At 43.8% G+C, this 144,179-nt stretch overlaps 3 protein-coding genes and 1 pseudogene across 3 annotated transcripts; 3 read left to right on the forward strand and 1 right to left on the reverse strand.

Moving 5' to 3' along the window:
- Positions 1-383: 383 nt before the first annotated feature.
- DNAJC25 (DnaJ heat shock protein family (Hsp40) member C25) lies at positions 384-13,806 on the forward strand. The gene is made up of 4 exons (XM_066617219.1): positions 384-735; positions 7,335-7,487; positions 8,241-8,711; positions 13,462-13,806. The coding sequence occupies exons 1-4, from the start codon at positions 439-441 to the stop codon at positions 13,582-13,584; spliced, it is 1,044 nt and encodes a 347-aa protein (XP_066473316.1). The 5' UTR covers positions 384-438; the 3' UTR covers positions 13,585-13,806.
- A 3,899-nt stretch (positions 13,807-17,705) lies between these two features.
- Positions 17,706-28,758, forward strand: GNG10 (G protein subunit gamma 10). Its single transcript, XM_066617220.1, has 3 exons — positions 17,706-17,978; positions 25,993-26,124; positions 27,628-28,758. The coding sequence occupies exons 1-2, from the start codon at positions 17,898-17,900 to the stop codon at positions 26,116-26,118; spliced, it is 207 nt and encodes a 68-aa protein (XP_066473317.1). The 5' UTR covers positions 17,706-17,897; the 3' UTR covers positions 26,119-26,124; positions 27,628-28,758.
- A 3,947-nt stretch (positions 28,759-32,705) lies between these two features.
- On the reverse strand, positions 32,706-92,644 carry SHOC1 (shortage in chiasmata 1). The gene is made up of 27 exons (XM_066612612.1): positions 92,600-92,644; positions 91,022-91,151; positions 89,742-89,829; positions 84,065-84,255; positions 80,776-80,938; positions 77,809-77,902; positions 74,048-74,201; positions 73,113-73,217; positions 71,403-71,532; positions 65,903-65,997; positions 63,416-63,658; positions 62,645-63,097; positions 61,189-61,305; positions 59,884-60,051; positions 57,984-58,091; positions 53,841-54,025; positions 52,406-52,478; positions 51,254-51,323; positions 50,393-50,577; positions 48,479-48,596; positions 48,149-48,260; positions 47,057-47,178; positions 45,480-45,573; positions 44,616-44,747; positions 38,763-38,912; positions 36,419-37,385; positions 32,706-32,806 (listed from the first exon to the last, which is right to left on the reverse strand). The coding sequence occupies exons 1-27, from the start codon at positions 92,642-92,644 to the stop codon at positions 32,706-32,708; spliced, it is 4,593 nt and encodes a 1,530-aa protein (XP_066468709.1).
- On the forward strand, positions 85,941-86,079 carry LOC136643387 (U2 spliceosomal RNA; annotated as a pseudogene).
- Positions 92,645-144,179: the final 51,535 nt, after the last annotated feature.

A 144,179-nucleotide genomic window follows, 5' to 3' on the forward strand; every position in this document is an offset into this window, starting at 1 on the left:
AATGGCTGAACGTTTTCGTGCCCGCCTCCCCTCACTCCTGCCCTGTTCGCTGCCAGGACAGCCCCACGCAGACACTCCTGATTGGTCGTTGCTCTCGGTATCTCCGCGCCCCCTCTCGCTCCCAGCCTGTCTCTTCCTCTGTTCCTGCCGCTTCCTGTTTTGGCTATCCCCACCTACCACCCCCGCCACTCACTCATTGTTTCCCGCTCGTTGATTGGCCGGACCTTCTCCAATCGCGGCTCTCCGGCTGACGTTCAGCGGCTTGAGCACGTATGGCTGCTGCCTGCCGCCGCCCACGCAGCCAGCCGCTGGGCTTTGTCCACGTCCCTGGGCTGCGGCCCCGCCCCGAGCTCGCGCCGGGCTGAGGTGATCGTGGCGGCAGCGCGCGCGTGAAGCCCGCCGCTGGCCGTGGCGCGAGCGGTCGCCCTGGCGACGGCCATGGCACTGGCGCGGCGGGGGCCGGAGGGCCCGGCGGCGGGGCTGCGGCTGCTGCTGCTGTGGGGCGCCGCGTGCCTCGGGCCGCGGCCGGCGGAGGCACTGGTGGAGGGCTTGTACTGCGGGAAGCTGGTGTGCTACGACGTGTTGGGCGTGAGCCGCGACGCCAGCAAGGCCGAGATCGCCCGCGCCTACCGGCAGCTGGCTCTGCGCTACCACCCGGACCGCCACCGCGAGCACGACCCGGAGGCCGCGCAGGAGCAGTTCCTCCTCATCGCCACCGCCTACGAGACCCTCAAGGTGAGAGAGCGGGGCCGCCGCCGCCCCCGCCCTCCTCCCGCCCCGGCCGGAGCCCGCCGGTAAGACACGCGCCCTCGGCGCCCCGCCCCACCCCCTCGCGACCCTGCCCCGGCAGGACCGGCTGGCTCGGGAGGCTCCTCTCCCTCGCCTACCGCCGGAGACACACCGGCATGCGCCGGCCTCTTGCCCCAGGGTGCGCCTTGGGACGCTGAGCCCAGTCCCAGGCATGTCTGCTCGGAAGTAAGTCCCATTAGAGTCAGTGGGGCTACTCCCAGGTAAGGGTGGTAGGATTGCAGCCCTGGAGCCCTATCCTGGGCACGTCTACTCAGGAGTAAGTCCCATTAGCGTCAGTAAGACTTACTCCAGGAAAATGTGGGTAGGATTGGAGTCTTGGAGCCCAAGACTCAACAGTAAGTCCCATTGTACTCAGTGGGCTTACTCCCAGGTAAGGGTGGATAGGATTGCAGCCTCAGAGCCCGGTCCTTGACCTGTCTATTCAGAAGTAAGTTCCATTATAGTCAGGGGAGTTTACTCCCAGGTGAGAGTGGACAAGATTGCAGTCTAGCACTAGTTCCCAACTTTTTTTCAATTGCGTACCCTTGGGCAGCTCATTTCCATACATTTTACCCCTCATTTTAGTAAAATGTTATTTCAAATCATATCTTTTCAACTGCTGATCCATATCTTTTGTAAACTGCCTTGTGTCTTGAGAAAGGTGGTATAAAAAAAAATCTTAAGTAAATATCTGATAGTACATGGAGTAATGACCAGAAACTAGCAGTGTGGGGCTTTCGCAACCAGCTAGTTGCCTTTCTTCCAGCCTTGCCAGCCCTGTAAGGCATTCTGATACTGACCTGCCTTTTCCTGCAATTATTCCGTTGTTTTTTCAAGAACCCCTAAAGGTCCTGAGAAGTATCCCTGGGGGTGCCCGTACCCCAGGTTAGGAACCATTGTTTTAAATGATTAGGTAAATGAAGGGGTATGACACCCCTGATCTAAAACTCTGGGGTTGGAAATTGAGCTCTACACAACAGCAGTAGCAGCAGCACATTAACACAATTTTAGCAAGACATCCCTGGACAGCAAAAATTGGAACAGAAAAGACAGTGATTTCCCCAGAAACTGGAACCAGAAAACAAGGACTGTCTCTAGTAAATAGGAATAGTTGGATGTGTGTTCAGGTACTGTTATAAACAAGAGTTATCACCACCACTAAATTATTAGCAAACATAATACTTGTTCTTCATTACACTGTACTATGGAGTTGGGGTATTATGTTTGGGGGTGATTGGAAAGAATGAGTTTGGCATCAGGATCATGGCAGCATTCAGGTAAGGAGTTAGGAGAGTAAAGTTAACACAGGCTTACCTCATGTAACTGAAAAAAAATGGACTAACTTGCCCAAATGTGGTATTTCTCTTTAAAACTAGAAGCCAGTTAAAGTCCAAGAAGCATAAGGTAGAGCAGTGGTCTTCAACCCTTTTCACACCACAACCCCAATAAGTAATGAGACTGGAGATTCACTGCCACTCCCCTCCCGGAACCCAGTCCACCCAGTTTTGTTAAGCCAGGGATCCAAGCCCTCTCCTGCATAGGCTTTGAAAGGTTGCTTCAGCCTCCAAATGAGGCTTTGACACCCCATTGAGTCATGACCCACAGGTACTGAGAGGACACAAACTGTCCTGTCACTGCTTTTCTTCAGCTTCAGGAGAGCCAAAGCAGAGCTCTCTGGTGGGTAAGAAAGCAAGTTCTTGTTGTTCATACCAGATATTTTTTTTTCCTCCTCCCCTGGGGCAGAAGTGAGAGCTGCCATAGAATTTGGCAGCATGGGGCAGCAGTATCTCCTTACAGCACAGGGCAGCAGTGTCTCACTCCCAGATAGTTCCAAAGTCAGGAGTTCATATGCTTTCCAGTTCAGGTCTTATTGCATACTTGTAAAAAATGATTTTTTTTAGATTTTAGCCATTTAAATGTTGCCACTGCAGTGCCAATACAGTTGTCACATGTTGTGGCTTTTGCCACTCAGCATTGTGGTATATTGTCAGTGTTGTAGATTAGGGATAGTGTCCCTTATCACCCTTACAGAGCACCCATCAAGTTACAGCAAAGGCCAAGCTACTTAAATACCCTTTCAAGATCCTTCCTAGACCAAATCTAACATGCAGTCTTATGCAGAAGCCTTGTGCGCCTCTGACTTGGATGCAGATATATTGCCAAATGCCGAAGACTTATCGACTTGAACTCAAACAGTTGCAGATTTCTTTTCCTTGAAGCTCTGGTCTAGATATGTCAGGGCATGAGATTCCTGATAGGTGGGAGTCTTGATGGGAAGAATACATTGTGTTTTACTATATACCGAGCCTTAAAGTGTTCAGGGTATTTAATATGTAGTAGCTAATTAGCCTCTTTCCTGGCAGTGCTTTAAGGGAAGTCAGTATTCCCATATTGCAAATAGGAGCCTAAGGCCATCATGGCAGGAACAAGATTTGAAGCAGAGATTTCCTGCTAATAGAAAAGAATGGGAAAAGTAGACATGTCATAAAGGAAGCCCTTGGCTTATACATTAAGGGTGTGAGCTGACATTCCCAATGTAAGCTGTTAGGACTGTGCCAGCTATCATCTATGCTGTCTTGTCTGCTAGTTTCTAGCACTAGTACTTACTGGCGCTCCAATCACCATGCATTTTTGACAGTTTGTACTTGCATGACACATGGCTGTTGAAAACTAAGCAGTACAGTACTTAAAAAACAATTTCTTTTTATTTTATAAAATATTTATTTACTGTTTTCCCTTCCCTTAAATTTGAGGCATCTAAAGTCATTCTGTGGAGTCCAGTTAGTATATTGAATGATCTCTGTGTTGTTGATGCTTAAGGGCTATTACAAATCCACTATGCCAAAAGCTGTTCTGCATAATTTTTATTGGCAGATTAGAAAGAGAATATGCTCCCACAAATTCCACCTTGTTTACACTTGGTTTAGTGGCCCTTAGTAATTTATTCTGTGTTGACAGCAGCAGGGCAGAAGGGATTGCTTTTTAAAATGCCAAGACTTCTGGGTAAATCTGGAGGAATGCTAAGAGAAAGATGGGCATGCACGTCTAGAGTGAGGGGTTTTAGAAATGAATTGAATGTTCTTTTCAGATATTTGAAGAAGAGTCAAATTGTATGGCTCAGGAAATAATGATATTCCCAAATATTTCTAGCCCATACCATGTTGGCAGTGACTTGAAATGTCTCTCAGCTAACTCCCAAGGCTTCTTCAATTTCTGATGTGTTAAATGTTGTTGGAAATAGATTTTGATAAGAGTTTGAAATCTTGGTAAGTCCCGGAACCTACTGTTTCTCACCATCCTTAAATAGGGTTAAACCATTGTTGGTGATTTGTCAGCCCCATCTCCAAGACTTTGTAAAGACACACACACATACACACACACACATATATACTAAACATGCATTTATTCATAAGAAGCAAGTTCACGTATATTTAGAGGGTATTGGAAGAGTAAAAAAAAGCATATCATTGATGCCAGACAACCCAGGTCAGCACACATTTCGTTTTCTTAAATGTTAGACCTATTTCTGGATATATTTGGGGTGGTGATTCCAAAAATAGCATCAGTTTTGCCCTGTTACATCTAGTTTTGAAGATAAGGCATAACCTCGTTACTGAATGGTTCTGGCAATTTTCTCGTGAGGAAGCCTATGCCGTTGCTTTCTTACAAGGAAGCTACTTGAGCCATTCACTTATGGTTCCATTCGCTAATGGCCATATTCCATAACCAGATGTGATAGGGCAAAACATATGCCATTTTTTGAATCAGCACTCCAAATTCATATAAAACTGCCATAAATTTTGAAAAATTCTTTTCAAAACCTTGTGTAATGCACAGTCCTGTGTAATCATAGAATAAATATTCAGGAAAAAGGGGAAAATGTCTTTTATATGGGAAACAAGTCACCAAGGCATTACTCAGAGTTGATATCTGATTTTCTGATTTAGGGAGATGTAGTATGTCTCATTGACAGATATTGGTAAGCCATCTGAAATAGTAGGACATTGTTGTTGGCATCCTTCAGTCTCAGAAGACTATGGTGTCACGCTCTGAATGGTGGTTCTGGAACAGAGTGTCCTCTCCAGTGCGCGAAGCCTGGGTAAAGTAGGTATGGAGGATAGGCTGTTACCCATGCAGCAAATCCCCCATCTCCACATCGCTGAAATGGTCCAATGGAAAGGCAGAGGCCAATACTGTTGGTTCCAGCGGCGTCGCAGGAGTTGCCAGAACGTGACTGTGTTTAGCCTTGAACTGCCTCAGGGACTCCGGCTCCGGATTTTGCTTCGAGGTTGACTCCTGAAGCCTTTTCCATAACTGGATGTAGCCACAAGGCAGTGGAGGTTTGGGATCAGAGTTTTCCTTCTCTCAGATAAGCTGCATTCCCAGGCTGACGAGTCCCATCTACCCGGTGGCTGTTTAGTCGCCTCTTACGACAAGTACAGCCAAACTGAGGGCCTATTCTTATCCCCAGCCCCCAGGGGAAAGTAGGACATTATTATCAAAAATTATGTACACAGATGCCTGTTACAATTGGTGAGAAATTGGTTCACCAAGTGAAGCACTCGTACGCTGTATATTCCTTTTTAAAATATTAAACAGCTTCCTTTCACATTAATATGCTCTATGTAAACCATAGTTTGTTTTGTTGCCATGATATGTGTGAAGGCCGGAATTAGGCATGCCCCATTTGCAGTAGGGTGAGAATGACTTGGATGTTGAAAGACTATCTGAGTGTTGGAGAAGGACAGGGCTCTCAACTCTTCTACCAAGCAGACTCAATGAAGAGTTGAGGTTGAGAAGAAGCATTATAGCTCCTTCATCCCTTGAGCATATTGAATGTCATGAGCATTAGAGCGTGCAAATATAACTAGGCCTTGAGATACAAAGCTATGCTGCCTTTATATACAATATGTATGCCTTGCAAAATGTTCACTATTATGAGGAAGATGAGCACAAAGAAAAATCTCTTAATGTCAGTGTGTGTGATGCATTTCTGCATGTACTGTTCAGATATATTACACTCCTGATAGGTTCCCCATCCGTGAAAGAACCAGAGTCCCCAAATAACTACTATGTTTTATTTTCTCCCACAGGAGTGAATGGCTGCCAGTCACTCCCTATGGGAAAAGGAAATGTACTGTACTTGAACAGCATTTGATATGGGCTTGAATATACTCTTCCCATCAGTTGTCCCAGCTCTATGATCCCAATTGTTCACCTGCATAGATCTGTCCTGGGTTTTGTTTACTGATTAAGCTAGAATGTTATGGAGTGTTGGGAACTGGTGTATATATGATAAGCAAAATACATGTCATAATTGTCAAGAGAGATGGAGACGGTAGACATGTATGTTACAAAGACCTCTAGCTGTCTGCTGTATGTGTTTTCTCTACATATCAACAGGTCAGAATCTCATCTGGAATCCCTTTCATTAAGGGCGGGCAGCCCAATCCTGAGCTGCCCAGAGCTCCCAGTTCCGGCGGCTCCATGGCGGGCTTCCACCGGATCCTGTGCCTCCCATGCGGGAGGCTCCTTGGGAGAAGGGGACGTTTGTCCCCTTCCCCCGAGTAAGGGAAGCTGCCCTGCAATGGGGCTACTCACTTTAGCGCCAACCAAAAGGTCGGCACTAAAGTAGGCACTCGTGTAGGGCAAGCAGCCCTGCCCAAGCGCCTTGGATCCTGCGGAGCTCGGCTTCATGGATCCGCCTCCCGCCTACCCCCGACATGCCTCCCCTGGAACGCTTTCCCCACACCTCTGGCCACGCCCCCTCCTCCCTTTCCGCAGCCTAGTGGTCCAGGAGACCGCGGAGCTGCAGAAGCCGGGTGACCGCCATGCACTAGCCCAGTGCCGGCCAGAGCTGGGCTAGCCCCTTACAGCACGTTTGCGACCGAGGTCTACAGAGCCGCACCACAGACCTCAGGATTGGGCTCTCAATCACCTAATGTCCAGAGTGGAGGTGCCAGGTTTTTCCCAGTTCCCATACATGAGTATTTCCAAGTGCAGTGCTTTATTTTTCCATAGGACCAAATGGTGACTATTTGCTTATTTTGGGAAAAGTGTTGTAGGGCCTAAAGGGACTCTTTGTCTTTAATGGTCCTGGTCACTGAGAATCAAGAAGTAGTTTTCAAATTTGCTTGCATGGCACAAGGAGATCACTTAGTATGAACAGGTTGCCTTTATCAATCTTCCCCTGCAAAGCAGAGTTGTATTAAAGAGTACTGTAATGTAAATTACAGATTTTTGTAATTTAAGTCTGGTTGTTAAAGTGGGGAACAGAAGTGGGGAAGTTTTCTGGCTGCACCTACACATGTGCAATATGCACTTGCATGAGTAGATTCATATGCTCCTGTATCATGCTATTATAGAATGTTATCCTGTGAAAGTTTATTTTGCAAGTACTATGAATTTTCTTTAATTTGTACAACTAAGTACTGTATAAATATCATTGAGTGTATTCAAAAACGATTGCTTAAACTAATGTGCTGAATTTTTTATTCATTGTCAAATGTTTCTAAATATTAAACTCTGCCAATCACTGTTTTCAGGATGAAGAAACTCGTAAGGATTATGATTATATGTTGGATCATCCTGAGGAGTATTACAGCCATTACTATCACTATTATAGTAGAAGATTGGCACCCAAGGTAGATGTCAGAATAGTGATTCTAGTCACTGTCTGTGCCATCTCTGTGTTTCAGGTAAATATATTTGTCTTCTGTCTGTTGCATTACTATCTCTGGAAAATGTGAAAAGAGAAAGCATTACAGTTTTTCTTACAGAAGTTGCTCCTTCAGATAGAATAGCATTTGTACTTGGATCAAATGCTGTCTTCTCTCCGAGGTTTACTGGAAAAAAGATGACCAACCTAAATTCTAGGTGTTTTACCTGAACTTTCTACCCCTGTGAAAATAAGTGGCATGTGACTATAATTACATTCAGCACTCCCTAAAATTAAAGGATATGACACACAAAAGTAAGGAAGGGGCTGGAAAACGAAAAGAAGAAAATTAATAAAAACACTAAGGAAATGCCAAAAACAGTAGGATAATTTGTACATAATGTAAGTGGGTCCTCTTTATCTGCAGATTTGACCCATTGTGGGTTCCGATCCCGTATCTGGAGGACCCACAGAGGCTGTCCCAGATGCAACCAGAGGTCTCCCCATGCCTGCAGCCTCCCTCTGCCTCAGAATGCTTGCCAGAAGGCTCCAACAGGCATTCCAAGGCATGCAGGGGGCGGGGTTACATGCAATCTCACTGCACCTCAGAAAACAGGTCTGGCCATGGATTTAATTATCTGTGGTTTTCGGCAACCACAGGAGTTCCAGGAATGAGATCCCCATGTATGCCAAGGACCAACCTGTGTCTTATACAGCCAAAGTACAATTGAAGGAGTGAAGTTTGTGTAGTATTTGCTACAGTTAACATTGAACTTGCCGTTTTATATTCTAGTTCTTCAGCTGGTGGAGCAGCTACAATGAAGCTATCAACTATTTAGCGACTGTGCCAAAATATCGAATACAAGCCACTGAGATTGCCAAACAACAAGGGCTGCTGAACAGAGCCAAAGAAAAAGGCAAAAACAGACGATCTAAGGAAGAAATCCGTAAGGAAGAAGAAGAAATAATCAAAGATGTTATAAAAAACAAAATAGATATCAAGGGTGGTTATCAGAAACCTCAGATATATGACATTCTCTTGTTCCAGATACTTTTAGCACCTTATTATCTGTGCAAGTACATTGCATGGTATTGTTGGTGGATTTATTGTTTCAATATTAAAGGACAAGAGTACGGTGAAGAAGAGAAGTTGTATATCATACGTAAATACATGAAAATGTCACAGTCTCAGTTTGACAGTTTGGAAGATCACCAGAAAGAGACATTTCTTGAACGACAGCTTTGGCTAAAAGAGAATTATGAGGTAAGCTGTGCTGGCAGAAGCAAGTTGATAAAACTTAAATGTAACCTGATTTTCCTTACTCACATTTTGTCACCAGTGATCCTCAGACAGCTCAAGTATGTCCGATGTTTTGTATTAAAGCTGTCACCCAACAGCTGTGTCTGGTACCATCTCCCACTTTTACTTGTAGCTTGGATTTCTGAGCATCTGGCAGTAATACATGAATAAGAAGTTATGGACAGTGCATGCAGCAGCAACATAGAGATTGAGAGTCAGATGGAATTCCATAGTCCTTGCAAAGGTAGTATGACTTCATTATTGTCTGTCTTTTTAAAAAAATATTTTAGTCAGAGCAATGAAGCTTATTTGCAGTAAAGGTCAACAAACAGGATTTATTTTAGGTCCTCTGTGTATTATTCTTCTTGATCCCATTATTCATGTGTTTAGTATTCAGTATTTATGCTTCAACACTACTATCCTTTGCTTGATCTTTCCCTTGCCTCTTTTGCTCCCCCGACTTTCTGTCTCTTTCCTTTGCTAATATTTAGCAGCTGATTCTTCCTACTTTTCCCTTCCTTCCTAATGTTTAGATTGTACACTTATGGGTAGAACCTGTTGTGTGTTAGATTTTCTATACATTTCTTAGAAACTAAGCGCATACTTTATTATTTAAATACTAACACATCCTCACAATCAGTAAAAGGAAAGCAAAACACAAAGTACACTATCTTCAGAAAAATGACTCTGATTCAGTCCTTCAGCCAATCTTGTGGTGTTAAGCTGTACAGTCTGCCTTACTTTTCCTCCTGGCCCTTGAGAGAGGCCTACAAGTTCCTTAGAGGATGTTGCAAAGACATAAAGGCAGCCACAGGATACACTTTTTAATAGAGGCAATTATGGAGCAGGGCTGCCTCAAGTGATCTTGGTAAGTGTGGCAGCTCATTACATGCTCTCATCTTGGACAGAGACCTGGATAGTACCTCTGTGGTTGTTTTATCTGCCATAATAAAGTTCCCTGTGCTTGATGAGTGGGGTGGAATGGTCAGTTTGCCCTTCTGTCAATTAAAGCCCAGATGCAAGGCAATGTTGATAGCCTACTGAGGGATAGTCATCACCTCTTTCTTTCAATACAATACGTGTGCTGCAAAATGTAGTATGAGTGAATAGTAGTGGCCTCAAAATGATGGTCTCAGTCTATAGAATATGTGCAGGCTTTATGACTAATCTAAAATATGATACTGATTTGAATGTTTGGAATGAATGTACTTGCTCTTTAACAGAAAACTGAATTCTTTTATTAGGCAATAAGCAGTGAAAAACAGAAACCAACAGTCAAGGTTGCTAATGAAGCTTTCTGAAACGCTGCTTCTATCTGTTTCAGCATTTAGGGCATCTTAACCTGCTACTCTTGACGTTTACCATGCATTAACAGTGTTTTTATTTAGGAATCGGAAAAACATTAAGCAGAGGGGGTGATTATTATAGCTGAAATGTCTGCGGAAAGAAAAAGAATTTCACCATGTTCCAGAGCAAGAGTAATAAGGGAGAAAAACAAGCCTCCAAGAAGTTCCATAACTTCGGGGCTGTAATCAAACAGGGGTGTGTGTGTGTCCGTCCATCCCTCTCTGTCCATCCACCAAATCTCTGATGCCGGGAGAACATGAAGCAGAGCCTTCATGATGAATGAAGGGGTGGGCAGAGTGATGGACTGTCTCCCATATCACACACTGGAACCATTTAGAAGTTTAGAGCTCAAAACCAAAATTTTGAATTACAGAATGCATGCTCCAAAGCTCTGATTCTAATCAGAACCCATGCTGCCGCATTCTGGACTAGTTGAAGCTACCAAACACTCTTCAAATGTAGTGTTACATAGAATGCATTACAGTAGTCAAGTTTTGATCTGATTAGCAGTGGTTCTCACACATTTAGCACTGAGACCCACTTTTTTAGAATGAGAATCTGTCAGGACCCACCAGAAGTGATGTCATAACCAGAAGTGACATCAAACAGCAAAATTTTTAACAATTCGAGGCTGCAATCTTACCCACACTTATCCAGGAGTAAGTCCCATTGACTATGTTAAAAGAATATACATAGTAACTTGTTAAAAGTACAGGTCTGTAATATTTCCCCAAATGCAGTCATATACCTTGGTAGCATCAAGTCTAATATATTAAAAATAAAACATTGAAATGAATGGGGACCCACCTGAAATTGGCTCGCAACCCACCTAGTGGGTGCCGAACCACAGTTTGAGAAACACTGGATTAGAGCATTTGTTATGTTGGCCAGATTTGCCTTTCCAAGAAAGGTGTACAGTTGGTGTGCCAGCCAAAGCTGTGCAAAAGCATTCCTTGCTATGGCCTGTACTTGATCATCCAGAAGCAAAACTGGATTCAGGAGCACCCCCAAATTGTGGTCCAGGAACCTACACTCCAGGAAGAAGCAGAGTTATTGCAACACAGTGTTCCATAAGCCCCTCCTAGCAAGGCAACCCTGGAAGGATGCCACAGCTGATTATAGCAAAAGCTACTGAGAGGTCTAGCAGAACAAACAGGGACATGTGCTCCCTGTTTAGTTCCTGGAGTAAATAATTAGCAGGGTGGCCAAAGCAGTTCCTGTCCAGAACCTTGACTAATGAACTTCAAATCAGTGTCATTCAGAAAAATCTGATCACAACTACCTACTTGAGAACCTTACTCAAAAAAAGGTAGTTTGGAAAATAGCTGGTAATTTCCTGGGTCAGCTGGATCCAGCAAGGTCTTTTAAAGTAGAGATTGCACAGTACTTATTTCAACATGGCTGGTATCATGCCTTCCTTTACTCGTATATTTGCTACCTTATTCACACTGCTGGCCAGTCCTATCCTGGTCTTGTTAAGTAATTAGCAGTTATAAGCAGTGCTTTTTTTGTGAAAAAAAAGGTGCAGGAACTCACAACTTGTTAATCATTTTATTTATTTATTTATTTATTTATTTTTAAACTATTTTTTATTGGAGAAATAAAATATTTTTTATGTGCTTCCCCCTAAAGTTGAACTTACTTCTGAGTAGACATGCATAGGATTGGGCTGTCAATCTCCACACCCCCTTCCCCCTAGCTACTTTTTCTACACATGGGGAAAAATACTGTACAGGTACACTTGTAGCATGTAGTGTGGCACTACTTCGAGGAGAGGAAGCAGTGAATGGATTCCAAAAAATGGCTTACATGAGTTCCATGTAGTAAAATTACTCTAAGCAACTGTGGGAGTAAGAACAAAAAAGGAATTCTTACATGAGGTGCACATAGAAACAGCTACTTTTGCAAACAAGCGATTAAATATGGTTTAATTCAGGTATCAGAATACTCTGTGTCTTTGGGAAGGCGCTTGGCATGCAATTCTATGTTCTCTGCTGCCCTGAGCAGCTGCTTTGCATTGCTGGAGAGGAGCTGCAAACGCTGGCTGGCGGTGGGCATGCTTGTGGGGGAAGGACGAGGAAGATCTCTGGCAAGGCTGGACAGCATGTTGTACACACGTAGAATCCCTTTTCACCTGCCCTTAGCATGTGAAAATGGGTGCAGATATATATCTCTGTCAGGATTAAGAGCCCAATCCTAGGTATGTTTACTCTGAAGTAAGTCTCGTTCTAGTCAATGGAGCTTACTCCCAAGAAAGTGCCTAGGATTGCAGCCTAAGAGCCCAATCCTATGCATGTCTACTCAGAAGTCCACTTTAGTGAATGGGGCTTACTGTGGATAGGATGGCAGCCTTAGAGTCCAATCCTGTGCCTGTCTACTCTGCCTCTGTTTTGCTCCTCCCCCTCCTGGCATGCCTCCAAAGGGGAGGGGACCCTGCAAAAAGGTGTCGGAACCCTGTCCCCCCGCGTTCCATTAGAAAAAAAGCCCTGGTTATAAGGTTTCAGAGGCAAAACGACCAGCCACAAAACTCAAAACCACCTGTATAGATCCTCAGACAAAACAGGTAGAAAGTTATTCAACTTAATAGAACAAGTTCATGCCCCAGGCACATTATCAAGAGTTGCATTATCCTCCGTGCAGAGCCTAATTGGAATGGATATGGGTGACTGTCTCACAAATTGATTTGATTTGTATTCTGCCTTTCTTCCCGAAGGGCACCAAAGGCAGCTAACAATAAAAACATTAAAATACCTTAAAAATACAGAATAAAAACAAACATTAAAAACAAAAAATTTCAGTTCTATGTCCAGTTTTTAACATCTTGCTATACTATCCAGAGTAGTTTCATTGAAAAAATTGATATGTAGGCTAATACTACCCAGAGCGGTGGTCCATGAACCAATGCCAATCCTTGAGCCATCTGTGGTGAATTTTCAGGAAAGAAAGAGGGAAGGAATCGTAATAATATGCTGCAGATATGGTACTAGTCTTTTGCATGTGTGTGTGTGTGGGGGGGGGGGGATTGCTGGTCTGTCACATTGGATTCTTTGAGAAGCACTGATGTAGGTGACCCTGCTTGTAAGGCCTGTCTGCATTGGCACTTTGAAAGAATGAGGCTGCCTATTATGGTCTTCTGCTGGGGTCTTTCATGTACCAACAATATCTGAATTGTGTTTAACAAGGACATGAATTTCTTTAACAGCTGCATATCTTATTAATTGTTTTGTGATTGTGATTCCACTGTTTGTTGGAAGTCACCTTGAATGTTTTGGGGGATGGTGGAATTATGTGTATTTAAAATAAGGAATCTTAATCTGCTGTTACAGATGTTATGATGTTTCCATTCATGTTTCTTTTTTGCTTTTAGCTTTACAAACAAGAACAAGAGGAAGACCTGAAGAAAAAGATGGCAACAGACCCTCGATGGAAACGATATAGGCGGTGGATGAGGAATGAAGGACCTGGAAGACTGACATTTATTGACGATTAACAGTTGTAACATGTACAGTCTTGTTCCAGAAGATTGGCAAAAAGAAATAATCTCTAAAACATTCAGAGTTTAACTGCTGTGTCACAGCAGTGTTTTAAAACTCAGGAATTACTCAGTCAGGCAGAAAACTAGTTACATTTTATGATTTTTGTATATAAAATAAAAGCAAATCTGTTAATCGGACTTAATTTTGTTCAGTGGCGGACCTGGTATTATATTAAAAATGTCTGACTTGGCTGTCTTGATAGCCTTCATGTTGGTGTGGTGATAAATACACAGGGACACATACATTACTGCAGGTTTAAAGTTTGGCAAGAGGACAACAATCTTAGATTTTTCCAGTTGTTACACTCCTGCTGCCTCGCCTTTCTTTTCTGCAAACCCAAAGATCAGCTTGCTGCTACTTTATATAAATATAGGATTTTCTAAAAGGACTGAAGCCTCATTTGGGGTTTCTTTAATCCTTGTCCCCTCAAATTGACATAATTTCCTATCATCCCTCTGCAACCGTAATACCGTGTTTGGCAGATTGCTTCAGCTATTCAGTAGTTTGCAATTCTGTTACAAAAAAAGGGGTGAACAGTTAATTTCAGGATGGTAGGCAAAAGGATGCCATGAAGGCCAAATGTTCTCTAATCTCCAGGATTATAAGGGACTTCTTCCTACTCAACTATTGTTTGCCTCATCTGTAGGCATGAAGCTTCTGAAAATAAAATCTATAGTGCATCTGAAACTTCTGTACTAGGAACAGAAAAAGTTAAGATGATTTTTCAAAAACATGTTTCTGTCATATTAAGGCTGCAATCCTATACACACTTTACTGAGAGTAACGCCCATTGAAGACAGTGGGACTTCTGCCTAGACCCACATAGGATTGTGGTGTGAGCAGAGTAGGGTAGTTGCAGTATCAAATGGGTGTATAAATTGCCATTTAAACAATGATGTGAATAGGGATTGTGATAAAATGACTTTGTCATGTGAAAAGTGTTAATACTGTATAATCCTCATGTGCTAAAACATTGTATTTTCAGAAATATTACTATAGAATGCCAGTGAAAGGAAACAAGTATAGACTGCCACTGAGGGTACCTGGCTTCAAGGTCATGACAGGCAAGGTAGTCAGCCTTCATTAAAGTTCACTGGAGAGCCTAGTGTTCATACTGCATGGGAGCAAGAAGTGGCTTTTTAAACATTCACATTTCTAGTCCCAGAGTTAAAGTATTAAATAGTCCCAGATTTATGAACTGAATGTTTGAACCTGAAATGAACTGCAAAAGGCCTTAACCAGCAGCAAATTGTTGAACATACACACTGGAACATATTCAGTTCCAGGAGCCACTTTCTGCAAGTGAAAAAAGTTTCCCTGTTCTTGGTTAACATTTTTGCCTGGCTCACAGGTGTACACATCTGGTGCCTGTTAACGTATATGCAACGCTGGGCAAAAACGGCTTAAGTCAGTGGTTCTCACACATTTAGCACTGGGATCCACTTTTTAGAAAGAATCTGTCAGGATCCTCCAGAAGTGACATCATCAAGCAGGAAATTTTTTGACAATCCTAGGCTGCAATCCTACCCACACTTACCTAGGAGAAAGTCCCATTGACTATCATTGTTAAAAGAATATACATAACAGCTTGTTAAAAGTACAGGTCTGTAACAGTTACCCAAATGCAGTCACATATCATGGTAGCATCAAGTCTAATATATTAAAAATAAAATAAATGAATGGCTCATGACCCAACTAGTGGGTCCCAACTCACAGTTTGAGAAACACTGTCTTAAGTGTACCTAGAAATAGACTCAAATGTTCTGTGACACTAACCAGAGGTTAGTGAAGGTGAAGGTTGGTGAAGAAAAGCAATCAATGTGCATTGACAACAGGAGGCCGCACTTGGAAATCTGATAAGCAGCACAGAATAGGACAAGGCAGAATGATGTAGCTTCAGAAATAATATCTTGGCTGCTGTTTTTCCTGTCCTTGAATTGCCACTCATCTCATGTTTTGGAGCTATATAAAAAAAATCTCAAAATTTGAGAATAACAGTGTACCTAGCACACAATATAATTTTGTGTGTATCACTTCAATGTTTGTTCCATGTTTGCCATGTTTGTTCTTGCCTGAAGTATATGTGTTGGGAAGTGGACATGCATGTCTTTCTAAGCCTTATCTCAGCTGGGACAAGAGGAACTCATGCCACAATAAAACAGATGCATGTGTTCCTTCCTACAGAGATTTCCATATAGAGAAGTTACTTCTCCCTATTTGCTCTACAGACAGTGGGTGCTCTGTCTTGGGTATCCTTCAAATCAAATCTTTCCATATTGTGCATTTAGATGGTTTATATACTTGCAGGGCTTGCTAACTATGCAAAAGGATATAGACTTTGAAAGAATTAAAGGAAAACTTAAAAACCCCTGCAACAGCTCTGTGAACTTCCAGGACTTTATGAATGTTGAGGACATAGAGCTACCAATCTGCACAGAATATTCAGGTATCAGTTTAAAAGAAAAAGCAGAGGAAAATAAAGGCCTAAGGGGAGAGAAGCAACTGGTCTGCTCAGGCTTGTCACAGGTTATAGTATATATCTGGAAAGGGGGCATTGGATGCATGATGTTATGTTTTAAAAAAATTCCCTGCACTATATAGGACTGGGTTTTAAGTGATAAGGGTAGTTTTTCCTATTGTCCATCACCATATTTCATTATGTAGCAATAAAGGGTTAATTTTCAGGAATAGTACCCTTCCTCAAACCTGAGTCTCTAGCATTATACTGTACAGCAGGAGAAAAGTCGCAAGGGAGTGAGAAAAGTCTGTTACCATCTCCCTGAAGTTCTCAACAGCAGTCATTCCAAACAAGATGCCTGTCACTTAACTTGCTTGGAAAATGCTGCAATGGTTTGTTGTAGGTTGCACTTGTTATCCTTTAATTCTGAATGTATTTTACTTGTATCTCAAACACATTTAGTAGTTCAGTACTGGGGTTGTGTTCTATTGTTCCTCTCACCAGTTTCCAGTCCACCTGTTTTCCATTCCACTTCCTTGTAATGGTGTATGGAAGGAATATATATGATGCCCAGGTCTTAGTGGCTCATTGCTAGATTGTCAAAGAATTTATACAACTGGTTACAGGAGAAGCCTGAGAGCCATCTGCTTCTTTTCTAGTATCCAGTTCCACCCACCCACCCCCCAAAAATAACCTTTAAACATTTTTAAAGTTTTTTTAATTGGAGGGAGGCTGGAAATGTATCAAAACTGAAGACACAGGAAAGTGATTAGAGCTGTATAGAAAAACCCATTATGTTCCTGTGTTCTAGTCATCTAGTGCAGTGGTTCTCAAACTTTTAGCACTGGGACCCACTTTTTAGAATGAGAATCTGTCAGGACCCACCGGAAGTGATGTCATGACTTGAAGCAATGTCGAGCAGGAAAATTTGTTACAATCCTAGGCTGCAATCCTATCCATGCTTACCCAGGAGTAAGTCCTATTGACTATCATTGTTAAAAGCATATACAGAGTAGCCTGTTAAAAGTACAGATCTGTCACATTTTCCCAGTGCAGTCCCATGCCATGGTAGCATCAAGTCTAATATAATAATAAAATATTGGACCTAGTGGGTCCAGACCCACAGTTTGAGAAACACTGTTCTAGTGCAAAATGACAAGATCAAGAAAACACATTTGTTTTTCAAGGTTTCCATTTTGCATTTACTTGGAAGGAGGAATCCTTCAGCGGTGATGACTGAGGACCACCACTTGGATTCCCCAGAAAATGCCATTCCAGTGCCAAGTGTTTTTATTGTGCGTATCCGTGGGTTACATTTGGGTTTCAGGTGGATTGCCAGGGTGAGGAGTCAGCAGCCCATCAGGACCCAGCAGCCTCTGCCAAACCTCTGCTCTTTCACGCAGATGCCTCCAGGCTACAGATTTAACCCATCTCTGCCCAGCCCCCAGGTGTACACATTTGATCCCTGTTGCGTATATGCAACGTTGGGCAGAAAAGGCTTTTTCAATCAGCGTTCCCAGGAATGGGGGGCTTTGGTGATTAGGCTGGATTTGGGCATGGTTTCCAGGGATCCTGAGGACAGTGGGACAACATCCCCAGCCCAGGCTCAGGCGCGGCCTTTCCTGGCCCGCTTGCTGGTGCCGGGGCTGCCTGCGCTCCCCTCGCCGCCAGCTGGCCGCTCGCCTTGTGGGGGGAGCTTGGGCGCTGCCTCCTCCCTCTTTGAGCTCAGTTCCTGCACCGGGAGCGAGGAGAGCTTCGTCCACCGCTCCGGAGTCGCGCAGCAGCAGGCAGAGCCCGCCAGCTCTCAGCATGTCTTCCAACTCCAGCCTCAGCACCATGCAACGCCTGGTGGAGCAGCTGAAACTGGAGGCCGGCGTGGAAAGGATCCGGGTGAGTCGGGCGTGGGCCGGGGAAAGGAGGACCAGGACAAACCGGCGGGGGCTCCCCGTAGTGAGCAGAGGGGGCTCGCCCGCTTTGTCCTCCTACGCCAAGGACTTGCGTTCCCAAGCCTTCCTTTGTCCTCGTACAGATCGATGGGCAGGCACCTCGCCTAGGCATAGGCGAGGGCACGCATTGGACTTCTTGGTAGGAGCTGGCAATGGGATGGGCGGCATAAACCCAGGAGCCACATAGGCAGCCAGACTTTCCAGGAACATCCAGACTTTCTCCTGTTCCAGGAATCTGATGAAACACAGACACACACACACACACACACTGCACGCCACATGGCACTATGCTTTTGGAGGAATCCGTGATGGGTCATCGCTGGTCGGCCAACCCCTGGTCTCCTTAGCTGCCTGGGCATGATCGAGTAGAATAAGAGGGACAGGGTGACCAGGTGTCCCATTTTTTCCAGGGCTTGCCCTCTTTTTGGACTCATGTCCTGGAAAAGAATCGAGATGTCCTCCTTTTCCCTGTGAGCGGGCAGCGCACAGCCTTCTTGTAATCAATAAATTATATGGAATCAATTATGCATAATCTAGTTTTAAATATAATAATATAGTGTTTAAAATAACCACATGAAATCAACAGACGAGTATTTTTACCTTTTATTTTGTCATGCCCTACATTTTTCTCGGATGTCCTACATTTTGGGGTGCCTTGTCCTCTATAGTGGTTGTGACATTTGGACACCCTGGAGAGAATGCATGAGAGCTGCCCGTGCCAGACCGGGACAAGCTTTGGACACCAGTTCGCCAGCACTTTACTGATCAAGTCTCCCTCTTTAGACGGCTTGGCCTTTTTCCTTTATTTTCTAGCAGCCCTGGCCTTGGAAAGCACTCACTGGGGCTGAGACTTTGGCTGCCACTGTATCCGCTCTTGAAACGCGCCTTTGTTCCCCAGGAGGAGCTTTTTTGGATGGTGGGGATGAGCTGCATAGCGCCCCCTAATTTGTGATCATGGAAGAGAGACCTGCATTGTTTTGTAACAGGAGTGATGGCCTTGGTGTAAATTGATTTGCACATTTGGTAGAGCCTCCTTTTTTTCTTTTTTTGTAGGCCAGCTCTATGGTGGAATTGCAAAAAGCAAAATAGGCTTGCAAGCGTCGTGAAGACCTTCTGATGAAAATGATCACAGTAATAATTAAAAAAAAAAAGACAGGAAGAAAGACAGTGCCCAACTGGGCAAGCTCATCAGTGACATAAAGTTAATTTGAGAAGAAGGTAATTGTAATTAGAAGCAAGTTTGCTGCTAGGGAATAATTGGGCATTTAACTTTCTGCAATCCCAGTTGGCTTTTTAGCTTTCACTGTTGCTGGCTTTGTTTTCAATTGTAAGAATATAAGAGCAGAAAAATAACCTGCAGCTCAAGCCTATGCACACTTACTAAGGAGTAAACCCCTTTAGACTCCATGGAATGTACTTTTAGTTTGCACTTCTATGCAGGTTCTGTCCCTTTGAACATATACATGATGCACCCTTATGATGTTGGATCACACCATTAGTCAATCTAACCCTGTATTGTTTCTTTAACTGGCACTGCCTGTCAATTGTGGTCTGCACATTGAGGCATCACCTGTGCCTGATGATAGATGATCATGGATCAAACCAATATATGTTTATATCACTCCACTCTAGCTTTTTAACCAAGCTTTTCATGGGTTTATTATGAGTCTTATTATTACTAACTTTTATATGCCACTTTTCCTTGGAGGTACCTGAGGCAGTATGGGGATGGGTAGAGTGGATAGAGGAATGTTCTTTTCCCTCTCACACAACACCAGAACTAGGGGATATCCACTAAAACGGAGTGCTGGGAGAATTAGGACAGAAAAAGAAAATATTTCTTTATCTAGCATGTAATTCATCTGTGGAACTCCTTGCCACAGGATGTGGTGATGGCATCTGACCTAGATGTCTTTGAAAGGGGATTGGACAAATTTCTGGAGAAAAAGTCCATCACGGGTTACAGGCCATGATGGGTATGTGCAATCTCTTGAATTTAGAAATAGGCTACCTCAAAATGTCAGGTGCAAGGGAGGGCACCAGGATGCAGGTCTCTTGTTGTCTTCTGTGCCCCCTGAGGCATCTGGTGGGCCACTGTGAGATACAGGAAGCTGGACTAGATGGTCCTTTGGCCTGATCCAGCAGGGCTAATTATGTTCTTAAGTATACAGTCAGAGCTTACCCCTCTTCATCTTTGCAACAGCCCTGTAAGGTAGGTTAGGCTGAGAGGTAGTGACTGGCCCGAGGCCACCCAGTGAGCTTTAGGGTGGAGTGGGAATGCCAACCCATGGCTTCCCAACATTCTAACCACATCATCATACTGGCTTACTCTCTACTGATCAACTACTATGTTGTCTTTAGTATGTTAATTTATATACAACCATTTGATGCTATATAGCCCCCTAACTGCTGCTGCTGCACATCATAAAACTGCCTCTGCCTTCCCCCCACCAGGTCTGCTGAGACCTGAAGATGTGTTGCTACTAGCTGTTTCAAGCAGGCAAAACATAACATTATGGCAAATCCCTGTTTAGTGCCAGCATCAGGTTGCTGGAGATCTCAGGATGAAGCCTTGCAGTGGGCCCCTCACTGGGCTGCCATCCATTCCTGATGGCACTTTGGATTCTACCACTGCCACCAGTACTGAGGATTTGGATGTCCACCTGGCCAAGTGGATCTTCTACTGCAAAGTACCTGCCTTGATCTACATGAAAGCACCTCCTGATGTTGTTAGTTGTGTCTATTGCTGAGCTCAATCTCTGTTGCTACATGCAGAAGTTGTCATGTACAAGCAGTGTGTATTTTGGTGACTTCCACTCTGATCACCATGCCTAGGAGACCCGGAGATGTCACTAACTCAGCTGTGAATTGACCTGACAGTAAAACAAAGAAGATTGTATTAAAATTGACCCCTGGGAAAGTGCAATTACCGGGTGCTTATGGTGCTTTCCCTGCTGGCATTTGTACAGCTGAGTGGAGCTGGGATGTGATGTCAGCTGTCTCATGGTTATTAATTATTTATATGTTGTTCATTATCATGAATTATCCATTCGCTCACATTCCTTCCTTCTTAACTCTTGCCTCTCCTATCTTTCCCCCATCTTTTGTTATAGTCTTCCCATTGTCAAAGGGTAAACTATAAGCTCTATGGGGCAGGAACCTGTCAGTGTTCATGCTTCTTTGTAGACATCTATGTACATTGAACTTGCTGGACAAATAAAAAGTATAGAATGTTTCCTCTGCAATGTCCTGTATAGTGTCTACTATCTTTGTCTCACCGCACCTTTGTGAGGTGGGTTAGTTCCATTTTGTAGAGAAGATTGAGAGAGAATGTCAGATTGTGGCTTTTAACTTTTTTTCCCAATGGACCAACACAGCTACCTGCCATTTTTTTTATACTTATCAGAGAGATTATTTATAACCTCATTTATAGATTATTTATAGCCATTGGAGCTACCATAGAAAAAAGGCTTTTGATTTCCTTCGCTATGGGAGACTTTGGGGCCCAAAGAAGGCAAGGTGCTGAGAGATCTGCGATCCATTCTCCTGCTTGTTAGGGCTTCTTTCCTGATTTGCTTCATGTTTTGTTCAAAGCACCCACGGTTTCACCCATAATCCTTGAATGATGAAGGATTGGTGCTTGGGGAGAGAATGTTGAACCTTTCCTCCCTATCTTTTCTTGATCAAATCCTTATTCCCCTCCCCAAGGTGCCATGTACCCCACAAGAGAAAACTTGGTACTTACATGTTTTGCATTATGGGGCAAAGAGCCACTTCAGAGGGGTACGTTAGATTGGGAAAATGACACAAGGGGAAAAGTTAAACATCTTCTCCAGCACTGCTCTAGCTCCCCCCCCTATCACTCCACTATCGCCACCCTGAAGCAGCTGCTTTGAATAGTAGAAAACTAGCACCAACCACAGGTCATTTGATCATCATGGACTTCCTCGCTCATTTAGATTGGCCCTCAACCAAGGCCACCATTACAAGTTTGATGTGTTCAAATTTGGTGTGCTTCCTTCCCTTGTTCCCTTGGTTCTGAGATGGGCTTGGATACATTTGAGATTCTTACACACAGAGAGAGAGAGAGAGAGAGAGAGAGAGAGAGAGAGAGACTCTTGGACTAGTTACTTTTTTAATCCATACAACCAGAGATATAAGGTCCCAATCCTATCCAACATTCTAGCACCGTTGCAGCCCCAAAGTAAGGGGACAAATGTTCCCTTACCTTGAGGATGCCTCTGTAACTGCTTCCCAACTGCAGGATGCAGCACAAACCCCATTGGCAAGGCTGCATCAGTGCTGGAAAATTGGATAGGGTTGGGTCTTTTGTGATCCTGAGAAGTCATAGTGTGTGGCCTGAAAAACCTGAGAGTGGAGATTGTCCTGCTTCCTCTCCATGACACTCCTGCTTTCAGCAGTGCATGACCTTACAGTCATTAAAGGCACAGAGGGGCTGTACATAATACTTCACTTGTCATGGTGTGGTTAGCTACAAGAGAGTATCTGTAAATCTACAGGCCACTTTGTGAAAGACTCCAACCAAAAGTTCTATACCTGAGAGCAAGGGGGCAGAAGCCTTCTCCAGCCACACCTAGAATCCTCTGAGTCAAATGACACTTCTTTTTCTGCTGAAGGCGGTTTTGTTATGTTATGCTCCCAGGCTAGAGAAAGTTTGCATGATGGAAATATGACCCTGGTAATTTCTGAACACTTAGCTGAGCATCTGCCACTCAGATTCATGCCTCTGTAGCTTTATAAGACTGAGGAGGGAGAAAGACCTTTCTTAAGAGACTGTGTTACAAATAATATAGGTGATCCTTATTAATCACTGTGGCATGAGAGCACAGATGGGCCCATAAAAAAACACCCTTGCTGAAAGCAGAACAGCAAGGTGGCAGAGAGAATATGTCTTAGCCTTTATTGTGTTCTACCACATTTCCCAACAGAATCCTGCTACTGTATTCTCCCTTCCCTTGTTTCCAAAGCGTTGAATTTGTTTTGCATTAACATAATTTGGTCTTGCCTCTGTGCAAAGTTCAGCCAGGGCAAGGCTGTAAAGCAATATGTGCAAATTAAAATAGGCTGTTCTCTTGTCTCCTTCTGTCAGTTTATGGCCAGCGAAATGAAAATTTGCTCAAGTGTTACAAGCTCAAGACAGACCTTAAAGTTTGTTTGTTTTTAAATCTCCTTATTTGGGTTGGGGTATGTGCTTTAGGAACTTTGCCACCTGCCCCAAAGTAGAAGCTGTTCTATCTTGCCTGTTGGTCTAAACCAGGGGTCTCCAAACCCCAGCCCGGGGGCCAGATGCGGCCCATGGTGAGCTTCTATCCGGCCTATGGTCAGCCTCTTGTCCCCTGAAAGCCTCTGGCCCACTTGGCCGAACGTAACCGGAACTATGCTCTGGTTGAGTCTGGAGGATGTTTTAAGGGCCAGGGAGGTTGAATGAATGAGCCCATTCCTTCATTTATTCACTCATCTAAGTTCCATCTCTAATTTATTTATATAAATCTTATATTTAAATTTTTTCCCGGCCCCCCAACACCGTGCCAGATATTTGATGTGGCCCTCTGGCCAAAACGTTTGGAGACCCCTGGTCTAAACTAAAGTGACAGCTTCTACTCTGAGTCAGATTGAGGAGACAATGATGCTGAGGCAGGAGGACTCCCCGGGGGTTCCTGAAATTGCTCCTTGGCCTTCCACTGAGTAGAGCCAGGTTTGCACAGGTCCATCTAAGCCACACTTCCAGCGAGTGCTCCCATGGGCAAGGGAGAGAGAGAGAAGAATGAAACATCATAACCCTATTCTGAGTTGTGCAAGGGCTGAAGAGGCAGCAACATGGGCTCTGTCTACTACATGCTGCCAACCAGAGAGACAGGAAAGAGGCTCTTTCTGGGAGGGGAAAAATCATCTGTCAATTTCTTTGTCATTGGTCTGTCGTTGATCAGACCTCTGATCCTGGGATGGAGGGATGAAGAGGCTTTTAGATGCTCCTTGGCTTGTGAGACAGGCTATGTGTAAAGGAACATACACAACACATTCTAGAGCAGTGATTGTCAACCTTTTTCTGCTGATGGCACACCAACAAGACACTAAAATTGTCAAGGCACACCATCAGTTTTTTGACAATTGACAAGGCACATCATGCTGCTGGTGGGGGGTTCACATCCCCCAATGGTACTACTAATAAATTACCCTTCCCCAAACTCCTGTGGCACACCTGTGGACCGTTTGTAGCACACCAATGTACCATGGCACAGTGGTTGAAAATCACTATTCAAGAGCAATAGCAGCAGTGAGGGCAAAGGACAGGTTGGTGGTCTGAGGAACTTATATTCTAAATTTTGACAGAAAAGAAGGTAATGAAGAGCTAGACCAAGGTGCAACCCAGCATCTTATTTTCCCAATAAACTTATTGAGAGCTGCACCAGAATGCTCGTGCCTTGGAGCAATCTCCAGTCATTCTGAGAGAGGTTGCACAAGAAAATGTGCTGGGGGGTCATGCCTCAGGGTAACAAAGGATGACTGTGTGCAAAGGAACTGGAGTAGCAAACTGCCTCTTGCCCTACAGAAAACAGTGGACTCAAACCTTTAATATTCCTGAAAGGTTCTATTTCAATTTGTAATGGGCCAAAGGAGCATACAATAAGTAGTTATCTTTTATTATGAGTAGATTGTGTTTTTATTCCCTCTCTCCCCCCCCCCCACCTTCTTCTGGATCTGGTGGTCCGTCAGATGACTAATGAAAGCAGTATGGCACAACATCCTACCCAGTTATTTTCTACTACAAATATGAAAGAATGTGCATTAAAAAAACTCTCTCTCACACACAATATGAGTTAGGACAATTCTTGGTTCTCCACTAAAAGCTGCCCTTGCTGGTTTGCGCTGTGTGCTTAATGCCGTGAGCTTGTCATCACTGCTGACTCTTCCAGACTTCCGTTCAGATGCCGTTTGTTCTGTAACATTTGGAACATCTAGGCTAAGCATTTTCATTTTCACATGTTGCTACCCACAACCCCTGGCAACACTTGCTCTTAAGGCTGTCATTTCCAGGCCAGCATATTGCTGCAGGGGATTGGTGGTAGCTGTTCTCGCTTCAAAGCCCGTGAGAAAACTCTGAAACAGCTTAAAATAAATTCACAGCCCAAAATCAAAGTGTAGCACAAATCATTCTTCTTCTAACTGAAAGAAGGAAAATGACAGCAGCTTTTATCCTGGTGGCCTTGAAAACACTGCAAATGGAAAATGAACTGATCTCCCAGCACATGTCCCTGAACCCAGAGTTTCCTTTCTGCTGTCATTCTTAATATCCATTGATTGGACAATCCACCCTGCATCAATCTATCAGTGACTATTAACCATGATAAATAAATGGAACATTCATACTGAGAGGCAATACATTTCTGAATACCAAGTGCTGGGGGGGGGGGGGAGTGGACTGTTCCCTTCATAACTAGTTTGGAAACTTCCTGGAGGCATTTGACTGACCATTGCAGAAAATAAGATGCAGGGCTAAATGGACCACTCGTCCACTTCTTATGTCTGTATAGCTGGTTGTCTCACAGATGTTAAAGGCACAGACGCCCTGCTAGGACAAAAATGGACAACCTTGCTACTGCTGAAACTCTCCACCATGTGTTTAACAAGTCCTAAGCCATTCATTACAACATGCTATTACCATGAAATCTCTAGCTTAATTTTGTGATGTACAAAGAAACAATGCCTTAAATGTGTTGGCTATCCGTTTCCATGGATGCCCCTAAATTTTTGTACTTTCTGTTTTTAAGTATATTTAATAACACGAAAAGAAAAGCACATCAGAGCTTTGTGAATCTCTTATCAAAGAAGTGGCTTAAAGTCTGAGGAAGTATGGGAAGATGCTGACCTGGAAGCTCATAGATATATCAGGGAATAATCATCTGTCATTTTTCCTGTGTGTGCTTTCTGTTGTCCAGGTCTCTCAGGCAGCTGCAGAGCTTCAGCAATACTGTATGCAAAATGCCTGCAAAGATGCCTTGCTTGTTGGAGTTCCTGCCGGAAGCAACCCATTCCGGGAGCCTAGGTCCTGCGCATTGCTCTGAAGACAGGTATGAACCTTGAAGAAACTGGTGCCACTCTTGAGCTCGCAGACCAACATCCAAAGGATTCTGGGGGGGGGGGGATAAAACTACATAGTTGCACATGTGAGAGTTTCTGTTTCTCAAACAGTAGCTCCCTTTGCTATGTAGCAAAAGGTTTTTGAAAGGGGGACATTGTGGTATGGCATGATAGACTGCCAGTCACAAAGGAAAAAGTGAAATATTTCACTAGATGTGCTATTTGGGCATACAAAGTAACTGCTTAGATAAAGCATTATGGGGGAAAAAACCCAATAACAGAATATATCATTTTCAAACCCTCCCAATATGGTAAGGAGTGGAAGGAGGCAATTGGATCATTCATCATTACTGACACTGTCTAGTAGTCTATATAAAGGTGTGCGCTGCTTAACAACCATTTGATTAATGATGGATCACATATATGACGGTGGTCAAAGCACACTAAAGATGCTCTTAATGAGGCAATTACATCTCCCATAGCCTGGAGCAGAGTGTCTGTTTACACTACAGAGAGGCTCTTAAGGCAAAGAAGAGGCAATCTATCTCCAGTAGCCTGTGCAACCAGCTAGTGTCTGGCAAGGAGTGTCTGTTTACACCACAAAGGCAATAGATTGGACTGAATGTTCACTTAATGACCTAATCACATAACAACAGGGATAGGAGACCATATCCCTGTTGTTAAATGGTGCTCGCTTGTATAAGATTATCTTGTGTTACTAGAGACTCAAAAGCCAGTCCCCAACATTCTGTCAAATGTTTCCTACATTGTCATGTGTCAGCATGACCAAGAAATAGAAGCCAAGATGGGGCTACCTAGACAGGAGCATCTTTGATCCTGAATAGCTGGTCATCAGGGGAAGGGCACAGGTTTGGCCCTTGCTCCAATAGTGTCTGTCCCGAGTGCACCCACCTCCTTGAATGATTGCTGTTCACATCTGTGAATAGTCTAGTACAGGGGTGTCCAAACTTTTTGGCAGGAGGGCTGCATCATCTCTCTAACAGTGTGTTGGGGGCCGAGAAAAAAAAATTAATTTACTTTTCAAATTTGAATAAATTTACATAAATGAATATATTAGAGATGGAACTTATATGAATGAACGAAGGTCTTACAATAGCTCAAGGCCTATAAAAGGCCTTCCACAAAGCAAGGCCAGTCTTTCCTTTGCTTTCACTGCTGCATCACAGATGTGAACAGCAAGCAGTGGAGGGAGCCCATGTCCCACAGCTTACGCAAGAGGTCAAAAAGTTGGTCATCACAGTGAGAGCAGTTGCATCAGGCCAGCGTGGGCTCCAGCAAATCTCTGGAGGGCCAGGGGCTCATTGGAGACTAGGGACTCCCTGAGGGCCAGATTGGGAGTCCTCAAGGGCTGCAAGTGGCCCCAGGGCCGGGGTTTGGGCACCCCTGGTCTAGTATAATACACAGTGTTAGTGGACTGGTGAAAGGAGAGAGGAAGATAACCATTTAATAAATCCTTTTTTTTCTTGTTGCAGGCAAGATTATCCAAAAGTTCTCTTCAAGCATGAAAGGAATCCCAGCAGCATTCTTTTTTTTTTTTCAACAGACACTTTCTCTATGTCCTTACTTTTGTGTGGCCAAAAGAGTTTCTTTAGATATTTATTAGTCTGCTTGTCATCTTAGTAAACAATTAGAACTTTTGCTGATACTTGTAAAAAGAAAAGGCTTTCCATTCATAATTGAGTCAGCCTCTTTTCTACATTTATCCCTCTAAGATGTTTACATTTTAGAAAAGAAAATTACCAAATGACTTGTTAACTGGTGCCTGAATGAGGCACTCACTTGGTACTTGCTTACTTACGGCTTTCTGGTTTCTGAACAAAGATGCTCATACTGAGTGTAATCCAGCCACAGTTACAGCACAATCCTATGCATGTCTACTCTGAAGTAAATCCTATTATATTCAGTGGGGCTTACTCCCAGGAACATTTGTAGGCTTAAGCCCCTTTCAGGCCGTAATCCTATGCCTACTGAACATAGTGGAACTTACTTGTGAGTAAATATGTGTAGGCTAAGACTGCATTTGAAAATGAAACCTTTAAGCACAAACATTACTCTCTTTCAAATCACAGGCTTAACTGTGGCTGGATTGTATCCAGTTTGAGTAAGAGAATTTCACCATTTGCCCCATATAGAAAGACATTTTATTTACAAAACTTTGGGTTTTTTGTTTTTGTTTTTTTTGTTTTTTTTTGCTATTCTTGAACTCAGTGAGTGACAATTTACAGAAATAGCTGATGCCATCTGTAACACAGATGGAATTCTTACCACACATTCACCACAAGAGCTGTAGTTGTGCTTCTGCAGAAAACTGTTTCTTCTAAGTGTCTAAACTGTAATTTAGCCAATAATCACAGACAAGGACGCTCCGTCTCACAGCATGAATACCAGCAGTTCCTTAGGCCAAACATTTTCAAGCTCTGAAATATGATTGGAACCTCAGCAAATCTGTTTTTGGTTCTGGGGTGAGGTGCCTTTTGTTTTTTGGGTCTTTTTTTACCAAGCACTTTTACACAAACACAGTTTACTTTTTAAAATGTTCTGTTTACACACTGTTGTTTGTATTAATATATTAGAAGCTTAAAAAATAAAACTTCTTTCCCTAACTAATTTGTCTGTTCTGTGAAAAAGAGCACTTTCTGCGGATCTTTATTTTTCTACGGAATATACAATATAAAAAATCTGGGTCCCACTGAAGTAATATAAAGAAGATGTATAAGATTACCTCTTTGTTAACTACAATCCCTAAGTCAGCCTCGTAAATAAATCCACTAAAGTAGTGGTTCTCGAACTTTTCTGGCTCGCGCCTCCCCTGATCTCTGTAGCCATTGGCCACGGCTCCCCATTACAACACCTCACCTCAGTTACCCCCAAAATGGGAATGAAGGTGTTATAATTATACACTAGAAACAAGGCTGCCAGCACTCTGAGGCTACAATCCTAACCACACTTACCTGAGAGTAAGCCCCATTGAACAAAATAGGACTTACTTCTGAGTAGACCTGGTTAGGATTCTGCCCTGAGTTTGTTAGCAGCACACCTGGAGGTTTTGGAAAGGGAGGGGAGAAGTGATGAATTTGCAGGAGGGGAAGACTTTGTTTTGTGTGTATCTGCTAATTGCAAACTGATGCAAACTGAGACCTAGAAACTGTTTGGCTGGAATCCTAACCCCACTTTCCTGGGAGTAAGTCCCATTGAATACAATAGGACTTACTTCTGAGTACACCTAGCTAGGATTGTGCCTTTTGTCTTACAACAGCAGCCAAAAGAGTACCCCCCCCCCAAAGGAGGCAGGAGGAAAAAGGGGAAATGCCTAAAAAGGAATGGGGATTTTTATTTTTAATCAATTTTTGGAGACAAAGCCATCAAGAGTAACTTTTTTTCTTTTTTGAAGGGGGAGGAAGAAGAGAAAGGTGAGGATTCTTGGATAAGCTGATACAGACCCCAGCCTATGTAGGTCTACTCAGAAGTAAGCCCCATTTTAGTCAATGGGGCTTACTCCCAGGAAAGTGTGGAAAGGATTGCAGCCACACCCAGCAATATTACAACTCACCCCAAAGTAGATGAGGGCTGCTCACACACACACACACACACCCAACATGCAGATGCCACCCCTGTTCCCCCCAGGCAAGATGGAGGGATGCAGGGTAGGGCATTTGGACACCCCCCCCCACTAGGAGCAGGCTGGCTCCTTCCTTCCCAAGCAGCCTTGACCAATCCCAGGATGCCCAGGGCGAGGGGCACACTGGGAAATGTAGTCCTTGGGGCAAGGTTGCACATGGAGAGATGCCTCTGCCTGCCCAGCCAGCCTTCTCTCCCACCTCCCCCCACCATGTTTCACATGCCCTCCCAGCCTCACACTGCCCCACTCACCTCGTTCACAGCGGCAGAAAAGCAGCAGCACGTGCAGCTGAACAGAGCAGAGCAGCCTCTCTCCCCGAGATGCCTGGTGAGATGCCTGCTGCCGCCTCACTAGGGAGGCAGGATGCACAGATTGAATACCTCAGCACTAAAGTGACAATTCTATGCATTTGGAAATAAGCCCCATTGAACATAGCAGGACTTACTTCTAAGGAAAACTGCATATGATTAGGCTGTCAATTACAAGTCCAGAAAACTAATTGCTAGCCTGCCTGCCTCCTTTCTTTCTAGAAGCAATTTGACAGCCCAGTTCTAAGCTCCTGTGGCACACAGCTTCGGCAGCACCTAAAACTGCTGCTGCCGAATCCTGTGCACCACGAGCTACCGTGGGCAGCATCTCGGGAGAAGGGGCTTTTGTCCCCTTCTCCTGGGTAAGGGAAGTAGCCCCGCAATAGGGCTACTCAATGGGGCTACTAAGGGACGTTCCTGTAGGGCGCGGAGCCCCACATGAAGCGACAGGATCTGGTGGAGTAGAGGTCCACCGGATACACCTCCCTCCCTCCTCGCTCCCTCCCCCGGCACACCTGCTGCCCGCCCTCTCCCTGCCTCCCGGTCACACATCCTCCCCGCCCTCTCTCTCCCTCCACCTGCCCCCCCCCGGAGCGCCTCCTCCCAGCCTATGCCCCAGCCCCCACTTACTGTGTCGTGGCTTGGTGGTCCATGCAACTGCGAGTGGCAGAGGCCGGGCGCCTGCCCAGCACTAGCCCAGAGCCAGCCAGCGCCAGCCAGCACAGGTGCTCACCCTGCGGTAAGGCTTACAGACGTGCCTTATGGCATGTTTGCAACAGTGCGCGCCAGCAGTAAGTTGGCGCGCACTGTTCAGAATTGGAGTCATTTCTGCCCAATGTTGCATATACACAACAGGGACCAAATGTGTACGCCCGTGGGCTGGGCAAAAGTGGGTTAAAGTAAAACAGGTAATTTTGCAGGGACAGAATACAACAAATAAGAATATTATTGCAACTGGGGCAGGAGAGGAGAGAAGAGACAAAAAACAAATGTGTTTTGTGACTGCTTTTGAAAGCAAGTTGCATTATGTGTTTTCTGGGTGAGTAAATGTGGGAAGCCGTAATCTTTAAAAGGCCATCTGAAGTGGTACTTTTTGTATTCTTACAGGTTTGGGCTATGGTTTTGATACATGTAGAATGAAAATGAAGTAGAGGAAAAGGAGAAGAAGTATTTGTTAAATGTAGAGACTAGAAAGAGAAGAGAAATGGGGCTGCTTAAGCTATACTTCTTCCTACCCTGTGGCTAGTTATGATTATATTTTTGCCGAGCTATATTGTATTGCCTGCTTTGAAACAGCAGATTTCTGCGGTGAGCGATTTAGAAAATTTCTCTTGTAAACTCTGCCAAACCTGCGGAAAGGGAAAATTGTTAGGTCACAGGCCACAAAAATGGACTAAAAATAATGAATGTTCTATACTTTCATGTTAGGTCGGCACTATTTTAGGAACATGTCTGCATTTTGTAATCAAATCTAGTAACTGCACAAACTAGTTTGCTTCTATTCTCTTTGCTTTAGGGGTTTAAAAACTCAACAGCTTTACTTTTTTTTCTTTCCTAATTTTATTGAATCGCTAAGAATCTGTGCCACACAATTAGCAAATCTCTGGCAAGCAACTCAACTAATTGCTGATCCACTACTGGTACTGCAAGCTGATCCATACCACTTCCCTAACATACACCCAGACAGCATGCTGTTTCAGTACTTATAATCTCTGTATGGCCCAAACATGGGATACTTGAAGTCCATGACCATTCCCCACCTGGTTCAACAACTCTTGGTTTAATGTGCAGGCCCTGTTATTGCACTGATGACATACCATTGTGAGCTATTAAAATGATCTCAAGGAAAAGACCTGTCTTGGAGATGTTGCTTTATGGGCGCCCTTTGTGTACTATATCACCCAGTAAGGGTGCCACATGCTGGGCAGTTTCAAATAGCTCGTGTCCTCTTAATAGTAACAGAATACTTATAACTTCTTAAGTATGCTTTCAGCCCAATCCTAGCCATGTCTACTCAGAAGTAAGTCCCATTATAGTCAGTGGAGCTTACTCCCAGGTAAATGTGCCTAGAATTGCAGTCTTTAATTGCTAGGCTCATCATTGGTGTCACTGCCTGCGATGCTGCATTGTTGCAATAGTTAGCAGGCTGCATTCTTATCATTTATTTTCTGAAGAAGTATGTCCTTGGGTTGTTGGTCTGCTATTAAAAACCATAATTAAAACCTGGAACTTAACTATTTCTAGGGACTCATGCAAGACCTTCCAAATTCCATATGCCTCAGGGTTGAAAATGCAAGTCCTTTGAAGCACTGATTATGTGAATAAATTATTGAGGATGCTTTATAATTAAATGTTAGAGTGTTGATTTAATTTTATCATTTAATTTGTTCATTGAATCCAACATTACATTTTTTTCACATATTTTCTTCAGACCGATCTAATGTATTTCCTAAAAATCTCAAAAACTCAACCAGAACAAACATTTTTCCTAACATAGCAATATAGGTAAGAAAAGGCTAACTTGGCATTAAAATGAATGATTAAAATTATAACATTCATTTAAAACTGCTTGTTTTAAAAACTGAATCACATTTAAACAGATGGGATGACTTTGCCATTTCCTTTAAAAGAATTTCAGACGAGTTTGACCATCAGTTCTCCCAGGGTCTTTTTCAAACGTTAGTCGTCTTTTCTTAAGGTTCAATATTTGTGTGAATTCTAAATCTGCTGAAGACAAAAAATAAATACAGAGATGAGAGATTATATAGCAAGCATGTCATGATTATGCAGATAATTATATATTATTATTGTTGTATAATCACATTTTTATACCATTGTTCTTCCAAGGAGCTCAAGGTGGTAGACATGGTTTCTCCCCTCCTTTTGTCCTCACAATAACCCTGTGAGGTAGGCGAGGCTGAGAGACATTGACAAGCCCAAAGTCACCCAGGAAGCTTCATGGCTGAGCAGGGATTTGAACCTGGATCTTCCAGATTTAACTCCCAAACCACTACACTAGTGTTTTGCAAACTGTGAGTCGGGACACACTAGGTGGGTCATGAGTCAATTTCGGTGGGCCCCCATTCATTTCAATATTTTATTTTTAAAATATTAGACTTGATGCTACCATGGGATGTGACTGCATTTGGGGAAGTGTTACAGTCCTCTACTTTAAACAAGCTACTATGTATACTCTTGTAACAATGATAATAAATGGGACTTACTCCTGGTAAGTATGCATAGGATTGCAGCCTAGGATTGCTAAAAATGTGATTATGACTAATGGCCCAATCCTATCTGAGCCAGTACCGGTCTCCTGCACACTGTGCTATAAAGAATGGCATGGTGGCCAAAAGGATGGAGGCACTGACGGGGAAGCCAGTGTTGAGTGTGTGCTGGACCTCTGTGCTGACCAGGAGCCATCAGCAATAAGTTCCCCACCAAACAGCAGGAGGCACTCCAAGGTGAGGGGGAGGGTGAAGGCAGTGCAGGGGTGAAACTGGGCAAAGGAGGAGGGGAGCAGGGATAGCGAAGGAGGCTGCCACCAAATTCTATCCTCCCCCTGTGCATAAGTTTTCGTTAGTATTTTCTTTTATTATCTACCATGTATCCTCTGTTCTGTTCAGGTATCCTCTGTTCTGTGCCAGGAATTGTGCTGGTCCAGATCCAAGTAGACCTGTTGAGGCTGCCATTCAGGCAACCTCCCTGGCCCTGCAAGATACAGCAGCAGCCACTGTACCACAGCATGAGCAGCCCCGATAGTATTGGGCTGCCCATCTGACAAGAAAGAGGTTGGATTTGTCCCAGCTTTCCTCCCTGCAAGGATAGCATTTGTGCCAAATATCCTGTTTACCTAATGAACTGGTCCTGAAAATGATTTTGGACAATAGTGCTTACTTCTAATAGTGTGGCATACAGAAATGTCTAAAGCAGAGGCATAGAGCCCAATCCTGTGGTCCATAGCACGGACCACAGTCGCAAATGTGCTGTAAGGCACTTTTGCGGGGCTCACCGCCGGGCTCCTACTGGTGCTAGCCCAGCGCCAGCTGATGCTGGGCTAGCGCCAGGCGGTGGCCCAGATTCCGTGGCTTGGTGGGCTCCAGGAACGGAGAGGTGGGGGCGTGGGGGAGGCATTCCAGGGAGGGGGGAGGCCAGCGGGGGCAGGTGGGAAGCGTGACAGGGGGCGGGCGGGAGGCGTGTTGGGGGAGGGAGAGAGGCGGATCCGCAGAGCTGTGCTCCACAGGATCCAGGGCGCTTGTGCAGGGCTGCGCGCCCTACACGAACATCTTTACTTTAGCACCGACATTTTAGTTGGCGCTAAAGAGAGTAGCCCCATTGCAGGGCTGCTTCCCTTACTCAGGGGAAGGGGACGAATGTCCCCTTCTCCCGAGGTGCCTCCTGTGGAAGCGTGGGAGGTGCAGGTTTCGGCGGCAGCCCTCCTCAGCGCCACCGAGCCTGGGTGCTGCGGGCAGCTCAGGATTGGGCTGTTAGTTATTTATGTCATCCAAGATGTTAGAATGTCATCCAAGATGCCAAATGATATTGTAAATATTTCAAACAGTTAAAAATCTAATATGTGCAAGGAATAAGATTTAGGTAAACATATTACTATTGAAATCTGAGAGCTGACCTCTTCAGGCTTTTCCCCACATGCATTAAAAAACTGCAAATTTCAAACAGAAAGTGCACAAAAAATATTTCCCATCAATAGAATGAATATTTCCAAATTTCTTTGACTGGCGGCTGCCTTGCCCTACTGGGACAGTGGTCTCAGCTCCCCATTAGGGTTACAATCCTGTACAGGTTGAGTCTCGGCATCCCTAAGGGTTCCGTTCCAGGAACCTCCATGGATGCCGATTTTCTCATTAAACAAAAGCGAGCAACTGAAAAACCCTTTAGGAAGCAGTTTAAAAATAGCCTGCTTACTGTGGGAATGGGGCAGGCAGGCAATCAATCTCCCTCTCCAGGGCTTAGAACAGCTTCCTTTCAGCTGGGAGGCAGACCCCTCCCTTCCTCCTGGAGCAGTGAAAGAATGCAAAGCGATAATCACTTCCAAATTGCTTTGCATTCCTTTGCATACATGCTCCAGGGGGAAGGGAGGGGTCTGCCTCCCAGTCAGCCCCAGAGAGGGGGAGAGAAATTGATTGCCTGCCTGCTGCATTACCATGGTATTTTAAGTCATTAACAGTTGCCTAAAGAGGCATTTATCTTTTAAAGTATCAACCTCCTTCAGTTGAGATAAAACCGAAGGTGAAAAATCTGCTGATAATTAGATTATACCTGTACATTATATAGGATGCTGGGTTTTTCTTGCTAATTCCATGGCTCCCCTGGATGGTATCCACAGCCAGGGAGCTATGGCTCACAGTTTGGGAACTAATGCCCTAATCAATAGAATGACTAAGCTAAAGTTTAAGGCAGGGGTGGCCAACCCATGGCACGTGTGTCACTAGTGGCACTTGGGCACTTTCTGAATGGTAAGTGCAAAGCGGCCATCTATTTTGAAAAACATTTAAATAAGAACAAGGAAAGCACCACAGCGTTTACAGTATGCTTGATTTCTTTGCCACACCTTACACAGCACACCCTCAAGTTTCTAATGCTGCAGTTTGCACAGTTGGGGCAACCAAACCTATTCTGCTTGATTTGCTTTGCTTGGAAAACGGAGAAACGTAGGAAAAGAATTATGGTGAGGAGAGAAAGTTAATATGGTAGATACTAAAGAGCTGCATTCCACTAACTGGCGGGTCACTCGCTTACCCAAGAAGGCTTGGGGTGGACTTGGAAGGTAGTGGGGGCCAAGCAAGGCAGTGCAGAGATAGCTGGTGAGATCAACAAATCCCTGGTGGCCCAGCCAAGTGGAGATACCATCTTTGAGAAAATAATCAGCAAAGAGATCCCAGCTAAAATCATCTTTGAGGATGAGACGGTGGGCAGGCAGAGGTGGACTGGGCTGTGTAGAAGGACAATGAACTCTGGAACAGATCCTGCTGGGTCAAATTAAAGGTCCATGCAGTTCACCTTTCTGGCCTCATCAGCAGTCAGCCAGGTGTCTTTGGAAAGCCCCAAATAGACAACAGCATCCCATGCTCTGTACCTTCTGGCACTCAGAGAGATACTGCCCTTGCACTTGGAGGTTCTATTTAGCTATCCTGGTAATCACTAAAAGCGACATTAAGGTGGAGTGATATGTTCAAGATTTTCTACATTAAAAGTGGCACATGGCATGCTGTGGGTTGGCCACCCCTGGTTTAAGACAAACCCAGTGTATAGTCTTCACTATACTTTCACTTGACCAGAAAGAAGCTGCAATTTTTGCTTTGTGATTGACTATACCTGCTGAAGTATCTTGTTCTCTTTGATTAGATGATAATAAATTGGGTCTTTTCTTTCCTAAATGTTCTTCATTTATTTGAAGGAATCTATCTGGACAGGATTCTCCTTTGCAGAATCTTGGATCATGGGGAGAGAAATCTATTTTTTGTATAGATGGGTAGGATTCCTCAAACTGATATTCTGGACTACTATATGTGGCTCTTCCAAATTCTCCTAGAAAGCTACAAGAGCTCTGCTGGAATGAAAAGTTCTCTCTGTTAGACACAAGGTACCAGGAATGTTTGGAATCCTGGTTACTGTTGTGTTGTTTCATGAGAGGCTGCTTCGGTACCTCAAGTAAATTTTGACTATCTTGATGGATAGGATTCTTCACAGAGACTGGGACATGCAGCTTTTGGTCTTCAGTTACTTTGGGAAGGCAGATTCCCTTTTGCAGGCTATTTTCAAGATAAGCTGTACTGTCACCTTGACTGTACCTGAAAGATGGAATTTTGGTTTCAAAATTAATATGGGTAGGTCCCCAAAAATTGTTTTGTGTTTGGAGTGGTGAATTTACTCTTCTTTCTGTTTCCAAACTTTTCAGATATTGGAGGTACTGTTTTCCCTCTTCAGGGATGGCACTTGAACCTATATTCTGATTCCTCTCTTGAAAGGCATAAACATCTTGGTAAGAAAATGAAGATGCCATAAAGTTCTGCCTTGCATTTGTTTGGAGAGGAGCACAAGACTCATTTTGGTAGTAAACTGGAGAACAGTTTTTGCTATTCTGCGCTTTATTAAAACATCTTGTGTACTCATTAAATTGACTATGTCCTTGAGAGCTGGACAGCAAATCCTCAGGAAAGGAAACTTGAGGGCAGGAGCTGATGGTAGAGTTCACGTTGTCTTGAAGTGGTACAACTTCTCCCAGAGATTTGGACTCGGTTGGAGAATTTAAGGTGTACAAAGTTGTGATTTCACTAAAATGCTGAAATGAAAAAAGAACCGAGGTTCAAGCAGGGTGACCAAACATCCTTTTTTCAGGACGTCCTCTTTTTTAGCCTCATGTCCTGGAAAAGAACTTAAGCCATTTCTACCCAACGTTGCATATATGCAATAGGGACCAAAAGTGTACACCTGTGGGTCGGAAAAAAATGGGTTAAATGTCCTCCTTTTCCCTGTGACTGGGCTCCTGCAGGCAGCACATAGCCTTCTTATAGTTAATAAATTATATGAAATATAGTTTTGAATTTAATTGTTAGTAATATAGTGTTTAAATTAACCACATGAAATCAATATATGAGTGTTTTTAGCTTTTATTTTGTCATGTCCTAGTTGTTCTTGGATGACCTACACTTTGGTGTGCCTTGTCCTCTTTTGCCGTTACGACATCTGCTCACCCTGGGTTCAAGCCCATATAAATCTACAATAATTTGCAACTCTACAATAAAATTATTTATTTGGAAGATTTCTGTATCACCTTGCCTCAGTCTGCAAGCCTGGCATTCAAGGCAGTCAAGTTCACGCTGTGTAATTTATAATGTGCCAGTGTAAATTAAACTGTTTAGTAGTCGTGAATATTCTAATCTGGATGTCTGCAAAATGATATCAATACCCAAAGATTGAATGGTTAAAAAAAAAATGTGTACATAGCAACAGTTAATGCTATACACCAACCTAAAATACTAACAACTGGAAAATAAATGAGAATGATAGTATGTAGAAAACTGTGCTAGTGAATGAATTGCAACGTTTTAAGATGGTGTAACAGGATTTCATGATGGGTTCAGCAGCAGTCACAACTGACAGATGCAGCATAAATCCAACACTAGGGAGGAAAAAAGAGCAGGATGTTTGCAAGGTTCCCCAAAGTATTTTGGCAAACGATGGGTGAAGCCTTAGATAATCATTGTGATATAGCTGCCATTGAAAGCAGCTTGAACATGGTCACAGTGGAAATGTCTAATAATCAATATTAATCATGTGGGACATTCCATGCTATCTCCTTAATATTGTTAAGAAAGAAAGATATATTACACACATGACTGATGTGGTGTAGGACTGTGGTAACAGTGTAATAATTGGGTCTATAACAAGATAAGCCTGTTCTCTGTATAAGCAACTTTTAAAGATCGGATTACGAGACATATAGCACAGGCAAACAGACTTGTCCTATTTGCTTTGCACTGCAGGTGTTTGCTACTATGTTGGCTCTAGCCACCTGCTGTGCTATTATAGCTACACACATGGTTAGGATCAACATCCAAGGAAAAATAAATGCAATTCTTCAACAAAAGATGTTACTTGCATACATACATGGGTGCCCACACACGCACCCTGTGCTTTTATACCCTATGCAACTGACCTTTAAAACTTTTTCTGGCACTTCAGGCAGTAGTTTCTGAAGCTGGTCCAAAGTTGCTGTCAGCAACCATTCCAGGGAAGGGCTCTTCTTTAACATGACCTGAGCCACCAGAGGGTTCATGCACGGAAATGTAAGCAAGCACTTCTCTGCCTGGGAGTAAAAAACAATATGAGCTCTGCTATGTTTTCAAGTGCTGTTGATGTTTAATTTTCAAAGGCAATGGCTTCTGGATACTCTCTGAAGGCCAAATACTTATAATCTAATTAACTATAGTTTTCAGGATATAGGCACTGGTTTTATGCCATGTAGAACAGGCAGCCCAATCCTGAGCTGCCCGGAGCTGTGGGACCTGGTGGCTCCCTGGTGGGTTCCCACTGGATCCAGAGCCTCCCGCACTACTGCAGGAGGCTCCTTGGGAGAAGAGGACATTTGTCCCCTTCCCCCGCGTAAGGGAAGCAGCCCCACAATGGGGCTACTCACTTTAGCGGTGACTGTTTGGTCGCCACTAAAGTGAAGGCGCTCGTGCAGGGCGCGCAGCCCTCCATGAGTGCCTAGGATCCTGTAGAGCTCAGCTTCATGGATCCGCCTCCCCCCTGGAACGCCCCCGACCACGCCTCCCCCCTCCCCAGAACGCCTCCCCCACGCCCCCCACCACGCTCCCATTCCCTGTTCCACAGCCCAGCGGTCGCAGGCACCGCACCGCTGAGCTGTGGAATGCGGGCAACTACCGGGTGGGGGCTCAGCGCAGGTTGGAGCTGAGCCAGCTCCAGCAGGAGCCTGGCGGTAAGCCCCGCAAATGTGCCTTACAGCACGTTTGTAACTGTGGTCCGTGCCGTGGCGCGGACCACTGGTTTCAGCTCTAACACTGCAAACTAAAATTTCCAGTAGAAAAAGAGTCCTTCCCTCCTGCCCTGCTGAAAACTTGAGCAACAAGAGGATAAATCCAAAAGCATTACTCTTCTGACCCATTTGTTATGCACAATGTATCCGCTCTGTTTTTCTTGGGGTACATCCTGTGAACTGGGGCAATCCATACCTCATCCCTGTAATATGCAAATACTTTATTACATTGAGGTACAGTTAGTTCACATTATCTGCTAGGGTTAGGTTCTTGGAAAACCTGGTTGTCATGAATATGGCCTGGTAACATGTAAAGCCTGAACCAAGTAACAAAGAAGTGGCTTGCAGTTCCTAGCTGCAAGGAATTTACAACTCAATGGAAGGTGATAATGTAGCACCTAAGCAGACAGAGAGGCACCCATGAATCTCCAGTGGGGAGGGGAAGAGCTAGGAGGACTAGCATCCAGCCCCACTTCTTGGGGAAGATTCTGGCCCCAAGGGTCTCTGATTGGACAGTTTAAATGAGTACAGAGTCAACTCAGACCTGTTAGCCTGAGAAGTATATGAACAAAGCCCAAAGGGGTGTGTTGGTCTTTTGTCTTTGTCTGTTTGGTGGAAAAAGGTTGTGGGTGCAACATTCTGGAGAGAGCCTGCTCCACAGGGCCATGTGGCCTCATAGGTAACTTGGTGGAAAGATCTACAAAAGAAAGCTTACCCAGGTGAGAGGGAATAACAGAGATAGCCAGTTAGCTTTGTTATTTTAATGCTGATATGTTTCCTAGAAGTTTTACACCTCTAGCATTTGCTGCCTTTTGTAACTTATGTAACCCTATGTATTTAATAAAGTAAAAATCCTTTTACTAAGTTGTTTCATTGTCTGTTGGGAACAAAGGTTCAGAATGCTGCCTAGCCATTCAGCAAGCTACCAAATACTCATTGAGTACTAGTAACTTGAGGACTGAGGCTTTAATTAAAGAAAGTACTCAGTGCCTGCAAGGGATAGAATTAAGCCTAGAGGGTCTCCGTGTCCCTGGACTGACACACTGGCACATACAGGGTGGTGGCAGTATTACCGAACAGGGGTCCAGGGTTCAAAACCAAGAACTCTGAGCACCCCAAAACCCAGGGAGTGTACGAAGTGTACGACACTGGTGGATACCAAATTAGCGGATACAGAATCATTGAGCCTATGGGAAAAATGGGGTTAGGTTCCAGGGAACCCTCTTGACCATACACTGTATGAACTTTATGAACCTGAATCTTAACTTGATGTCTAGTTAAGACTGGGCTGGGTGATAGCAAGGAGTATAACTGGCAGAAAGTGACCACCACAATCCCCTCCCCCATTGGCCATATAATGTATAAGCGTCAATTCCTTTTCCCAGTGCGTGGCGCCAGCGCTGTCTTCTACTTGTGAGGAGGCCACTGCCTCTTCTCCTCCCCCTCCTGCAATCTCTCTCATCCCTGCCTGCCTGCATGTAGCTTCACCGAGCCCCCACCCCACCCCAAATGCACCTGCAGAGTATTCACAGGTAACAAGAACAGAGTTGCAGATAACAAGAGATAGGTGACAATTTTGCTCCTCGCGGATAAGCAAATTCTCAGATAGTAAATTATTTTATTATTATTATTATTAACTTTATTTATACCCTGCCTTTCTCCCCAAAGGGACCCAAGGCAGTTCACAACAATGGTTAAAAACATAAATTAAAAACATAATTTAAAATACAAGATAAAACATATTTGCAAAACACATCTTAAAAACAGCAGTCAGATAAAAGTGTAAAAGAGCACAGAGCAGCAGTTTATAAAAGGATCCAGGCCTGTAACCAGCTGTTAAAAAGGTATTAAAAGATGTTTTAAAAAATGATGTTAAAAAGGCCAGGAACTCAGAAGACTTGTCTAAACAGAAGAGTCTTCAGGCCTCACCGGAAAGTTTCAAGAGAGGGAGCAATTCGTAAGTCAAGGGGGAGGGAATTCCATAGCATTGGTGCCACTACTGAGAAGTCCTTATTTCTTGCCGCCGCCCCACATACCTCCCTGGGTGGTGGCACCTGTAAAATGGCCTTCTCCGATTACCTAAGAGGACGAGCCGGATTGTATGGGAGTAGACAATCTCTAAGATACCAGGCCCAGAGCAGTATAGGGCTTTAAAGGTCAAAACCAGCACTTTGAATTGGGCCCAGAAACGAATGGGCAGCCAGTGCAGCCGCTGGAAAAGCGGTCTGACAGAGTCAAACCGCCTACCTCCAGTAACTACACAGGCCACCGCATTCTACACTAATTGCAGTTTCCAAACCATCTTCAAGGGCAGCCCCACATAGAGTGCATTACAATAGTCTAACCTCGATGTCATCGTGGCATGGATCACCGTGGCCAGGTCTGCATGATCCAAGTACGGCCACAGCTGGTGCACTAGCCAAAGCTGAGGAAAGGCCCCCCTAGCCATAGCTGCCACCTGGGAATCCAGCAGCAGCTGCAAGTCCAGGTGGGGCCCCAAGCTGTGGACCTGCTCCTTCAGGGGGAGTGCAACCCCATTCAGCGCAAGTCGATACTCCAGCACCTGCATCGAGGATTTCCGAAAGAGGAGAGCCTCTGTCTTATCTGGATTTAATTTCAGCTTGTTAGCCCTCATCCAGGTCCTTACTGCCTCCAGACAGCGTTCCAGGACCTTAACCACCACCCTAGAGTCTGGAGGAGAGATAGAGCTGGGTGTCATCAGCATATAGATGGCATCCCACTCTAAACCCCACTCCAAATTCACATTTAAAGAGAACTGACTTATTAAGGTTAATACTTTTAACTGAAAGAGGCCTACTCATAAGTAGGAGAGCTAAGGGCCGAATCCTATTCAATTTTCCAGCGCTGGTGCAACTGTGCCAATGGGGTGTGCACTGCATCCTGTGGTGAAATTTGCCAAGGCAAGGAAGGATAAACATAAAAACAGAAGTTTGCCCCAGTATGTCTAAGACAGGGGTTGGCAACCTTAAACATTCAAAGAGCCATTTGGACCCATTTTGGCAGGAGCCCCCCTTTGGACCCCCATTTGGACCCCCTTGGGCAGGAGGTCTGGTCTAGAGGGTAGAGCCTCCATTTGCCTGAAGATAACATCCACAAGGTCGCCAGTTCGAGGCCACCGGCACTGTGCGACCTTGAAGCAGCTGACAAGCTGAAGCCGAGCTATTCCATCTGCTCTGAGCGTGGGAGGATGGAGGATGGGAGCGTGGGAGGATGGAGGCCAGGATGGAGGCCAGATCAGAACGAAACATCTGAATTGTTGTGGCTCTTGAAAGATAGAGCCTTCTTTCAATTGTAAAAATCCCTACGGGGATTTAAATAAGCCTGCCTATGTAAACTGCCTTGAATAAAGTCTTGAATAAAGACCAAGAAAGGCGGTACCGTATTTTTCGCTCCATAAGACGCACTTTTTCCCCCCAAAAAAGTGCGGGGAAAAGTGTGTGCATCTTATGGAGCGAATACTGCGCAAAAACAAAACAAAACAAAGGTATATAAATACCTGTATTATTATTATTATTGTTGTTGTTTTCTGGAGAAAAGAAAACCTTGGGAGCCACAAAACCCTTTTGACATCTAAAATGAAGATAACACTGCATATAGTTTTTTTTACCTTTATGCTATGTATAAAAAAACTATAGTGTGTTGCATCTTTGAAATGAATGAACTGCTACAGAGAAAACAATATGTAACATTTTAATGTTACAAGTTCACCATAATCTTAAATTTAGAATTACATATAAAAAACGAAAGAGCTAAAATAAAATACATTTAAATTAAATACTAATTTATTTTCCCAGGGCCTGCCCTAGCCAATTTGGTGCTATAGGCAAGACTTGGGCTGGTGCCTTCCCTAGCAGAAAATCCTACAGTAAATAGTCATCTTTGTGTCTTTCCCACAGTAATGTAAAAGAGGTACAATGAAATACAAAATCTAATGACTAGTATTTTTCAATACAATAAAGAGATTTATAGTTATTACTCCCCCTTGTATGTCCCAATTTATAATGCACTCCCCTCTTGTATATGCAACTTTTATAATGCACTCCTCTCTTACAGGTCCCATTTTTATAATGTAGCCCCCTCTTGTAGGTCCCTTGTAGGTGCTGGGGCACCTTCCTTATGAGGATAGTCTACAGTTTGGGCCTCTTCAGCCTAGAAAAGAGGCGCCTGAGGGGGGACATGATTGAGGCATACAAAATCATGCAGGGGATGAACAGAGTGGATAGGGAGATGCTCTTTACACTCTCACATAACACCAAAACCAGGGGACATCCTCTGCCTGTCTCCTCAGAAGTCAGTCCCAGTAGAGTCAAGGGGGCTTCCTCCCAGGGAAGTGTGGACAGGAGTGCAGCTCACCTCGCTCCTTCCTGCCCATCGCCTCAGCAGCGCTGCCTCTCCTGCGCTTCTCCAACCAGCCTCGCCTCTTCTGTTCAGCCCCCTGCCCGCTGCAGGGCGATGGAAGGAAGGGCGCAAGGAAGAGGTGCCCGGCTGCTCCCCGCACCTGCTCACAGTGGGGCGCCTGCGGGCGCCTGCTTGCAGTGGGGCGTGGAGAGCAGGTCCAGGAGAGTGCCGCTGCCCCTGCTTGCCTGCCGAGGAAGGAGCTGCTGTGTGCGCGGGGGGCGCTTTGCAGGGAAGGAGCTGCAGCTTTGCAGGGAGGAGCGGCGCCCCAGCCCCACATTCACCAGCAGCCAGCGCCTGCAGCACACTGCGCCGGAGTGAGGTGCCCTCAGCGCTGGGCTGGCTGGGCGGCGGCCGAGGGGAAGGTGCGCCGCTTCCAGCCCCCACTGGGGAGCCGAATCAGAGGGCTGAAAAAGCCGCATGCGGCTCCAAAAACGCAGGTTGCCGACCCCAGGTCTAAGACGAATAGTGTGGCATTTACACAATGTAGAAATTCCACGATTATGAAGGGGAACAGTAATAATAAATACAAATATCAGAACTTTATGCACTTTGGAAATAAAAGGCAATCTGTATTTTTAAGATAAACACACAGACCTCTGATGGCAGGACAGAAAGCCAGGATTTGTCCAGCCATTCCTGAGGGTGTCTTTTAGAAGTCATCAGAATGTAGTCAGCAATCTGGCGGATCAAGAGTGCAGTCTCTTCAACTCCTGGAGTAAGAGCCACCTAAAACAACATTACATGATACATTTGATACAGAGACTATACAAAACGAATAGACATAATATGAGTCCTGTGTCACCTTAAAAATTAAGTTTTTACTGTGACATGAGTTTTCTCAAGGTTACAGCCTCTACCATCAGATGCGTAAGTCATGCTGCATGTTCACAATCTCAGCTTGGTTGCAATGTTCTTCATGTAAAAGTACAGACTGTTACTGCAGTCACATGGTGGGTAATTGTTGTTTAGTTGCTGATGGTGGAACCAAGTGTCCAAATCAAAACAGTGTGTCGTACCAGTGAGAATAGTAGGGCAGTAGCCTTAAGGTGCCACCTTCTAACTGCTGTGGGGGTGGGCACTGTCAATGGGGACTATATTCCATATGTGGAATATTTCAAGTAAAATCTTGTTGTTCTTGTCTTGTACCTTTGAAAAATGTAAATTGTTAGCACCCCACCATACATCCAGCACCTTAGCCACAGGACAAATCAAAACAAGCAAAAACATATATGAATGGGAAAAAATCAGGAAAAGAAGCAAAAATAAAAGTTAGTATTAAAATACGAGTAATACATTGAGCACTGCATTGAGCACTGCACTGCAAATTCGTTTCATCCTTTGTGATCATAAAAGGCATTTCAATAGCTTTTGTCTGAGTATACAAAGCGTCAAATATTTTGCTGATATTACAATGGAATTTTATCAAAAATGTTAATAAAAAGTTTTACAACCATGTACCTTCACTTCAAAATCTTCTGACTTCTGGGCAAATGCAACCAAGGCTGCATAAACCAAGGCTAGCTGGTGCAAAACCTTTCCAGCAAAGCTGTACCTAAATAAAGTAACACTTTAAGACTTGTACTTGATATCTAGGTTCATAATTTCAAACACTTTGAATGTTAAGGATCTCTTTAATCACTCAAATTATTACACAATCATTCTTAATGCCCTACAACTCTACCTGAACATGTTGCTGAGAAAAGGGGTGACATGAATTGCCAGCAACATTGGCAGTGCTTAGGTTTATATGTTTTCAGAAAATATATGCATTTGATAATTTTATGCTTGCCTCCCCAATAATCCATCTCAAATTACAAAATAAATGAAAATGAAAGCCAAAATCATATTTACCACAAAGCATCCTTGAAAGAGGGAAAACCATTCATCTATACAGCAACTGATAAATGAGAGGCTTATATGTGTGTGGGATTGATTCATACAACTCTGGTTTCTCTGAGTAGTCTCCCAGGCAAAAAATATTTAAGACAGGATAGCACCACTTGATTTCCTGCCTGATCTGAATAAATTCAAGGCCCCCAGAAAATTAAAAATAGGAGCAGAAAAGATCTACTTCTCTGGTAGTTCGGAAAACAATTATGGTATGTACTGATTCAACAAGACATAATAACACTGTGCTGGGCAATCAGTATCTGAGGCATTTTCATGAGGACCACAGGCATGTATGACAATAAGGCTCATAGCCAGACATTTTCTGGTGAAGGGCCATTAGGATAGCATAATCCTAAATGTCTGCTGGAAGTCACCTTGGGCTAGGGGAATATTTTTCCCCTTAATCTAACACCCCAACCTGCCCTTTGGGGCTATTTGGAGCAGCCCATGTAAGCAGCAAATTCGAGCAGCCATGTAAGACTGCTCAGACTGGGGCTGGGTTTTAGGATATGGCATGCACTGCCGCTGCCAATCCTGTCCCCCTCCCAAGCCCGATCCTCCCCTGTTCTACCCTCCCCCTGCCCAGAAATGCCTCCTTCCCATCCCTGGAACACCCACGTCACCCTCTGCCACCCGGCACAAACCTACCTTGCTCAGCCAGCACAGGGATGGGATCTGGTGACAGTAGGCTGGCAGAAATCCTTGTGCCAGTGCAGCCTGCTCCTGAGTCGTTGCAAACATGCTTTATGGCGCAAACATGCCTGCTCTGGCACAAGCCACGTTTTGGATCAGGATGCCCATTTTATAAGAATTTAGGAGTGCCTACTGCTTGTTAGTTATCTCTTGAAGGCAGGAGTAGATTTACTTCATAGTGAACAGTCAGGTGGAATACTGCCTACGTATTTTTCCTTATATCCACAGAAGGGCTTGAGATGTTGTCTTTTTTTAAAATCCGAAATGAAAGCAGAACATTCAGGGAAGCAGCCCAGAATACCTTGGAGGGGACCGTGCTTCCATAGGTTTCCACTATATTGGCAGCAATACTGACAACTCTAACTTTTACTAGTTATAAATGCAAATACAATAACTAAATGGTATGCTTCTAAATAGAATAAGCAATGATCAACCAAAAGGTTTTAACTTACTCAGAATTTAATTTTTCTCTGGAGTACAAAATAATCCAACAGCAGCTATACTGGAGTGATAATACCATCAATTTTAACACCAGAAAATCAGATGACTTTTCATAACTTAATTCTTCTATGTTCTGGAATACCATAAGCATAATGCAAGTATATGAACATATATGCAAGACTATTACAAGGTTTAAATATCTATCAGCATCAAGGGAACATATGGATTCTACTCCTAATTTGGCAAGTTACTTATACCATTTATTCAATTTTCCTTTCTGTACTTTGTAATCTTGGAAGCTCCAAAGCTCATCTAACCATCTTCATTTTCATAAGTCTTACTTTGTTTAATAATCATCCAATTAGAATGTATCCAGTCTTGGCAACTAAAATACTCAAAAAAATAACCGAATAATCCCCACTACTTACAGACAGACATGATGTTTTAGACCAGGGGTGCCCAAACCCTGGCCCCAGGGCCACTTGCAGCCCTCAGGGTCTCCCAATCTGGTCCGTGGGGAGCCCCCAGTCTCCAGCGAGCTTCTGGCCTTCCGGAGACTTGCTGGAGTTCATACTGGCCTGACACAACTGCTCTCAGCGTGACGGTGACTGTTCGATCTCTTGCATGAGCTGTGGGATGAGGGCTCCCTTCACTGCTTGCTGTTTCATGTGTGTGATGCAGCAGTGGCAGTGAAGGAAAGGCTGGCCTTGCTTTGTGCAAGGCCTTTTATAGGCCTTGAAGTATTGCAAGACATTCATGCATTCATATAAATTCCATCTCTAATATATTCATTTATGTAAATTTATTCAAATTTGAAATGTAAATCAATTCTTTTCCCTCAACACAGTGTCAGAGAGATGATGTGGCCCTCCTGCCAAAAAGTTTGGTCACCCGTTTTAGGCTTTTTCTCATTTGTGCCTCATGTAACTGTATTAATTTAAATAAATTATTTCTTAAGGTAAATTAAACTTAATGTGAACCATCTTCTATTCATGCAGTCCCTCTTGCTGTATAATGCTCAATGTGCAGTCTTACTGATACATGAAACAGTGGTGCCATCTATGTGTACTAAGGGGCAGGCTCTTCCATAATCATATTTTTACCTGCATCATGACAGCTGTGCATTCATCAAGAGTCATCACAACATAACGGTCTGTGCTTCCAAAGAACCATAGCGCCTCACAGCAGCTTCTCTCAATAAATGTAATATTGTACCTGCACAGATTAGTCCCAGTTAACAGTCTATCATTAGGCAATGGGGTCCCTGACCAAAACCAAAAAGGGGAATGCAGTAGTTCAGGTTGTTTTTAACGTAATTTGAAGGTGCATTTCAAATTAAGAAATTCAGAAGAATAAATTGTAAGGAACCTGGGACAGGGAATGTGAAGAGGGTGTGACTGATGGTGATTACTCATCTGGTCAGTTTCACTTACTTGGATTCCAGTAACTGAAGGATTTCTGGGGTGCTGAGAAGTCCCTCCGATGTCAGAAAAACATAGGGAATTTGTACTTGTAGAAGGGTACGTTCAAAATTATCTGGATAAATATTTTCTGTATATAAATTACACAGGCACTTCAAAGAAAGGTACAATATTGCTACTACCTAACATTTTTTATTAATGTAACTGTGGTAACATGGTCTGTTGACAAAGGATATTAATGGATTGTTTTAATTATGAAAATGGGCTTATCTTTAAACAACAACAGCATACATTGTACTACCAAATATCTTCCTCTGAGGTGGAAGTTTTATGTCTCTCCTGAGTGTTACAATATCTGCTTTTTGTGGATAGCATCTTGGGAATTGCTAGGTTTTAAGGTTATACACAAGAGGTGTTTGCTGCAACTGATGGGCCACAAAGATGGTGGTTTCAGTAGGCTCTTTGTTGTGTGTAGCTGCAAGTACACAGTTACTGGTTTTCTTCCAGTCCGTGGACTTGCAGAGGACTGAGACAAATTAGTATGCATGTCACAGAAGTGCTGAAACTGCACATTCCAATCCTCAAATTTAGAACTGTCTGGCCATGCTTTTTGTGCACTGTCTGGCCATGCTTTTTTGTGCTGTCATCAGTATAGAACTATGTAACTATAAATCTGTCCCACTGATTTCAAGCCAGAGAGCAGCTGAGGATGTACAAGAAAATACTCATACACATGTGATACACATCTTGAACTTTATAGAGCTTTCTTTCTGGGCGCTCAGTTGAATATTCAATGGTATTTTCATACCCATTAGCTGACAGAGTACAGTAGCTAAGAAAGTGAGCTGTGAACCACCAAGTCCTGGATTTTTCCTCATTGCCTTAGCAATGAAGTCGCTTAGGTGGCTTTAGGTAAGCTGCCATCCCTCAACCAGCCCTTGACCTGCAACATGTATATCATACTGACCTGCCTTATAGAGTTACTATAAGGACTCTGTGTGAGTAAGTGCTTTGAATGGCATTAGGAAATACAGTCAGCATGCATCTTACATGCACTTGCGCAAATTCAAGTATATGTGCTCAGCCAAAAAAGAAGACAGAAATACAACAGTTTAAATCAGGGGTCTCTAAACTTTTCTGCTGAAGGGCCACATAAAATATCTGGCAAGGTGTCAAGGGCCGGAAAAGAAAATTAAATATAAAATTCAAATAAATACATTAAAAATGGAACTTAGATGAATGACTGAAATGAATGAATGAATGGGTTCAAATGTTCTGGATTACCCCAAGCATGAATAAATAAAAGAAATAAAGCACACAAAATTAAATGGACCCCCATTCCCCCACCCCACAAGCACAACTCTGGTTGTGTTTGGTCAACTGGGCCAGAGGCTCTCAGGGGATCAGAGGCTGGCCACGGGCCGGATAGTGGCACTTTGTGGGCCACATCTGGCCCACGGGCCAGGGTTTGGAGACCCCTGGTTTAAATAGTGCAGGCTAATCCGCCTACCATTCCACTTACTCTGTTTATGCCCCAGAACAAGCCTGACATGGAAAAATGAAGCTACTGTTCATTCAATCATCTCCATTCCTCCACGCCTCTCATTCTGTGATCTCAGTTCTTAAAAAGGCAGTATGTATTTTCTGGATTTAAGATAGTTTCAAATAATGTATGTAATTTTGGCTTTATGCTCCAACTTCAGAACATAACCCTCACATAAGATGCAAGCCAACTGTATAAATAAAATTTTATACAAAGGATGAGTCATTTTATTAAGCCACCAGATCAAAACACAGATGTGCATATATTTCTTGGGAGCCAATTATATTTAACCATTTTAAAAGATATAGTTAACATCTTAAGGAGCAACCTCAATGTTTCTGTCTTGGCTTTCCATAAATTTCATATTTAAGGCTTTCACATACCAGTTCCTAGTGTTTCTGGGATAGCTGTTACGAAAGTTATATAAGAGACATTCAGTTTTCTGCAAACATCAGTCCAGAAGGAATTTCCTGAACAGTTATAATCCACCACTAATGAAAAATGAGTCCAAGGAAAATCAGGTCCAATGTGCTGATTATGTACAATCACACAGGAACATCTCTTCAAACTACAAATGAAACATCAAGAAAAAATGAGTTTTAATATAGCTACTCTTGGTTAATCCTATGAATGCCTTTTTAATAAGAATTTCAGGATTCCAATCTATACATTTCGAATTTCCAATCTACTTTGCAATAATAAAAACTTCATGTTGGAAGAAATTGCAAATAGTTTCCTCTTTGGGGGGGGGGGAAGCAGAGTAGCTTAAGCAGCGAACCCCCCCCCTTTGGGCATCACCCAAGGGAACCTCCCTCACCCAGCTGACTGCTATTCAATAAAAAAGACAAAGAGGCAATGGCTTGTTAAAGTTGCAAAAAAGAAGTTATTTACTTACAGTTCCATTGAGTGTATATTTACAGCATCTGATTAGGATCAGAAGTTCAGCTAACAATTAGAGACAGCAAGGCCCTAGAGCTGCCTAGCCCTGCATGCCTTGAGCTCAAGATGGCCTGGGCATCAGAGCCCTGGTGTGTGCCATCCTAACAGGTCGGTGGTCAGAGGACAAGAGGAAGTGCTCAGAGGAGAAGGGAAGGATAAAGGGTTAGGGCCACACCCCACAAGGATCACAGAGAGTACAGGTAGAAAGGTCAGAGTCACTGGGCCATAGCTTGACCCCTTCTGGACAGCATCCTGCCCCCTCTGGATAGCAGACGGAGTTGCACCAACTCCAACACTTCACTCACCTATTTACTACATTTGTGCTCTCTAGCAAAGCTCCTCTTTTCTCAGAATTCAAATGCACAGCTTTCAAACCTGTTTAAAAACATAAATCTTGTTGAAGACTCAAACCCACTTATAGCTATGGAAACAGGCATATAGCTGACAAACTGTAGTTTGGAAAAAAATTGTCAGTTTACTCTAGTTGAGAGAGGATTATAAAATAATGGACTATACTATAGTACTTATTGTCTTGAATAGCTATATTAATGTTTTGGAAAGTAATCTTTAATTTTATATGTTGAAAAGTAAACCATTCTCTTGCATTTTGCATTGTGCAATATTTTTTATTAATCAAAGTATCTATTGAAACATCTGTTAAGAAACCATCCTTTGTCCACCTGATTGCTCCTTAATGGTCAGTTAAAGCTTCTAGGACTAACAGGTTAGGCTTGCTTAGTGGCTTTTGATAGATAGGAGATGTTTCTAAAATGAACCTTCATGGTTGATGGCTATGAAAACACTCCACAGGATTAGGTAGGGATTGGATTTGAGAAGAAACGATTGATGAGATATAATGCAGCTTGCCAGGAACACAGGTCTGGGTTTTGCAGCTAGTTGAGGACCAAGCTAAATTGATGCTAATCATGTCATTTTGCCCTGCCCTTTAACAGGGAGGGGTCATTTGTGAAATATCAGATGTGGGGGCCTCTAATCAGAATTGGGTCCATGGTAAAGGGAGGTTTTAACCCTTTCCTTTCACCATGGTCGTGATCCAAATTACAGGGCTTCTGTTCTGGATTGGAATTCTGGCAGAAGGAAAAGGGTTAAAACCTCCCTCCATCCCTATCATACTCCCAGTACTGATCCCTCACACCCGCAGCTGCTATTAGATAGTAAAAAAACTACTAGAGCCAAATGATGTCATTCACATCACATCTAGTTTGATTCAGAAAGAACTAGCCTTAATGTGTGACCACAAAAAACAACCTCAATGTGCAATGATCTCTCTTCCAAAGGAAATTGAAATCTGGAAATTCTCACTATTTGGGAAGTAGAGAGAGCATCTAGCAATGTTATAGGACATTGGCATTCTGACCCAAATCTTGAACCTGATTTGAACTGATGTGAACATAACTACATAAGGTTTCTAAAGCAGTATGAAAAGTAGCATTGACCTTGAACTGTGCCAATGGTCTTGATTAAGGCTGCTGTTTCATCATCAAAGTCCATTCCAGTCACGATTACAACCTGACACACCACAAAAGAATGTAGCTTAGGAAAAAAACAATTTCATCTGCATTTGATTTTTAAAAAGAGATGACACAATTTGAGATGTTAATGGAGTGTTACATGTGGAGACAACTAATCACTGAAAGTAAGAATAATTCAGAAGATATATGCAAGTTGATTACAGAATGTGGGGAAAAATATAGGCAATGAGAAAACATTATCTATAATACTTGATTCAGACACAGTGAATATGCTTTCCTCTGCAGTTACTGCTTCCCTGGCGCTGTCCCTGCCTCCTTGTTCTAGTGCTGGACACTGCCTGCATTCCCTACTCCAAAGAAAGAAAGCCAGCAGTGTCCCTCATTCAGTACAATGATAGAGTGCTAGACAAGGAGCTTTCAGGGGTACAGCTGCTATCCTCAGTGGTTCTTTCTTTCTTTCTTAACTGTATTTATACCCCCTCCTTTTAACACAAAATGTATCAGGGTGGCTTGCACTTGGTAGGAGTTGTAGCAAGGCAATTTTCAATAGTGTGAGATAGATCAGCTGGTGGGAAGAGGACAAGCTGGAGCCCTCTCACAGCCCAAACTGGAGCTGCCCGGGGCACCCACGCTCAGCGGCACTGAGAAGGGCTGTCGCCAGATCCTGCACCTCCTGGGCTACCGCGGGAGGCGCCTCAGGAGAAGGGGACTTTCATCCCCTTCCCCCAAGTAAGGTAAGCAGCCCTGCAATGGGGCTACTCACTTTACCGCCGACCAAAAGTTTGGTGGTAAGGTAAAGGCACTTGTGTAGGGCTCCGCGCCCTACACGAGCACCTTGGATCCTGTGGAGCAGAGCTCCACAGACCCGCCTTTCTCCCTCCCCCCGGCACGCCTCCAGCCCGCCCCGGCACACCTCCCCCCACGCTCTCTCCACCCCCGTGGGCCTCCCCCCTCCCCAGAACGCCTCCTCCCTGCCCCCCCACTCCTGCTTACTGTGCCGTGGCTTGGCGGTCTGGGAGACCGCTGAGCCGCGGAAGCTGGGCAGCTGCCCCACGCTAGCCCAGCACCGGCTGTCGCTGGGCTAGCACGAGCGGGAGCCCGGCAGTGAGCCTTGCAAATGTGCCTTATGGCACGTTTGTGACAGTGCTCAGCGGCACGGAGCCATGCCACCAAGCACAGGATTGGGCTCTCAACCAGCAGATCCACTTATCGGGAAGCACCCCACAGAACTTTTCAGAAAAGGTGGGACAGAGCTGCTGGTTGGTTCAGGGGACAGGCTGGAGTATTCCCCACCAAAAGATCTACTCACAAGAAAGCATTTCATTATATTACACTCACAATTCTAGAATGAAATCTAGCATTACTTTTCCTCATACACAGACCTTTGAAAGGTATTTACCTTTTGCTGCTCATTTGTATTCTTTGGCATCCGTTTTAATACTTGATGGTGCAACTCTGCTATCTTGGGACTGGCTTCATGCTCCCTCTGCCTGGCAAACTGCACAATATTCAACTGCCTCCAAATATTATCCATGCTAGAACCTAGGAAATCTTTGTATCTATCCTTTGCCTTGGACAAATACCCTATTTCAAAATAAGTATTGATTATGTGAATTAACTGCCTTATAAACTTGTCATAAGCAACAATACCAAACTACTTTCTGTTACTACCTCTTTTCTTCCTGTTTTGTAATAAGTTTCCATGCATTTTTTCATGACATCTGGAGATGGCACACATAGAAAAGTTAAAAACAAACAAGCCAACCCAAAGTCTTCTGTAGTCTGGCAATAGGAGCAATACATAAAAAGTTTCTTATTTCAATCTTTGAAATAATTTATTTCTGAAATCAGCAACAACCTTAACACAGGTTTTCAACTGACCATGACACTAAAGCAGATTTAGAAAACATTTTGCAAGAGCTGTAAAAGCTGTAAAGTATAATTTTAAAATTCTAGTGTGTGCAAGGGAAGGGGAAAAGAATTTAAAAAAAACAAACAATTTTCATCTATCTGGGACCACTTTGGAGGTGAAAAGGAGAGATAAACATCTCCTAAATCATAAGAATATAAGAAAAGCCCTCTGGATTCGGCTAAAGGCACATCTAGTTCAGCTTCCTGTATCTCATAGTGGCCCACCAAATGCTTCAGGAAGCACAAAAGACAGTAAGATGCAACCTGCATCCTTGTGCCCTCCCCTGCATCTGGCACTCTGACGTAGCCAACTTTAAAATCAGGAGCTTTTTACATACTATCATGAAATGTAACCTGTGATGGACTTTTCCTCCAGAAATTTGTCCAATCCCCTCTTAAAAGCATCTAGGCAAGATGCCATCACTACTTCCTGTGGCAAGGCGTCCCACAGACTAATAACATACTGGGTAAAGAAATACTTTCATCTGTCCTAATTCACCCAACACTCAATTTTAGTGGATGTCCCCTAGTTCTGGTGCTATGTGAAAGGGAAAAGAGTGTCTCTCTATTCACTTTATCATCCCCTGCATAATTTTGTATGTCTCAGTCATGTCCCCCTTCAGGCGCCTCTTTCTAGACTGAAGAGCCCCAAATGCTGTAGCCTTTCCTCGTAAGGAAGATACCCAAGCCCAGTAATCATTTTGGTTGCTCTCTTCTGCACCTTTTCCATTTCCACGATATCCTTTTTGAGATGTGGCAACCAGAACTGAATGCAATACTCCAGGTGTGGCCTTACCATTGATTTGTACAACAGCATTATAATATTAGCTGCCTTATTCTCAATACCTTTTCTAATGATCCCAAGCATGGAAGTAGACTTCATCATCATTAATTACACAGGCCAACACACATTTTGCTTCCTTAAATGTTACACCAATTCCTGGGTATACTTGGGGTGCCAATTCCAAAAATGGCATCCGTTTTGCCCTATCATGTCTAGTTTTGGAGACACGGCATAGCTTCATTAGTGAATGGTTCAAGCAGTTCCACATGAAGAAGCTGCTTGAACCATTCACTAATGAGGCTATACTATATCTCCAAAACTAGACGTGACAGGACAAAACGGATGCCATTTTTGGAATCGGCACCACAAATTCATATCAAACCACCATAAAGTTTAGGAAAAACTTTTCTGACCCAATTTTGCAGGCCTATGTTGTTTATGGTGCCATTTCTGAATACATCAGAAAGAAATTATATTTATTGGGCTGCAATCCTATACCTCACTGTTTCTCAAACTGTGGGCCGGAACCCACTAGGTGGGTCACGAGCCAATTTCAGGTGGCTCCCCATTCATTTAAATATTTTATTTTTTAATATATTAGCCTTGATGCCACATGGTATGTGACTGCATTTGCGGAAATGTTGAAAACTTGTACTTTTAACAAGATACTATGTATATTCTTTTAACTATGATAGTAAAGGTACTTACTCCTGGGTAAGTGTGGATAGGATTGCAGCCTGGGATTGTTAAAAATATTCCTGCCTGATGATGTCACTTTCAGTCATGACATCACTTCCAGTGGGTCCTGACAGATTCTCACTCTGAAAAATGGGTCCTGGTGCTAAATGTGTGAGAACCACTGTTCTATTGTGTTGGATAGTGCAGCTTTTTGCATACCAGGTTTTTGAATGGGACTGACCCTGAATGCCTGTCATTCTCTTGATGAGGTCCTCTTTCTCCCTTACAAAAAAAAATGAAGAACAGTCTGAGGTATTTACTATCCTTCTGCTCTAGCTTCCTAGAAGATTAGGTGGAGGCAGAGGAAGGTGCAAGGATGCCTTGTCTTCTACAGCAGTGTTTGTCAAACCACTAGGTGCGTTGTAAGCCAATGTCAGGTGGGTCCTCATTCATTTCAATATTTTATTTTTAATATATTAGACTTGATGCTACCATGGTACGTGACTGCATTTGGGGAAATGTTACAGACTTATACGTTAACAAGCTACTAGGTATATTCTTTTAACAATGATAGTCTATGGGACTTACTCCTGGGTAAGTGAGGATAGGATTGCAGCCTAGGATTGTTAAAACTTCCTGCTGGATGATATCACTTCCGGCCATGACAACTTCCGGTGGATTCTGACAGATTCTTATTCTAAAAAGCTAAATGTGTGAGAAGCATTGCTATACATATTTTCCTGAGACTGAGCCCCACTGAGGATTTATTTTGGAGTAGTCATGCATAGGATTGCTCTATAAAGGAAGTATAGGTGGGGCCTTGGTATCTGCGGGGGATCCATTCTTGGATCCCCTGCAGATACCAAAAATTGCAGATAAGTGAATCTACTATATTTGGCCTATTATGTCCTCCAAACGGGACCAGAGTTGTGCTCCGGTCCCTCTCGGAGGCCTTTCTGATGCCCGCAGAGGCAGCATGCGCCCTGTGGAGGCAAAAAACACACAATCTCTGGTTTCCTAAGGGAAACACCCAATGCTATTTCCAGTTTCCCAAGGTTTCCACTGCCTCCCAAGAAAAAACAGAAATTGTGTGTTTTTTGCCTCCATGGGCCATTCAGAAGCCCACAGAATCAGCAGGCAGATGCATGATGCCGCTATGGGCTTCAGAAAGCCCTCTGGAGGTGACCAGAGCACAGCTCTGGTTACATTTGGAGGGTTCAGGAGAGGCCGAGTCTGCCTCAACGTGGGTCCAGGGGACCCACGTTGGACCAATCCATGGATGTAAAATCCGTGGATAAACAGGCTCCTCCTGTACTCTCTTGTGACTTTCACAGTGTTTTCCCTCTTCCTAACAACATATATACACAACATGCAGCACAAACCAGTTGCATAGCTGAAGGGAGGTCACAGAGATGCTGTAATTCCAAGTGGCAGCCCATCCTGCTCCCCCTCATTCACAGCCAAGCTGGTTCTCCTGCCCACCCCCACTGTCATTCTTGTCATGGTCAATCAGAGCCAGGCTGCCCTGGCTCCTACAGGTGCACAACCACACCAAGAATGGCTGCAGCGGCCACAGCCATTGTCAGCAAGGTCACTTGGAGCCAGGTCGGCAGCTTCTTCCATAGTGGCTGGCCTGTTCCCGAGCTTTCTGGAAGTAATTGGGGTGATGTCACCACATCACTGCAATTATTTTGGAGTGGGGTGGGGGTGCAGGATGACCAAAATGCTCCAGTCTGCTACGCCGCTGGCACAGACCTAATTAACTTTCCAGTGTCGTTGCAGCCATGCCAATGGTGTGTGCACTGCATCCTGCAGTGGGGGGGGGGGGGGACAGTCATGGAGGTCTCCTCAAGCTAAGGGACATTTTGTTGTTTTACCTTGGGGTTGCACTGCAGCTGCATTAATGCTGGAAAGTTGATTAGGATTGGGCTGTTCATGCGGTTTTACAGAAAAGCAGCATGGGCATTTAATAAATAATGTAATATGTTAAAAATAGGGATATAGAACAACAAATAAATTGTCATGATGATCTACTTGTATACAAACTATATAAAATATTAATACTTTGGTTTTTTTAAACATTATCTCTGTGAAACTGTCTCTCCAATATTGGTGTTTTGGGTTTTGTTTGCTCTATTTCAAAAAGAGAAATTTATTTATACAACAAACCTAATGCAGCATTCAGGCTACATGTTAATAAGATGTCTCGAACTGTTACCAGCAAATGCAGAACAGCAGCATGCTTGAATATTGCAATATCTTTTGCATCTTTTATATCTATAATAAAAACAAAGTACATAATTAAAAAAGCAAAAATAAATGCCTCAATCCTATACCCTACCACTGGCGCTGATGCAACCACACCATGGAAGTGCATGTGGCATCCAATGGTGGTGGTGGGGAACCAATGGTGGGGAGGGATCAGGAAACTTTCTCAAGGTAACGTTTGTTCCCTTAACTCTGGGTAGACCCCCTGATAGCATATGGGTCCACAGACCTACTCCAGCTCTATAGCTGGCACAAGTTCAAGGAGAGTAAGCAGGCAAGGTGGGATGAAATGAGGGGGATAGGATCTCGTGTGCATGTTTGCTGTTGAAATAACCCCCCTCCAGCCTGCTTCTTGCTTCTGCCCTTCCCCAGATGCCCCAAGAAACATCCCCAGCATTCCCCCTGCCCACCCACAAATTGCCCCCATGGAAACTTGCCAGCACTGGCTCAGCCTAGCAGGGTTGGACTAGCCCAGTGGCAGCATACTCTACATGCCATTTATGACTGTGGGATGTTAGGATCCAGTCTAAGATAAGAACATAAGAAGAGCCCTACTGCATCAGGTCAAAGGCCCATCTAGTCCAGTTTCCTGTATCTCACAGTGGCCCACCAAATGCCCCAGGGAGCGCACAAGACAACAGACACAACCTGCGGCCTGGTGCCCTCCCCTGCATCTGGCAATCAGAAGCAGTCTGCCTCTAAAACCAAGAGCTGGCACATACCTACTATGACTTATAACCCGTAATGAACTTTTCCTCCAGAAATTTGTCCAATCCCCTCTTAAAGGCACCCAGGCAAGATGCCAACACTACTTCCTGTGGCAAAGAGTTCCACAAATTAATTACATGCTGGGTAAAGAAATATTTTCTTCTGTCTGTCCTAACTCTCCTAACACTCAACTTTAGTGGATGTCCCCTGGTTCTGGTGTTATGTGAGAGGGAAAAGAGCGTCTCTCTATCCAGTCTGTCCATCACCTGCATGATTTTGTATTTCTCAATCATGTCCTCCCTCAGGCACCTCTTTTCTAGACTGAAGAGGCCCAAACACTGTAGCCTTTCCTGCCAAGACCGGTCCCATTCCCCTCCCAAGCCCAGTCTGGTCTGCCCTGCTGCGCCCAAAAATGCCCCCGTTCTGCCCCCCCCTGCACCAGGGGGGGTTCTCCTGCACCAGTCTGCCTAGGCTGGTGCTTACTTAGCCCCTCTGCTGCTGGATCTGGTGCCGACCTATCCAGTTCACTAGTCGTTGCGAACACGCTTTATGGCACGTTCACAACACTTGTAGGATGGTGCAGGGGACTGTAGTTAGGATTACGCTCTCACTTACAGTGAGACACAAGTCCTTTTCATCAGGTCAGAAGACCTATCCTATTTCTCACAGTCCTCACTAGCTGTCTCTGCAAAGCCTACCAGCAGGAGAGAAAAGCAAACCCCTCTTCTGCCATTGCTCCTCCGCAACTGGTTTTTTTTCTCATGTGGCCCCCTAGAAGTATGATGTTGCCCCCCTGGGAAGCCATATAGTCCATGGTGAGAACCACTGCTCTTGATTATCTGTGAAAATGGAGTGAGTGAATAAAGTTTATTCCAGAGAAAAATGCAATGGGTCCATTCCAGAGAAAAATGCAATGGGTCCATTCCAGAGAAAAATGCGATGTGATGGGTCTGGAAAAGAGAGTTTGGAGAATTGCTGCCAGGACAGTTACCTCTTTCTAGTAACTTATTACATTTCAATTCCTGAGTAATCCATGCACTCTGTTACTATTATGAACAATGTACAGGGGTTTGAAAGAGGAATCTACCTTCACTAGTCACACCTTGTTTAAAAGTATCACTGAGCATTTTCTCTTGTTGTTTTAAGAAAAATCTGGTGTCATCGAAACTAAGGGTGGCAAACCTCCAATTATGCATGCCAAGTTCTTTCAGAACAGGAGCCACTGTTGCTTCAAGGATGTGGTATGCCTGAAACTGGCTCTCTGGTTAAAACAAACAAGCAAAAAGTCAAAACAATAGGTGGTTAACTAATGCACAATCTGACTGGCAATGCCAAATGTTTTAATGTCCTACATCACATAATTGAAACGATACCTATTTTTCTTCTAATAGTGTATTGAAACACAACATTTTCCACATCAGACACTCACTGCATATAAACACTAGGTGGCATCACAGTAATTGTTTTCAGGAAAAAAAAAAATAAAACCACATATGATTCTATGGTAGAAAATCCTACCAACACAACTATTTTATTTTGGTTTTGTCTTTATGCCATAGTCAAATTAGCTGCTGAGCTTTATTTTACACCATCAGCTAATCAGATACTGAATCAGATAAACTAATCAGATACTGAAAGCTACATGCAGTGAGGGAATGATGATGGTGCTCATATGCTCTTTCAGGGTGTCCAACTCACCCTCTGATTATCCATATACTGAAGCATCACTTTTGCACTGTAGCCTACACACATTTTAACCTAACAATTTTGTGATGAACACTTTCCATTTTTACTAGCTGATATAATTGTCAACTGTAGAGGTGACAAGAGTTTCATAAACAGGAAAATTATATATTACACCAGCGCTTCTCAGGGAACCCTTTCTTCAGGAAATTATTTCTACCATGAAACTCCTATATGTTTGCCATACAAAGAACTCCTGTGCTTTGCAGAGGATTCCTGGTCATGTTGTGGAGTGTACAATCTGAGCACTGACCAAGTTTTTAGTCTTACTGTTATATCCTTATATGTCACAGTACAGTCTATCCTCCATATCTACTTTACCCAGGCTTCGCGCACTGGAGAGGACACTCTGTTCCAGAACCACCATTCAGAGTGCGATACCATAGTCTTCCGAGACTGATGGATGCCAACAACAACACTAGAACATATAAAACACTCCTCTGTAGTTGTACCTTACAAGAGAAGAATGTTGATTGCCCAAGTGATGGGTAAACTATCTTTCTGGGAAATTTGTCTTTGCTGATCTTCTAATTGGGAAATACCAAGTTTCCAGGAACACAGTTGGGGGACCCAATGTCTCATGCAAGAGGTCCACAATAAAATGCCACCCATAAAATAAATGTTAACCTATCTGGTGCCTTAAAATACACAGTACCTGATGCTTTAATCTGTATGGTGACAATGTCCTCATCTTCTTTTGCTTGATTTTCTGTAACGACTGTAGCAACAGAACTGTTGAGATTTTCAAATACTGCACTCTCCTTCTTAGTATCTGGAACTGAAGGACGACAAACATAAGAAATATATGGGACAAACTAGGGGACAATTCAGTTCCCTACTGTATGGTTCTGACACTTCAGTATTTCACATTTGACCATCAATTAAGCAAAAGATAATACTTGCATGTTTAATGAAACAGGTAGATGCATATCAATGGTCCCTTTCAATCTTTTATAAACTTTTAACAGTCAATTCTAGAAAAGACTTTGAAACCAAGTTGTTTCCAGGTGAGCTGATTCAATACATCAAATACATAGCAAGATGCATATGGACTCTGATAATCTCCCAAGAGACCTCTTCTAGTCCAAGTGGCAGGCCAGAGACTAGCAGGATTTAAATGGATGGCACAGTATCAAAAAGTTTCTGTTGAAGAAATCCACCACCACTTGTCACCCCTTTTGTTATTCGACTTCCCCTCTCACTTCCTGCATGTAGTATGACCTTTACCCTAAGGTTTTACCATCTAGATAAGTCATACTACATCTAGAGCACTAACACAAAGATGCAGTTTTAGACTGAGTTCACTAGATGGAAATGTAAGACCTGAGTACAGATGTTTTGCTATTTCAAGATTATCATTTCTTACAAATCTGCACAGACTAATGCTAAAAAAAGAAGAAAAAGCTTCATATTTCCTGAAAATAAACCCTCCCCAAAATGTGATAGCGTGACATAATGTTCACTTCTGAATCTTGGTAGTCTTGAAATAAAACCACACGCATGCACAGGCAACACGTAGTTTAACCCTCCTTCACTTTGAATGCAGGAAATGTAACTAACAACTAAAGTTGTTAGTACTTTAAAAAGTTGTTCTTACTTTATGAACAACCTTTCCCCTTACACTTACAGAAATCCACAAATACTATCATTTGTTCGGGTCCTACATAATTATCACACCTGCAACACCAGCACAATCTGCTAGACCAGTGGTTCTCACACATTTAGCACCGGGACTCACTTTTTAGAATGAGAATCTGTTAGGACCCACCGGAAGTGATGTCATGACTGGAAGTGACATCATTAAGCAGGAACATTTTTGACAATCCTAGGCTGCAATCCTACCCACACTTACCCAGGAGTAAGTCCCATTGACTTCATTGTTAAAAGAATATACACAGTAGCCTGTTAAAAGTACAGATGTTTAACATTTCCCCAAATGCAGTCATATACCATGGTAGCATCAAGTCTATGTTAAAAATAAAATAATGAAATGAATGGGGAGCCACCTGAAATTGGCTCATGAACCACACAGTGGGTCCCAACCCACAGTTTGAGAAACACTGGACTAGACTGTTAACACTTGAATAGCTTCTGCCACATAACTCTTAAACTACCTGCTTCCTGAATATCCACAATCCGTGTTTCTTCCATTTGGTTAATCATATGTTTAGATCTCAACCTGATAAAGTTGCTCAAAAGATCAAAATCATCCCTACGTGTTCTAGGCAGCTGTAAAGTAGAGGTCTTTTTCTTTCCTGATGTGCGGTTTGCTTCAACAGACACCTTTTTGCAGTCTGTTGGTTGCAACCGATCATTTTTTTCCTCTTCTTGGTTTTTATAAAGTAACAGGGTTTCTGTTTCACTCTGTAGTTTGTCTTTCTTGGCACACTTTTCAGAAGATGTGTTTGCACTATGCAGAAGTACACCTGATGGAGTCCCTAAGGATTGCTGTGGAAATGTTTTGTTCTGTTGAAGAGACCAGCGAGAATCTTCTGTATCACCATAGACAACATCGCTTATATACTCCACTTTATTTTTTGTAACGGAATTTTCATCAAGACATTCTGAAAACAAAGAATGGTTGGCAACTTTCAGTCTTGAAAGACTATGGTATAAGCCCACAGCAACCCAGTATTCCCAGGCAGTCTCCCATCCAAGTACTAACCAGGCCTGATCCTGCTTAGCTTCCAAGATCAGATGAGATTGGGCATGTACAACAAAACAAAAACATGTTCTGCTCTTGGCACTTATCAAATTCTCTCCAAAATGTGGCTAACTTGGAAACACAGAGCCCAATCCTATCCTTCCCCCCCCCCCCGGCTGGTGCAGCTGAGTCAAAACGTTTTCCTACAGAAATGTCTGAGAGAACCAAAAGCACTTACCCTGCAACAGAAAATTAGCAATTTTTGAGAATTCTTCTACATTAGCACCAACAAGGCTTTTTTCACCATCTAAACCCGCTGGGCTCAGAGTTTCTAGAACACATGGTGAAGCCAAGTTTTTTCTTAAATTAATCCATATATCTTCTTGTGGGCTGAGTACTGAAGTGTCTTCATGGACAGACAACAGTTTTTTCAAGTCTGTAACAGGGAGCTGTTGACATGTAGGTATAGAAGTCTGATGTTCTATGAAAAAGGAATTAAAATGCAATACAACTTATTAATGGGAAAATTATTTTTGGTAATAATGTAGCTTTGAAAACATAGGCATATACTTTGCTAGATTATGCAAAACCCTGATGTCTAACCCAGCAATTCCCAAACTCCTGCAAGGGAGCTGGGACTGCTCTAAGTCTTGGTGGGGGTGAGGGGGTGTGCCCCAACGGTGTCGCAGTGATCGCAGCATCAAGGGGACCCAATGTCATGTAAACATGCCTGGAGGAGCTGTGCTCCTCCGTGAGCGTCCCTGCTGCAACGCTGAGCTCCAATCTGATAAGGAAATAATAAATATGTGGAGCTTGTGGGCTTTCTGTATGCTATGTATGTCTATCTGTGCCAAACTAACCACCAAACAAATGGTTAAATGCTGCTTAACAATTTGAGAGGGTCCGAACCCTTGTCTGAACCCTTCCCCCAGAAAAAGAGGGAAACTGTATTACACCTCTCATTCCTTCAGCCTCATAATAGTTTATCCAGTGGCATCGCTAGGGGGGTGCCGGCTGCACCGGGTGACACACACAGGGGATGACATGCTAAAATTGCGGTGATTAGGAGTAACCCCATCATATGATACACTGTTGGATGCAGAACTTCGAGCTGAATGCAATGCAAAAAACCAGAGTGAAATATCTCATTTCTATCAAAAGTTATGGCCAAAAAACTGGAGAACAAAAACTGCATGGAGCCCTATGGAAAGTGAAACTGAGCATTATCGTGTGTTTACTTGCAAGTAGGCGAACTTGCCTTAGTCCACTGGATACTGCAGGCTGAGAAGAATCCAATGACACCAGAATAGTCCTGATCCAATGAATGAAGTCCCCAAAAACACCTGCGAAGGAAGTCCCTCCCTCCAAGCAGACAAATGTATTGAGCCCTATGGAAAGCGAAACTAAGTCTCACTGTCACGTTTACTCACGAGTAAACCAATGTGCCTTGGCTGGTGGTCAGGCCAGGCAAAGGGGAATGTGAATCCAAAAGAATGGTCCTGATCTGTTGGAAATGGAGCTCAACAACTGCTCCAGAAGGCAGCCTCCCCCCCCCCCCCCACTAAAAAGGATCAAAACAGAGGCTTCAGCTGATAAGGTGAACTGTTTTGAGACTTGCAAAGCCAGGTGGATCCTGCCAGTGATCTGGTTTAAACAGAAGTTCTTAAATTGAACTGGGCACTGGGTAGGGCTGAAAACCTTACTGGTTTTGGAGGGGGGTGTTATTGCAGGCCGGTTATAGAGGAAATTCACTTGGTGGAACAGGACTGGCTTCTGCTTATTTAATTATTTGTTTTACTTTAATTATTTATACTTATCTATTTTAATTTGCCTGATGATGTCACTTTCACCATGACATCACTTCTGGACAGATTGTCATTCCAAAAAGTGGGCCCCAGTGCTGAAAGTTTGAGAACTGCTGCAATAAGGTGTTAGTAAGCTGACACCCTGGGGTAAGGTGACACCACTAGTGACCAAAATAACTAAAATCACAGTTAGGAAGAATAATACCAGCATGTTATATATCAATCAATGCCTCATTTCATGCAGAATGTGTTCTATCTTTGTTCTATCAAACGGTACAGCCAAAAAACCAGTGGGAGCAGAGTGATGGTACATCACCATGCCCATCACCTGGGGTGTTGCCTCACCCACTGCATGGGGGGTGACGCGTGGGCATCCTGCACCGCGTGATGCGAACCCTAGTGATGCCACTGAGTTCATCAAGCCTGCGGTATCAACCATTTATTCCCAATCTCATTTTAGGAGGCATGGACTCCACACCAGGACTCTGTGCACAATACCATTTTGGACTCTTTGGGGGGATTCCAATTCAACTCACCATAAGCACATGGGAGCCTACTCCATCTAGGTATCATCCATGCTAGATTGAGAACAAACACATAATAACCATATTCTGGAGATGGATATAATCTTAATGCATTAGATACACAGTAGATTTTCCAAGATTTACAGTCCAGTCCACCATAACTCCATGTATCCAGTGAAGGTGTTTCCCCATGGAGGTCTCCTCAGGGTAAGGGAACATTCGTTCCCTTACAAATGTCCCTTATGGGTGCACATTCAGCAGTTTTGTGTTTGTGACAGCTGCAAAGTGAATCATGCAACTTCACATACTCTGACCATGTCGAAAGTTTCATGGATCTGTTTTGCATATTAAAACTTACTTGGAATTAGGACAATGCTGAAATCTGCACCGATTTACCTGCAAGTAAAAGTGAGTTCATGGGATGTTGATACTTCTCTGAATGCCATACCAGGGCCTCTGTGTACCCTTTAGTGGTCTCTGTAATCAAAACACTAAGGAAAAGAGAGAAAAAGGGAATGTACAGTATCATGAGTGGAAGAGTTATGTGACCTGTTTCCAGATTTCTTTGTTCAGTATTATTTACCATGCATTCCCCAATAAATACAGCCGACAACAGCTATGGGATTAAATGGGCCACTTTATTAACTTACAACAAGCGCAACAAGGCAAAATAGGAAACAATACCCAAACTAAGTGCGGGGTTCTAAATGGGGGAAACGGCCTAGCCGTCTACGTTCCCACTGGGGTATAGTCCAGTCCAAAGATGGGTCCTGCGCGGCTCTGATGCGAAATTGACGGTCATAAGCCATCCAAGCCGCACCAGCATGATCACGCAAAGCGCGATGAATAATGTCCAGGTATTTGAACAGTTTCCCCACCTTTTTGGGGTACAACTGGACAGTGACCCCAGCATAGACAATGAACCCATTCGGCCAATTGGTCCAATTCTTGTCTATCTTCCTCTGCCTGACGGTTTCCTCGTCACGCACAGGGTCTCCCACTTTGGGGGTAGGCTCAGGCTCAATGTGAAGGAGACTGAACATGTCCACAAAGTCACCCCGCCATATCTTCTCCTTGACCGACATGGCGAGGTGAGAGCCCAGAGGGATGGCGATGATGCCATACGAAACCGTAGGCTTCTCCCTCTCCACCACCAATCCCAATGACTCTTCCCCCCAGTCCACATCCTGCTGGTCCAACTCTGTGTTGGCCGTGGCAGGATAATGATCACACTGGGGGGGGGGTGCCCTGCTGGCCCTGGGACCAGATTTGGGACAGGGATACGTCCGACCCAGGGCCCAGGGGTACTGGGGGTAATTGGGCCCCTGCCAGAAGGAAGGAGGCCCCCAAGGAGACCAGGGCTGATCTGGTGCAGCCCGGCTAGGTGCCCAAGGAATGCCTTCCTTGTCTTCCCACACAGACTCTGCATTGTGAGCATAGACAGAGGGTTTATGGATTTGTGCTATTATATCTTTGAGCTAGTTTTATCATAACCTATTTTAACACAAAGAATGCAAAGAGGGAAAGGGCCTAACAGATTTCCCTCCGAATGCAATAAAATGACATTTCTGGCTTCCAAACAAGGGCATTTCCTGAGGAAATGTAAATCTGACATCCTGCACAAGTCAGGTGGGCATGAGCATTTGACTACGCAGGAGGTGAAATAGATCGGAAGTATTGAATCTGGGCATTGGGGATAAGCGCCTGTGTTTCCCACTAATCACCCTAAAATGCTTGGCAACTGTAATCTCAAAGTCTGGGGAATAAGCCTACAACACCCAGAATTCCCAGGCATTCTCCATGGTATAAGCCTACAACACCCAGAATTCCCAGGCATTCTCCATGGTATAAGCCTACAACACCCAGAATTCCCAGGCGTTCTCCATGTTATAAACCTACAACACCCAGAACTCCCGGGCGTTCCCCGTGGTATAAGCCTACAACACCCAGAATTCCCAGGTGTTCTCCCTGTCCAGCAGTAACCAGGCCTGGCCCTTGCCTAATAACAAAATGGCCCTGGGCCCTTATGGGCCCCCCCGTGCCATGCGGCCACCCTAAAATGCCTCCGCTGCCCATAAGGCGTGCGGAGCCCGCGGCCTCCTTGCTGGGTGTGCGACTATGCGGGCGAGCCTCAGCCTCCCCCTGCCTCGCCTTTCAACGGGACTTTTCTTTTTGTCTCGCGTCGTAGCAAGCCAAGGCCTGCAACTGTGGCATTTACTCCTCATCATACGATAAGGAGGAAGGGAGGGGGGGGCCATGCTAGAGCTGCCTTTTTGGTGGCCTTGCCACCCGACTTCTGGGCTTTCTTCCCCATGTCCACCCCCCAAGTGAAGGAATATCCCCAGTGGGGCTCCCCGCCCCCTGTGCTCTAAGTTTTAACTGGATACGATACGCCTCAGCAGTCCGGAATCTAGGCCTTCCGCGCTGTGTCAGCAGACCGCTGTGACTGGAAGTTGCCCAACTCTGAAAATAAGAGACCCTTTTGGCAGTTGGGGCCCACAAAATGGCCGACAGGCTGTATTTAAATAATCAAAATGGCAGAGCACCACGAGGCAGGGCCCAAAATGGCGCCCAGACATGAGGCACCCCCCAATGGCCGCCAAAATGCACCCCAACAGGCAGGCCCGCCCCAGGAGGAACGCGGGGTGGCCGCCCACCACGGGCGCCTGCCGCCCCACCAGACCCCCCAAATTGCACCCGCAGCCGCGGGGTGCGCAGATCCGCGAAGCGCTGCAGCCCCGCGGCCGGCACAGCACGCAGCGGGCCGCCCCCTACCGCTGCCGCTCGGACAGAGCGCACAGCGGGCCGCCCCCTTCGATAGCACCCTGCAGAGCGTGCAGCGGGTCACCCCCCCTGACGCCGTCTGCAGAGCGCGCAGCGGGATGCCCCCTCAAGCTCTCACGGGGCCGCTCCGACGCTGAGCCCCGGAGCTAAAGTCGCAGAGTGCGCAGCTCAAGAGAGGCTACCCACTGCCCGAAGTGACAGGAGCCTGCAAGCGCAGATCTCCGCGCCTCAAGCCCCGTCGTGGGGCAGCCTCTCTCCACTCCTGGATAAGCGACCTGCTCGGTCGCTTCCAGGAACGGAACTGAGCCGGGTCTAGCGCCTGCGTGCTAGATCAGGCTCAGTTGTCCCGCCCCCCAAGGCCAGCCAGCCAATCAGCTGGCAGCAAAGCCCTGCTGCCGGCTGATAGGGGGTTTAGCCTGGCAATCAGCGCTAGCGTGCCCATACGGGCACGCTAGCTGCCTTTATGCAAATTGTGACTATGTAAAATGCATATGCTACTTTGATCACACCAGGCTGAATAATAGTTTCAATATTCCCCCCTCTTCTTTGACTTCTTACTTCCATTTCTTCATATTAATATTTTTTGGAATAAAATATTAACTAATATCGGCTTATATTATAATCTTCAATATTCACTTGGCTAACGCTGTGAGGAAAAAATATTTTTCTTCTCTATGTGTTGGAAATAGCCTAACCCTGGTATTAGCATCTGTTAGGCAATAAGCATTAGGCTACATGCCCAGAAAATAGTTGCTTCCTTTCTAAACTAATTGCTCGCTGTTAATGAAGCGAAAACCATGATTTTGTACCAATACAGAAAGTATTTATTTTTGTTTCCCCACCACACAGTACGAATATCACTAATAATCTGTCAAGGACTCCTTGTTGGAAGATTAGCTTTGATCAAATCTTTGTTGTGATTTGAACAGTTTCCTTAGAGCAGGGTTTCTCAAACTAGGGCATCGCAATGCCCCAGCGTGAGGGCCCTGGCCTCTGCCCCCTTAAGGGGCAGTGGCAGGGGGGAGGCAGCGACGCAATCCCCAGGATCATGTCGCTAAGGGGGTGCTGGGACAGTCATGCAGTTACCATTCCCTGCAGCAGCCTCCCAAGAATGTGGGGAGCCCTGTGTGACCTTCCACAGGGCTCTCTGTAGTTTAAAAAGTGAAAGTGGAACAATTGCGCTCCACTTCTGGTTTTGTGGAGGTGGAGCACGATCGCTCCACTTTCACTTTCTGAAGCTCGGGGAGCCCTGCGGGTGGTCGCGCAGGGCTCCCCACACCCCTGGGAGGCTGCTACTGGTAAGTGCATGCCAGTCCCTGCACCCCCCTTAGCGATATGATCCTAGGGATTGCATCGCTGCCTCCCCCCCCCCCTCCGAAGAACTTAGAGCAGCTGAGAACATAGAGAACCGCTGCCTTAGAGGTTTAGGTTATACAAACTTCTGAGTGGTAAAAACAAAAGAAGGCAGGATTACACAAATGTTTACCCAAGCCAAAAGCAGCCCATTATTCCTGTATGGCAGCCCACCGGAAGGTCAATAAATGTCTTCGCAGCCTGACTGCACTGCAAAAACAGAGGTATAAAGCACTTGACAGGCTGCATTCGGCTTGGTGGCTAAGGAACTGTGGAGATTTGCAGTAGTACAGGGGTGGCCAACCTGTAGCACACCATGTGCCAATCTTTATGTAGAGAATTTTGATCATGCCACTCTACCTTAATGTTGCTTTTAGTGATTAGCAGAATAGCTAAATAGAGCCTCTAAGGTCAAGGACAGTATATTTCTGAGTGCCAGAAAACACACAGCAAGAAACATGGGAGTTGCTGTTGCCTATTTTGGGGCTTTCCAAAGACATCTGGCTGGCTGTTGATGATGCCAGAAAGGCAGCCTGCAATGACTTTAGTCCAACCCAGCAGGACTCATTCCAAGATCCACGTAAGGTGCATTTATTGCCCTTCTGCACAGCACAGCCTCCCTCTGCCTCCCCATCTTCTCATCCTCAAAGATGATCTTAATTGGGATCTCTTTGCAAATGTTTCTCCTGAAGATGGTATATCTGCCTGGCTGGGCCACTTGGGCTTTGCTGCTCTCATTGGCCATCCCTCCGCTTCCCCACTCCCTTCCTTCTTCACCACTCCATGAATACTGTCCTTCTCAGGTAAGCAAGTGACTTGTCAGCTGCTTGCAGCTCACTAGCATTTGCCCTGTTGGCTTTCTCCCCTTTTTCCAACCAGAGCAAATAATGCAGGGTAGTCGTGGCTGTCCTGATTGTGCCCATTGCAATGCTAGAAACTTAGGGGCACACTGTGTAAGGAGTAGCAAAGAAATCAAGCAAACCATAAACAGCTGTGGTGCTTTCTTTGTTATTATTTAAATGTTTTTCAAAAATACATGGCAACTTTGCATGTGCCACTAATGCCTGCGTGTCATTAGTGGCAGACATGCCGTGGGTTGGACACCCCTGCATCAGGATAAAATCCTGCAAGAACTGATGGGTTGCAAAACATGCTTCAATTTTAGTTAACCCAATAACAATCCAATTGTATGGTTTTCCCTGCCATAGCATGCAGCCATGCCAAATCTGGCTGCACTGCATGTTATGCACAGAGGGGGAGCTGATAAGGAGGCTTGGAGGAGAAAGAGAAAATACTTTTCCTTACCTTCCATAAGCCCTGCAACTGGCAATGAGCCTCCTAAGACCTGTGCCAGCTCTTTAGCTAGCACAAGAAGGCAAAGGGACATGTCAATTGGAACTAGAGGAGACAGTAGCCAGTGAAAGTCACCCTTAGCCAGGCGCCACCCCTTCCTACCTCTGAATGCCCCCAGTCCTGCCCCCATTTGGCCCAACACCCCCATCCTAAGTCCACCCTACCAACTCATCTCCAGGCTTCTGTTGTCCTGCTGCCTCATGCTGGACCTCCACAGTCTCTCTGATGGTGGTCCAGAAGCATGCAGCTCTACATGCTTCCAGAGTGCCTTTTGCATCAGCCAGAAAACACATTCTGCTGCCAGAATGAAAGTTGGGTGACAACCCAAAAGACTGGGCTGCAAATCAAATTTGTATCAATCTGAATAGTTTCACCCAATTTTATCTCACTATTGGACTTCCCTTACCTTTTAGTAAAGGGAGAAATGGGTTCCAATTGTAATTCTGCATAGAGTGAATTCACATGAACGTTCTCTGATCTGCATACAGGAGTCAGTGGTTCCTCCAATTCCCCAGCATGTAACAGAGTATAGTTTGCTGACAATTACAGAAGAGACAAAATTAAAGAAAGCAGCAACCTTTGCAGAGTTAAGAACAAACAGCACTGGAATTCTTACAATAAAAATAACCCTTGTATCATAGGAGCAGCCAATTCAATCTCAGAAGGTGCATCCAAACACACATACAATTTTCCTCCACCCCCCCCCCCCAAGACTGAGTTCAGAGGAAACCAGTTCTTCCTGTTTTCAACCAAAGGAGCTGTACAGAGTGCTGGTCCTTATGACAGTCATGTAGCCACCTCCCCTATTCATTAATTGCACTGTTCCAACTTAAAAAAAACCAAAACCTGAACTGTTGTTTTAAGAAACAAAACACACTGCACAAATGTTTAATCCAATAAAGATGTGAAGCACATAAATACTTTAGACAGACAGGTGCCCAATGCATGTGGGAAGGGCAAAGACGAACTGAAAATCAGCATAGAATTCAGGGTGAGGTTCATTTGAGGAGCAAAGTCAGAGGCAAGCTGAGCTCACCTGATAACAACAAAAAAAGGAGTGACTCCAGATGCAGATACTTCTACATTATTATTATTATTATTATTATATTGCTTTTCAACAAAAAGTAGTTGATTTATTTTGTTATATAAATAAATGGCTTCTGTCACACAGGCCTCCTGCCCACGTCTACTACAACAGGCAGCTGTGTGGTTCTAAGAGTCTCCTACTTCCAGCTATTAACCAGTCTGGACCTGAATAAACCCAAAGTCCTCCAAAATCAGTAACACTGATTTCAGTGTTCCTCCAAAATCAGTAATCAGTGCCACTTCAGGAGGTGGCACAAGTCCGAGGAGACCCATAGGGGCCAGGGCACCTTACCTGAAGGTAAGGGGAAAAGTTTCCCCTTACCTCTGACTGAGCTGCTATGGGCCCCAATCCTGTGCTGGATACAGCGCAAGCCTCTTGCCTTGTCTGTTCCAGTGCAGGGTAGGATTGCACCCTAAAGCACTTTAAAAACTAATAGGAAAACCCTAGCTTTCATCTAATAGTCTTTTCTCCACAATACAATTTAGGTAACAGCTAACAAGAAACTCAGTTGAATCCAAAGAAGCTAACTCCTCCCTCACTACCTGGGGGAGATTTTATAGATAGCACAACTCACTCCTAACCCCTCCCAATTTAGCCTCACAGGTATTTTTAAGTTCCCAATTATAGACTCAGTCACCCCAAGCCAAGGGAAAAAAAAGAAATCTTACAGTTGAAATTTAAAGTGAAACAGACCTAATTCTTACTTTTCCGTGACAGTTCCCTTTCCCCAAAGGGCTCACAGTCTACAAAAAGGTGCAGAAAGGATACCAGCAACAGCCACTGGAAAAGACGCCATGTTGGGAGTAAAAAGGGACAGATGCTCTTCCCCTGCTAAATATAAGAGGGCGTTAAAAGGTTCCTCTTTTTCAGCATTTTGTGTCCAGAATAGCAGAAAATCCTAAACTTCTCTACCAATCCCCTTTCAGATACTTGGGGTTAGAAATATGAAATTGGGTCAACAGAGCTATCTGACATCTCCAAAATACCTTTGTTTAGATGCTGTCTCACGTTTATTTGTCAGAGTCTTACCTGGCTTCCTGAATTCCACCGCACTACTGCTCTGCCTCGTACTAACTTCATGTGTGGGACAGTATTGTGAAATTTCTATATCAGATGTAATGTTTGTTTTGATGTCTGAAAAAGACATTAAGATTAATTAAATCCTAAGGATGGCCTTTATGTAGGTTCTAAGTAACTGAGGTAGTGCATACAGAATGATTTGGAATATTTGCTTTGCATGAGTCATGATTAGAGGCATTTGAAAACCGAAATTTACCTTACTCAGAAGTAAGCCCATTTTGTTCCATAAGACAGTCCAATCCTGAGCTGCCCAGCACATGGGGCTGTAGCGGCACCGAAAATGGCTGCCACTGCATCCAACATACCCCAGGCAGCTGCCGCCGCCTCTTCGAGAGAAGGGGACTTCCATCCCCTTCCCCCAGGTAAAGTGAATAGCCCCACAATGGGGCTACTTGATTCTATGACAACCCAAGGGTTGGCGTAGAATTTAGAGCCTTCGTGTTAGGTGGACGGCCCGCTAGTTCCACTAGCTCCACCTCCCTCCCACCCAGCTCCTTCCCACCTGCACACCTCTTCTTCCCACCCTCCCTCCACTTCCCTCCCACCCTGGAACGTCTCTCCCCACCTCCCCCATGCCCCCACCTACCTCTCCACTGCCCGGTGGTCCATGCGACCGCAGAGCAGCAGAGCTTCAGTGCTTCACCAGCACCAGCCTGGCGCCAGCCAGTTCGAGGCTAACACCGACTCTCCACTGGTACTAGGGCCTGCAAACATGCCGTAAGGCATAAGTCAGTGCTTATTTATTAGGACTGAACCCTTAGGTTGTAATCCTATCTTACTCACTGAAAACAAACACCTTTAGTCATGATAAAGGATCAGAAAATAAAATAATGAAATTGAGAAGGTGGGTATTTAAATTAAAGTTTAATTTAATGTGTCCTCACCTTTACTGGTTATTTCATAATCTTCACTTTCATTTGGCATAGCTTCTGGAGTTACTTGCAATAAAAGTTTCAGTGCCGAACATGTGGGAATTTCGGGCTTTAGTAGAAGGTCTGTTGTTTTGTTGGACTGTAACTTGAGTGGCAGGACAAGTGTCTAGAAAGAAAAGAAATTGGAGCAGTATATCTCAAAGCAGCTTGAAGTAGTGTATACCTGAATGATCCAAGGAGTTTTTAGCAAAAGAATTGGGCAAGATTTAAGCAATTAAAAGGAGATGACTAACATTATATAATAATAATATAAATATTGTTGTACATTTCATTCCAGAACAAAGTTAATTAAACTAGACATGATGCTAAATGCAACAGCATCTTTTCATTTTTTAAGTTTATTTAAAAATGGCAGCCATAGAGGGGCAATATGCATATGCGTGGCATAGAGGAGCAGAGTTTAACCCCTCACATTGCAGTCCCAATTTGGATAAAGCCCCCAGAGTTACTATTTGCCCTGAAAAGCCGCTATGGGGAAAAACAGTAGTTTCCCGAGGCAAATGGTACTTTGGGCAAGCCACTCCAGATCAAGAATCATGGGGGAAAGGGTTACCCCAATTTGGATTGCTGCTTCTTTCAGCCCTAATCCTCTTTCTCTATAGGCGGAGAGGTGGATATTGAAGATGAGGTCAGTGTCACACGTCAAACTTTAATATGTCATCTCTACTTCCTCCTCCCATGGGGGAAGTTCAACTTCCAGTACACTTAGGAAACTTACCAACATACCAGCCTAGATACAGTCAGTGCATTGTTCTCATTTATTTGGGTCCAAATAGTGGACCGAATCAAAAAAAGGAGAGGAGTTTGCCCTTCTCCCCAGATTCTTCACTCTTTTCTCTGGCCTTGGCCCCTGCACTCCCTTAGGGCTCTTATGTGGTGGCTCTCCTCCTATAATGCAACGTCTAGGGATCTCATAGGCTACCACTTGCATATCAGTTCATATCTCATATCGGTTCTGCATTACTGCTCTAGGGGATGGCTCCAGATCCTTATGAGGGCAGCCATGGCCCACCCCAGAGCAGATGGTCACTCGGGGACACTGAGGACAGCCATTTCCTGAACTCCTGGCCAGAGTTGCCACTGGACCACTTCTGTAATTCTGCTCTCTGGCCCCCTCTCCTTTCTCCTGCTCTTCTGGGACTCTAGCCTCCAAGTTCTTTTGAGCTGGGTTCAGTCCTCCCTAGAGGATGTTGGGTCCCTGCCATACCTTACTCTCTAAGCAAGGAAGTCTCCTTTCCTCCCTTTCCTGGTGCCTCTTTCCTGAATCCATTGTTCTTATTCCCAGCTCCTTTCTGCTTCCTCTCCCTTTCCTCCTTGCTCTCCTCACTGCCTCCTCTCTATTTCCTTCTGCCTCTCTCTCAATTTCTTTCTCCAAGGTACTTTATAGGGCCAAGGCTGGTCCCATTCCCTTTGGCCAGCCCCAGCTCATTAGCCCCTCACTCTTGCAGCCAGGAGCAGGTCACAGCCTGTGACATCGCTGAACACTGTACCACTGCCTGGCTGATTGGTATGGTGGCAGGGTGGCTGGGATATATGCTGTACTCTCCAGCCAGCCAGCCAGCCAGTAGAGCCACAATATTTTATTAAATAAGAATGATCAATAAGAATGATTCTCATCTCACAGTTATCCCAGTGCACTCATTGTTTTCCCCACATGCAAACTCCATATTGAATCTAAAGCTGGGAGCCACTGCCATCGCTAGGGGGGTGTGGGGGGTGTGGGCCGCACCGGGTGACACGCCCTGGACGGTGGACGCGCTAACTTCGCAGCGTTAGGAGATATCCCGTCATGCCATATACACCGTTGGATGCGGAATGGCCAGTGGAGTGCAGTGCAAAAACCAGAATTGAAGTCGCTGCTTTCGTTCAAATGTTATGGCCAAAACACTGGAAGGAAAAAATGCATGGAGCCCTATGGAAAATGAAAGTGAGCCGTATCGCACGTTTACTCATGAGTAGGTGTACTTGCCATAGTCCGTCGGAAAGGGCAGGCTGAGAGGAATCCAACGACACCACAAAGGTCCCAATCCAATGAATGCAGCCCCCCAAAACACCCGAGAAGCTCCCCCCTCCCAGCTGCAAGTCTGAGCCCAAAATGAAGCCACGTGGTTGCGTTTACTAGCAAGTAGGCGGACTTGCCTTAGTCAAGGCAGGCTGAGAGGCAGGCTGAGAGGACTCCAAAGAAGTCAGAATGGTCCTGATTCAATGAATGCAGCCCCCAAAACACGGAGAAGGAGGTTCCCCCTCTCAGTTGCGAGTCTATGGAGCCCTATGGAAAGTGAAGCAGCCTCATGTCGCGTTTAGTCACGAGTAGGCAGATGTGCCTTGGCTGGTGGTCAGGCCAGGCAATGTGAGGACACCAGAATGGTCCTGATCCAATGGAGCTGGAGTGCAACAAATGTCCAGAGGCAGCCTTCCCCCCCCCTCCCCTAAAAAGGACAAAAAAGTGGCTTGAACTGGTAAGGGGCATGTTTTCTATTTTGCACTTGCAAAGCCAGGTGGGTCTTTATCTTGATATGCCTGAAATAGAAGAACTTTAAACTGGGCACTGGGGAGGGATGGAAATCTCACTGATTCTTTTTGGGGGTTGTTATTGCAGGCAGGCTACAGAGTAAGCTCCATTGACCACTATGGGACTTACTTCTGAGTAGACATGCATAGGATTGGGCTCACAGGCTGCAAACCTACCCACACTTTCCTGAGAGTAAGCCCCATTGACCACAATAGGACTTACTTCAGAGTAGATTCATTTGGTGGAACAGGACTGGCTCCCCCTTATGTAATTATTTTATTTTAATTTAATTATTTATAATTATTTATTTTAATTTGCTTGATGATGTCACTTCTGGCCACGACCTCACTTCCAATGGGTCCTGGACAGATTGTCGTTCTAAAAAGTGGGTCCCAGTGCTAAAAGTTTGAGAACTGCTGCAATAAGGTGTTAGTAAGTTGACAAGGGGTGTGTGCGTGAGAGATTCTACAAGTTTTCAAAATCACTAAAATCAGAGTTTGGAGGAATAAGACCATCATGTTATATATCAATCAATGTGTAATTTCATGCAGAATGCAATGAAACAAATCACATTGAAATATCTGTGTTATAACAAAAGGTACAGCCCAAAAACAGGTGGGGGCGGGGCAATGGTACATCACCATGCCCACCTGGGGCATTGCCCAACCCACTACATGGGGTGATGCGCAGGCCTCCTGCACTGGGTGACTCAAATCCTAGTGACGCCACTGCTGGGAGCTAATGTGCATGCAGAAAGAAAGGCACAAATCGAACAGACCTCTCATTCAGAAACAACTGGAAAACTATTCTATGTAATGGAACTCTCTGCATTCCAATAGTTGGCAAAGATAAGTTTTGTTTCAATGCAAAGATAATGAGCCTGCTTTTACAGAACTTTTTATTTTCACAAACTTCATTTAGTTTGCAAGTGCAAACTATGTTCCAGTGTTTTAGCATATGTTGGGTCATTGGCATCTTAGCTTCATGAGGTAGAAATGAAATCTTTCTGCACAGGCTTGCTAAAGTGATCAAGTACAAGATGCACAGGTGATCAAGTGCAAGAAGCCCAGCCTACACAACCATCTTTAGCAGCTCAGCAAATACTATTGATACAGTTTGCACAATAAATTTCAAGTTGGGAAACATGGCACACTGATTTGACAAGTATGTTTGGTACCATTTGCTGAAGTCACTGACATACCTCCTCATTACTTAAAGTCATTTTGCAAAAATCTTCAAGCAGCTCTCTTCCTTTTTCTTGTGATGTCATACTCCTTTGGAAAGTAAAGCACTCTCTGTTAAAAAGAAAATCAAAACAGTCGGTTATTGCCATTTAGTTTGCAATGTTATGTATGTTTGAGATGTTTATCAATAACATAAAGATACTAATTCTTTTGAAACACCAGTTAATGTTTATATTAAATTAGAGAAGTGTCAGATGTCAAATTAGTAGGTTGTGGGTAGCAAAGATCAATCTGATATAATTAATCAGACAGACAAATTTTGGTGCAAATTGTAATTCGTTCAAGATCAGTAACTTTCACAGGGAGTGTACATTACAGTGGCATCCTATGCATATTTACTTATGAAGTCCCAATGTATTAAATGGGCCCTACTTCTAAGAAAGTGCATAGGATTCTAGCCTACATAAACTTCATAAACAATAAATAAAAGGAGAGAGTTTTGACTGGAAAAACACAAAAGTAAATTTCTCCATACCTTTGACTTTGTGGACTGCCAGTCTAAAACTTTACATGCTCATTGAGAAGTAACACAAAGAATATTTGTATAACTCAAGTCAACATTATATATCAAAAGTACTGGGACAGATCTTGGATTAAGCACAAGGACTGGATAAGGAGAAACTGAAAATGACTTTAATCTACAAAAAAACAACTTTATCAACTGATTGGGTCGAAGCATACAGAGGTGTCCTTATGTTGAAAGGCATATCTTGATAAATGCCTAGCATGCTGGTATAATTTTATTAAAAGGCGCTTTCATTCCAGTAATCTGGGAAACGCTTTGAACACATACAAATCCAGGACCTAGAAAATATCTGAAGTGTGGACATGTTAATCTTGCCCTATTTACATTATGACAGCATAAAAAGTACATTGATTTTCTGTTTTAGCAGCAAGAACTTTTATAAGCACAACTCAGATGCAATCAGAGTGACCAAATACAATGGAGGACCAAGCGCCTATACCTTCAACCTTCAACCACCTTCAACTCTGGGAGAGTGTGAGAGCCACTAAGTTCTTGCATGGGTGGGAGGGGGGAGGCAGCAGGAGCAGGGGGAGGCAGTGGCGCGATCCCCAGGATTGCACCGCTCAGGGGGCTGCAGGGGCTTGGGTACACGTATCCAAGCCCCTGCAGCCTCCCGGGGGTGCGGGGAGCCCGGCGCGACCTGCAGCAGGGCTCCCCGCAGCAGTGAAAGTAGATGCAGAGTGATCGCACCCCGCCTCTGCTAAAATGGAAGTGAAGCGTGATCGCTCCGCATCTACTTTCACTGCTGCAGGGATCCCTGCTGCAGGTTGCACCGGGCTCCCTGCAGCTCCCCTGAGCGGCACGATCCTGGGGATCGTGCTGCTGCCTCCTCCCTGCCTCCAGGTTGCCCGCGCCCCTTTAGGGGGCAGGGGCCAGGGCCCGCAGGCTCGAGCATCACGATGCCCCAGTTTGAAAAGCCCTGCCTTCAACCATTGCATAGAAGAGGAAATTTTGGCAGGTGCAGCTTTCTAACCCATGTTGAGCTGCACCTGCCAAAATGTCCCCTTCGATACAATGGTTAAAGATATAGGCACTGTGTCCTCCATTGTATCTGGTCACTCTGGATGCAATCCTTTACACATATTCCTAGGAGTAATCCAAATATAATGCAATGGGACTTACTTTTGAGTAGACATGCATAGACCTGTGTTATAACAGCCCAATCCTATGCATGTCTACTCAGAAGTAAACCCCTTTAGAGTCAATGGGGCTTATTCCCAGGAAAGTGTAGTTAAGATTGGGCTGTCAGTCTCTTAAGTGCTTGAAAAATTATATTTACCTCATTCTATTTTATTTTTGCATTACATTAAACACATTAAGGGCGCAATCCTAACCTACTTTCCAGCACCAACATAAGAGCAATGCAGCTCCGAGGTAAGGGAACAAGCATTCCCTTACTTTGAGGAGGCCTCTGTGAGTACCACCCAACTGCAGGATGCAGCACACGTCCCACTGGCACAGCTATACCAATGCTGGAAAGTTGGTTAGGATTTGGGCCTAATAGAATAAATGGAGTGCAAAAAGAAAAGAAAATGAGGTAAATATAATTTTATTTTAATATAATAATGTCAACAACAAACATTTTGAAAGTTAATTCAAGTTTTAATGCCCAACCCTAAACTCTCCCAGCACCAGAGCCGAGCCCTAGAGCCCTAAAGCACATTTATGGCATCCGGAGAGTAGGGAGTGCTGGCAGTCAGGCACTGGGCCCAGCACTGGCAGGAGGAGGAAGCACTGCTGCCAAGTGTAAGTGAAACCACCAGGCAGTAGTGCAGCCTCTGGGGGGAGGGGGGAGGGTGGGGAGAGGGTGGAACAAATGTGTGTGGGGGGGGGAAAGAATCGGAGCTGGAGGGTGGGCTCCACCAGATCCTGAATTCCGTGTCAGACCAGAAGGCCTGACACAGAGGCTCCTGTGTCAGCCAGCACAGACACAAAGAGTTCCATTGCCAGGGCTGGGGCTTTCCTTGGGGGAAGAAACGAAAGTCTCCTTCCCCTGAGGAGACTCCCAGCGACTTCCTGATGCCCGCTGGATACAGCCATTGCTGCTTTGGCGCTACTGTTCCACTGGGCACCAGGAAGCATAGGATTGGCCTGCCCAACTGCTTTGAATCTGTTCACGTTACCAGAAGTTTAGCCAATGACTCAGGATTGCTGCACAAGTCTCTTAAATGACTGAGCAAGACTGAGGAAAAGGTATACATCTTCAAGTTTTTCAACAGGAGCAAATTAGATATGCATACATTAAAAGTAATCTTACTTAAAAGATTCTTAAGCTTGGCTGAGTGATGTCCTATAAGAATAAAGCAATTACTATTAAGATGGATCTACACTAAAATAAATGGAGTTCAGATATTAAACACGAATATCAGACATTGCACACAATTTAATTATGCAACACCTGAAGATGTCCTCCTCTCTGATGCTATCTCCTTTTGAATTTAAAAAGGGATCCTGAACTTGGAAAAGACTTAGCCGGCTTAAGAGTGTACGCAGATTCGGTATCCATTTAGAATATTGTGTCAAATTCTCGGTAAAAATAAGTTCTTCTTCAATATGTAAATCTCCTAAGAAACAGAAAATGGAATTACAATACAATAAGACACTGAGAGAAAACTTTGCAGGTCACTTTGAGTAACAAACAGTGCTATAAAAATCATTTCATTTAGCCTCCCCTCAACTTAATTTGGTGCTGTTCAGTATTTCTGTTTGCCACTGCTGTTTTCATCAGAACATCTGTATTGCTTGTTTATCTTTTGAATTTCTTAATTTTTGCACTTGTTTTCAAATTGTGCTGTTAGTTGCCTTGAGCACTTCCCTAATGCGAGTGGAAAGGGTAGGATACATGCTGACCCAGGAAGGCAGATCAGGCCTGGGAAGGGGGTCAGGATTCAGCATGTGCTGATGAACCTATAGCCCACCCAGGACTGATTCACCCTCCTCCTCACCCATTTTGACCACCTCCTCCACATTCCACTCTCCTCCTGCCCTGTTCCATGCCCTGTACAGCCTTACCTTCTCTTGCGAGTCTTTGGCTGTCAACTGGCTTGCAGGAGCCCGCTGTAGCCTCCCCGCCAGTGGACTGGCATAAGACTCAGCCACAAGTCAAACTTACATTTATTGTGTAGTTTGGTTCATATTCTATGAGCCAAAGCTGGCTTTAAACTAAATTTCCTCAAATAGCCAGCACCAAATGCTGCACACCATACTGTTTCTGAATCCGAGGAGAGTTTCAAAATTTGTGATATGGCCATGGGGTAAACCAAACAGAGTTGAAAAATTCCACTGGGCTAGCACTAGCTCCCTGCATGAGCTAAGGAGTCGTTTGAATTCCAGCCAACTGTTTTTGTTGCTCAACCACATTTTCATTTTCATTTTTTAAAGCAAACACTTATTTAAAATTCAGTTATTAACCACAGTGTACTCATAAGAACATAAAAACATAAGAAAAGCCCTGCTGGATCAGGCCCAAAGCCCATCTAGTCCAGCATCCTGTTTTTCACAGAGGCCGACAAGTTTTCTCTGAAAAGTCTACAGACAGGAGGGAAAGGCATACTTCTCTCCAACCACTGCTCTCAGGCAACTGGTATTGAGAAGAATACTGCTGCTGAACCCAGAGATAGTGTACAGCTCTCATTACTAGTAGCCGTTGATGGATCTGTACCCTCCACAATTTTGCCCAATCCCCTTATGCCATCTAAGGGCCCAGTCCCATCCAACTTTCCTGCACCGGTGCAACCAAAATGCAGCCCTGAGGTATGGGAACAAATGTGCCCATACCTTGAGGAGGCCTCTGTGACTGCCTCCCCACCATAGGATGCAGTGCACGCCCCACTGGCACAGCTACACTGGCCCTGGAAAATTGGATAGGATTGGGCCCTCAGTTAGTGATCATCACCACACTTGTGGCAATAAATTCCACAGACTAATTATGCTCTTGCAATGAAATACCTCCTTTAACTCTTTCTAAATCTCCTCCCAATTGGTTTCATTGGATGCTGTTAGAGATGAAGAACAACTTCTTTCTCTCCAGACCATGCATAATTTGATAAGTCTCAATCATAAGTACCTCTTTTACATGCTAAAATCCCAAAAGATGTAGCCTTTCTTCATTAGAAAGGTGATAATTTTGGTTGCCCTCCTTTGCAACTCTTTCAGTTCGACAATATTCTCCTTGACCTGTGGTGACCTGAACTGCACCCAATATTTTGAATGTTGTCAAATTACAGCTTTTTATAGGGGTATTATAATATTAGCAGTCATTGTTAGAGGAAAAGATGGGATATAAATCATTTAAATAAATAAATAAATGAATAATCCCCTTCTTAATGACCCCTCATTGAACTATCCACCATGTTCCAAATATTTTTTTTCCTGGTTTGTCACTGACAGCTCAAACCTCATCAGTTTATAAGTGAAATTGGGATGTCCTGTCCTAAAGTGCATCTGTTTACACTTATTGACACTGAAATGCATTTGCCATTTGGTTGCAAATTCACCCAGTTGGAGATGTTCTTTGGAGCCCTTCACAATCTATTTTGGCTTTTACCACTCTGAAAAGCTTGGTGTCATGTGTAAACTTGCTGACCTTGCAATCAGATAATTTATGAACAAGTTAAAAAGTACCAGTCCCATACAGATTCCTATTTCTTTTCACTGTGAAGATTGCCCATTCCCACCCCGCTTCCAGCTCTTCAACCAATCACCACTTCAAGGGACTGTAATCTTATTCCATGGTTGCCAAGTTTACTCAAGAGGCTTTGGATCTTTGCAAAAGCTTTTTGAAAGTCCAAATATAGAAAGTTAGCTGGATCACCTCTGTCTACACACTTGTTGACATTCTTAAAGAACTCTGGAAGTGATTATTCAATTAACTGACTTTCATTCCGAAAGCATGCTTAGAAGAAAGACGCCTGCAGAAATGCAAGGGTGGGCTTCTCTACAGATACTTCTTATATGTTTATATACTAAACTTTTTAATGCATAAAGGTGTAGTGTTTTCTCCAAGGATAATTCAGGGACAAAGAAAAAATCCGCCCAGAAAAGACAGAGTTGCCCAGCTGAGTATATGTGAATAATAATATGTGAAAAAATACATAAAACATTAGCATAGGTAGGACCTCGGTATCCGCAGGGGTTCTTTCCCAGACTCTCTGTAGATACCAAACCCGCAGATAACAAGAACTGCGGAGGCCTCTTTAGAGGATCTCCAGGCACAACCGAAAGTGCCTTCTGGTCACATCTGGAGGTGTACTGAGGCATGGGGAGGCCACATGTAGCGTCTGCATGCCTCAGAATGCGTCCCACAGGTTTTTGTAAAACTGGAAGTATGTCCCAGAAACTTCTGGGATTACTGAGGTTGGGAGGTCCCAGAGGTCACATGCCTTAGAACACTTCCTGGATGTGACCAGAAGACACTTCTGATCGCATCCAGGAAGTTTGGTGAAGCCCTCCAGCCGCAGGTTTGGAACCAAGGTAAGACAAATCTGTGCATTCCGAACCCATGGATGATAAGGACCCACTGTAATACTACAGACTTGTATCCAACCATTTGCATCTTTAAGGGTAAGTGAACTCCCAGTGTTTTAATTACTCTGTAACATGTGGACAAACAAGATAGCTAGCACATACATTGAATAAACATGAGATTTCCTGACAATTCCTTAAAAGCGTACATCACATTTGTTTACCTTCTTCTTGTTCTTTAAGTATTATTGGAACATATGTGAACTGTAAATGATTGGCATGGGTGCATTCTTCCTTATTATTCTTCGTAAGCAAATAAACCTCTTCTATACTGAACTGTGAAGACCCATTTGAACTCGGCACAACGTCAATATCTTCATTGTCTATATGAACAAAGGTGCTTGAAATGGGTTTCCTAAATAATAGAACATTCATTCTTTTAGTAAGTGAAGGGCATCCTAAACTGCCTCTCCTCCCACCACCCAGTTAAATCAGGTTGCTTCATGGCTAGGCCTATTATCAGATGAGATAACCTGAACCTTCTGACAACCACCTTTGTATATTTCAGCGGTGGTCAACCTTCCAACGTTAGAGTTCTTTGACCTTTAACAACTGTATAGAAGAGGAAGTTTCAGCTGGTGCAGATTGTCACTGATGACAAGCTGCACCTGCTGAAATTTCCTTCTCTACACAGGAGTCCTAAAGTTGAAAGGTTGGCTACCCCTGTTATATTTCACTGTGCAAGCAAAGAATATGAACTGTTCATCATAAAAGGCAAAATAAAATTAATATTTTTATTATTATTTTAAATGCATACGTGCACTGTCAAATAGCTGAACAATATCAACTTGCCAGCACCGTGGGTATGGTTTTGAGTACTCTTCTGCCTTTATACTTTTTAAACTAAGGATCTCATTTGAATTCCCTGCCTTTTGCATTTTAAGTTATCCTCTTTTACTGACTTTGCCTGTTTCTTTTACTGTATTCTGAAATTTAATTTACTTGGATCTCTAAGTACACTCTTGGCTTAATAACAGTAGTGTCAGCAGAAAGTCAATACAATCTCTAGAATTAACTAAATGCAGGAGACAAGAGAAACAAGGTCATCCTATGAAAAGCATTAACTGATTCTATGTGAAGGTTTAAAAATAACATGTCTCTCATATATCGAGCTAAAATGTATCAACCTGGAAACATAACAAGGCTTTTTTATTCATGACAAATGAAAAGGTTGGATAACCCCTAATCTGCCTGACTACAATTTTATTTTAAAATACTGATTAGGATTGTCATTTCCTCATAAAGTGATCTTTCATTCTTTCAAAAATATTTTAAGTATGTTTCACAAAACAAGGTTGTCCTGTAATTTATGTTTTCTCACTTAGCTTATTTAAAAGCCCAACTGGGCTGCTGTGCCACCAGAACTCACATTTTGTCTGCACAACATGCTTTATGGCTGTTGCAAAAAGCAACACACTATACAGCACAGCTGGGCTGCCCCTGCAAGTGGCAAGCAGCCTTGCACCAGCACCCAGTCAAGGACCCCTGCCCTGAGAAGTCATTATGTGGGGTGGGTGGAACAGGAACAGGCTCCAAGTCCTTTTTACTGCAGTCGAACTTACAATCAAATATAAGCATTGCACACTGAAGAAGCTTTGCTAAATACTTTCTTTCAGATCAGCATGGACCCAGCATCAGAAGGGTAACATCTGTCTATATATTATAGAATAAGGATGGGAGAAATTGCTTCAGGAAACTACTGGAACTCATCTGATACTTTTTTTTTTCTTTAAATGAGTAGAGATATACTCTTCAGTTCTGGACAAATGGAGTAGTGTAAACAGAAAAATCATTATGAATAAAACAAAAAAGTTCATAAAATGGGAGAGTTCTGCTAGGGTAGGCACATAGTCTTGTCAATTGTTTCTGCTTTTTGTTTGTTAAATATTAGATTAATATTCCCATGTAGGAGTAGTACAGCAGAAATGTACTCAGGTTCTAAAAGAGTTTTTTAAAAAAACCTTTTTAAAAACCAACAAATTTGCAAAGGTATCAGGAGGAAACTGGGTTTCTTATCACTAGTGATGTCACAGTCACTGTTCAGTTTCTCGGCCTTTTGGCTAAGATCAAGCAAAAAAAAATTCTCTATTAAAGTGAATCTGTTCTTATCAGTTTAGTATCTGATGCGTCTTCTATTTGAGGACAATATATTAAATCTCCATCACAGGTTAGAAGCCATGATGGGTATGTACAGTCTGAGATTAGATGGTCACTCGTTGTGGGACTGAGTAGGATTTTTTTTTTTCTGTCATCTGAATTGGCCGTGGATGGCAGTTTTTTCATCTACCCCAGACTGACAAGAGAGGTAAGGTATGTTCAGTAGTTTTCATGCATTAAAAATTGGTCATCATGGTGTTTTCATTGGGGGTATGAGAGTAAATAGAATGCCTATGTAGGGGAGTGGCAGTGAGATGCAAGTATCTTGTGGTCTTGTGTGCTCCCTGAGGCACCTGGTGGGCTGCTGTGCGATACAGGAAGCTGGAATAGATGGGCCCTGGGCCTGATCCAGCAGGGCTCTTCTTATGTTCTTATGTTCAGTGAGTACTGAACACAGTAATGACACTATATTCTCAACGATAATGAACCACAATGCACTTTCAAGATGGGATAAAAAATGCATATTCCAAGAGATGGGGTTGAATGATGGGAAAATAAAACATCCGCACAACAGAAGATCTCTTTTGAGTAAACATTTTTGGATAACAATGCAACAACAAGCAGAGTAAGCAATAACTGTGCATCTAATGTGTGAAACAAAGAGAGCCTGGAAAAGTGTGTTTTTTCATGCAAGTAGATATTTTCTATTTCCACCAAACATGTTTTGCTCAATTAGCGTGCACAGAATAGCCTTAATTTGGAAGTTCTGAAAAAATTAAACTGTAGTAAGGTTATTTTTCATTAAGCTCCAATATAGTATGTCACACAGTGGCGGGCCTGGGGGGCAGGGGGGCAATAGCCCCAGGCGCCAGGCCTGCAAGCCCTGTTGGGGCAGCACCACTGCACCCGCCGCAGCACAGTGCCGCCGCTGCCTCCAGAGCCGTTCTGGGGGCAGGCGAAAACCCGCACTGCAGCTCCTTGGCACTCCGAAAGCCTTCTGAGTTCTCCAGAGTGCCTTTAACAGGACTTCCGGTTTCCGTCAGGAACTAGATGTATTCTTAAAGACGCTCCGGAGGTCTCAGAAGGCTTTCAGAGTACCAAAGAAAGTCATGCAAGGCTCCGCAGTGAAGGTAAGTTATCCCCTGGGAGGGCAGCATGTTGCGGTGGGGGGGGGGGTGGCATGTGGCAGACCTGGCCCAGGGCAACTCAGGGGCCAGGTCTGTTATTGGTGTCACACTAATGGGCCATCTTTCTCAGTAACTACTTATGGAGAACTTTTGAAGTGCAAAGGGTTCATAACCCTAGCCGTGTTTGTCCTTGCAAAATATGAGATACCAGAGTATTATAATTATTATTTTTTGCATTTTGCAGGTGGGAAACAGGCTATGTCAGAATGCCAGATGCAAGGGAGGGCACCAGGATGCAGGTCTCTTGTTATCTGGTGTGCTCCCTGGGGCATTTGGTGGGCCACTGTGAGGCCGCTTGTAGAGCCTGAGGATGTGGACAGGATTCTCTGGAGTGTGAGACCTGCTGCTTGCCCGCTCGACCCGTGCCCAGCATGGCTAATTAGGGCTGCCCGGGAAGGGCTGGCCGAGTGGACGGGGAGGGTGGTGAACTCATCTCTGAGGGAAGGGGTGCTCCCGCCTGCCTTGAAGCAGGCGATGGTTCGCCCCCTCCTGAAGAAGCCCTCCCTGGATCCCACTAATTTAAATAACTTTCGGTCGGTCTCAAATATCCCATTCCTGGGCAAGGTGATTGAGCGGGTGGTGGCGTCCCAGCTTCAGAGGGTACTGGAGGAAATGGATTATCTGGACTCATTCCAATCTGGCTTCAGGCCGGGGTTCGGGACGGAGACTGCCTTGGTCGCCTTGGTGGATGACCTTCGCTGGGGGACAGACAGGGGGAGTGCAACCCTGTTAGTCCTGCTGGACCTCTTGGTGGCTTTCGACATAATCGACCATGGTGTCCTTCTGGGTCGGCTGGCCAGGTTGGGGCTTGGAGGCACTGTTTTGAAGTGGTTCCGCTCCTTCCTGGCTGATAGATCCCAGAAGGTGGTGCTGGGGGATGCCTGTTTGGCACCCCGACCTCTTAGGTTTGGAGTGCCGCAGGGTTCCATCTTATCCCCCATGCTTTTTAACATCTACATGAAGCCGCTGGGAGAGGTCATCCGGGGGTTTGGAGTGGGTTGCCATCAGTATGCTGATGACACCCAGCTTTATCTCTCCTTTCCCCCTGATTCTGAGGAGGCGGTTGGGGTCCTGGATCGCTGTCTGGAGGCGGTTGGGGGCTGGATGTGGGCGAACAAGCTGAAATTAAATCCGGATAAGACAGAGGTGCTCTTGGTTCAGAAATCCACAGCTTGGGTACTGGACTATCGTCCTGCTCTGAATGGGGTTGCACTCCCTCTGAAGGAGCAGGTTTGCAGCTTGGGGGTTCTCCTGGATCCACAGCTGCTCCTGGAGTCCCAGGTGGCAGCGGTGGCCAGGGGAGCCTTTGCTCAGCTTCGGCTGATTCGCCAGATGCGACTGTACCTGAGCTGTAGTAACCCATGCCCTAGTGACATCTAGATTAGATTATTGCAATGCGCTCTAAGTGGGGCTGCCTTTGAAGACGGTCCGGAAATTACAACTAGTACAGAACGCGGCTGCTTGTGTGGTTGCTGGGGCACGTCGGTTTGACTCTGTCGAGCCGTTGCTCCGGCAGCTACACTGGCTGCCGGTTCTGTTCCAGGCCCAATTCAAGGTGCTAGTTTTGACTTTTAAATCCCTTTACGGCTCGGGTCCGGGGTATTTGAGGGACCGCCTCCTTCCCTACAATCCTGCCTGTGCTCTTAGATCATCTGGGGGGGCCCTTTTGACTGTGCCGCCACTAAGAGATGTGAGAGGGGCAGCGGCCAGGAAGAGGGCCTTCTCGGTGGTGGCCCCCAAACTGTGGAATACCCTCCCCTTAGAATTGAGAACTGCTCCCTCGTTGCTAACATTTCGGCGTGGACTGAAGACCTTTTTATTTCAAAAAGCTTTTAATTGTTGACAGGCTGGCTGGCATTCTTGCTTCTTGCTTTTTATATGAGAATCCACAGGGTTTGTTTGTTTTTAGATTTTTAATTATTGTAAATTGTTTTAATGATTGTTTTTAATGTTGTATTTTAAATTGTTTGTAAGCCGCCTTGTGTGCCCATTGGGCAAAAAGGCGGGGTATAAATTAATAAAATAATAAATAATAATAATACAGGAAGCTGGACTAGATGGGCCTATGGCCTGATCCAGTGGGGCTGTTCTTATGTTCTTATGCTGCTGAACAGTGATGTTTGGTTTCACAGGTTAAGGTCTTTCACTTTATTCATTGAAACATATGGACTATATAATAATTTTGACTCCCTGTTTGAATGCCACGCTGTGTAACCCGTTCTAAATACATTTACTTTGAAGTCTTATTGGTTTTGATACCATTTCTCTACCAGGGTCAATGAATTTTTGGTCTGCGATTTTATTATTATTATTATTATTATTATTATTATTATTATTATTATTATTATTATTATTTTTATTTATTTATTTATTTATTTATTTATTTATTTATTTATTTATTTATATCCTGTCTTTCTTCCCGAAGGGACCCAAGGCGGCATACAACAATGGTTAAAAACATAAATTAAAAACATAATTTAAAATACAAGATAAAACATATTTGCAAAAAATATTTTAAATGCACCTCACAACTTAACCATAAATTAAACAGACTCACTTCTCCAAGAAATCTTCTATGTGGAGATTTGCCTTCCAATGATCAAGTACAGAAACATTAATCATAATTAGAGTGGAATCAACTGACACTAAAGCAGATGAGAAAAAAAAACATTCAGAGGAAGCATTATGAAAAGCATTGGGCTTTTCAAGGAAATAAATATGAATAGATAACAGCAGAAACTATGTCAAGGATGGTCACATGAATCCACATGTGATATACAAATAACAGAGCTTCAAGAGTTGAGGTACTGTTGATGTGTGTGTGTGCTAGTGCCAGAATTCCTGGCAATCTGGCTCAGGTACCTTGCCCCCTGCACTACCAACACTGGCTCCACTGCAAGCCTGAGCTCTGTGGCTTAAACCTGCAATCTAGGCTGCCTAAGCTGTCAGTCACTGGACCCAAGGGCACCAGGGTCTGGTGCACCAGGCCCTTCAGACTCCTGGCCTCAGAACTTACTCCTCAATCTCAGGGAGCCCCAGAGTGTCAGTGCATGCATGGAGTGGTGCAGTGCTGAGCAAATGGCAACCACATGGTGTGCTTATGAAATCCCTGAAGGGGTCCCTGAAGAGCCCCAGGGCTCCAATTAGCACACTTGAAGAAATGCTGAAAGCTTGCAGTCATATTTTCTGGGACACCTCTCTCTCCTCCTCCTGCCACTCTCTCTCTCCATCTAAATCATCGCCTTTTTTTCTAGACCTTCTCTGACCTCAGTGTGCTGCTGTCTTCTCTGCCCTTTTTCTCACACCTTCCATACTTTCCTCAGATTTCTGTTTCTGGCCCATGCTAGTCTTCTCTTTTCAGTTATTTTATCCTTTTGTTTCACTACCTCCTAGGATCTCTTCCCAGTTCTCAACTTGCCTCATAAAGCTACACTATGTGCTTCTGTTAACAGGTAATTGACTACTTTCACAAGAGCTGAACTGCAAATATACTTTAAACAATTGGAACATTTGCAAATAACACTCTGTGCTATCATATCAATTTGCCACATCAGTACTAGAGGTGCCAATACAAGTACACTTTAATACACCTGCAAGGATATGATTGCTATTATGTGTATGTGCTATAAATCTTGAACATGTGTTGTAATTACCAAATTGTTGTGATCTATTATGATTTGTAAAGGGGGTGCTTAAAACTGCTCATGTATTCTTCTGCAAGGTTGTCCACAGTTTTTGTAACTTGGCCAAGTTCTCATTGTTCTTTCACTCATAGTTCATTGTTTAAAATTTAACACATAAATGAAATGTGAGTTATAAACATACTATCTATCATACCTCTTTTCCAAGGTCGTCTATATTTATCATCAGCAAAGCCTCCTTCATGATAATAATTTTTATCCTGGTATAAACATGAAGGGATATGAACTGATAACCATTCAAAGGAAAATCTCTGTCTAGACATTTTCTGCACAAGAAAAATATGTGTGATTATAATGATACCGATCTAATTTTGCTCATATTGTTTCATCACTTCCCAAATAATCACACACAAAGCTATCCTGCTAATACTTTCAATTGGAATTGTTCACCAATCCTGTCAGGTGTTCTTTGTACTTCTTTTTCAGGCTACACTGTCATTTTCTGTGTATGTGTCTCATGTATAATTTTAGTCTACTTCAGCATACGCAAAACTCATATCCAGTTCTTAATTTTCACACATTTGCACAATGTACACACAGTTTTCTGACCCTGGCTAGAGTTGCCAACCCTCCAGGAATCAGTATCAATCTCCCGATGACTACTGAAAATAATCCTGAATGTTTTAATAAGACCTCCGGAAATTTCTAACCCTATATTATTCACATAACATTATATTATGTTGTAGAAAAAAATCTCCAGGAATAGCTTCAATCAGAGCTGGCAAACCTAATCTTAACTACAGTTAATCCTCACCTACAAAAAAGTGCTTGGGTCCAAAGAACATTGAGTAGAAGGAGAGAATTATATATAATTTATAATTAATTATAGTGTAACAATGCTGTGAATGAGGTCAAAGAGTGTGCAGATGTGTATGGCACAGTGCAAATACTATATGCATATTAAGTGAAAATGCTGCTGCTGATTTTTTCCTCAAAATATTATCACAACCAGTCCAAAGTTCTGGCTTTTACACACAAAATTCTGGCAAATGTGGCAGAATGTTCCAGTGTTCATCACATGGTGTGCTTGTTCACTAGCTAGAATACGATTTTAACAAGGTCTAAAAACAAACTTTAAAGAGCTGTAAAAGTGAAATGTTTAGTTTAATTAAAACTTTGCATCTGATATGATTTCAACTCAATACAAACATTATAAATTGAAATGTCTACTCAAATACTGCTTTTATGTCACAGCGTGCTTTCAGATTGAGATTCACAGAAGAAAGTAATTTAAAAACCAATATCACAAACACTGTCAACCATCAGTAATTTTTTTTCCAGTTTTGACTAAATTCTGCTTTGCTGTTGTATTAAACTTGCTAGCAGCGCTTTGCCTGCAATACAAAACAGTATGCGCAGCCCAATCCTATGGGCTGCTAGTGCCGTGTAGTACAGAGGCCACTCTGTACTGGCCACTGCTGTATCCCACAGGAACAAAGCAGCCGCTGGAGTCTCCTTGGGGTAAGAGAACATAGGTTCCCTTACCCTGTGTAGATCACAGCTGGCCCCAACTCCACCAGCAGTGGGCAGCTTAGGATTGGGCTGTAAGTAAATTCACTGTCAAAATAACAACCATCACATAACTGAAACAGAATATAGATCTAATTATAGTACTTGCTTTGTATGAGCATTATAAAGTGGTCTGCACTTCTGTATGTAACTATTCCCATTACACTTTTAGGAGAGCAAGTGATATAAAACATGACAATCATACCTCATATAAATAGTCTACTGCATGGTATTTCAGGGCTGAAAACATAATTGTTCTGTCATGTTTAGAAGTCATATTCAGAAGTTTAGCTGCCTGCAATAAATGAAATATAATTTAAAAGCTCATATTACTTGACAGTTACCAGAAAATACATACATACACTATTTTTCTTCCACCTTCTGGTGTTTTCTTATGCACGAAAGTTGGATAAACACATTGGCAATGCAATCCTCTGCATGTCTACTCAGATGTAAGTCCCACTTCATTTGATGGGACTTACAGCCCAATCTTATCCATGTCTACTTAGACAGAAACCCTTTTACAGTCAATGGGGCTTACTCCCAGGTAACTGTGGATATGATTGCAACCTCCGTTCCTTACAGGTAAATATGCATAGGATTGCAGCTGGGCAGCCCAATCCTATCCAATGCTGGCACAGTGGGGCTGCCAGTCCCACACTGTATTCAGCATTGGAGTTGAGCAGGCAAAAGGTCTCCTTGGGAACATTTGTTTCCCTTGTCCAGTCGGCAGGGCTGGAAAGGAGACAAACCTGGCCCACATGGAGGCTCTGACACAGCTGCCGCTCGGCAGGTCCACTGCAGCGAGTCCTCCGGGTCAGGAGAAGGAGAAGTCAGCAACTTGGGGGGGGGGGCGCAGCTGCCTTGGCAAAGACCATTGTATACCCATGCTGGATAAAAGGGGGAAGTGGTCACACCACCAGTCTGGTGGTGGCCTCTGGCCACCTCCCAATACCTCCCTGCAGTCCTGCTTGCCTTTGGGGGTGGAGAGAGGTCTACCCCACCGAGAACTGTCCCAGACCAACCCCAGGAACTGATTGGTACCCCAGACCCGCTGTGAGAGGAGATTGGGTTGGTAACCCTCCCATGGTACGTTGCATGGGAAGAGAAGGACTGAGGTGAATAAGATGCCAGAGGAGACCAAGGGCTGCCAGCAACATGACAGACTTTGTGAGTGGGCGCTGCCCCGGTTTGCACCTGTGGGACTGTGCAGGCCTTCCTGTCAGTTCCACTTACTCTCTGGGTGTCAAAAAGCACTTTACAGTGCTTTTACTATACCCAGCACTGGAGCTGTGGCAGAAGTGCTGGTCCTGCCCAACCATAGGATTGGATTGTGAATCATTTAGCATCCCAGTCACAATCAGAACGATTGCTGTCCTTATATTGTGAAGTACTATGCTCCTGCTTTGCAGCGGCTCAAAACATATTCTAGGGTTATAATGAAAGACTACCCTTATTTCTTATAAACATGTATATCCCACTTTCTATTTTATGGGCCAGATGGCTATTATATATAGGGAATAACTGGCAGATCTGTGTTGGGATGAGACACTATATAAAGGAAAATCCAACTCCAACAACATTTGCAGCCCAGTTCCACGTGATATGCTGGTGGAGCTTGTGGTCTACCATCGTATTGCAGCAGCCGGCTGCAGCCACTCTGATGGTCTGAGGCCCACTGCCAACACTGCAGTAGCCAGCAAGCCTCATGCTGGCAACAGTGGGCTACAGACTGGCCCCTCAGTGCAAGTAGGTTGACAGCTGGGGTGGATCAGGGTAAGGATTGGGCCAAGGGAGGGGTGGAGCGGTGGATACTATGAGCAACTGCATCTGTGAAATCCAGAACTCCCATCCCAGGCCTGACAAGCCCCTTGTGCTGGTTCAGATCTACGCCAGCAAGACAGCTTAAGCAGATCTGAGTAGGCCCATAGGGGACCATTGAACAGCAAAGTAAGTAGGTAAAAGTTTTTGTTACCTCTCCCTGCCGGCCTGGTCCCCAGCTGGCCTGTGGGATGCAGTGGAGACTGTGTTAGTACTGCTGCACCTCTCTTGCCTGCCAAGGATAGGATTGGATCATTCTTATCCAGCTACACTATGTTGTTAACACTGGTCAAAAGGAGATAATTTGCTCAGTATACTATAAGTGCACTACCAGAAGTTGCAGAAAGGCTGTGGCTCAGTAGTCAAGTACACGCTTCACAAACAGAATATCTAGTGTTCAATCCCCAAAATCTTCAGGTAGAGCAGAGAAAATTTTTTGTCTGAAACCCTGAAGAGATGCTGCCACTATTGCATGACAACACTAACATAGCTGAATCAAGCTCTAACTAACTTTAAGGCAGCTTTCTTTGTTCACCGTATTCAGTTTGTATGCAAAACAGCATCAGCAACAGCAAGATAATGGATTTTACGTAATCTAAGGGTGCAATCCTAACCCCTTATGTCAGTGCTTTCCAGCACTGACATAAGGGCAATGCAGCTCTGAGGTAAGGGAACAAACACTTCCTGACTTTGAGGTGGCCTCCCTGAGTGACACCCAACTGCAGGATGCAGCACATGTCCCATTGGCAACGCTATGCCATTGCTGGAAAGCACTGACATAAGGGGTTAGGATTGCACCCTAAGGCTTCTGCATAAACTGATTGGGCCTTTGGGTTGTAAAGATACAGCATTTTGTTGCATATCTCACCTGTCACTGTGGAATCTTTATTCCAGAGCCTCAGTGTTCTCAGTAGTCCCCCCCTTTCTTTAACCAAAAGGGAAGTGGAGCAAAACTCCAATCATAGCCTCTTTCTCACCCCTTTTCTTTTCCTCAGTGCAGCATCATAAGCCTGTTCCTCTCTGGAATATCTCTGACAGCAGCATGACTGAAATTTTCCTCAGAGATTTCCCTTTTTCACTTCAAGCAGCCGTGATCCCAGAGACATCAGCTGCCCCTCACATTGTACCTATTCTGACAAAGTATAGGATTCTCCCCTACTCTGTTCTTGCATTCACGCCTCCTGTATTGGCTTTCTTGCAGACAAATTCATCAAACTCCACGCCGTTTCCTCAGTGCCGCTGCCAGGGACTGGTCAAAAGGAGATAATTTATTTTTCACATATTTATATCACCCTTCCGCCGAGGAGCTCAGGGTGGTTTACATGGTTCCTCCCTTCCTTTTGTCCTCACAACAATGCTGTGAGGTAGGTAGGGCTGAAAGATAGTACCTGAGAGGGAACTGAGTTCTCCCCCTCAGCACGGCTGCCCTGATAAAATCTGGTGCCCAATATGGCTGTATTCAGGTAAAAATGAAAACACTGTGAGAGCCGGCTCCCCATCTCCCATGTCTCATTTGTCCTTCTGAAGGACATGGCTTACTTCCATATGGTTCACAGTTATACCATTCACTCCAACTTGAACAGCAAGATTATCATCTTCCCTTCCTGTGAGGTCCTGTGGAGATATCCCAGGATGGTTTTGGCTGTTATTCCATGCAGCAAAACTGTACCACTAAATGTGGGGGACAGGGGCATACTGGGAAAATGTCTGGGGAAGAGCATGCTGTCCCCTTAGGACAGCTATTTTCAACCACTGTGCTGTGGCACATTGGTGTGCTATGAGTGGTCCACAGGTGCGCCACAGGAATTTGAGGAAAGGTCATTTATTAGTAGGGCCAATGGGGGATGTGAGCCCCCCACTGGTGTGCCTTGTCAATTGTCAAAAACCTAATGCTGTGCCATGACAATTTTAGAGCCTTGTCAGTGTGCCCTGAGAGTAAAAAGTTTGAAAATTGCTGCCCTAAGATGTTCACATAGAGAGTGAAGGAATGTGGGTATTATTCTTGTTCACTTACAACACAGTACTGTGAAGGGTGCTTTAAAGCAATTTTCTCCTCCAGGAAGTCCTTTCAGATCACTGGGTGGGGCTGGAGTATTGACTCTCTCAATTAGCAGCAGCCCTATTTGTAATGTTCACAGGCTCAGTCTTCCTGATGGCCCTGTTCCAGTCACAGGAGAGGCACTTTTGCCTTCCCCCCCTTATGATAAATTCACTCTCCTTGTACAACAGCATTTCATTTTGTTTTTCTTGCCTGAGAGAGGGAAATTTCTCTCTGCTTAGGTAAATGGGGGATGAGAAAACAATAAACACATCAAAACTCCCCCCTCCCCCCTGGAATTGCAGGAATATGTTAGAGTAAAAAAATGTTCCTAGTGTTCAGGTTCATTTATAATTACATATCCATCCAAAATAAGGGAGTGCCTTTTCTTGATAGTGAAATAAGTAAAGGATTAATAATAAGAGATAACTCTGCTTCATTTTAGTTAACTATAAGAAAAACCAAAAGGGGGCTGCATTGTCTGAAGCCTCTCATGACACAGGAACAACATATGTTTAGGGTGGGACTTAGGAAGAAGAGCCATTTTATGGCTGACTATGTTAGCTAGGAAAATCAGGTAGAAGCTGCATAGTATGAGCAGGTGAGTTCTCTCTCTCTCTCTCTCTCTCTCTCTCTCTTTCTCTCTCTCTCTCACACACACACACACACACACACACACACACACACACACACACTGTGCCCTGTTTTGGGCAGAGGCATGGTTACCCTTTGTTTGATGGGCAGCTGACTTACACAAACTCATATACATGTAGTCGAAAGACCAAGAGAAAAACAATAATTTAAACCGGTGATTTTCAACCACTGCACCATGGCATATTGGTGTGCTCCAAATGGTCCACAGGTGTGCCACTGGAGTTTGGGTGTGGGTTATTTATTAGTAAGGTCATTGGGGGATCTGAGCCCCCCATAGCAGCATGGTGTGCCTTGTCAATTGTCAAAAAACTGATGGTATGTCTTGACAATTTTAGTGCCTTGTCAGTATAGCGTGAGATAAAAAAGGTTGAAAATAACTGGTTTAAGCCCTTTCTGCCCAACGTTACATATATGCAACAGGGACCAAATGTTTACACCTGTGGGCTGGGCAAAAATGGATTAAACAGTGAAGTGAATTCCACTTACTAAACACATGCCTGAAATCAGAGAAAGACTGTTCTTCCCCGCTTGTCTCATCTAATACTAAGACACAGTAAATTTTAGCCAAATATTAGGGATTTTCAGTTGAGTGTACACAATTTTGGCTTAACTTTTCATTGACTTGTCCGATAAGTAGAGCTGTGTAGAGTGTCGACCCAATGTGCGGCAGCAGTGAAGAAGGCCAATTCTATGCTTGGGATCATTAGGAAGGGTATTGAGAACAAAACGGCTAGTATTATAATGCCGTTGTACAAATCGATGGTAAGGCCACACCTGGAGTATTGTGTCCATTTCTGGTCGCCGCATCTCAAAAAAGACATAGTGGAAATGGAAAAGGTGCAAAAGAGAGCAACTAAGATGATTACGGGGCTGGGACACCTTCCTTATGAGGAAAGGCTACGGCTTTTGGGCCTCTTCAGCCTAGAAAAGAGACGCCTGAGGGGGGACATGATCGAGACATACAAAATTATGCAGGGGATGGACAGAGTGGATAGGGAGATGCTCTTTACACTCTCACATAATACCAGAACCAGGGGACATCCACTAAAATTGAGTGTTGAGCGGATTAGGACAGACAAAAGAAAATATTTCTTTACTCAGCGCGTGGTCGGTCTGTGGAACTCCTTGCCACAGGATGTGGTGCTGGTGTCTAGCCTAGACGCCTTTAAAAGGGGATTGGACAAGTTTCTGGAGGAAAAATCCATTATGGGGTACAAGCCATGATGTGTATGTGCAACCTCCTGATTTTAGAAATGGGTTATGTCAGAATGCCAGATGCAGGGGAGGGCACCAGGATGAGGTCTCTTGTTATCTGGTGTGCTCCCTGGGGCATTTGGTGGGCCGCTGTGAATACAGGAAGCTGGACTTGATGGGCCTTTGGCCTGATCCAGTGGGGCTGTTCTTATGTTCTTATGTTATTTTCTTATGACTTTGGAACGTAACCCTAACGTAAGGTGAGGGATAACTGTTTTTGAAAAAATACCACATTTGCGCTGTGATACAGTATTTGTATTTTAACATTAGCTGACTTGCTGTGAGTTTTATTTGTAGGAGTATTTCATTTGCAAATGACCTATGGCTATATACAATAGAACTGACTTGATTATAATATCCTATCAATAGTGCAAAATGAACTTCTCCAGCTGCAGTACATAAAGTGGCAGTTTGTGTACCATATGTTGCCTTCATATTCATTTTACAGCATTTATGAGCACGTGTGCTTGTGTGACAATGCACCCACACCCCATTTAAAGGTTTACTTCTTGAAGCTCTGGATAAAAGATTATAAAACCCTGAAGACTGGCAACTCTAAGGCATGTATTTGTGCACTAAGCTAAATAGTACCAAAATAATAGCAGATTTACAGTGTAAGCACATGCATGATTACTCAGACGTATGTCCCATTGTGGTCAAAAGGGCTTACTCCCAAGTAAGCATGCATATGATTGTAGCCTTACTAGGGCAGAGACTGAAAAATAAGGAGTGGCTGTTGTAAATAGGGATCAATGCTGCACATGCTAATAGAAGGATGGGTAACTGTGTTCAATTGGTTTGTTGGTGCTTATTTTGCTTTTTAAATTCTGTAACATGCTCTGACAACATAAATCTAATAACCTTAACACGTTCTGGAAAGGGAATTGTTGAAGCTTAAAGAATAAATTTTGATGAACAATAAATATAGAATGAATTTTGATGAAGAAACTCTCTAAGGAGTAAGCATCTTTTTCTTTTCTTTTAAAGATTAAAAAAAAAAGACCTCCAAGCATAGGTTCATAACTCTAAGGAAATTTTGGATTTTAAAAATCACATTTTATTAAATCATTGCTTGGAGTTTTGGCTGTGAGGAGTAGGTGAACCTCTTTTTATGAAGGAATAAGAAAAGCCTTGCTGGATCAGGCCAAAGATCTGTCTAGTTCAGCATCCTGTTTCCCCCAGTGGTCCAGCAACTGCCTCTGGAAAATCCCACAAACAAGAGAAAACATACTTCTCTCCCATCAAGTGACTTACTTCTGAGTAGGCATGCTGTAAAACAACAAAAGTTATATTTGTTTTGTGAATCAATTATTTCTTTCCATGGAAACAGGAAGAGTGGGAAAAAAGAATCAATTGTCTAGCACTCACTTGTCTGACTAATCTAACTAAAGTGCTGTTTTCCAAAGACTATTTTATGCCAGTTAGTTGCTTCTTTAACAGTCCAATCCTAACTGACTTTTCAGCACCAATGTAGCCATTCCAACAGGGTGCACACTGCATCCACTCGTGGGAGGGCAGTCATGGAGACCATTCCAAGGTAAGGGAAAGTTTGGTCCCTTACCTCAGGGCAGCATTGGTACTGGAAAGTGGGTTAGGATTGAGCTGTAAGTGTTTTAATGGCTCCTTCGTACTATCAGAATGATTACTGATTATTTCTACTCTTTCAGTGCAGGCTTATATAAGTAGGGTTACCAGATAAAAGGGGACGGAGTGCCTGTACCTTTAACCATTGTATTGGAGGGAATTTTTAAACCCTCCAATTTTAAAATTTTTAAACCTTCCCTTTTAAAATTTTGGAGTCAACTTTTTAAACCCTTCAGTGTAAGCATTCTGTCCCCCTTTGTATCTGATAACCCTATCTGTAATGAATGAGGGCTCTTGTTTGGAACTTTACTTGCAGCCTGCTCATACACCTCTTTTCTTAAAAACTGAGTTCTGTAGAACTTTGTTTCAAGTACAGTATGTATAAGATGGCAGCCTAATCTGCAGCTGGCTTAACTTGTGCTGGATCATACTCATATAACTTTGTAAGGAGAGTCTTTTCTCAACAGATTCTATAGAATGAAGAGTAAGGCTACCAATGCAACATTTACCTTATCCCTTTGTAAACATATAAAGTAGACAAAGTAGAAGACAGAGATCTTGTCTTTCCTCTGTTCTCACCTGACTTTGCATTTAGAAAACATGCTTGTATAGGGTCTTATATGCCTATAGCCCAGATCGCCATAACCAATACATCCTGTTTTTGTGGTGCATAGCTTGTACAAATCAAGGCACAATCCTAACCAGGTCTACTCAGTTCAGTGGGGCTTACTCTCAGGAAAGTATGGTTAGGATTGCAGCCTCACGCCTATAAATGGTAGTCCTCAATGCAAATATGAAATCCAGTATATGAATGTTAGGTTGGGGCACTTAAGGTCAGCACATCCCTAAGATGTTCAATCCTGTTCCTTCTCAATGCACACATTGTGAATATTTGCATAGGGTTCTCAGATGTGACAGCATACAGTAGAGTTATGCGTGATTTGTTCATTTCACTTCTCTGTGGAAGTTAATCAGAATAGCCACTGAAGCACGAATCCGTGTAAATATTTTATGATTAATTCACCATGCACAGGCTCAAACCAGGCTTAAGGCATATAAAGATTATTCTTTTCAGGCAGCATTGCATAAATACTGACTCAAACCATGTAGAAAAACAAGGCATGTAGAACAAATAGGATCTACGCAATGTGCTTCAGAGATTGTATCATATATTCCATTGTCTAATTCATGGGTCCTTTTCTTCTTTACTGTTTTCCCTAATCGAGTAATTCTGTTTTTTTCTCCCCCTTTTTTTTGATTATAATAAAAGAAAAAGAAAACACACACACACAACAGAATGAGAAGAAAAACAAACAACATTAAGAAATACAAAAAAATACAGAAGAAAACCTCTAATAGTGTAGCATGGGCGAAGTTGAATATTCTAATTGCTAACAGCTTTGTATCTTAATAATCTAAATTTCTACCCGTATATACATTATATCTTCAACAGCCCCTCTTCTCATTATAAATGTTCCATTTCAAATTGTTATTTCGGCTTAAAGTTCTTTATCCCCTGCAATCTAATCTTCAAATCCACAGCTTATTAACTCATTATTCTCTCTCTCGTGCAGAAAGTCAAGAATTCATTTCCAATTCTTCATAATATTTTCTGTTAATTTCTCTTTAAGTAAGGTCCTCATCCAGTAATTCCTAACAATGTTATTAAAGTATGGATCTAAGGTCATATTAACTGGATCAGAGATTTTAGATATGCAGTTTTTTATTTATTGGTTATAACTTTTCATGTGATTTCTATGTATTTGGACACACTCACCCAGGGCCTAGGAGAGGGGGGGGGTAAAGGGGGTAATTTCTACATGGGCCCAGGGTCAAAAGGGGGGCCCAGGGATGCTGGGGACACTACTGATGCTACATGGGTGGGTAAACCTGGGCTCCAAAGACCTTTCCAGCTGTCTCTACCCTCCCTTCACCCTGTTTCGCCCCTCCCTGCCCCTATTCTGTTCACCTGTCACCACCCTCCACTGCTCTGTTTCATCCCTCCCCCTTTGCAAAGGGGCCCAAAAGAAACTTTGTACCCCCCTGATAAAATTCCTCTCAGAGGTCCTGACACACACACACACACACACACACACACACAAAATAGAAGACACGCTAGGTATTGGGGAGTGAAAAGAAGGATCCTTCAAAGCTTTTCTCATTCATATCTTATTGTGATTTTCCTCTGATGATTAAGGGCCCAATCCTATCCAAGTTCGCAGTACCAATGCTGCTGCAGTGCAGCCTTTGATAAAGGAACAAATGTTCCCTTACCTTGAGAAGGCCTCCATGACTGCCCCCCCCCCATAGGATGCAGGATGCACCCTGTCGGCATGGCTGCATCAGGGCTGAAAAGTTGGGCAGGATTGGGCCCTAAGACCGTCAGAGAGTGGTCAGAACTCTGTTTAAAAAAAAAATTTACAGTGCAATCCAAACTCCCACCGCCCTGAGCTGGCACAAGTCCCTTGTGCCAGCTCCAGTGTATCATGAACGTGTTGTAAAGTACATTCTCAGCTACTGAAAAGGAAGCTGAGTCAGCACACAGACATGCACTGACTCAGCAGCACCGTAGCCCAGTGGCTACATAGGTGGACAGTGAATTTGTGCTATCCTGGGGGGGCTGGCACAGAGGGTGGGAGGGTGGAATATAGGTGTTCTGGGGTGGGAGGCAGTCTGGGAGTCAGATTGGGCCTGAGAGGGGGTGGGACTGGCCTGGGTGACCAAGACCGGATCCTAAGCCCCACCCTTGTCTGATCAGTGTTACACAGACCACTCAGATTTGAGCCTGCAAAATCACTGGTGCAGATTCAAGAGCCACCCATAGGGCTGGCTGGCATGCAACTTGGGATAAGGGGACATAAATTCCCTTACTCTGAGTTGTGCTCATGTCTGCTACTACCCTATGCTGGATACAGCACAGGCCAGCCTGTTCTAGCACAGGTTAGGATTGTACCCTTATTTGGAACATAGCATGCCTTCTAGTAGGTGTTAAAAACTCAGCTTTCTCTGAAGGTTAGCACCTTCTCTCTTTATCTCTGAAAAATGGCCTCAAGCCCTATGAAAAATAGAGCAGATTATAATATCAATCATAAACCATAAACTCAAGATTAGTAATTTGGCTTGTCAAAAAAATCACTTTTGAGTGCAGTTTTCACAGTTGGACATGCCAAATCCTTATGGGTTTTATTTCTACCTTTTTACTCCAGTTCTAATAGCTAAACGCACGGACTTTTTGTCTGCACTCAAAAACGTAAAAACAATTTGCCGTATAATGCTGAGAAGTATTTTACGAAGATGGAGATAAATACCCAAATGCACAAGTTACACAATTGCCTCTTCAAATGGCATCCCTTTAGTTAAAATGTGCTACCCTTTACAAACTGAAAAGAATACAAATGGATAGATTTATGGCAGTGGTTTTCAAACTGGGGCCTGGCTTCCGCCCACTTAAGGGGCGGGGACAGCGAGGAGGCAGGGAGGAGGCAGCGACATGATCCCCAAGATCGCATTGCTACCTCCCCCTGCCCCTGCAAGGACTTACAGAACCACTGATTTATGGTATAATCCTAGTTGTGTTTTGTCTTATGCAGTGCTTTAAAAGGCCAAGTGCTTTTTCCCTGCCAAGACTGATTTTACTAATAGCATTTGCTTGGCTATAATTACATTTAGTTTAGCGGTCAACTTTTAATTTATTTGCAGCTAAGCCTGCTGGCATGTATAAATATGACCGGTGGAGATTGGGATGAAATGAAAAGGGCATGACTCATGACTCTTTTCCACGAGTGAACTGTACTCTTTGATGTAACAATTCCGTCAGAATTGTTTAATTTCATTGAATTGGCTTGGCAGTATTGGCTTGGAATGGAAAATAACTTGCTTTGTGATGAATCAATGCATCTGATTTATGAGCCTGACTTTTGCTTCATAGGCAAACAGTGCCAACAGTTCTATTTTCAACAACAAAATCTAATCCCTCAAAATTAACAGTGTTGGAGTATAATATAGGGCAGGCATGTCCAACAGGTAGATCGCAATCTACCTGTAGAGCGCGGAGGGGTCAGAGGTAGATTGCCAGCCCCATTTGGCTCCATCTCTCCAGCAGCTCGCCTCGTCGCTAGGAGAGAGCTCGTACCCGCAGGTCATCTGCCAAGGGCTTGCCGCTGCAGCTGCTGATCCTTTGCTTGTCTTTTTTCCCTGCCTGCGAGAATCTTACCTGCGGGTGTATTGGGGGTGCTTGTTGTTTTCGTGCCAATAGTTTGTGAGTACCTCAAGGAGCCGCTGCCCACGCCCCGCGAAGAGACGCCACAGTCCCGGCATCATACCTGGTCTCCTCTCTCTCAGAATCACCCATTCCTGCCCCCGCCGCAACACCCCTTAGAAGTGTGTTATATACCAGGTGATATCCATTCGCCCGGGCTTTAACTGAATACACTTACCGTATTAGTTGTGTCGGGTGCTGGTCGTTGGTCGCTTTATAGTTCGCTTTCATTAAACGTTTTTGGACAGACACAACAAAGTGTCAAGAATTTGGTGATCTGGGCGGGCTTTTCCAATTTTGTTCTAACTTGCCTATGTCTTGCCTTTGAATTGGTTCAAACCACTGTGACTTTACTTGCCTCTGCCATTTTATTTTGTCTAGCCTTTGCGTTGATTCTACACTGAGTGCGGAATTTATTAAATCACGTGAGGTGGTATTTGAACTTGTTTGGCGGTATTTGATTTTATCTGGTTTGCAGGACAGGTGTTTGAGTTTTTTTGATGATTGTTTGGTGGTATTTGATTATTGGTACCAGTATACTGAATTCTTATTTTTACTTTTAGAACTGCATGTGTGGTTTTGGCATCTCCAGTCCTTGTATTGCACATCATCCATAGGTCTTCAGTTCCTGTTGATCTTTAATACTCTGGGACAGTGACAGTTTTGGACCAGATTCAGCCAGTGTTTATACTAACTTAGCAGATTTGGCCTTCTTACATCCAGCCACCCCCGTATAACGAAGATGAGTGTTCCAAAGAAGAGCAAAACCTACCACTTTCATGATGAATGGGAAATTGACTACTTCTTCATCATGGTGAAAGACAAGTGTTGTTGTCTAATTTCTAATGCCCCAGTATCCTTTCCCAAAAAGGGTAATCTGGAATGTCATTATAAGGCTCTGCATAGCAATGTTTGATGCTGATTTTCCACCCAAAAGTGAAATTTGTAAACTGAAACTCGAAGAACTTAAATCGAAATTGGCTACTCAGCAACAGTTGGTGGCGAAGCCAAGGTCACATTCAGTCAATGCAACCATAGCATCCTTCAAGGTCAGCAACCTGATTGCAAAGAAATGCAAACCTTTCACTGAAGGGGAATTTGTAAAAGATTGTTTTCTTGAAGCAGCTGACAATTTTTTTGAAGGATTTAAAAATAAGAAAGAGATCATAGCTGCTATTCAAAATGTACAATTATCAAGAAACACCATCGTGCGGCGAATAGTAAAGATGTGTAGAGACACAACTGAACAATTGTTGGAGGATGTTTCAAATTGTGTTGCTTTCTCACTCCAACTGGATGAATCTACAGACATAAGAGACATAGCCCAGTTACTAGTCTTTATGGTTTTTGAAGACTTCAGTGTTAAAGAAGAACTACTTTGAATGATTTCTTTAAAAGGGAGAACTACCGGTCAGGAAATATTCAGTTCTTTCCATTCTTTTGTGACAAAGTGCAATCTTCCATTGCATAGACTTGTTTCCATCACTACTGATGGAGCAAGAGCAATGACAGGTGAGGTTAATGGTTTCATAGACCTCTGTAGATAGCATGACGACTTCCCAGATTTCCTTTCTTACCACTGCATCATTCACCAGCAAGTTTTGCCAAGCAAGAGACTCAATACCAAGACTATCATGGACATCACTTTCAAAATTGTAAATTCAGTTCGTGGAAGATCACTTCAAAGATGGCTTTTCAATCTTACTCTTGATGAAGGGGCAGCGGAAATCATTTTGCACACAGATGTAAGGTGGCTAAGTAGGCACAAATTTCTGCAAAGATTTCGTGATTTGCTGAATGAAATAAGAAGTTTTTTGAAGGAGAGGGGAGATGACCAAGCAGAGTTGGAAGATGGGGAGTGGTTATGTGATCTGGCATTTCTCGCTGACTTTACAGGTGAACTAAGTGACATGAACCTTGAATTACAAGGTAAACAAATGCATTGGCGAGATGATGAGTACAGTTTCATCCTACAAGAGCAAATTTGAGCTAATGACGACTGACCTTGCAAACAACACTTTTGATCATTTTCCTAATATGCAGGACCATCTGGGACAATATCCAAATTTTGTTTTTCAGAACAAGAAGTACGTGACAGAAATCTGTTCTGTTAGCCAGGAATTCGAAAATAGATTCTGAGACTTCCAAAAAATTGGAACAAGTTGTGGAGTACTTGTCATACCCATTAAAAGTAGATGTGGACATTAAAGAAACTGCAGCTGCTATCAGTAAAAATTACTCATTGAACAAGCCATCTCTTGAAAACGAAATATTAACCCTTAAAAATGATATTATTCTCAAGCCCCGTGCTGAGCAAGAATCGTTTTGGAAGCTAGTGCCTAGAGACAAATTTCCCAACTTGAGAAGATGCAGTGAAGCTGTACACTCCTGTATAGGTTCAGCTTATTTGTGTGAATCTGCGTTTTCCCATCTGAAAATGACAAAGAGTACACAACGTTCCAACATGACAGATGAACATCTCCAGGATTCCCTGACACTGGCCCTCACACAATATTCACCCAACATCAAAAAGCTGGTAGATGAAATGCAGGCTCAGACGTCTCACTAATGAGCAAGAGCGAAATATTAAAGATTTGCAAGATCAGCGTGGATCAATACTCGACCTAAATTTAACACAAATTACTCAATAAAAGTTAAAGAAAGTTATTACTCAATAAAATTTTAAGAAAAAATGTACTTTCCATTTCCCCTCGCAGTTCTTACCTGATCTTCGTCTCTCTTTTGTTTTTGCTTAATTTGCTTAACTGCTGACCACATCCAAGTAAATGACAGAAGGTTCATTAAAAATGGGGGAGGAGGATCCTCCAACTTTATTAGGTTAAAATTTAATTTGAAACTAATTTGAAACTTTATTTTCATGGTGGTAGATCACCAGCACTTTTGGCCGGAAAAAGTAGATCACGACCTGTTCGAAGTTGGACATGCCTGATATAGGGCATTTAGATATATCTTTTTTCTTTTCTATATTAAGAGAGCAGAATTTATTACGTATGATATGGATAAATGATAAGATGTAAAAGTAGAAGAAAATTAGACTAGGAGATATAGAATGATGTATTAACAAAAGTACATAAGAACAGCCCCGCTGGATCAGGCCATAGGCCCATCTAGTCCAGCTTCCTGTATCTCACAGCAGCCCACCAAATGCCCCAGGGTGCATATAAGACAACAAGAGACCTGCATCCTGGTGCCCTCTCTTGCATCTGACATAGCCCATTTCTAAAATCAGGAGGTTGCACATACACATCATGTCTTGTAACCCGTAATGGATTTTTCCTCCAGAAATTTGCCCAATCACCTTTTAAAGGCATCTAGGTCAGATGCCATCACCACATCCTGTGGCAAGGAGTTCCACAGACCAACCACATGCTGAGTAAATAAATATTTTCTTTTGTTTTTTCTAACTCTCCCAACACTCAATTATAGTGGATGTCCCCTGGTTCTGGTGTTATGTGAGATTGTAAAGCGCATCTCTCTATCCACTCTATCCTTCCCGTGCATAATTTTGTATGTCTCAATCATGTACCCCCTCTTTTCTAGGCTGAAGACGCCCAAACGCCGTAGCCTTTCCTCATAAGGAAGGTGTCCCAGCCCAGTAATCATCGAGCAGCCTAATCCTGAGCTGCCCAGGGCGCCCAGGCTCAGCGGCACCGAGAACAGCTGCCGCTCGATCCTGTGTGCCCTGGGCTACTGCGGGAGGCACCTCGGGAGAAGGGGACTTTCGTTCCTTTCCCCGGGTAAGGTAAGCAGCCCCGCAATGGGGCTACTCACTTTATCTTTTGGTCAGCAGTAAGGTAAAGGCGCTCATGTAGGGCGCCGAGCCCTCCACAAGCTCCTGGGATCCTGCGGAGCTCCACGGACCTGCCTCCCTCCCTCTCCCAGAATGCCTCCAGCCCGCGCCCCTCCCCCGTCATGCCACCGCGTCACACCTCCCCATGCCCTCTCCCCACCCCCTGCCGGCCTTCCCCCTCCCTGGAAAGCCTCCTCCCAGCTCCTGTCCTCGCCCCCGCTTACTACCACGGCTCGGCGGTCCATGAGACCGACGTGCCACAGAGGCTGGGCAACCACCCCACGCCAGCCCAGCAACGGCTGGTGCTGGGCTAGCATGGGTAGGAGCCTGGTGGAGAGGCTCGCAAATGTGCCTTACGGCACGTTTGCAACAGTGCTCAGTGGCACGAGCCACGCTGCTGAGCACAGGATTGACTCTTAGTCGTTATCTTTTGCACCTTTTCCATTTCCACTATGCCCTTTTTGAGATGTGGTGGCCAGAAATGGACACAGTACTCCAGGTGTGGCCTTACCATCGATTTGTACAATGGCATTATAATATTAGCTGTTTTGTTCTCAATACCCTTCCTAATGATCCCAAGCATAGAATTGGCCTTCTTCACTGCCACCGCACATTGGGTCGACACTTTCATCGAGCTGCCCACCACCACCCCAAGATCTCTCTCCTGATCTGTCACAGACAGCTCAGAACCCATCAGCCTATATGTGAAGTTTTGATTTTTTGCCCCAATGTGCATGACCTTACACTTACATTGAAACGCATCTGCCATTCTGCTGCTCATTCTGCCAGTTTGGAGAGGTCCTTCTGGAGCACATTACATCACTTCTGGTCTTCACCGCTCAGAAAAGTTTGGTGTCGTCTGCAAACTTAGCCACCTCATTGCTCAACTCTGTCTCCAGGTCATTTATGAAGAGGTTCAAGAGCACCGGTCTCAGGACAGATCCTTGGGGCACACCGCTTTTCACCTCTCTCCATTGTGAAAATTGCCCATTGATACCCACTCTCTGTTTCCTGGTCTTCAACCAGTTCTCAGTCCAGGGAAGGACCTGCCCTCTAATTCCCTGACTGTGGAGTTTTTTCAGTAGCCTTTGGTGAGGGACTGTGTCGAACGCCTTTTGAAAGTCCAGATATATAATGTCCACGGGTTCTCCCTCATCCACATGCCTGTTGACCTTTTCAAAGAATTGTAAAATTCTTACCCTTACAGAAGCCATGCTGATTCTCCCTCAGCAAGGCTTATTCATCTATGTGTTTTGAGATTCTATCTTTGATGAGGCATTCCACCATCTTACCCGGTATAGATGTTAGGCTGCCTGGCCTATATTTATTCCAAGGGCGTGTTTTTAATTGCTTTAAAAGAGTACTAGAGGGTTGATGTAGGTGGCGTAGTGTCAGCAAATGCAGCCAGTCTTACCTATGCATTATTTATTTATTTATTTATTTCCCCAACAAATTCCCCAGTTTATTTTTTTTTTCAGATTTTGGGTTTTTTCCCCATTTTCTTTTAAACAAAAAAGAGAAGTGCAGAAAGCAGTGTTATGAGTTTTTATTCCATTATCAATGAAAAATCACACCTCTACTTATAAGGAAGTCCACTTATCCTGTAGTTAATTTTATCTCTATATTAGATCAAGTTTAGGCATGGTGTGGGCTTGTTGTCCATGTTATTGATTGTACTCCGGGTCAGAAAAATTCAATCTTTATTTTGGGGCCTGTAATCTTGAGTGTGGTACTGCAGAATAAATATGAATTTATTTATCTACCCTTCTAATATGTTACCCTTAGGGATCAGGATAAGTTATATAGTGGGCCCTTGATATCTGCAGGGGATCCATTCCAGGATACAAAATTCCATAGATTAGAGTTTCTCAAACTTTGAGGGAGCTTTACTCCCTCAGTAAGTTCTTTCAGGGGAGGAGCTAGGGCAGATAAGGGGGGGACGAGGGGGGTGCTTTGCACTTACTTTTTAAATGTCGGGCTGCAGGAGGTGCAGGGAGCCCTGTGTAACCCTGCGCAGCACTCCCCGAGGCTTGGAATCTACAATAGAAGTGGGCGCAAAGCTCCTCCTGCAAAATGGAAGTGCTTTGCGCCCACTTTGACTGCAGATTCCAAGCCCTGGGGAGTGCTGCGGAGGGATACGCAGGGCTCCCCACACCTCCTGCAGCCTGCTGCAGCCCTACATTTAAAAAGTAAGTGCAAAGCACCCCCCTCGCCCCCCTTAGTGATGCAATCCTGGGGATCATGTTGCTGCCTCCTTTCCCTTCCCCCACCCCTTAAAGGGATGGGGGAAACTTTACACAAACCGGTGGGTCACGACCCACCAGTTTGAGAACCACTGCCATGATAATGACATTCACAGCTGGAGGGCCTCAGAACACCTTTGGTCACGACTTGAAGTCACTGATGTGAACTGGAAATGATGTCCTCTGAGACCCTCCAGCTGAGGATTTCAGTATTTGTAGAACTCGGTGTCCATGTGGGGTCCTGGAATGGATCCCCTATGAGTACCGAGAGCGCACTGTATAACCTGTCCTGAGTCCATTTAGGATGCATATGGAAAACGGTTGCTATGCTCTCAAAGCATGTTCACCATGTACTTGTTGGACATACCTGTTCCTTTCCAGGATTGAGCTCAGAGAAAGCTGCATCTGTGGGCTTGCAGTAGAAGCTGGATGCGCCCAGCACTGATTGACTGGTTACTGTGACTCGCTTTCCCTGATTTCCCTCCCCTCTCGTGTCTCTGGTGTTTTACAATCTTTAAAACTTAATTATTATTAAAAACAAAAAGATAAGAAAATGTGAAGGTGATGTTAAATTGAAGAAATGTACGTAAGTAATTTTACTATTTTTCTAGGTGGAAAGCCTGCCTGAAGCACAGGAGCAAGGAGCAAGACTGAAAAATGTATCAGCTTTGGAGTCGTGGTAAGTACATTCATCTACTAGTCATGATGTGCTGTGTGCTATCCCCAGGTTCAGCAGCAATATGCTTCTGAATACAAGTTGCAGGGGAGCAATGTTTGGAGAAAAATATGCCTGATGTTTTTACAACTGATATTTTTAGAGTAGGATATACGAAAACAAAAACTTACATACAACATGTTTTATAGTGGAGTTGCTTAGTTCATGCACCTTTCCTACTACGCTGTGAAGTGGGTGAGGCTGAGAGATAGTTATTTGTTTAAGGCTATCCAGTGAGTTTCTTAACAGCCCGGGAAATGTGAATGTGAATGTTGTTGCTTGTTTAGTCACGTCATTTCAAATGCATGTCATTTTAGTTTTCTTATGAGGGCTGTTCCACTCTTACCGATACTATGCAAGTCAACATGACTTTGTCTTGTTGTTTGAAACGCAAGCTGAGCACCAACGCAAGCTGAGCGCCATCCATTCCAGTGTCAGTCATCCCTGACCCTTATTGCATTGCTTCTGTTGTTCTGTGCTCTGTTCCAGGAGTCAACAAGTACTGAGCATGCGCTACTTCTAAAGCAGGCAGAGTGGCTATGAAGTAGGTGTCCACCTGCCTCATAGCACTATATCTGCTTCAATACACACTATATCTTTATTTTTACCCCTGTAATAAGTGGCTCCACTAAGTTGTGAGCAGCGGCAGAGTTTGTGTGTGGTGGGGAATCACAAGTTAAGAGGAAGAAAACCACGCATGTTTATATCAAGAGAAATGGATAAGAGTAAATGAAAGGTGTATGGCATTTCTGTCTGAAATATCACAACTGAATTGGGAGAATGTGTCTCTTCTTCACTGGGTTTGACTGATAACCCCCTTCCCCATGCATGGGTTCCAATATGTGTCTGCAATTCAAGTTGTCATAAGAACATAAGAACAGCCCCACTGGATCAGGCCATAGGCCCATCTAGTCCAGCTTCCTGTATCTCACAGCGGCCCACCAAATGCCCCAGGGAGCACACCAGATAAAAGGACCACACTGTCCTTTTCCAATACAGATCAGGTGTATCTTGTTGAGACCTTCTTGAGAGATATGTGTCACAATTGCATCAAATTAGTGCTCAAATGTGATGATCATATAGTTTAGAAAAACCCATATCCTACAGTAGGAGAAATTTTGCTTAGTGTGGTTTGAGGTTGAGATGAAGGGTGATTGATTATTGATGTGAGAAAAATCAAATGCATTATGTTTTCAGCTGATCAATCAAACAGGTTTGAGACTCTTGACTTCAGTGACATGTATATTCAGTCAGTTTGGAATTGCTCCCATGTGTCCTACTCTGCAAAGCTAGAAATACAAGGTTGGGTTGAGAGGTTATAGCTCACATTCTATTCATTGCAGATCTTGTCTGTCCTTTACATAGACAATCTGATACATGTAGCTTTAGAAGCCACAGTTCCACTTCACACTATGACACACACAAAGCATGCAAACAGTTGGTATCAGCTGCATCACAAAACAGAATCTCCTGGCAGATACCTCATGAGGAGACTCAGTGGTACGTGACCAAAAATGCCACCCAACGCCTCCTTGAGTCTGCAGCATCTGCACAATTGCAAAAATTAAAACCACTTACTGCATTTCTCTTCAATGTATCTTCAGAGGCAAAAATGCACTAGAAGAAATCTGGTTTGATTTAAAGGGACCTCATGAACGAAGGAGCTCCTTTGTTTGCTCAGTACCTGTAAATTAAACTAGAAGTTCTGCACTTCCATGTATGAAGAAACAGTGCCTGGAGCAAGGTAATGAAGTGGGTGATACACTTTCTGCTCACGTTTAGCAGGTAGAAAGCAGATCAGTGCCGGGTTACATCTGCAGCAAGCTGCAGGCAATGGCAGCAGACTTGGGGTGAAAGGTACCCCAAATCCGCCACAGACTCAACCCCCCCCCCCAAGAGCCTGCCACTGATGCAACCCACACCACCTTAACTAATGGATGAACCACCCCTGAAAAGACTACCGTTGTGGAAGATCTCGGTATAAAACAGTCCTAGAATGATTCCAAACTTTAGAATTCAATTCCAAATTTACCTTTAGTGGTGTGGGGCCATTGCAGCATGACTCTTTCCCATGCCACTCATTAACATTGACAGTCCCAGGTCACATCTGTGTTCATGCCATGACTCTTCCCATGCTGGCATCACATCTCTCAGGGTGTCCTGAGTGTCATACAACATGACAATTTTTATACAGGTTTCATGGAAGTGCTTTTGGTGTAGAACAGTGGTGCCCAAACCCTGGCCCGGGGGTCACTTGTGACCCTTGAGAACTCCCAATCTGGCCTGCGGGGAGCCCTCAGTTTCCAACAAGACTCTGGCCCTCCAGAAACTTGCTGGGGCCTGCGCTGGCCCCGTGCGACTGCTGTCAGCATGAGGGCGACTATTCAGCCTCTCATGTGAGCTGTGGGACAAGGGCTTCCTCCACCGCTTGCTGTTTCATGTCTGTGATGTAGCAGTGGCAGTAAAGGAAAGGCCGGCCTTGCTTTGTGCAAGGCCTTTTATAGGCCTTGAGCAATTGCAAGACCTTCATTCATATAAGTTCCATCTCTAATATATTCATTTATGTAAAATTTTATTCAAATTTAAAATGTTAATTCATTCCTTCCCCCCCCCCCCAGTCCCCTACACAGTGTCAGAGAGATGATGTGGCCCTCCTGCCAAAAAGTTTGGAAACCCCTGGTGTAGAAGATTTATTTAAGTGTAAAGCACACCAAAGGCAGCTGCCTTTAGCCTCTGGCCCACTGGAGACTTGCTGGAGCCCGCGCTGGTCCTATGCGACTGCGCTTAGAGCAAAGGCCAATAGCTCGACTTCTCGTGTGAGCTGCGGGACGAGGGCTCCCTCTACTACTTGCTGTTTCATGTCTTTGAAGTGGCAGCAAAGGTCAGCCTTGCTTTGCACAAGGCCTTTTACAGGCTTTAAGCTATCATGAGACCTTCATTCATTCATATGTTCCATCTCTAATATAGTCGCTTATGTAAATTTATTCAATTTTTAAATGTAAATTAATTCTTTTCTCCCAACCCCCAACACAGTGTCAGAGATGTGGCCTTCCTGTCAAAACGTTTGGACACCCCTGCTATAATCCTACAGGTTTATAGCACCTTGCAGGCTACCTCCTGGCAGTCTGAACACATGAAAAAACTCCAATGAGGTCAACAGGAAGCGATAACAGATCCCCCACGGATACGGGGGCATGCCTATACTGGAAGTCTAATTTTACACTGGCAATTTTCAGAATAATGTGGTCAATTAACTGCGAATTAGGACCAAAGAGCAACCCCATTAGATACTGGCAGCTCTCTGGAGAGGGGGGTGTCTTCTTTAAAGCCAGAAGATAAAAAATACAGGTCCATCCTATTTATACATGGATTTTTTTATACATGTATTTGACTCAACACGAATGGAAGCTGCAAATGAGAAGGAATGTGTTGATCCCTGGAGAAGGGGAAAATGCACCCCTTTAAAATCAGTTTAAAAAGCTGAACAGTCCTTTAATAATAGCCTCCTTAATAAGAGAGAGAGGGCAGCTAGCTGACAATCCATCAATCCTCTCTCTCCTGCAGCCCCTCCCTTCCCCCTGAGCACGTGAAAGAAAGGTGATCCCCTTGCATTATTGAAGAGAGGGGCTGAGTGTAAGCTCTCAGCTCTTTGTAAGCTCTTGGAGGAGGACTGATTGATGGTCTTCTTAATGACTCTTATCTTACATCGCAAAGGTCAGCAAGGCTGTTTGTAAATCAATGGAGCAAAGAAACGTTTTTTAAATTGATTTGCTATAGTGCGTTTTTTGCCATCCACACGAGTGCTTGGAACAGAACCTACGCGAATAATTAGTCTCAACCTATAGAGAAAGAAAATGCATTCGCAGAACTGCTGCTTACAGCTTTCTCAGTTTCTTTACCAGCATCTGTGTTTTATCATTGCTTTCTCAGCCGTCAGCATCAAAATCACTCCCAGTATCCTCAACCATCCCCCCTATGCTGACTTGGACAAGCAGAAGTCACCAGTTGTCAGTGTGAGTGTTGACATTTCCTTTAGCCCAGTAGTTCTCAAACTTTTAGCACTGGAACCCACTTTTTAGAATGAGAATTTTTCAGTACCCACTGGAAGTGATGTCATGACCAGAATTGAGATCAAGCAGGAAAATTTTTAACAATGACGCTCACTCCCAGAAAATTGTGTATAGCAGTGGCTCTCACACTTTTAGCACCAGGCCCCACTTTTTAGAATGAGAATCTGTTAGGACCCACCAGAAGTGATGTCATGACTGGAAGTGACATCATCAAGCAGAAAATTTTTAACAGTCCTAGGCTGTAATCCTACCCACACTTACCCAGGAGTCAGTCCCACTTACTATCGTTGTTAAAAGCATATACTTAGTAGCCTGTTAAAACTACAGATGTGTCACATTTCCCCAAATGCAGTCACATACAATGGTAACATCAAGTCTAATAAATTAAAAATTTTATTAAAAATAAAATATTGAAATGAATGGGGAACCACCTGAAATTGGCTTGTGACCCACCTAATGGGTCCCGACCCACAATTTGAGAAACACTGCCTTAGCCTATGCCAGTTGCATTGGTTCCAATAGGAAAAATATTTTTATGTAATGCATTTTTAATATATATTCAGATTTCAGTGTAAATTGACAGCTGTATATATTTGTTCTATCATAAAACTACTGGTTGAGGGTATTAGCTTGCATCTCCTCTTTTTCTCTGCCCTGAAAGAGGGACATGACATCATCATCTTAGGATATCACATAATTTCTGAGTTTTCTCCCCTTTCTTGTCTGCCATTTGTGGAGAAACAGAAACTTGCAACACCGTGATGACTCATCTCACATTTCATCTTTTGGCATGCATTAGCCACATTATTCTGGCATAATCCTAGGTGACTCCACATGCTTCTGTAATACCAAAAATAAACTGAATTCTTCACGGAAATGCAAATATTAACATTTGTAATCCTCAGACATTAGGTAACATTAAATCTAATTATCTAATCTATCTAATAAATAATCTAATAAATCTAGTTATTAGATTTTGTGCTGTAAATATGTTGACTGGACATGATACAATACAATTTGCAAGCAATCGCATTCAGAATGTGTAGGTTGTGTTGAACTGGAGACATTTCCTCACACCTATTACCCTAACCTAGAGATAAATTTCCAGAACATTCCTGCTTACTCCTTCACATAGTTCTCACACCCTACAAGTGTGCAACTTTCCTGACAATTCAGGAGATGCATAAGATACACCCATGAGAATGTAAACAAGTGGTAGTTCCCTGACAAGTCAATATTTAAGGGTTGACAGCCTGAGCCGGTTCCAATGAAGGGGAAGGATTCCAATGATGTCAGTCACCTATAGATCATGCCTACATTGCAAGTGACCTCACACTTGTGAAGAGAATGAATGCTGCATTGCAGTAGCATTTTTGTGTCCCTTGCTCTTAGTTATCTGTTCAAATATGTTTAAACTAGTACTTCTTAAACATGTACAGTGGATATTTGATTGACTGAGGGCGTGATCCGATGCTGCCAGTGCCGACCCTCCACCGCCTCTGTGTGTAGCAAATGTGCCATAAGGCACGCCTCAGCACTCACCACTGGCTCAGGGCTGGTGCTGGCTCAGTGCCCGTTCACTCTGTTACAGGGTTTTCCACGAGAGTGATACAGAACTATGCATAAGTAGTGCAACAGAAGCATCAGTAGCAGCAACCCAGGGAACTGTCAGAGTTCTTGAGCAATCTGTTATCACTTATTCAATAAAGACCATTTATCTGATGCAGATGTCTCTCAGTTCCAATTGTAGTTCAGAATGCAGGAAGTGACCTATCAGAATTCTACAAGCCCATGTCTCATTTGGCTTCCATCTATTCTTGCTGCTGGCTCTGTAATTCATAATCCTGCAGCATAACAGTTAGGAATCCACATCCAGGATTCTCTACACCAGTGGTTCCCAACCTGGGGTACCTGTATCCCCGGTGTACTTATTAGGACCTTTAGGGGTACTGGAAAAAGAATTGAATAATGGTGGAAAAAGGCAGGTCTGTACTAGAATGCCTTGCGGGCCTGGCAAGGCAGGAAGGAAGACTGTTAGCAGGCTAGGAAAGCCCCACCAACTGCTAGTTTTTGGTCACCAAATTGCAATCAGTAGTTGAAAACATAAATTTGAAGTATCAGCAGCTATATTAATTACAAACTTTTTGCTAATAGGTGGGGTACAATTTATGGAAATAGGCTGCCAAGGGGTACGAAAGTGAAAAAAACATTGGGGACTCCTGCTCTAGACCACTACATTTTATTTATTTAATTGCTATCCTTCCACCAAGGAATTGCTGCCCTTCCACCAAGGAAATAATGGCAACATGCCTGGGGCATCACATATCCAATGAACAGTCCTGTGAAATAGGTTAGGCCGTCAAACATAAGACCCGGGGACTGGATGCAACCTGCAGAAACTTTTTATCCAGCCCTTAGGCTCTTATCTGCTGAGCAGTACTGTGGTGTTACTGCTGAAAGGGCAGCCCAAGATTTGTATGATCTTGTATGATCAAGATTTGTATATTTTATCTTCTGTTATTTGCAGCTAATGAGAAAAAAGTGCTTATTTTTTATTATGACCTGTTTAATGACATCAATTCCTGCCTAATGACATCACTTCTGGCCCTCAGCAGGCATCATGAATGCTATTTGGCCCTCGGTATGAAACAAGTTTGACACCCCTGGACCAGAGGAACCAGATAATAGAACTGCATCACAATTGGCTGATAAATGGATGACACCACAGTACAACACTTTAATTCAGCAGTGAGTCCGTGAAATCCTTCAGTTCACCACACAGGAAAGAGAACATTAACATCTTGTTTTCCTTCTCTCACAATGGCACCAGTCGGAAAGAAGCAACGATTATTTAGAGACCTTCTGAGGCATGCTGCCTCTGATTGCCAGATGCAGGGGAGGGCACAGGTTATGTCTGTTGTCTTGTATGCTCCCTGAAGCATTTTGTGGGCCACTGGCAGCCGCATAGCTAAGGGGTGCAGGGGGTAGCAGTTGCACCGGGCATCAAGCTTTAGGGGGGCAACAAACAGAGCTTGACACTAGTGACCAAAACTGTGAAAATCTTGGCAAGTATGAATAATACCATCATGTTATATATCATTGGAAAGGTAATTTTATGCTGAATAGAATAAAACAAACTGCATTGGAATATCTGTATTTTATCAAAAGTTATGGCCAATTAACATAAAATGAAAACACAACTGCCTTATGGAATAAAAAGTGGATTTGTTTAACTCAAAACTGACCTATGAAACTAATTGTTCTGAGAAGCAATGACATTTTATTATGTTATTGACATGTTGCAATGACATGTTGTCATGATACAGCATGAAACCAATAAGGTGTTAATATGAGTCAGCTCTCATTCCCATGTATCATAATACATTTACCCCTGCTAACTAGGTAAAAAGGCACTTTTTCAAGTGGTGCCCCTTTTATATTTAGCAGGGTGAGAATAACCATCCCTCTTTACCCCAGCACAGTGTCTAGAACCAATCAGGGGCACACTTTTTATTTATTTACTTAATTAAATTTGATTTTGTCAAGAGGGGGCTACAAATCTTCTTTGACCCCAGGTAGCAGATAGATGCCTTAGCTATTCCACTGACGGGGGGAAGTTATCAAAGCACTTGTACATCCTGATCAGGTTGGATTTATACATGGTCGACAAGGGGCTGATAACCTAAGATTAGTAGTAGATTTGATTACTTTGGAATAAAAAACAAACCATCAGTCTGCTATTATCTCATTGGACACTGGGAAGACTTTTGACCGGGTTCAGTGGCAATTTATTCTATCTAGCCTCACAAAATTTGGAATACCTCAAGAGTTTGTACAATGGGTTCAGATTTTATACTCTCAGCCCACATCACAAATAATAACAAATGGTTGAATATCTCCCAAAACTTATTTGGGTAAAGGAACCAGGCAGGGTTGTCCGCTATCTCCTCTAATCTTTAATCTCTGTTTAGAGCCTTTTGCCTGTGCAATTAGGCAAAACTTCAGAATTCAAGGAGTTAAATATAATCATAGCGAATTTAAGATTGTTTTGTATCAGGAGGGCTGTATCAGGATTGTTTTGTATTGTTTTGGGCAGGAGGTCTGGTCTAGAGCATAGAGCCTCCGTTAGCCCGAAGATAACATCAGAAGGTTGTCAGTTTGAGGACACCAGCAGCTCCCTGAACCGCTGAGAATGGTGAGACCTTGAGGCAGCTGACAAGCAGAGCTGAGTGATTCCACCTGCTCTTGGTGTGAGCAAGAAGCGTCTTGGCTGCCCTCCATGTGAGAGATGGAGATGCTTGCCAGTCTGCATGGGAGAACTGGAGGCCAGAAGTGAGTCCAAACCAGGAAGATCCATTCTGAAATGTTGTTGGTTCTTGAAAGAAAGAACCTTTATGATTGTAAAAATCCCCTTGAGGGATTTAGAAATGCCTGTCTATGTAAACCACCTTGAATAAAGTCAGAGGAGTAATCCGATGACCAGAAAGGCGGTATATAAATAACTTGTTGTTGTTGTTGTTGTTATTCTGATGATATATTGTTATTTATTGCAGACCCCCTCGTATCTATACCCAAATTACTGAAACTCATTAACATTTTTGGTAATATTTCTGGCTACACTATTAATTGGAGCAAATTCGAAGTATTGCCTCTTGGAGACAGTATTTTGCAAGATATATTTAGTGTATGGAATTTAAGGTGGTGTCCTGAGTTCATTAGGTATTTGGGAATTCTTATTCCCAGAGATATCAAGCAGATGATTAAATTGAATCTTGATAAGCTGATACTTGATATCTCACTGAATCTTGATAAATCTGTCTCTGGGGAAAAGTGAATACTTTAAAAATGAATATTATTCCTCCTATTATATATGTACTATGTGCAATTTTTTAATATATACCACAAAGTTATTTTAATAAGTTTTATATTTTGTTTAGGAAGTTTTTATGGGGTTCTGCAACACCAAGGATTTCATTAAAATGGACGCAATTGTCACATAAGGAGGGAGGGTTTGGACTTCCCGACCTTAATCTGTACCATTTTGCATACTTGCTAACTTTCTGCAATAGATGGAATAACCAGCAGAGTGAGATACCATCATGGGTGGTGTTAGAAATGTCTGTGTTAGCTCCATTGTGTAAATGGGTAGCATTGGGGTCTAAACATGTTAATAATTGACAAGTACCTGTAACAGTAATCTCAGCTAGGTATATTTGGAATATGATGGCACGGAAGTTTGAATTTGATCCCTATTCCCACTGTAGATTAACGTTATGGATGAATCCAACTTTAGAGATTACTAGGGAGTCTTTTTTATGGAGGAGCTGGACTGATAGGGCAATTTTTACATTAGATCAACTTATTGATCAGGATCAGGAATTTTTCTCATTTGATAGACTTAGGGCCCAATCCTATCCAATTTTCCAGCTCCGGTGTAGTCAAAATGCAGCCCCGTGGTAAGAAAACACATGTTCTTATACCTTGAAAGGGTTCTAGTGATTGCCCCTCCACCATAGGATGCAGCACATGCCCCACTGGCACAACTGCACCGGCACTGGAATATTGGATAGGATTGGGCCCTTAGTGAACAGTATCACCTTCCAAAGTCCGCTAGCTGGCAATATTTACAGTTGCAACATTTATTAGTTTCTAAATTTGGTCCCTCTGTATTATCTGCTTCACAAACTCCTCCACTTCTGGACATACTTATGCAGTCTGTTTGATATGAAGAAACCAGTAATATTTGTTTATAAATATCTAATGTCATATACTAAGTGTGATACACATTTACTCCAAACTAAATGGAACTCTGAATTGGAATGTCCTATCCTGGGTGAGCAATGGCATGTGGCGCTTAAGAATATACAGGCAATATCTAGAGATCTTAAATTACGCCTAATACAGCAAAAAAAATATTCTTTAGAATATATTGGACACCACAGAGGCTGTTCCTTAAAGGACTTAGCAATGAATCTAGATTTTGGAGATGCTCGAGTTTGAATGCTACACTTACCCATATGATGCGGTCATGTCCTGTTATTGTAAGCTTTTGGGATGAAATAACTAATATTATAAAGATAGTGCTACAGCAACCTTTAATTTTTACAGATATGCATGTAATTCTTAATTATCTACCCCAGGGGTGTCAAACATAAGGCCCAGGGGCCGGATGCAGCCCACGGAAACTTTTTATTCGGCCCTCAGGATCTCAACTGCTGAGCAGTGCTGAGATGTTACTGCTGTAAGGGTAGCCCACATGAAAACTGGGCTCTCCCATATCTTGAAATATGATCAAGATTTGTGTATTTTCTCTTCTGTCATTTGCAGCTAATGAAATCCTAAATGAGAAAAGGTGCTTCTTTTTGGTTATGACCTGTTTAATGACATCACTTCCTGCCTAATGACATCCCTTTTGGCTCTCAGCAGGCATCATGAATGCTGTTCGGCCCTCGATATGAAATGGGTTTGACACCCCTGATCTACCTGTTATCTGGAGACTCACACCTGGACAATTGAAATGGACTCTCTGTGCCCTCACGGTAGAAAAAAGACTTATATTACTTCATTGGAAGGAGAGATGCCCACCTACATATGCCCAATGGATGAACAATATTTTACATTTATCAGTATTTGAGCGAATGGCATATTGGCGTCAACTATATGGGCAGGAGGTCTGGTCTAGAGGGTAGAGCCTCCATTTGCCTGAAGATTAACATCCACAAAGTCGCCAGTTCGAGGCCACTGGCACCGTGCAACCTTGAAGCAGCTAGCAAGCTACAGCTGAGCTGTTCCATCTGCTCGGAGCGTGGGAGGATGGAGGCCAGAATGTTAAACCAGATCGGAGTGTAACACCTTGAATGTAGTGGTTCTTGAAAGAAAGAACCTTCTTTCAATTTGTAAAAATCCCTGCGTGGATTTAATATATCAAGAAATGGCCTCCAGATATCCTCAAATATATATATATCCCCCCCTTTTTTAAGTAACTCATAAGCATGTATCGATGTAATACTCTCTTTTTTGTTTTAGTTTTATTCTGTTTATGTAATCGAATAAAAAAAAGAATAGTCAGGAATTTGAGGGAACTAGTGAAAAACTCCACCATGTATGGAGTGAGTCTTATGGAAGATCGATCTGAATTGGACTTCGTTGAGAGAAAAAAACATTTGAAAGCAAGTGTTAATAAGCAAATTATTAACTGTGGCCATTGAGAAGATCCAAACGAATGGATATGCAATTATTAAAATCATGTGAGATAAAATCATGTGCAGCATTGAAAAATGAATTTGGCCAAAATGGGTCTACTATAACAGAGCACAGATTTTTCTGGCCTTGATGAAAACCTGAAGCTTGAAAAAAATCAACTTCTTACCACCCAGAAGAAGATGGCAGAAGCTGAAAAACATAATTTAGAGAAAGTAATTTCTCAACTTTCAACCAAGGCCATCAAGAAAATCAAACACACACTTGTTTACCATCTTAAATCTGCACAATCTGCCTTGATTCTGATGACTGAACTTCCTGCATCAAACAGCAAAAGCAAAATAGCAAAAAAGATACAGGCTGAGAAAGTTGAGTCTTCTCTTTTTGCTAGAAATGTGAACTTTCCACAAAAACCCACCCAAAGTAAAATAAAAACATGCGGGCTGAGAACTTGTCTTATCTTTCTGCTAGGGAGGAAAAGCCATTTCTTGATTAAGAAATGATGTTTCTTACTGCTTTTTATGGACTAATGCAACTGTGGTGAAGAAACATAGGGGGGTTGCCTCTGGGTTGCATGCACCTGCCCCTTAAAAAAAGTGGATCCCGTCCTCCATTAGCAGGTCTTTTTCAAGCTGCTTTCGCACATACATGTTCACTGCAGCCTAGAGCTGCTGTAGTTTTCTGTAAAGCAATGTTGCATGGGTGTGTATGTGATTGTAGCAGACAGCAGATTGTCAGTACTGACAGCTGAGTAAACACCAACCCGCATTTATATAAAAGGCCACTTTACTCTGAGTCTTTCAAGAAAAAATACCTTGAGAGAAAGAACTGGCAAGATGTATCAGTATAACCAGGGCAGAGAATCTTTGGTCATTGTAATGAGGTGAGAATCTGAGGCAAAAATTTACTTGGTCAGCAACCATATATTTATATACAGTATATGCATTTGTTTTTGAGAAAGAGGGTGTGAGAATTATCAGGAACAGGAAACTGAACTGGAAAAAACGAAAACATGTTTAAAGAAATGAAAGTACATAGCTGGTTAGATTGTCACTATTATCCCTAATACTGCCCATAGATCCAAGAATCAAAAGTTCTACCAAAACATGCACCTCGAATTACAGTGGAGAATCTCTGCATACAAGGAGCTTCGCTCTTATGTCCCCAGTTATGAGCTACATGACAACCACAAGCCAACAGCCTGTGAGTTTAACTTGGATTCCTGCATGGTGCAGCATGATGTATATTACAATGGTAGAAGGCAAAGGGGTAACAAATGCGAATGAAATAATTAACAGGCTGCACATGGATAGTTGTCTTTTACTAGGGTCATTTGGCTTTTACTATAGAAATACGTATTTTCTTGAAAACGAGTATTGATTCTAAAAACTGAAATTGCAAAAAAAAAAATTACAAGTTACTGAAGGCACATAAACTTTGGTCCCATTTTGCTTTTGTAAAAACCCTGATATTAAATTTTAAAAGTTTGATTTTTCAAATAATTCCTAATTGTTAAGAATTCCTTAATTGTTAAGACTGATAAAGAATGAACAGTCTCATATACAATATACAGATCTATGCAAAGACAACTAGGAGTTAGTTTGCTTCAAGAAAATCTCTGTGCAATTTGAACAGTTTGCAGCACAACTGTTTAAATCTGGCAGTTTTGTTCCAAGTTACCAGATCACAAAAATGTAAAGGCAAACAAAAATGGCTTTAATGCAATTAACCATTCAGGCCCTCTCCTTTGAGAATAGCAGTACATACTACATATAACAGGATGAAGACTGAAAAGGGCAAGTGTTATTCCCAGAAGAAAGCACACTTAGATTCCTCACGTGGTCATGTGTATGTAGTTGGGAGATAGAGTTGCTCACTGTAAAATTCACATGCTTCATGCTGTATTTTACAGCAACAGCATGATTCCACTACATGCAATCTCTCAAGCCTGGGAAAAACAAGCAGCTGCCAATCAGACAATGAGAATGCCCACTGCCTGCCCTCCCCCCGCCCTAGAATGCCTCCCTTCCGCCTCCCCCCCATCCTCCCCAGACCCCTGCGTCAGCTGAGCTCAACCAGCACAGCCTTTGCTTCATGCACTGGCGCAGCCCATTGTTGAGGAGGTGCAAACATGCTTTACGGCACATTTGTGACTCTCCTGGGCTGGCGCAAAGGACTTGCGCCGGCCCAGGGCATTGGTAGGATTGTGCCCTGAGTTTGGTTAGAAGATGGAAAATTGTATTCTACAATTACTAAGTGGTGATAAGCTATCCAGTTAACTTTATTTTAAATATTTTACCATCATCTCATTTGGGCTCCTTCACACATGGAAGAAAGGCTGCTCTAAATCATTCTTTAGATTTAGCGCCATGGTGTTGGCTTCCTCGAAAGGAAGCTACTTGAATTATCATCTGAGGTGGCTATGTCGTACATAAGAGCAGCCCCACTGGATCAGGCCATAGGCCCATCTAGTCCAGCTTCCTGTATCTCACAGCGGCCCACCAAATGCCCCAGGGAGCACACCAGATAACAAGAGACCTCATTCTGGCACCCTCCCTTGCATCTGGCATTCTGACATAGCCCATTTCTAAAATCAGGAGGTTGTACATGCACATCATGGCTTGTAACCCATAATGGATTTTTCCTCCAGAAACTTGTCCAATCCCCTTTTAAAGGTGTCCAGGCCAGACGCCATCACCACATCCTGTGGCAAGGAGTTCCACAGACCAACCACACGCTGAGTAAAGAAATATTTTCTTTTGTTCTAACTCTCCCAACACTCAATTTTAGTGGATGTCCCCTGGTTCTGGTGTTATGTGAGAGTGTAAAGAGCATCTCTCTATCCACTCTGTCTACCCCCTGCATAATTTTGTATGTCTCAATCATGTCCCCCCTGAGGCGCCTCTTTTCTAGGCTGAAGAGGCCCAAACGTCTCTTCAGTACACCTGAAACATACACCTAATATTAGAGCTAATTGGGCAAAACCGATGCTATTTTTAGATTTCCGCAGAGGTGCCTCTCTGTTTGTAGAGTCTGCAGCATCCTCACTTGGGCTTCAAGAGAGGGGGACACTCCACAATGGCCATGATCTCCCTGTTTTCTGCTGCCATGGTGTATAGCAGAGAATGAAAGGGAGACAGGGAGGACGGCATAATGACAGCCGCAACATTGCAATGTTGCAAATGGCATGGTGTCAGTGCATGTAGCTAGATGGGCTGCTGCACTAGATATCCTGTGTCATATGCCAGCCCAATGATTGGGCCATACAGTGCTCAAGCTTGTGTGCGGTGATATAAGGTGTTAAATGCCTGATTTTGTGCTCTGTCTGTCTCCTACTGTGGTTGGGTAGTTAGAAGGCAGCTTGGTGGAGTAACTCGTCTAGGTTCTATACTTGCCTGCCCCTCTTCTTGTGTTTCTTGTGTTTTGCTGGTTATTGAGTACCTTGCTGGGTAGGACAAATTATTTTGCTTTGCTTGAACTCATCTTGCCTGGCTCCCAACCTGCATTCTTGTTTAGTAGGCTACGAGCATCCTGCTTTGTTTGAGTACTATTGCAGCTTCCCTTGTGATGTGCCAGTCCCTTCCCTGGCTGAAGGGTTACTTCCAACTGGTGGATGCCCCACGGGGTCTTGAATTCTTGCTATTGAGTGACTTGTATGTTTGTTTCACATAGTAGCCCACTCCCGAGGAAGCTATCTTTTTACCCTTGCTCCACTCCAAAATGTATTCCTTGAATGCATGTATTTGTATGAATAGGATAAGGAGACTTGAAACCTGGGTGCAGGGATTCAAAGCAGTTCTTTGCTTTTGAACTGCTGACACCACAGTAGATTGTGGTGGTTCTGTGGCACCCTTGCATTGCTTATTGTGTGTATAGTTTGTATTTGTGTATGAGGTGTCCCTGAAGCATTTCACTGTGGTTAACAGTGGAGACTGTTGGTGTGTTAATAGTAACAACAGGTATTTATATACCACCTTTGATGTGGTATATACCACCTTTGACCTTGGATTGCTTCTTTTGGCTTTATTCAGGTCGGTTTACATGGGCAGACTTTCTCTAAACCCCAAAGTTGTTTTACAATAAACAGAGAAGTTCTGCCTTTCAAGAACAGACTACATTCCAGGTGGGTCTTCTCACAGTCCAGTCACATTCTGGCTGCTGTCTCCTCCCACACAGACAAAGAGCTTCAGAGCTGACTTCTTTTATTCTCACCCAGAAGAGCTCTGCTCAGCTTGTCAAGGTCTTGGCAATCCCAGGACTTCCAATGATCTTGAACAGGTGACCTTCAGATGGTAATCTTCAGGTATAACAGCAGCTCTGTAGACCACACCTCCTGCCCCTTGTTGCTCATTTCTAGTTTCTGGTGAGGGGGGGGGGGTCCCCCTGGTGGTGGCCATTCACTGGGGTGAGCTGGTGAACTGAGCCTTCCCCACTAACTATTTAGTTCACCCTGGCAGTCATTCTTTGCCTGCTGGAGTTGGGACTGGGTGTATGTAGTGATTGGCTCATTGGACACTGCGCATACTCTGAACTGATGTATCACCTGTGTTTTATTAATGTTACACCAATGACATACCAACTTCAGAACAGTGCTCTGCTGATGGACTATAATATGGTTTCAGTAGATACTCAAGAAATTACTGAGAAGGGCTGCATCAGCATTACTGGCTATTCTGGCATGTGGTTGCACGGTCGGATTTAAGATATGGTTGTCATTATGTCAGCATTGGTGCATTTTTGGCACACCATCCAGATAGAATTGGGCCACTAAGGGTATAAACTATCTGGGACTGATAAAGATGTATTGCAGGGGTGTCAAACCTGTTTTACATAGTGGGCTGAATAGCATCCATGGCGCCTATTAAGGACCAGAGGTAACATCATTACCCATGACTTACTGAAAGAGCCCTGCCCTGTGAGTGGATATGACTGCTGCCTGAATATATACTTCTCACTGCTTCTGTTGATCTCTGAAGAGGGAGATGAAAGGAAGCCTCAGAAGGCAAGGGACGCTATAGTGTAAGGGCCAAACCAAGAGAGGTGAGAAAGGGATGCTGCTGAGGTGTTGGAAGAGCCCAATTATCAAGGGTAGCTCTGGGAGAGCCCAATTATAAGGGGGAGTTGGATAAAGAGTTTCCAGGGGCTGCATCCAACCTGCAGACCTTATGTTTGACACCCCTGATCTTAAATGCTTCCGCCTGGGAACATCAGTATCTGGCTATACATTCCTTTTTGGTTTTGTGAACCTGACTGCGCACAGTGCTGCTTCCAATACTACAAAATTTTGGAAGTCTTCCCTAGGATTTGTAATTCTTTGCAACAACTTTCACAATACTTGTGTAATGATTTCTTCAGCATTCCATTGAGTGAACTTTTGATATACCCAGGCAGCAGTCATATCCAGTCACAGGGCAGGGCTGTTTCAGTAAGGCATGGGCGTATCATATGCACCCTTCATAAAACAGGTGTGTGTATGTGTTTAGTTAATACTTGTCAATACTTGTCAAATTAGGGTTCTGTAATCAGACATGTGCTCTCTTTCTTACATATTGAGTGTGTCCATTGCAGCTGATTTTTCACTCTGCTGATACTGATTCAGATCAGGCTAACCTTACTCAGAGCTTTGTTGATTTAACATAGATTAGGAATGAAGTAGTATTAGGGCTCTCACTATTAAATAAATCTTAGTTGATTAATTTAGGGTGCAATTCTAACCCCTTATGTCAGTGCTTTCCATAGCATAGCAATGCCAATGGGACATCTGCTGCATCCTGCAGTTGGGTGTCACTCACGGAGGCCTCCTCAAAGTGAGGGAATGTTTGTTCCCTTACCTCACAGCTGCATTGCCCTTATGTCAGTGCTGGAAAGCACTGACGTAACAGGTTAGGATTGCGCCCTTAGTTGATTAACTGAGTTTTAATTGGGTTTTAATTAGTAGTAATTTAAAATTACAGTCCTATGCATGCTTTCATGGGAGTAAGCCCACTGAACACAATGGGACTTCCTTCTGAGAAAACCTGTATATGTATGTAAATATGCATATGTCTGCAGATGAATAAAAATGATTCTGAGGGGGAAATGTATGCTTTCTTTGTTTTTGCTTTGAAACAATACATGTGTCTGTGGTAGCAAAGAAGATTCACTTCTGTCAAGCAAGAAGGAGGAGAAATTGCAGGGGTTCCCCAACTGGTGAGTCACAACCTACCAGAGGAACTGGAAGACGGCCATTCCCCTTAAGGGGAGTGACCCAGAAATGGGTGCTCTGATGGCGTGGCAGCAATTGCGGTGCCACTGGGAGCAAGGGGCTTTTACACTTACCAAAGGGATTGCACTTGGCTCTGGGAAGGTCCAGGGGGCTCGCAGCCCACTCTGCGGGCCTCCACGCCACTGCAGGCCTCCACGTTTATCTCCAATCTGGTTAATCTCAATTTCTGGTTTTCACACATGAATGAGGATTCGAGTCCATCTGCTATCTTTTTCCCAGCCGCCATGGGAGGGCGGTAGCATGCACATGCCCTGCTGAGCATGGGGGAATGCACCATTGGGAGGATCTTGTTGGGCAAGGGATGCAAGGGAGGCAGATGCAAAGGAGGGCACCAGGATGCAGGTCTCTTGTTATCTGGTGTGCTCCTTGGGGCATTTGGTGGGCCGTTGTGAGATACAGGAAGCTGGACTAGATGGGCCTATGGCCTGATCCAGTGGGGCTGTTCTTATGTTCTTATGGCTTTTGTTCCACATCTCCATAGGGACTGGAGCTACCTCTGAAGACAATATTGGCATCAAATTAACAGACAACATGATTCAGGTCTTAGATAAAAACATATTTAGCCTGGTCTTATGTTACATTGAAGATTTAGGTTGCCAGATCAAGCTACCTTGCAGTGGCTGGTACACCCAGTGGCATTGCTAGGGGCCTGCGGGGGGTGCGGACCACACTGGGTGACACACACGGGGATGACACACACTGGGGGGGGATAACAGGCTGAAATTGTGGTGGTTAGGAGTAATGCTGTCATGTTATATACTGTTGGAAGTTGAGTTTCTAGCAGAATGCAATGCAAAAAACCAGAGTGAAATATCTCCTTTCTATTAAAAGTTATGGCCAAAAAACTGGAGAACAAAAAATGCATGGAGCTCTATGGAAAGTGAAACTGAGCCATATCATGCATTTACTCTCGAATAAGCGAACTTGCCTTAGTCTGTCGGAAAGGGCAGCCTGAGAGGAATCCAATGACATCACAATGGTCCTGATCCAATGAATGCAGTCCCCAAAAACACCTGAGAAGGAAGTCTCTCCCCAAGCAGACAAATGTATTGAGCCCTATGGAAAGCTAAACTAAGCCTCACAATTGTGTTTACTCACAAGTAAGCAAACATGCCTTGGCTGGTGGTGAGGCTAGGCAAAGGGGAATGTGAAGCCACCAGAATTGTCCTGATCTGATGGAACTGAAGCTCAACAAATGCTCTAGAAGGCAGCCTTCCCCCCTCCCCCCCCCCCCACTAAAAAGGATTAAAACAGAGGCTTCAGGTGATATGGCTCAGTTTCACTTTCCATAGGGCTCCATGCATTTTTTGTTCTCTGGTGACTCTCCCTTTTGAGTCTGTTGCTCTATCTGTCACTCTCACCAGTGACTCTGTTGCTATTTCAGGGGGGACGCTGTGCCTGGATCACTTGGCAACAGGCCCAGTCAGGCTGTGGCAACCAACTGTCAGGGGCTCTGCCAGACAGTCTGCAAGGGCTGGATGGGAGGACCACCCCAGACACAATATCCACGGGAGTCCTGGAATGGATTCCCATATATACTGAGTGCCCACCGCAATGAGAAGCAAATCAGGAAAGAGAACAGAAATCAGTGGCCAGGTAGCTATTCTTATCTGACAGCAGCATTAACAGCCACCATTCAGTACATATGATAATGTTCTCAGTTTTGATTTGAAGCACTCAAATATAACTATCCGCTCTTGCAAAAGTGCACCTATGAAAAATGAAATTGGATATTAAAATAAGTTCAGTTTGTTTGGAATTCTTAACACAAACAAGAATTCTAAGGGGAAAAAAGAGCAAGGCTGCTATCCTTGCTTTCCTGGAAGTGAGACCCTGTGAACCCAGAGGAAATTCTGAGTAGACATGCATAGGACTGCACTGCAAACCTCTTTTCAGATGTTGCAAGGATGCTGGTATACTGGCAATGTGCATACAGATATTCCACTGATAATTAAGAACAGTAGGACTGAGCCAAATATTCCTGTGCTGCTATAGCAAAATTTTTAATTCCTTGGATCAGATTGAGGAAGTGCACCCTGGTGATTCCTAGTATCTGGGATGTCTTGACACCTGGATTCCTTCCGCACTGATGTCATGTAATTGCCAGTAGTTTATTGCCTAGAGGAAGTTATTCATCTTTCTGAACATAGCATTCTGCCAGTCTTGCTAATCTAAGCAAAGTCAGGTATTGCTTCAGAGTCACAATGCAAATATAAGCCAGAGGTGTAGATTAAGCAATTATTCTTGGCATTGTTGCAAAAGGAACACTGGTAAGAAGACTAGCATGCATTTGTTTTCCTGGTCTCTGTTTCTCATCACAAGGGCTAAGAATAGGTAAGAAAACAATGTCCTTGGGGGGGGGGGGTCTTTCTTTTACCTACTTTTAAAATATCTCAAGTTGGGCTATTCTTGTCCTTTGCTTCTTATAGTCCCAAATCAGCCTCCAACACCTTGTAATTTCAAATTTTGTTTTAAATGACCATCCAGGAAACGAGTGCTACTTGGCCTTTGTATCAACCTAATCCCAGGAGAGCTGACAGTAAAGCACAAGCAGCACTGTTCTTTCTCAAAGGCATCCTCATTGGTTAGTTTGGAAATTGAGTTATAATGTAATGCATAATACATCCACAGCACTATTCTAAGTATGTCTGCTCAGAAGTAAGCCCCCTGTTTTCAATTGAGCTCACTGCCAGGAAAATGTGCATCGCAGTAGTTCTCACACATTTAGCACCAGGACCCACTTTTTAGAATGAGAATCTGTCAGCACCCACCAAAAGTTATGTTGTGACTGGAAGTGACGTCATCAAGCAGGAAAATATTTTAACAATCCTAGGCTGTAATCCTACCCATACTTACCCAGGAGTAAGTCCACTATCATTGTTAAAAGCATACATATAGTAGCCTGGTGTGTACAGGTGTGTAACAGTTCCCTAAATGCTGTCACATACCATCGCAGCACCAAGTCTATTAAAAATAAAATAGACCAGTTTTGTGATCAAGAAACAGGAAGTGGTCACAATTGCCTTCTGGAGGGTTCTATGCTGTGTAGGGAGCCCTGCTAAGGCAGGCACCAGCCTCTTCCGACCCCGGGAGGCTCCTGCAGGCAGTGGTGAGTGACAGTGCGCCCCAGTGCCCCAATCAGAGATGTGATGCTGGGCATTGCATCTCTGCTTCCCCCCGCCCCCGCTGCCTGCAGCAAAGACTTAGTGGCTCAAACTCTCCCAGAGTGTTTGAGAACCACAGCTGTAATGTCTGGTGCAGTGTTTCTCAAACTGTGAGTCAGAACCCACTAGGCGGGTTACGAGTCAATTTCACATGGGTCCCCATTCATTTCAATATTTTATTTTTAATATATCAGACTTGTTGCTACCATGGTATGTGACTGCATTTGGGGAAATGTTACAGACCTGTACTTTTAACAAGCTCTATGTATAGTCTTTTAACAATAATAGTAAATGGGACTTAACTCCGGGTAGGATTGCAGCCTAGGATTGTTAAAAATTTTCCTGCTTGATGTTGTCACTTCTGGTCATGACATCACTTCCGGTGGGTCCTGACAGGTTCCAAAAAGTGAGTCCTGGTGCTAAATGTGTGAGAACCACTGGTCTGGTGTATTGTGTGCCAAAACCTTATCAGTTTGTATTCGAAAATCCCACAAGATCTTGACTTGTATCATTTTCTGTCACTTTTCTGGTTTATGCTCCTGCCAATTATTAACTGTTTTGTTTTTGTAATTTCCGCATAAATTCCAATGAATCATTTAAGCCACTATATTATGTCTAAATTTATAATCAGTCTGTGCAATCTTCTTGCATGTATGGAAGCAATTGTTTCTTCGGCCTGTTTGCACAATCTGCATTTTGCATCATTTGATGATTTTTCAGTTCTGGTCTTTATTGCATTTGTTCAAATAGCCTGCTCTTGTGCTGCTAGTATGAATCATTCTGTTTCTTTCTTTAACATTCCAGGTGTTAACCATAGCCAGAATTTTTCATTATCTATTTTGTCTTTGATCTTTTCCGCATATTGATCATTCATGCAGTGGTTTATTTTGCCAGCTTTCAGTTCTTATTTTTATAGCATTTTTATCATATTCTTGTTTCGTTTGCTTAGCTTTAAGTAAGTTCCTATTATTTTTTACTTCAACCAGTGCTTCTTCCTGACTCTCATCAGCCAATGCTTGTTTCTCTTCCTCCACTTGCAAAAACCCTCTCCCACCAAATTATTATTATTATGAGCTAGACTAGTCGTTCTCAGACTGGTGGGTTGCGACACACCAGTTCGTGTAAAGGTTCCCCCATCCCTTTAAGGAGCGGGGGGAAAGGAGAGGAAGAGAAAGCAATCCCTAGGATCGTGTCCGTTTGGGGGGAACGAGGGGTGTACTTACTTTCAGAAGGCAGGGCTGCTGCAGGAGGTGCAGGGAGCACTGCCTGCCCTCCCCCGCCTAGAATGCCTCCCTTCCAACTCCCCCCCATCCTCCCCAGACCCCTGGTCAGCTGAGCTCAACCAGCACAGCCTTTGCTTCGTGCACTGGCGCAGCCCATTGTTGAGGAGTGCAAACATGCTTTATGGCACATTTGTGACTCTCCTGGGCTGGTGCAAAGGACTTGCGCCGGCCCAGGGCATTGGTTGGATTGTGCCCTGAGTTTGGTTAGAAGATGGAAAATTGTATTCTACAATTACTAAGTGGTGGTAAGCTATCCAGTTAACTTTATTTTAAATATTTTACCATCATCTCATTTGGGCTCCTTCACACATGGAAGAAAGGCTGCTCTAAATCATTCTTTAGATTTAGCGCCATGGTGTTGGCTTCCTCGAAAGGAAGCTACTTGAATTATCATCTGAGGTGGCTATGTCGTACATAAGAACAGCCCCACTGGATCAGGCCATAGGCCCATCTAGTCCAGCTTCCTGTATCTCACAGCGGCCCACCAAATGCCCCAGGGAGCACACCAGATAACAAGAGACCTCATCCTGGTGCCCTCCCTTGCATCTGGCTTTCTGACATAACCCATTTCTAAAATCAGGAGGTTGCGCATACACATCATGGCTTGTACCCCATGGGGGTGGAGGAAGGGAAGAAGCTTTCCATTCTCAGTTGTTTCTTTTTTCTCTTCTTCTTCAGATTTCCCCCTTCTGGGCGGTCGAGGCATTTTGTGCACAGGCTTTTCCTCAGTCTTTTCCTCCCTTTGCCAGGTGTTCGGATCTTGTTGGTCATGTTTACTGTTCAATTAATCCTGACCTTAAGCAGGAGATACTGCCGCTGCTCAAGGGAGTCCCATGATCCACCAGATGACCAACTGTGAATATTGTAAACGTAGCCTGGATAAATTTTTACTTTGAGGACTAAATAGCCATGATGACTGCTGCTGGGGAGTATTACGCTCATACAGACACGTGCTTTACCTGGCATATGAATCTAAATGACTTGCCACGCAAACAGGGCAGGACGGGTAACAGCTTGGTTTGGATTGAAGAAATGGTGGGTCAAGAAAAAGCTAATCACCCTTTCTTCCCCTCCCCCAGTGCTTCTCTTCCTCATATTACCCTGTTCTAAAGCTGTTTTTGCAGTTAGAAAAAAGGGGTGTTTGACTTTATTACACAAATTCACCCTAAGAGAAAAGCTGGAGGCAATAGTGGGAAGTTAACCAGAGGCAACTTAGTATTAGTAGTGATGCCAAATTCTTTTATAAACAGAAATCATATGAAATTAGTATGCCACAGGATTGGTTATAGTATCAGTAGTGTAGCTAAGGCGAGGCGTGGGGTTTACAGGGCCCTGGGTACCGTGCTTTGAAGGGGTATCAAGTTGAGGGTCCTTTTGGTGGCGGCAAGGAGGCCGAAGCCAGCTTCGGGCTCATGAGTGGGTGAGGGGTTGTGAAGGGGAGTGCAGGAGAACAGGAGTACTTTCTTCTGTGCTCCCCTCATGGGCACTTGGAGCAGTTATGAGCCACTCTGAGCAGCTGATTTTTTTTTCCACTCCCCCCCCCCTTGCTTTTTGAGGGGAAAAAAGGCCAAAAAAGCATGCAGCCTCTCTGAGATTGCCATAACCCGGAAGTAATTGGTGGTGACATCATCACATCACCACAATTATTCCAGACAGGCACATCTGGGGGTGATGTCACAAGTCATGGCCCTGGGAGCCAGAGGGCATAGGTACATGTATCGTAGTCATACTCTGCAAAATTTGCAGTGCAATTTTAAGCATGTTTTCAGAAATAAATTGTGTGGTATTCAGTGGGACTTACTCCCTAGTAAGCGTGCTTTGGAATGGATCCTGATTTATATCGTGAAAACTTTTTCAGTTATGCTTAAAGTAGCATGTTTTGCTCTTGCTGCTTCTAAAACTAGATCTGACTTTTTATCTAACTGTGCCATCAGTTACAGCTAAACGAGTCACTGAAGAGAGTATTTTTTGACAATGCATTATCCTTTAGATCATCCATTTTCAATGAGTGTGCTGTGGCACATTGGTGTGCCACGAATGGTCCACAGGTGTGCTGAAGGAAATTGGGAGAGGATCATTTATTAGTAGGGCCATTGGGGGACGTATGTTTCATGACTTATGAACTATTGATTTAAACAAAAGTTATAAATTATGTAGCAGTAGGGGTTGCCTGTCATATCAGTTTTTTTTTATTTTCTTTGAAGTTTATTATAATTTTTTCATTTTTTTTCTAGATATCCATTTTTTTTGTATCTTGCTGATACAGTGATCAGTGGTAGTCAATGGGTTATTTATATTTGCATATGTTGAGTTGAAATAATATATACAAAAAGAGTCTCAGCCATTGTCAGCCATTATGAGGGGTGGCATCCAGTGCCATGGAACCATTCGAAATGGCTTTCTTGATTCTCTCTGAGTTGAAGTAACTTGTTGTCTGGGTAATAACCAAGTAATAAATATACCTTTGACTGTGTGGGCTGGCTCATATAGTGAATTTCAGTTAGTTTGAAACAGTCATTTGGTCCAAGGCCTGCAGAAAATGTTTGCGTCCTTTGCCCATCTAAGAACATCTAGAAACTCTGCCCCATTATGAATTGATACATAGTGAGAAATCAGGCTCTGTGGGCCCAATCCTATCAAGTTTTCCAGTACTGGTGCAGCCATGCCAATGAGGCATGTGCTGCATCCTGTGGTGGGGAGGCAGTCACAGAGGCCTCCTCAAGGTATGGGAACATTTGTTCCCTTACCTTGGGGCTGCATTGCAGCTGCACTGGTGCTGGAAAGTTGGATAGGATTGGGCCCTGCACCTACAGCCGTAGATACTCTCCACAAGTTGATATCACAGATAAGTCAAGGACAGGTTCTTGTGCCAAAAACATGGAATTTTCTATGACCCTCAGATAAGTTGGGAGTTGAACTTAGGGGGGTGTCTGACTCAGTGGCGTTGCTAGGTCATTTGACACTCGAGGACCATAAATTTTTGTCACCCCATACAACATAATTAATTAATTGATTAATTAATTATGAATTATGAATTAATCAATTCACATTTTTATATCACCCTTCCACAAAGGCACTCAGGGTGGTTCATCCCCTTATTTTGTTCTCACAACAGCCCTGTGAGATAGGTGAGACTGCAAGATAGTAATAGTCATGACTTTAAATTATAATAATGGCCAGAAAATTAAATAAGGGGATGCCAGCCCTGTTCCACCAAGTGAATTTTCACTGTAGCCTGCCTGCAATAACACCCCCTCCCCACAAAACAATCAGTGAGATTTTTAGCTGTACCCCGTGCCCTGTTCAATGTAAGTTCTTATGTTTAAACCATATCACTATCAGGACCCACCTGGCTTTACAAATCTAAAAGAAAAAAAAATGACCTTACCACCTCAAGCCTCTGTTTTATTCTTTTCATGGGGGTGGGTGCTGCCTTCTGATGAAAGTGGAGCTAAATAAATGCTCCAAATCTGGACTATTCTGCTAGCCTTGCATTCCCCTCTGCCCGACTTGACCATGAGCCAAGACATGTTTGCTTACTCATGAGTAAATACGACCGTGTGACTTACTTTCACTTTCTATAGGGCTCACTACATTAGCAGCTTGGAGGGAGGGACTTCCTTCTCTGATGTTTTTGGGGCGCTGTTTTCATCAGATTGGGACCATTCTGGTGTCATTGGATTCCTCTCAGCCTTCCCTTTCCATTGGACTAAGGCAAGTTCACCTACTGGCGAGTAAACACGCAATATGGCCCAGTTTCACTTTCCATAGGGCTCCATGCATTTTTGTTTTTCTGGTTTTTCAGCCATAACGTTTGATAGAAAAGAGATATTTCACTTTGGTTTCTTTCATTGCATTCTGCTGAAAATTCCACATCCAACGGTATATAGCATGATATTATTATTCCTAACCACCGCTATTTTAGCTATTTGGTCATTTGTGATGTCACCCCCCCAGGCTGGTACCTAGAGCAGACCGCCCCCCCTCGCTAGCTACGCCACTGGTCTGATTATAGTTTTGTCTGATTTTTCCTGAGGCCAGATCCTAAAAAATAACTTACCAGTAGTTGTTACCTAAAAACTGTACAGTCTCTAATTAAAAATACAGTAAAAGATCGTAAGATACATTTTTATTCTTTAACTTTTTAAATTCTGGTCTTCGTAACTTTTTTGTAAACACTATCCAAGTAAGTGCACTGTAAACATCATACCAGTAGAACAGTGGTTCCCAACTTGGGGTACATGTGCCCCCAGAGGCACTCAATAGGACCTTTAGGAGTGCTTGAAAAAGAATTGAATAATGGCAGAAAAAGGCAAGCTGGCCTCCAGCAGGGCCAGCAAGGCAGAAAGAGAGGTAGTTACTGTGAAAGCCCCACCAATAGCTAATTTTTGGTGATCAATTCATGTATGAAGCAGTGATTGAAACCAGCACAGTGAAAAAGCTGAAACATAATATGAAAAGTGATCAATTACCAAGTATCTATCAGGACACTTGTGTCGTACCCCTGCCCCAAAGGGCAGAGCCAGTTGGTAGACAGGGGTAGGTTCTGTCCAGTGCCGCTGAGACCGAATAAGCAGGGCACTGAAAAGTGGAAGGCTATGAAGGCGGTTTATTGTTTCAGCAAGGCATGCCTGCAGCCTCTGGAAGCTGCAGCTCAAATCCAAAAGGATTTTGGGTCCAAAAGGATTTCAGTTGGGTGGGACACATTTTTATACATTCCAGTTTATACATTCAAACAAAGCGTCTCCAAAAAGGGAAGTTCTCTGGTGCTTTTCCACTTTGTCCCTCTCATGCACTCGCTCCTGTCCTCACTTTCTTAAGGGAAGTAGCCTTGTCTCGTTTTGACCGTTTCAAGTATTTTGCTTTTCTAATTTTATCTAGTGTCTAAAGCAGGGGTGCCCAAACCCCGGCCCTGGAGCCACATGTGGCCCTCGAGGCCTCTCAAGGCGGCCCTCAGGGAGCCCCCAGTCTCCAATGAGCCTCTGGCCCTCCAGAGATTTGTTGGAGCCAGCACTGGCCTGACGCAACTGCTCGCAGCGTGAGGGCAACTGTTTGACCTCTCACATGAGCTGTGGGATGAGGGTTCCCTCCACTTCTTGATGTTTCACATCTGTCATGCAGTAGCGGCAGCAAAGGCCAACCTTGCTTTGTGCAAGGCCTTTTATAGGCCTTGAGCTATTGCAAGACCTTCATTCATTCATATAAGTTCGACTTTAATATAGTCATTTATGTAAACTTATGTAAATTTATTCAAATTTTAAATGTAAATTCTTTTTTTCCCCGGCCCCCAACACAGTGTCAGAGAGCTGATGTGGCCCTCCTGCCCAAAACTTTGGACACTCCTGGTCTAAAGGATATGTCTGGCCTGTGGTTTAGCTAGGCACTTTGTTAACCTGTTAGCAAAAAGCTTTGCCATTGATAAGATTAGTGAAGCAGTAAGTTTTAAGCTTTCCCCTAAATTCTTGCTTTCCTGTCTTTGTTTCTTTCTACCCCCCCCCCCCCCCCGTTACGCTGTATTGATGGGTGCTACAGGTTCTTTCTTTGGAAAGAGAGAGAGGGGCCTGAGACAGGTTTGCAGGCGTCACTTGCAAAACAGTGCAAAGGCAGAGTCTTCTGTTCTTCAGACAGACAAAAGGAGAAAATACTGTGATGAATACATGAATTATGGATTTTCACATAGAGGAGATGAGGGTTTATATTAATATTAATTACAAACATTTAGCTAATATGAGGGTACAATTTATAGAAATGGGTTGCCATGGGGTATGCAAGTGAAAAAGGTTGGGAACCACTGCAGGAGAACCATTAATCAAATCCTTCTTTAAGGTGCCTGGTGTGTTAAGCCAGAGGCTCAACATATAGCATACAACTTAGAACACATAACTGGCAGTGTGCAATTCACAGCAGAGAGACAAGCAAAAAGGAATTACTGCAAGTGCAGCTGCACATAGTTGCAACCCTATTGACTCAGAAGTAGACTCATTGCTTTCCATGAGTGTTATTCTTAAGTAATGGTGCACTGAATTGGGGCTTCATTTCAAATTGAACCAAGGATTGCATCCTGGTTTTTTAAAAAAATCAGACTTCTGCAAAATGCAAGCATTTGCAAAATGGAATAAGGCTGCAGCAGGCTCTGTAAACTTGGCAAAGGAGGCTGTCTTCAGTTCAGTGGAATTCAATGCCAGTCTCAGGAGCAATGGAAAGGTTAACTTTGGCTGCAGCTTTCCAGGAGTTGCCTTGAAAATTAATGGCCTCTAATGATTTCTGCACTATTATTAACAGTATTTATGCACTATGAGTGCAGCTTGAAAAGCAACTTCTCTGGAGTTGAAAAGCTCTGCCCCCTGAGCAACCTTGGAGATAAGGTGAAGTGATTGTCTAAACTTGATTTCTTGGCAAAAATTTCTTGCCCTGTAGGTGAGTATCTATGGTAAACAACTGTTGTACTGTTTGCTGTACATACATTGTATTAGATAGGTACAGACAGTTGGAGGGCATGAAGCTATGTTTTTGGCTTGGCTATTAAGGGAGACAAGCTGTGTTTTGTAAAAAATGATCAATTGGATTAAGCAAAAATTATGAGAGTTCAACTGTCCTGCAGATTTACTGAGATGAGAGGTGAATGGCTCAGTGGTCCAACCTGCCCCATCAGATGTAAATATGGTGGGGCATGAAAGGCCTTGGTTCTGTGGGGACCTGTATGTTGTCAGTCAGCTTACCCATAGGAGATTCCAGAAGGACAAGTAAGTGAAGGCAAGGGGTCCATGTAGAGGCAAGTCCCTGTCTGCACACATTCCCCCCCCCCCCCCAACGGAAGAGGCAAACCCCATTAACCTCTTGCTGCAATCCAATCCATCATGGTCAGCAAGATGACAGTTTGGTGGGAGAGCACACACTTTGCATGTAGAAGGTCCCAAGTTCAGTCTGTGGTATCTTCTGTTAGGGCTGGAAAAGATTGCTGTCTGAAACAATAGAGAACGTCTACCAGTCTCTATAGCCAGTGCTAAGCAAGGTGGACCAATGGATCTTAGTGGGCAGAAAGATTTATATGGTAGAAGGTAGCATTTAAGGTATCAAGAACCAAACTGTATATGACTTTTGAGACTAAGTAAACAAAATGCTTTTAGATTGATAATGATCTCAATCTGTTTTGAGCTATTCCAGCCCCTTCTTAGGGGAACAATATAACTTTCCCAATATTCAAAGATAATGATTTATAGCTTGAATTGGACCTGGAAACAGATGGGAAATTAGTGTAGTTTCTGCAAGATGGGATTAATATGTTTCTCCTACATGGCTCTTGTCAGCAATATAGGTGGAGCATTCTGAACCAGCTTCCATTTTTTAATACTTTTCAAGGAGAGTCAATGTAAAGCATGTTGCAGTGATTCTGGTAAGATGTGACCAAAGAATAAGTGACTGTGGCCAAATAAGCTTTCTCAAGGAAGGGCTGCAGCTGGAGCACCAGTCCAGGCTGGGCAAAAGCACTTCTTGCTATGACTGTCATCTATCCCTCAAGGGGCAAGGCTGGATCCAGGAGCATCTCCAAGTGCACACCTTCTCAAGAAATTGCAACCCCATCAAGAACAATCTGAACATCTGCACCGGAATTGGCTCTTCTCCTGACTGTCTCTGTCTTGTATAGATTGAATTTCAACTTATTTGTTCACATCTAGCCGATTCTCATGTGTTTGGGCAAGTGGGTAAAAACAACTCATCACAGTGTTGGGTTGGTTCTAGTCCTACCAGGAGAAGAGACTACAGAACCTGTGTTAGGGGACTGCTGCTCAGCTTCATCTTGGCTTCTATGACCCACTCAGCTGGTCCCACTCGTTTTCATCTGGGCTTCTATGGGCGCAATCCTAACCTCTTAGTGCCCTCCAGCAAAGGCATAGCAATGCCAAAGGGACGTGTGCTGCATCCTGCAGTTGGGTGGCACTCACGGAGGCCTCCTCAAAATAAGGGAATGTTTGTTCCCTTATCTCAGAGCTGCATTGCCCTTATGTCAGTGCTGAAAAGCACTGGCATAAGTGGTTAGGATTGTGCCCTAATCCATTCATGCGTACAATTCATTTTATTGGTCAAGGGAATGTATTACAAAAGGACTTGGGTGCTTATAAGCAGACCACATTATCCTCAAGGGAAATTTCCCCTACTCTCTCCCTGACTCTAAGAACTGCCCCACTGGATCAGGCCATAGGCCCATCTAGTCCAGCTTCCTGTATCTCACAGCGGCCCACCAAATGCCCCAGGGAGCACACCAAATAACAAGAGACCTCATTCTGGTGCCCTCCCTTGCATCTGGCATTCTGACATAGCCCATTTCTAAAATCAGAAGGTTGCACATACGCATCATGGCTTACAACTTGTAATGGATTTTTCTTGCAGAAACTTGTCCAATCCCCTTTTAAAGGCGTCCAGGCCAGATGCCATCACCACATCCCGCGTCAAGGAGTTCTACAGACTGACCACACGCTGAGTAAAGAAATATTTTTTGTCTGTTCTAACTCTCCCAACACTCAATTTTAGTGGATGTCCCTTGGTTCTGGTGTTATGTGAGAGTGTAAAGAGCATCTCTCTATCCACTTTGTCCACCCCCTGCATAATTTTGTATGTCTCAATCATGTCCCGCCTCAGGTGCCTCTTTTCTAGGCTGAAGAGGCCCAAACGCCGTAGCCTTTCCTCATAAGGAAGGTGGCCCCAGCCCAGTAATCATCTTAGTCGCTCTCTTTTGCACTTTTCCCATTTCCACTATGTCTTTTTTGAGATGCGGTGACCAGAACTGGGCACAATACTCCAGGTGTGGCCTTACCATCGATTTGTACAACGGCATTATAATATTAGCCATTTTGTTTTGTTCTCAATACCTTTTCTAATGATCCCAAGCATAGAATTGGCTTTCTCCACTGCCGCCGCACATTGGGTTGACACTTTCATCGACCTGTCCACCACCACCCCAAGATATCTCTCCTGTTCTGTCACAGACAGCTCAGAACCCATCAGCCTATATCTAAAGTTTTGATTTTTTGCCCCAATGTGCATGACCTTACACTTACTGACATTGAAGCACATCTGCCATTTTGCTGCCCATTCTGCCAGTCTGGAGAGATCCTTCTGGAGCTCCTCACAATCACTTCTGGTCTTCACCACTCGGAAAAGTTTGGTGTCGTCTGCAAACTTAGCCATCTCACTGCTCAACCCTGTCTCCTGGTCATTTATGAAGAGGTTGAAGAACACCGGTCCCAGGACAGATCCTTGGAGCACACCACTTTTCACTTCTCTCCATTGTGAAAATTGCCCATTGACATCCACTCTCTGTTTCCTGGTCTTCAACCAGTTCTCAATCCATGAGAGCACCTGTCCTCTAATTCCCTGACTGTGGAGTTTTTTCAGTAGCCTTTGGTGAGGGACCGTGTCAAACGCCTTCTGAAAGTCCAGATATACAGTATAATGTCTACGGGTTCTCCCGCATCCACATGCCTGTTGACCTTTTCAAAGAATTCACACACACGCGCGCGCGCACACACACACACACACACACACACACACACGATTCAATACCCTTATTGGCATATTTAAAATTGGAGAGAATAAATAACATTATAAATAGAACAGCTTTAAAGACATTAACTTCGAACTTTGGCTTTAGAGACTACCGCTAAAAATTCCGCCACCAAGTTGGTAATAGGAGGGGAATAATCACTAAGAAGAATTGGAAAGGATCAACAAGGGAAACAGGAAGAGAAGAAAGAAAAGAATCAAGTAAATGAACCCTGAGATTGTGATGAGCAGTGCACCGAAGAAGGATATGATCCAGAGTGTCTGGTTCAACTGGGCAAAATAAACATAATCTGTTTGAACGAGGAGTTTTAGAAAATCTCCCTCGGTGTAAAGCCGATGGAAAAATGTTCAGTCTCGCCAACATAAAAGCCAGTCTTTTACTAGGGTTAGTAAGTTGGGTAAAATAGTTTGCAGGACGGCCAAGAGAAGGGGATTCCCCTTTCAAAGAATTCTATAAGGTTCGTGAGGCAAGACTTACCCTTACATATGCCATGCTGATTCTACCTCAGCAAGGCCTGTTTGTCTATGTGTTTTGAGATTCTATCTTTGATGAGGCATTCCACCATCTTACACAGTATAGATGTTAGGCTGACCGGCCTATAGTTTCCCGGGTCCCCCCTCTTTCCCTTTTTAAAGATAGGCGTGACATTTGCTATCCTCCAATCTTCTGGCACCGTGGCCGTTTTGAGGAACAAGTTGCATATTTTAGTCAAGAGATCAGCAACTTCATTTTTCAATTTCTTAATAACTCTTGGGTGGATGCCATCAGGGCCCGGTGACTTATTGATCTTTAATTTATCAATGAGGTCTGAAACATCTTCTCTTTTAAGCTCTATCTGACTTAATTCCTCAGTCAGGAGGGGCCGTTCGGGCAGCGGTATCTGCCCAAGGTCTTCTGCCGTGAAGACAGATGCAAAGAACTCGTTTAATTTCTCTGCCATCTCTAAGTCTCCTTTTATCTCCCCTTTCCCTCCCTCACCATCCAGAAGGCCAACCGCTTCTCTGACTTCGGGCATTCGTATAAAAGCATTTGTACATGGAATGCCCCAGGATGGGCTGCTTATTCGCTCCTTTGTCCCCGCATCCTCTCACTGTGCCAAACCGTCTATCACATCCCATCATGCCACCATTCCCAATTTCTTCTCCTACTCTGCCTTTGTCTTGTTGTTCTCTAACCTCCCCATCCTCGTCCCATAGGGATGAGGAGTCCCAAACCAGATGCCCTTCGGCTCCTGTCGGCCTTCCCCCAGGGATCAGTTTAAAAGCTGCTCTGCCACCTTTTTAATGTTATGCGCCAGCAGTCTGGTTCCATTCTGGTTCAAGTGAAGCCTGTCCCTCTTGTACAGGCCCTGCTTGTCCCAAAACGTTCCCCAGTTCTAAACCCCTCCTCCCTACACCACCGTCTCATCCACGCATTGAGACCCCTGATCTCTGCCTGCCTAGCTGGTCCTGCGTGTGGAACAGGTAGCACTTCAGAGAATGCTACCTTTGAGGTCCTGGCTTTCAGCTTCCTACCTAAAAGCCTAAATTTGGCCTCCAGGACCTCCCGGCTACACTTGCCCACGTCATTGGTGCCGACATGCACTGCAACCGCTACCTCCTCCCCAGCACTGTCTACCAGCCTGTCTAGATGAGAAGTGATGTCCGCAACCTTTGCACCAGGCAGGCAAGTCGCCATGCAGTCCTCACATCCATCGCAAACCCCCCCTCTATATTTCTAATAATAGAGTCCCCCACTACAAGAAGCCCCCGACCCCCCTCCCGCCAAGGAGTATCCTGAGTGTGTCCAGATACAGGCCCATCCCCTGGAGAAGGGGTCCCCCCAGGGGATTGTGTCCCTCCTCTCCAGGATGACGTCCTCCAG

This window comes from Tiliqua scincoides, chromosome 2 (assembly GCF_035046505.1).
Source record: "Tiliqua scincoides isolate rTilSci1 chromosome 2, rTilSci1.hap2, whole genome shotgun sequence".
Classification (NCBI taxonomy): Eukaryota; Metazoa; Chordata; class Lepidosauria; order Squamata; family Scincidae; genus Tiliqua; species Tiliqua scincoides.

Excerpts from the sequence above, each read along its gene's own strand:
- DNAJC25 (XM_066617219.1), top strand. The coding sequence starts at position 439 with ATGGCACTGGCGCGGCGGGGGCCGGAGGGCCCGGCGGCGGGGCTGCGG. Across the intron at positions 736-7,334 it reads CCGCCTACGAGACCCTCAAG|GATGAAGAAACTCGTAAGGA; the intron begins GTGAGAGAGCGG and ends CACTGTTTTCAG. Across the intron at positions 8,712-13,461 it reads GGCTAAAAGAGAATTATGAG|CTTTACAAACAAGAACAAGA; the intron begins GTAAGCTGTGCT and ends TTTTGCTTTTAG.
- GNG10 (XM_066617220.1), top strand. The coding sequence starts at position 17,898 with ATGTCTTCCAACTCCAGCCTCAGCACCATGCAACGCCTGGTGGAGCAG. Across the intron at positions 17,979-25,992 it reads CCGGCGTGGAAAGGATCCGG|GTCTCTCAGGCAGCTGCAGA; the intron begins GTGAGTCGGGCG and ends TCTGTTGTCCAG.
- SHOC1 (XM_066612612.1), bottom strand. The coding sequence starts at position 92,644 with ATGTTTTCAGCCCTGAAATACCATGCAGTAGACTATTTATATGAG. Across the intron at positions 71,533-73,112 it reads GGTGGAATTCAGGAAGCCAG|CAAACTATACTCTGTTACAT; the intron begins GTAAGACTCTGA and ends TGTAATTGTCAG. Across the intron at positions 58,092-59,883 it reads TTTTAAACAAGGTGTGACTA|ATATAAAAGATGCAAAAGAT; the intron begins GTGAAGGTAGAT and ends TTTTTATTATAG.